This window comes from Pelophylax lessonae (genome assembly GCF_965119305.1).
Source record: "Pelophylax lessonae genome assembly, chromosome: 3".
In the NCBI taxonomy this organism is placed as follows: Eukaryota; Metazoa; Chordata; class Amphibia; order Anura; family Ranidae; genus Pelophylax; species Pelophylax lessonae.
The window spans coordinates 437060638-437182340 of NC_138770.1; the positions used below are offsets into that span (position 1 = coordinate 437060638).

The following is a 121703-nucleotide window of genomic DNA, read 5'->3' on the forward strand; positions in this document are numbered from 1 at the left end:
ATATCAGTAACCTCCACTGTAAAACCATTCCTGTTTTGGAGGTGGTTTCATTGTTGCCCATCTAGTGCACCTGTTAATCAGTTTGAGCTGCGTTGGTGTTATTGAAATTAACAACCCTCTCTGCTATTTAACTGACCAGATCAATATCCCAGGAGTTATAATGACTTGATGCTATACTCTGATTAAAAAGTGTTCCTGTAATTTTTCAGAGCAGTGCATTTAGTCCTTAGGAAAGTTAGAGAGTCCACAAACTTTGATGTGTAAATATATATTATTTCTGTTACATCCTCTGACAGACGCAGCCACTTCATAGTTTCCTCACAAAATGGGTAATGCGCCCTCTACAGGAGTAAGACTAGGCAGTGACATTATTATTAGAAAAACTTTTCACTAAACACACCCTTAGGGGCTGTCCCCTCAGACATTACCCCAGACACATCGTGCTTACTAATCAGTTTCTTGCTGCCTAGTGTTAGGAGTAGGACCTAGGTTTCCCTGCTGGGACTTCGGTCTCAGTTTTTTGTTTTATTTGAGAAATGCTTAATTTTCTTTACTCACTATTGCTAGCTAATGTCAGAGGGATCCTCCTGGTGAACTATAAGCGACAGCCAGGCTGGGGTTTCACACTGAATAATCTAAATCTTTATGGTCTCCCAGCCTGGCCAACCAGCGTGAGCAGGTTGTGGTCCACCCAGGCCTCACCACGACGGTGCCCCAACGGATGGGGACGAGCCTGCGAAGAAACGTTGCCGCTGGGACGCATCTCCCTGGAACGCCCTGAGTTGTAGCGTACTTTTCTTGGCTGGCAGCACCCCCACTCAGGGTGGGAGGTGAGCTGCCTCAGAACAGAGCCACGGTCCATGGTATGGTGAGTGCTTCTGCCCCCGTGTCCCTGGGACAGTCATCGTGGGGGAGATCTGGGCCCATTCCCGGGGATGTCAGAGCTGTGGTCTCTGTAGGATCCCCCCTGCCCTGTCAGGACACGTCCTACCCCTCCTGAGGGGGGCGCTATAATGGCATCTAACGCCTCGGGGGATGTATAGCTTCTACCTTGTCCTGGGGGGGTTCCCTGGGGTGGATTCCCGTGGTGGCCTTGTTCCCTGGGTTGCTGATCGCTGGCGCAGTGTGCAGCTGCCATTTTGGGTGTGGGCAGTCAGGCTGCATAATTGTAAAGGCAGCAGCCATTTTCTGCCTTGCTGTGTGTTGGCACCATTTTGGATGTGGGCAGGCTGCGCTGTATGGGCACCGACCATTTTCCCTGTGCTTTTCCTATTCTTTCCTACGGCACCATGTTATTGTGGCTCAGGGGGGTTTCGGCTTCTAGTGCTATTTGGTCACTTCTTCCCAGGAGTTTTTCACTTGCTGCAGACCGTGTGGAGAGCGGTTGCTGATCCAGTTCTGGCACAGTAAGGGGGTCTTTAGTCCTGTTGGGCATTCTTCAGCCATGTAGTTCTTATCAGTTTTTATACTAGCTAAAGGGCGACTCCTGCGGTAGTGCAGTTTAGCGGTGCGGATCGCTATCGCGGATTTAAAGGGCCAGTGTACCTTTTTCTTCGTATATTTGCCAACATGGAGTCCCAGAAAGATAATTTCCCCACTGATCTTCCCCCCTTCCCTGGCGTCTGTCTGCAGCCATTGAAATTCTGGCGTCCAAGGTAGATCTTGTCATGTCACAAGTTCCTTTTGAAAAATGGCCAGTGCCCTCTCAATCTTCTGATTCTGAGCCTGAAGTGGTTGCCACAGACACTGCCCTCCACGAGGGGTCCCTGTCCTCACACTTGGACAGCGAGGAGGAGGAGTCCTCAGCTGCAGCATAGGAATGCGTTTTGGTGGAAGCACTGGTTCACTCCGTCAGGGAGACTTTGCATATTGATGAGCCCACAGTCAGGAAAGCGGATTGTGTTCGGCTCCCACAAAGCTCAGAAGTTGGGTCAGGTTTTCCCTCTTACCGAGGAGTTTCACGAGACTGCGAACGAACAATGGCGGGCACAATAAGCACATGCTGGCAGTGCCTTAGCGTTTTCAGCGCCGTTACGCTTTTGCAGACTCAATTTCCAATCGCTGGACAGTTGAATAAATCCACGGTGATTCCCGTGGAGGACTCCTCGTGTTTAAGGACCCGGTGGACAGGCGCATGGAATCTTTCCCACCACCTGCACTTGGTGGCGGGCTTGCTCCTCAAGCCTGTGTTCACATCCGTGCTGGTTTCTCAAACCGTCACGGAATGAATTAAGGTGCTTAAAAGCAACCTGCTGGAGTCTGTTCCTCAGACTCTCATCAAGCTCACGGATCAAATGGCCATGGCGTATCTGTGGCGTGGCTCTGGACGAGGCTCCCCTGGTTGCAAGAGTATCTTCAGTGGGGATTGCCTTTCGCTGCATGGTATGGCTGAATAGCAGGTCGGCGGATCAAGCTTTCAAGAAGGCCATGTCTAATCTCCCCTTTTTGGGGGGGGGGAACAGCTTTTTAGTGACTCCTTGGATGAGCTTATCAAGGGTCTCGGGGGGGGGGGGGGGAGTACTCTTCTGCCCCAGTTTGCGAAGGGTAAGGCACCCCGCATTAAGCTGGGTCCCTCCAAGGCTCATAGGGGGCTTTTTCATGCCTCAGGGGCACAGGAAAAGGGTAAACCATTCAAAGCCTCCGGCGGCACTGAGGCTTGGTCAGGTAAGCCCAAGGCCGGTCAGTCTGGTGCTGCGGCCAAGTCTTTCTCCGCATAAAGGGACGCCCTCATCTGACTCAGGGGGGGACGTCTTTGTTGTTACTTTCAGGAACCCTGGACGTCTCCGATTCAAGCCAAGTGGGTTCACACACTGATTCATACAGGGTACAAGATCGAATTTTGATCTCGTCCAGCAGACTGGTCCTTGCCATCAAATATCCATCTGTCCCCGGATCGTTTAAAGGATCTTAAGGGGGCTATGCAAGATCTTCTTGCACAGGGCGGTATTGTCCCGGTTCCTCAGCGGGACAGGTTTTGAGGCTTCTACTCCAACCTGCTCACGGTGCCCAGGAAGGAGGGCAAGGTGTGTCCAATCCTGAACCTCAAATTTCTGAACCACTTTGTACGGATGCAGAAGTTTCAGATGAAATCCATCCGGTCGGTAGTGACGTCTTTAAATCAAGAGGATTTTCTGGCCTCCATCAATTTAAAGGATGCGTACCTGCACATCCCTATCTACGAAGGTAACTAGCCCCTTTTATCCGCTTTGCGGTGGCGGGGGAGCATTTTCAATTTGTGGCATTACCCTTTTGGTCTAGATTTAGCTCCCAGGGTCTTCATCACGGTTTTGGCTCCTGTGCTGGCTCCGCAAGAGGATTGCGATCCTCGGTTATCTGGACAATCTCCTGTTACGGGAGAGTTTGTATGCCACTCTGTCGGACGATCTGACGGGCACGGTTCAGACGCTCAGGAAGGTCGGGTGGACAATCAACGTCCAAAAGTCGGCACTGACCCCGTTAGTGCATCTGAATTATCTGGGCATGGTCTTGGACTCCGCTCACGCAAAGGTTTTTCTTCTAGAGGAAAAATGACAGATCTTGGAGGGTTAGATCAGGGCCCTCAGGGACAGCGATTGCTCCTCCCTGGGAACCTGCATGAGGTTCCTGGGGCTGATGGTGTCGGCCTTCGAGGCGATTCAGTTTGCCCAGTTTCATACGAGGACTCTGCAAGCAAAGATTCTTGCCAAATGGAACAAGAACCCTCAGTCCTTGGACAGAATGGTTGGTTTGAGCCGTCTCAAGAGGTCGGAGCTTTTTCGCGGTGGCTTTTGTCGCCTTCTCTGAGCCGGGGCAAGTCTTTTCTGTCGCTGTTGTAAACGGTGATCACGGCAGATGCCAGCCTGACGGGCTGGGGTGGAGTCCTGTGCACTGTTTGTGCCCAAGGGACGTGATTAAGGGAGGAATCTTCCTTGCCGATAAATGTCCTGGAGCTAAGGGCGATCAAACTTTGCCTGCTCCATTGGGCGTCGCGGTTGCCACGACAATGCCACGGCTGTGGCTTACATCAAACACCAAGGGGGCACCAGAAGTGCCCCAAGGGGCCGAGATTCTGACTTGGGCGAGGCGTACGTTCCAGCTCTCCTTGCTGTTCACATTCCTGAAGTGGGGAACTGGCAGGTGGACCGAGTTGTCAGTCCTTGGATCAGGGGGAATGGTTTCATCTCCTGTGTGCCCGGTAGGGGACACAGGATGTAGATCTGTTCGCATCTCGTCTCAACAGAGAGGTGGAAAGGTTCATGGCCAGGGCTCGAGACCCTCTGGCAGACGCGTTGGTGGTGCCTTGGCACCGGTATCGGCTGATTTATGCCTGTTCCCCGATTCAAATGCTGTCCAAGTTCCTCCACAGATTGGCGTTGGAAAAGGTGCAGGTGATTCTGGTGGCCCCAGACTGGCTTCGCCGGTCTTGGTACGCGGACCTCGTAAAGATGGTCATCTAGCCTCCCTGGCGGCTGCGTCTGAGGGAAGACCTGCTATCTCAAGGGCTGATCTTCCAACCTGCTTTATGGTCTCTGGCTTTAACCGTGTGGCTGTTGAAGGCCAGGTGTTGAGAGACTGATGCTGTGATTCCTACCTTGCTGAGGGCTCGGAAGGCTACCTCCAGGAAGATTTACCATCGTACCTGGAAGGTGCACATTGCCTGGTGTGAGTCGCAAGGGTTGCATCCTCGCTCTTTTTCGGTGGCGAGGGTCTTGGCTTTCTTGCAGAAAGGTGTGGAGCAATGTTTGGCTTTGGGCACGATTAAAGGTCAGGTGTAAGCTTTGGCCATTTACTTTCAGCATCCCTTGGCGACTAACTCCCTGATTCGCACCTTTCTTCAAAGGGTGCGTCGTCTGGCTCCACCAAGGAGATCCCCTTTGCCTCCGTGGGATCTGAATATCCTCTTGAAAATATTAGAGAAATCTCTCTGCTTTTGCTGTCCCAGAAAGTTGCCTTTCTGGTGGCTATCACCTCTGCTCACAGGGTGTCTGAGTTGGCGGCACTGTCTTGCCGTTCGCCTTATCTGATCGGTGGTGTCTGCCTTCCATCTTAATGAAGACATTATTTTGCCTTCGCTTTGTGCAAAGCCCAAGCATCCCAAGGAATTTGCCCGAACCACATCCAGCGAATGCAGAGCAATCAGGGTTTACCTGCCGGCCACGGAATCCTTTCGGACATCCGATTCCCTGTTTGTCCTTCCTGAAGGACCTCGTAAGGGTTCGGCTGCGTCCGTTGCAAACATTTCCAAATGGATCGGACAGGCGATTGTTCAGGCCTATTCACTGAAGGGTCAGGTGCCTCCTTTCCCTGTGAGGGAACAAACTACTAAAGCTCTGAGTGCCTCGTGGGCTTTTCGCCATCAGGCTTCAGTTGCTCAGGTGAGTAAAGCAGCGACCCGGTCGTCTGTGCACACTTTTACAAAATTCTACAAGACTGATTTGATGGCATCCTCGGATGCTTCCTTTAGCCGCAAGGTTTTGCATGCTGCCGTTTGCTGAAGAGCCATGGTCTTCTCTTCATTGGGTGAATTTTGGTTTTGGGGCTAGTGCCTGTTGGTTGAGCGCCTGTTGCCCACGTTTTTTTCTGGCCTTGCTAGATCATTACCGTTTTGTTGGTTGCATTCTTCCCACCCCTCATGCCTACACTGCTTTGGGACATCCCATTTGTGAGGAAACTATGAAGTGGCTGCATCTGTCAGAGGACGTAAGATAAAATAGTATATTTGTAAGAACTTACCGTAAAATTATTTTCTGAGTCTGCTGACAGACGCAGCCCCCGCCCCTCTATTTTGGGGTTGGTTGTCTTTTTCCTTCACTGCTTGCTACAAAACTGATTAGTAAGCATGATATGTCTGGTGTAATGTCTGAGGGGACAGCCTCTAAGGGTGTGTCTAGTGAAAAGTTTTTCTAATCGCTTCACTGCCTAGTCTTACTCCTGTAGAGGGCGCATTACCGATTTGTGAGGAAACTATGAAGTGGCTGTGTCTGTCAGAGGACTCTATTTGAAAAATTTATCAATCCTGATGTACTGACGACCAATCATTTGAGGCCTAAGTGCCCGTTCACATACGCGCGCCGCGACCTCGGAGCGGCCGCCACGGACTTCATAACATTGAAGTCTATGGTGGTCACCTCCTGGTCTCCCCAAAGAAGCTCCGGACCCTTTTTCTAAGTCGGAGCGACTTGTGTCGCTCCGATTAGAACGGGTCCGCAGCTTCCCTATGGGAGGCGACCTACGGCGACCTGTGAGGCGACCAGGTCGCCTCACAGGTCGCCTCAGTGTGAACCGGGACTCAAAATGCCAGGACAGTACAAAACAACCTCCCATTTTTATGGAAAGTACACTGTCCAAGGTATTTAGTAAGAGACATAGCATAGGTTTTGAAGTTGTAATAGGTCACAATTCTTTGTAAAAAAAAAAAAAGAAAAAATATAAACAATTTTATTTAATTTAGTTTTTTTCATACTGCCACCAGTGCAGTACACCGATGACCAGAGCAATACAGTGTTACCATAGTCAGGATTTTTTTATACACAATATGATTTCTTAGATCACTGAATTTTATGGTTAGAAGCAACCATCTATACTGAATGAAATTGATTCAGTGTTTACTACGGAGGTTAGCTTTGACTGGCCCTGTATATACCATGGGATCACTGTGACCAATCACAGAGATCAAGACCATTGTACACAAAGAATGGCATGAATCAAAGCCATTCATGGTGTACAATAGTCATGTGATCTGCTGTGATTGGTCACAGCAATCAGATGGTACTGGCAGCAGCTAGTACACTAATCACTCATGCGCTGTGTCTGGTGGTAACAGCAGGTGAGAGATCATGCCACAGCACAACCCATTGCAGAAGGACATAATTTGATGCCCCCCCCGGTACAATTAATGTGTTCCCCAGACGTTGTCTAAAGGCCGGGAAATGGTTAAAGCCAGATTTTTCCCTTTTCCTTATATTACATCTCTACTGGACTATTTCATTCTTGTCTTTTTTATATATCACATTTTGCGAGCTTGCTGTAATATATACTTGTACTTTTCGTGGATCAAATTTTAATTTTTTTGTTAATACTTCAATCACAATAAAAAGGGACTCAAATGAACATCCATATGTCTAGTGCATATATTTTAACAATCTTTTTTCAATTACAAACTTGGTAATTGTTTGCAAAACAAAATCTTTACTCTAAAAGAACTAAACAGAGGAGAAATAACTGCAAAATGTGCATCATAATCCATGGCAGAAACAATCAACAGACACTTAAAAGCAGATTCTTAAAAGTGGACACAGTTTAAACAATTAGACTGATCGGTTTTCTTCTGGAGCCTTGGTGTACAATTACACTACGGAAAAATTGTCTTTTTAAAATTGTGTTGATTTATCACGTGGCAACAGAATGAAAAGGTTTTTTTTTTCTGTTGATCACAGAAAACTGCAAAATAAAAACATCTTGTGTGGTACCAACTCTTTGTCCAAATACATCACTCCTGTAATGAAGAAAATAAAATATATATAAAATTTGTCAGCTTGTATCTTATAGGCTAAAATATATTACAATTCCTATTTAAAAAAGGTGTACTCATTATACATTTGTAATCCATACCCATTAAAGAGAAAGATACAAAACAAACTACACACAGCAGGGGGAGTTCACAACAGGCATCCCAGGAGTGTACATTGGTACACACTACTAGTAACTTTAAACACTTAAGCCCCAGCCCTATTTCGGACACTTTTTGTTTACAAGTTAAAACCAGTATTTTTTCCTAGAAAACTACTTAGAACCCCCAAACATTATACAGTAAAACCTTGGATTGCGAGCATAATTCGTTCCGGAACCATGCTTGTAATCCAAAGCACTCTTATATCAAAGCGAATTTCCCCATAAGAAATAATGGAAACTCAGATGATTCGTTCCACAACCATTTATTCATAAGTCCTTCACTTTATAGCCCATATAAAAAGATTATAGCATTGCCATAGGTTGCATAAAATGTTCATCCACAAATAGCCGCTTCCATAAGGGGATTAGAAGCAAAATCCAGCAGGAGCTTCAGAGTATAAAAGAGAAGAGAGGCGCCTCTAAGTGTAGCAATATGGTTCCATTTAATGAAGGTACAACATTTAGCAACTCACATGGTTGATGAATAAAACGGGCACATCTAAGTATGCAGGCATCCGGGGTAAAGCTGTCCACATAGACTATCTTCTGCACCGCCGGCTGCCAGTCTGTAATCCTGACCGGGAAGACCACCCTGCAGTAAAGCGATCTGAAAGCGAGGGGCAGCATGGAAGAGATGACGTAGATGGCGGTGAGGAGGACGGTCTATGTGGACAGCTTTACCCCGGATGCCTGCATCCTTAGATGTGCCTGTTCCAATCATCAACCATGTGAGTTGCTAAATGTTGTACCTTCATTAAATGTAACTATATTGCTACACTTAGAGGCACCTCTCTTCTCTTTTATACTTAGCTGTGACTTGAGGCTACTTGTATATCAAGACATCGCTTGTATATCAAGTCAAAATTTATTTGAAAATTTTGCTTGTCTTGCAAAGCGCTCTTAAACCAAGTTACTCTCAAACCAAGGTTTTACTGTATATATTTTTTTAGCAAAGACTCTGGAGAATAAAATATCGGTCATTGCAATATTTTTTGTCACGCGGTATTTGCGCAGCGGTCTTTAAAACGCCATTTTTTGGGGGGAAAATTTAAAAAAAAAAAAAATCACATTTCACTGCATTTAAAAAATACTAAACAGTAAAGTTAGCCCTTTTTTGTATATTGTGAAAGATTATGTCACGCCGAGTAAATAGATAAACAACATGTTACGGTTTAAAAATTTTTTTTAATTATTGCCCACGCTCTGGCGATCGTGGCGATACCTCACGTGTGGTTTGAACAGCGATTTCATTCACGGCTCGACTTTCGTATACGTTTTTTTATTTTTTTGTGCGCGAGCCAACGGTGACGGGGCGGCTAAAATTTTATTTTTTTTTAACTTTATTACAGGTTTTTTTAAAAAAAAAAATCCGATCACTTTTATTGCTGTCACAAGCAATGTAAACATCCCTTGTGACACCAATATGCAGTGACAGGTACTATTTATGGAGGGATCGAGGGTCTAAAAGACCATGTATGCATGTATCCATGTATACAAAACGCTGAAAACGGCGTTTTTGTATACAGCCGTTTTTTCAATTTGCCGCCTTTTGCAGCACAGTAACCCAGAAGTGACGTCATGGACGCCGCCTCCGTGTTACGTCATCGGAGACCCAATCGAAGCCGTTTCCGGCTTTGATCAGGACTCCATCCAGCCAGCGGACGTGCCGGCTGGGTGCTCGGGGCTCCCGTCACGGAAGGCGGCGGCGGCGGGGGGGGGGGGGGGGTTTTGGAGGGGGAACGTCCCCTCCCGCTCACCCAGGCAAAGATCGAGCAGCTCCCGAGCCGCATCGGTCGTTACCGACGGAAAGCCGACTGTTGGCTCTAAACCACGGTACCGGGATGGTGTCTCTAGCTAGAGGCATCATCCCGGTATACTACCGCAAAATCTGCCGACGTAGATCTACGTTAGTATGCGGTAAGTGGTTAAAAACCACATTCCTTTGCACTGTTTTACCTGAACTGTTCACACAAATTTAGTTTTGTGGATCTATTTGAAGAGGTTTTACTCTGATCCTTGTACAAGCTTTGGCTGTCAAATTTCTACAGTTCTAAACAGAAAATGAATGCTATACTGCCATCTTTGAACATCTAGATTAGTGTCTACCATTAAAGAATTTGATTGGTTGAGAATATACAAGCTTTGCTTTTGTGCGCCAGGCATGTTTGACAAAATCTACATTCTGCAGGTACAATACTCACATTTAAAAACTAAACTCCAGGGATGAAAAAAAAAAAAAAACTCTGCCTTTGTAATTGGGCTGCCCGCACACTGCACAAGGTTTAAATGCTTTTTTCTGCCTAGTATATTAGGAAAATACTGGAATTTTTACATACCTTTAATATCCTTATCTTGGAGTACAGGACAGAGGCTGTCAGTGACCTTCAGGCTATTGTAGACTGGCAAAGCAACTCACATTTTTCACAGTGGTTGTAAACCCTTACATATTCCCAGTGCAGTGGCTGGCCTCAGGTGATACACAGGCATGAAACAAACCCTACTACATTTAAGCTGTATCTGCAGTCTCTTCTCTATATCCGTTCAAAGTATAGAATTTATAAGGCTTGCCTGAGCGGTCAGAAAACAGCTCAGTCATGGCCTTCCCGGATGCGACTATGTACTACGCTGCCTGTCACCTCACCAGGATTGTAGACTGGCACGTTCATGGCCACCTGAAGCAGTGGATCAGGATTGAACGGAGTCTGGGGGACTCTCCTCCGGAAATCCCTCTTGTGGGGCGCTTCCGATTTACCGAAACACGTGTCTGACCACCCGACCATAGGGGCTACCCTGAAATTGGGACGTAGGATATGCGAGGAGGGCCTGATTGCCTCTCTACCTTCTCCTTTGTTCCCGGTAATTGAAAACCAGAACTTCTCCCCAGGTCTGATGGACCAGGGTTTTCGCACCCTGAAGTTAAAAGGTCTCCACCAGGCTAGACACTTTATCGTTGGTGGGAGCAATTTTTCTCTGACATTTTGTGTAATGCATTTTACTATATGGTCTTCTGTACTGCCATTGCTGGTATTGACTCTTGAGGTTTCCATTGTCTATAATTTTGTATATGGACCGGTACTGTCGCTCTTGCCTGTTTTGTATGCCTTTTCCTCTCCTAATAAAAATTTAAATTATAAAAAAAAAAAAAAAAAAGAAGAAAACAGCTTAGTGAGAAGAGCTCCCAGAGCTGATTGGAGGGATAGGGACACACGCCTCTTTAAACAGGAACAGAGCTGAGGGCGTCAGTCAGCTGGAGGTCCCTCCCAGTCACCTTTTTTCTCTTGGTGTCAGGAAACCTTGTCAGAAGCGATTCATGCAGAGGAATAAAGCAGCAGACAGAAATAAAACTTAGCGCTCTGGATTGAGACAAGTACACACTAAAGAGGAATATTCTTTGTTCATATTTTAGGTCTAAGGTTTAAAACTACTTTAAGCACTTAACCTCTGGAAGATTTACCCCCCTTCATGACCAGGCTATTTTTTGTGATACGATACTGCATTACTTTGACAATTGTGGGGTCTTGCGACACTGTACCCAAAAAAAAATGTATGCCCATTTTCCTACAAATATAGCTTTCTTTTTATAGTATTTGATCACCTCTGCAGTTTTTTTTTTTTGCGCTATAAACAAAAAAAAAAAAAAAAAAAAGAAACGGCCGACAATTTTGTACAAAAAAAAAAAAAAAAATTACCTTCTGCTATAAAAACCTATCCAATAAAAAACAAAAATCAAAAATGGCTACATCAGTTTAGGCCAATACATGTTATGCTACATATTTTTGGTAAAAAAAAATCCCAATAAGTGTATATTGGTTTGTGCAAAAGTTATAGCGCCTACATACTATGGGATATTTTTATGGAATTGTAATTTTTTTTTTTTTTACTAGTAATGGCGGAGATTAGCAACTTCTAGCGGGACTGTGATACTGCGGTAGACAAAAATAGAACACTGACACTTTTTAGGGGCCAGTGACACTAATACAGTGATCAATGCTAAAAAAAAAAAAAATGCACTGTTACTGTAGTTACCCTACTTTAAAAAGGGACACAGGATCCATGCCTTCCCTACTGACAGAACGGCGATCTGCCTTGTTTACATAGGCAGACCGCCGTTCTGGCTCTCTGCCAAATGATCAGCGGGTGCCGGAAGAGTCTGCTGTACCCACAGATAAACCTTTCCCTGGGTATAATCACAGCAGGAGCGGGTCGCCGGCAGCATGCATGTCCAATATCCGAAAGTGCAAGATCACGTACTAGTTAAGTGATCCTACGCAGCACAGCCACCTTGCCATCATAAAATGTAAGTTATACAGCCGGCAAGAAGTTAAAGTATAAACAAAGGCAAAACTTTTTTTTTTTTTAGTATTGGACAGAGTGGAGAGGGATTAGAACACCCATTTTATTGCCGTCTGTGCCTCCGTTGGTGAGATTTAACCTCTCGATTTGTGCACTTTACCAATATCATTGAAAGTAAAAATATCCATAATGGCGGTGGTCGTCTCTCAGGATTTGCATGCGGGTGCTGGGACTGATGGCGTTTACCTTTGAGGCAGTTCCATTTGCTCAGTTCCACACGAGACTTCTGCAGAGAGATTCTTGCCAAGTGGGACAAGAATCCAGTCTCTAGACAGTCTGATCCTGTTGAGCCGGGGTACAAGAGGGTCCCTAATTTGGTTGCTTTGCTCTCTGGTTCTTCGACAGGGAAGATCCTTCCTTCCTCTGTACTGGATGGTGATCAACGCCCTCTGGCCGACGCCACAGACACACTGGTGGCTCCTTGGGGCCAGTACCGTCTGATATACGCCTTTCCTCCTCTCAAACTTCTGCGAAGGATCAAGGCAGAAGGAATTCCGGTCATCCTCGTGGCCCCAGACTGGCCTCGCCGGTCTTGGTATGCAAATCTGGTACGGCTAGACAGCTTGGCAAAACCATCTCAGGGAAGACCTGTTGGCCCAATGATAACCCAAGGCCGGTCCCAAAATGGGAGAGAGAGCTCTATGACAGCAGCCGGTGAATCGCGGCCTGTGGTCCCAGAAATTTGTCCAGAGGAAGGATAACCCTTGCCAGAACTAAAAACAGACCTAAGTAAATCAATTCCCTGAACAGGGATTGGGGGGACTCTAGGTAGTTCAGACAATTCCTGAACCTTGGCAGGAATTAAGTCCGCACAAGAAGACGCAGGACCTAAAAAACCTGTAAACACAAAAAGCATATGATCCGAAGCATACACAGTGACGTGCCTCCATCCCTCTAATTGAAAAAGTAATCCTCTTCAGTGGTGGAAAGAATGAAGCACGCTACAAAAGACTTGCTTCTCATGCTAGAAGATACCTTTCTGCTCTTCCTTCCACGGTACCAAGTGAGCGTGTTTTTAGTGAAGTGGCAGCAATTTATGAAAAGAAGCCGTTTAACTGGTGAACATGCTGAAATGTTATGCTTTCTGCACTATATTGTTTTACTTAACTGGGAGTATTAAAAAGTGTAGTAGTATAGTACTACTAGTGTTTACTCCACTGTCTCCAATCCATTTCCCTGTTTAGCTTTTTTTCTAGCAGTTTTGCACTGACTGACTGCTCTGCAGTCAGTGCAAAACTGCTAGAAAAACGGTCTCTGCACTGGGACCTCCCCTGCACTATACCCACACTGCAAAAAGTAGGGCATGCACCTAGGGGTCTCCTACACTGGGACCCCTCCAGGACCCTTACAGAGTGGGGATAGTGGGGGAGACCCCAAGGGTCTCCGCTGCACCCTCTGCCCTGGGACCCCCACCAGACCCCAGCTCACTGACGGATTTAAGGATGGGAGGAGGGAACCTGTATTTAACCCTTCCATGGTGCGGGTAAAGCTTCAGATATAAACCTCACCACCGAAATAAGGGAGCGGTCGGCCAAGAACCCGCTGCGACTCAGACCCACGTCAGGTCGTATGCCACCCTGCGAGACGCTTAACTCGCGGGCCAGCCTCTGTCCTTGGGGCTATGCTGTGGCTGACCTAGTGTGTAGCTGCAGTCTGCACGAGCACGCTAGTTGGGCTGGGGGGGGGGGCGTGGGACCACTGGATCTAGATTATCCAGCCCGTCGCCCAGCCCGGCAGTTGATTGTAGATCTTCCGAGAGAAAAACAAAAAAGATGCAAGGAAGGAGAAAAAATTGCTAGGGCCAGAGATCCCAGCCGGGAGTCTAGGTCCATACTCCTGACTAGACAAATTAAAACTGAATACCTAGGGGGGGGGGGGGGGGGGTTATATACCAGCTAGAGTGTGGGGGGGGGTATATAACAGCTAAGGCCCACGGGTGTAGCCAGGTGTTTTTTGTTTTGCCTAGTCCTACTCCTGGGAGGAGGCAAAAACTCCATCTCCCCTATCCAAAGGAAGTAAAGATTTTGCCTATACTTCTACTGAATCACTTCCTCAGATATACCCTCCTACCATGTAATCCTATATATATATATATATATATATATATATATATATATATATATATATATATATATATATATATATATATATATACACACATACATACACACACACACATATATATCTATATCTATATCTATATCTATATCTATATCTATATCTATACACACACACACACACACACACACACACACACACACATATATATATATATACACACATACATACATACATACACACACACACATAAAAGCAACGCAATACCCTAAAGCAACGCAATACCCACATCAGAGAAAGGAACCTTACCAAAGGAAGAGAACCAACTGGGCAACAGGAAAACGTGCTCAACAGGAGCAACAATCCAGAAAAAACAAGTAACCTAGGGGTAAAAACACCCCAACAGCCAAGGACCCAAACAAGGGACCCTAAAGGCACTGCCGCACTAAGAACTTCACGGACAAAAGAAGCATCCGCCGATGCCTGAACATCCACCTTGTAAAATTTTGAGAAGGTGTGAACGGACGACCAAGTCGCCGCCTGGGCCACAGAAGCCCGATGATGACAGGCCCAAGACTTATTTAAAGATCTGGTAGAGTGCGCCTTCACAGGCACGGGAGGAACCTTCCCCCTCAAAGCATAGGCCTGCTCAATGGTCTGTCTGATCCATTTGGCGATGGTAGAAGCCGACGCCGCCATGCCCTTCCGAGGTCCCTCAGGAAGGACAAAGAGAATCCGACTTGCGAAAGGATTTAGTCGATGACAGGTAAACCCTGATCGCCCTAATAACATCCAAGGAATGTAAGGCCACCTCCTTCGGATGCTTAGGCTTCGCGCAAAGCGAAGGCAAGACAATGTCCTCATTGAGGTGAAATTCAGAGATGCTTTTCGGAAGAAAAGGTGGGTTAGGTCGCAAGACCACCTTATCCAAGTGAATCACTAAATACGGAGACTTGCAGGACAAGGCCGCCAGCTCCGACACCCTGCGAGCCGAAGTGATCGCCACTAAGAAGGCAACCTTCTTGGACAACAAAGACAACGAGATCTCCCTGATATTTTCAAAAGGAGCATGGTGCAACACGGACAGAACAAGGTTCAAATCCCATGGAGGCAAAGGCTTCCTCCTAGGAGGGACCAAATGTCGCACCCCTTGAACAAAGGTGCTAACCAAAGAGTTAGACGCCACAGGACGTTGAAAGAGAACGGCCAGCGCAGAAATCGGACCCTTAATCGTGGCCAACGCCAAACGCTGGTCCACGCCCATTTGAAGGAAAGCCAACACTCTCGACACAGAGTATGAGCGAGGGGAATACCCCCTGGACTCACACCAGGCAAAGTAAGCCTTCCAAGTACGGTAGTAAATGTTCCCCGAAGAGGCCTTCCTAGCCTTGATCAAAGTGGGAATGACCTCAGGGGAAAGACCCCTATCCTTCAGGACCTGGCTTTTAAAACAGCCAGGCCGTTAAAGCCAGCGACTGTAAAGCAGGATGGAATATCGGTCCTTGAGACAGGAGATCTTCTCGAAGTGGCAGACGCCACGGAGCGTCAACCGCCAGATTCACGAGGCCTGCGTACCAAGACCGGCGAGGCTAGTCCGGTGCCACCAGAATCACCGTGTTTGGTTCCGAGGCCAACCTGCGAAGGAACCTGGACAGCAGCTGAATCGGTGGAAAGGCATACATCAGGCGATACTGATGCCAGGACGTCACTAACGCGTCCGAGGCATCCGCCCGAGGATCGTGCGTCCTTGCCACGAACCTTTCCACCTTGTTGTTTAGACGAGACGCGAACAGGTCCACCTCTGGGGACACCCACTTCGCGCACAACATCTGGAAGACATCCGGGTGAAGGGACCATTCTCCCTGGTCCAGGGTCAGGCGGCTCAGATAATCCGCCTGCCAGTTCTCCACCCCCGGAATGTGAACTGCAGAGATCGCCGGGACGTATGTCTCGGCCCAAGACAGAATGTCGGCTACTTCCCAAGCCACCCGGGCACTCCTGGTGCCCCCTTGGTGGTTGATGTAGGCCACCGCCGTGGCATTGTCCGTCTGCACCCGAACTGGACAGACCTGAAGCCTGTCCGTCCAACGCAGAAGACAGATTTATCGCTCGCGATTCCAGAATGTTGATCGGAAGGGAGGATTCCTCCTCCGACCAAGTTCCCTGGGCGGACAAAACGCCCAGACCACCACCCCAGCCCGACAGGCTGGCATCCGTGGTGATCACCGTCCACGACAAAGGACGAAAGGACTTGCCCCCCCGACACCGTCGGGGACTGGAGCCACCATAAAAGACCCCTGCGGGTGAGATGGCTTAACGACAGCCGCAGATCAGAGATTGCGGACGCCCGTCCCATTTGGCCAGGACCTCCGCCTGAAGCTCCCGTGTGTGAAACTGGGCGAAGGGAATCGCCTCGAAGGCCGAAACCATCAATCCCAGACACCTCATACACGTCCGGAGGGACAAGCACTGATTGTCCCTGAGGGACCTGACTTGGCACTGAAGTGTCCGAAGCTTGTCTTCCGGCAGGAAGACATTCGCCTGAACAGAGTCCAGAATCATCCCCAGGTAGGGAAGACGAACCGACGGACACAACGTCGATTTTGGAAAATTTATCGTCCAGCCGAATTCCTGCAGAGTCTGCATCGTGATGGACAGGTCGTTCACCAGACCCTGCCTGGTCGCGGACCGAATCAGGATATCGTCCAGATACCCCAGGACAGAAATGCCCTGGGCTCTCAGTAAAGCCAGAACCGGCGCAAGCACCTTGGTGAAAACCCGCGGAGCTGAAGCGAGACCGAAGGGTAACGCCACGAATTGATAATGATCCTCCGCAATGGCAAATCGAAGGTACCTCTGGTGACCCTCGAAAATGGGGATGTGTAGGTACGCATCCTTCAAGTCGATGGAGGCCATGAATTCCCCCGGAACCAGGGCAGCCACCACCGAGCGCAGGGATTCCATGTGAAACGTGCGAACCCGCACAAAGCGGTTCAGAGCTTTTAAGTCCAGAATCGGACGTACTTTGCCCTCCTTTCTGGGCACAGTGAACAGATTGGAATAGAACCCCCGAAATCTGTCCCGATGAGGCACCGGAACCACCACTCCCTGGGCCCGCAGGTCCCGCACCGCCAGGTGCAGATCCCGCAAGCGCTCCGGAGTCAGCTGAACGTTTGAAGGGAAAAATCTGCCCGCCGGCCAAGAGAGAAACTCGATCTTGTATCCAGATCGAACGATTTCCTGAACCCACCTGTCCCGAATGCGGTCCAGCCAGGGTTGAAGAAAACCGAGCAAACGTCCCCCCACCCCAGAAACGGGTGAGGGCGCCCCTTCAGGCCGCATTGTTATGGGTAGCGGATCCGGACTGGCCGGACTTCTACTTACCCGCCCACGGCTTCTTCTGGGAGCCTTGGCCTTTGAAGGGCTTGCCCTTATAGTGCGACCGAAAGGCACGAAAGGACTCCTGAGAGGGCCTAAACGAAGCATTCTTCTTACCGCGAACAAACTTATTCTTGTGAGATTGGGGCAAGAGAGTGCTCTTACCCCCAGAAATACCCTTTATCAGAGTATCCAAAGAGTCGCCAAAAAGGCGCGATCCCGCGTAGGGCAAATTAGCCAAAGTCTTGCGGGAAGATTGGTCAACCGACCAACATTTCAGCCATATCAGGCGACGGTTCAATACCGCCACACTAGAAAGACGCGCAGCCAAAGGGACTATATCTAAGTCCGCATCACACAAATACATGACACCCTGATGAATCTGATCCACCATAGCCAAAGTTGTCGGCGGGGCAGAGTCGGCCACCAGGGTGCGCCTGAGCACCTGCGTCCAATCCGCAATAGCCTGGGCTGCCATAATGGAAGCAAAAAATAGGCTTCAGCATAGAGCCAGCAACCGTATAGGCATGACGGGCCAGAGATTCCAATCTCCTGTCCGTCGGGTCCCGGAACACCGGGGTATCCTCAGCAGGGATCGCAGTCGATTTATTCAAAATCGCCACCGCGTGATCCACCTGAGGAGGCACACACCAACGATCATCAGTAGCTGGTGTAAAGGGATAACGCAGCTTGAACCTACTTGGCACAGCAAAAGGCTTTTTTTAAATTGCGCCTTTGCTCATCAACAGCGCGCTGAAATTCCGTAGAGCAAGGAAAAACCTGCGATGTTTTGCGTTTCCTTTGCGTCCCATAAGAGGACATCAAAGCAGGAGGACATGGTTCATCCTGCAAATGCAGCGTTTGCTTGATAGAAGCAACCAACTCATCCATGAGTGCAAGCTCTTCAGACGAGCCAGGGGGAGAATTATCAACCCCTTCCACCTCAGCCTCCCCGTCAGACCCCACAAGGTCTAGGGATGAGTGAGACCCTGAGAAGGGCACTCCAGCCATAGCAGCCCCATCGCCCTCTGAATCAGAGGAAATAGACACCCTGGGCCTTTTTGTGGATCGATCAGCCACCAGCATCTGCACCTGAGCAGCTAAGTTAGCCACAATAGTGGCCAGATGAGCCCCCTCGGGGGAAGCAGCAGCCCCTTGGCCCCCCACCAGGGTGGGAGGAAACTTGCAATCCTGAGAATCCATGCCCCAGCAAAAAAATTAATAAAGGATACTGCCCCTTTAAGATCGCGGCGAGCGCTGCCCACTGCACCCACTGAACACACTGACCCCCACAGGGATAAGAAACTGGGCAAGGAATACAGGAAAAAAGGAGATATAAAACCTGGAGAGATCACACAGGCTGCTGCACCGATCGCTGTCCCAGAGGAAAAGGAAGTGATGCAAGACTGACCGCCCCCATGAAGCCTCTGCAAGGCTACACAAACATGGCCGCTGGCTGAGGACAAAACCCTGGGCTAAGAGAACATGGCGCTGACATGTGGGATCGATCGCCGCTCAAAATGCCACCCAGCAGAGCGGGAGAGCCCCCCCCCCTCACAGTCCACACACAGGCAGCAAGTGCACACAGGAGCTGACAGGGAGCACAGCAGCCACACAGACATGCAGGGTAACACAGTCCCAGACTGACACCCAAATAGACAGGTCCCCACATAGAGTTACACTTACCAGTCCGGATGGCGTGGGGAGCCTGCTCCAGCGACCAAACCGCAGTACTGAGGACAGGGAGTGTCGCAAGCATGACGCAGTGGAGTTGCGGTGCGAAACCGCAATGGCGTCCAGTGAGGTAGCCACCTCACCGATAGCATCCCTGCAGCGAACAGGGATGGGTCGTTCAATGTGCCAGGGCAAAACCTAAGCTGAACGCTCGATGGCAGGCTGGGAAGCCCCTGGCCCTGAGCCCTGGGATCCAGGATGGCCAAACTGAGACCCAGCTCCGCACGATCATCTTCATCAGAAGAACTAACTAATGCTGGAAATAAACCGCTAAGTAAAAGAAGAGAAAAAACTTCAAATAAAATCAAAAAAGAGAAAAGTGGCTGAGACTTATGCCCCATACACACGTGCAGATTATCTGCAGACTTTTGTCTGCAGACTTACCAAAACCATATAATATGAGGTCAAACCTAAACGCTTTCAATTTGTATGCAATCCGGCAGGCCCTTGCACTACATAGAAAAGGTAAGTCTGCAGACAAAAGTCTGCAGATAATCTGCACGTGTGTACGGGGCATAAGAGCCCCAGCACAGGAACAGCCTGAGTACTCCTGAGCTAGGCAAGTGAAACTGGGTTGGTATGCAGGAAGCAGGGAGGTATTGACTGAGGGGACCACCCCCTGGGGGTGGGATATGCTAAAAGCTTTGATATTAATATATTCTGTTGCCTAGCTACTCCTGCGGAGCAAAGGTCAATAACCCCATTAGTGACGAATATGAAGAGGCGGCGACTGTCGGAGGACGTAAGAGAAATATTATAATATATTATATATACACACACTGAACGAAAATTTTAAAACGCAACACTTGTTTTTGCCCCATTTTTCATGAGCTAAACTCTAAGATCCAAGACTTTTTCTATGTACACAAAAGACCTATTTCCCTCAAATATTGTTCACAAATCTGTCTAAATCTGTGTTAGTGAGCACATTCCTTTGCCGAGAGAATCCATCCACTTCACAGGTGTAGCATATCAAGATGCCGATTAGACAGCCTGATTATTGTACAGGTGTGCCTTAAGCTGGCCACAATAAAAGGCCACTCTAAAATGTGCAGTTTTATCACACAGCACAATGCCACAGATGTTGCAAGTTTTTGGGGAGCGTGCAATTGGCATGCTCACTGCAGGAATGTCCACCAGAGCTGTTGCCCATGAATTAAATGTTCATTTCTCTACCATAAGCTGTCTCTAAAGGCGTTTCAGAGCATTTGGCAGTTCATCCAACCGGCCTCACAAACGCAGACCATGTGTAACCACACCAGCCCAGGACCTCCACATCCAGCATCTTCACCTCAAAGATCACCTGAGACGAGCCACCCAGACAGCTGCTGCAACACTCTGTTTGTATACCCAAAGGATTTCTGCACAAACTGTCAGAAACCGTCTCAGGGAAGCTCATCTGCATGCTCGTCGTCCATTGGGGTCTCGACCTGACTGCAGTTCATAGTCATAACAGACTTGAGTGGGCAAATTGCTCACATTCGGCACTTTGGAGAGATGTTCTCTTCACTAAAAAATTCCTGGTTTTCTTAGATCTTTGAGTTCAGCTCACGAAAAATGGGGGCAAAAACAAGCGTTGTGCTTAAATTTTTATTATATATATATATATATATATATATATATATATATATATATATATATATATATATATATATATATATATTACAAAAAAAAAAAACGCCCAGGTTCTCTTTATTGTACTGTACACAGTGTCAATTATAACAGATGGAAAATACCAAAGCAGTAATGAGGGGGAAGACAACATAGGCAAAAAAGTTCAGCCAACAGACTCAAGAAACAAATGCCTAAAGAAGGCCATACCAAGTACCAGCCTGCAAATCTTGGTGACTTAAACTGGCATCAAACAAAGCCTTAACATCAGCTAGGTAAAGTATGGCAAAATATATGCACAGAAGACCATTTAGTGGTTCTCAGAGCTGCACAACAGAAGCCTGATGTTGAAACATCCAAAACATGCCAACATAATTAAAAGGGACGCTCCTTACACCTCAGATCAATCATGATCTGGCTAATCCACCTTGCAAATCATGGCTCGCAATACGGAAGAACTTTGGCTTGGACACAACCGAGTCAAGATTTCTGATGGCGGCTGTGGCCGCAATGTAAACCATCACAGACCACACCACATCCAGACAATGGAGGGCTGCCTCCTTCGGTCTCTTCGGAAAAGGGCAAAACAATATCCTTATTTAAGTGGACCCAGACACCTCTTTAGGTAAAAAGGAAGCATTTGGGCACAAAACCACTGTGTCCTGACAGTAATAACCACAAGAAAAGCCTTATTGTAGACAAGAGGCATAAAATAAACTTCCCAGATTGGTTCAAAGGGTGGCTTTTGGAGGACCAAGAGACTGGGCTAAAACTCTCAGATCCTTGGTCTCCCCTGTTGCAACAGCACAATGCTTGGGACAGTAGATAGTGACCATAGCTTGGTCAAATTGACCTCTCCTCTGTTTTTTAGAGTACTCCATAATTGCAGAATCCCGTATAGGATACTCCCAGCCACCAGAATTGGAGCCTTTCATCACAGCGCCCTGTCCCCTGAAGGTATAAACTGATTCAGATGGTTACCGCAAAGCTCCTGGAGCTGTAAATGCCTTGTTAGGCAGAGGAGACCCATTCAGAAGACAGACATTTGCCTTCTGTGTTTTTGGCCACAACACTTTGAAGAATTTTGCCTGCACCTGTGCGAAATGGCATCCACAGCAGTGCTGTAAGACGACAATATTGCAACAGCACCCTGAGAAGGCAGGGATACCAAGATGGCACATGTACCCTAGACCAGGCAGGAGTGGCAAAATGGCTGCCGCACATGTGTCTAAGCACATAACATGGCATTTGCGCAACGTGGCTTCAATACTTGCTTAAAGTCAGTCCTGCTGAGAGGAGCAAAGTGAGACGGTGCCCTTTTTAAAAGGTGCTTGCTTCTTTACCCGCATGATGAGAAACAATTACCCCCAGATGCACATGCCTTTTAATAGGCCAGCACCTGACTCACTGTACCCTGGCCTCAACCCCAGAAAGAGTTCCTGTTACTTCGCCCATTTCAGTCAAGCCTAACCCACCAGCTCCACTCCAGTGAGGGTGGCATTCTTCACGAACTGGGCTCCCACACAGGTAGACATCAACCTTAGACTTGCAGATGCACCTGTGGTACCCAGGCGTATGGCCTTTGTGCTGGGCCCAGTGCAGTTGCAGAATTACAGGCCAGCCCATGCCCATCCTTGTGCATGATTCAGGTTACAGTCCCCATTGCCCAATGCCGGGGGTACTGATAAAAAAAAAACCCTTTTGTTGCAGTGGTCTGGTGCAGTTTTATGTCTTATTTTTATAGGAGATTCACTGTTCCTGCGAAAAACAACCTTCTTTCCCAGAGAGCTGCTTCAATCACCTGAGGATCATATGGTGGGAGGGGTTATAAGAGGGCGTGTCAAAACTGAGTGGCTTTGCCAGTATCCAGTCATCTGAAGGTGCAGAACATATAATCCTTTCCTCATAATTGAGAGCCAGTCCTTTGTGCTGTATGATAAACACAAAGACTTAATTACCTTATACTCAGTTGCTCAGGCAATCGGCACTCACTCTCTCTGATGCTCCAGCGTGTGGTTGGGCCTTCGGCATCCTCAATTACAATAGAGGACTGTTGGTCCTGTGTTGTACATGATTATGTTGCAACCACCAGCTGGAGAGCCAAAGAGAAGATGTTTTGGAGGACCAGTCTGTAAGAGTGAAGAATTAGGCAGGAAGTTCATTTTCCTGGTACCCCAGGCAAAAATTAAAATGTAATCCTTGCAATGCAAGGGGAGCCTCACTGCACAGGTAGTTTTTTTTTTTTCAGTTCCCTGGAGTTCAGCTTTAAAGGGTTTGCAACCCCAACACTTCCCATCCTGATATGTGCCTGCTGTACCATGTGCTTGTATTAGAACGTATCCTTTCCTCGTTGTATTGCTTCCTTTATGTGAAATCCTTGGTGTTGCTGCCAGTCCCTCTGCATTCCTATTACAAACTAAGCAGGAGAGCACACTGTGGTCAGTTGTATTTTATTTTTATATCTATAGAAAAAGGTTTGCCTTTCATTTCCATTTTAAACTTAATGGGTTGTTTTACAAGGTGATCGTTTACAAGCACTTTAAGCAAGACTAATTCAGCCTTACAAGCACCTTATGTGTCTCTTGTCTCTACATCTTCTCTACTCAATCTTTATCTGTCCCTGCTTCTTCGAGCTTGTCCCACAGTACAGTAAATGTCGCCTTCAGTACTGGTCAACGTTAAAGCATACTAGTGCTTCTTTTATATTTGTTCTTTGCCGACTTGGTGGGCCCATGATTGTTTATATTTGAACATCCTAACAAGCATATTTGAACCTCAATTATAGGGTGATGCTTGTGCTGCGATTTGTACAAATTCTGTCCTGTACGTTAAAAGTGTAAAATTCCTAGCAAAAAAAAAAAAACAACTATGATAAACCTACCTTCTCCTCTTTACGCCTATCTTCCAATACTTCATCTTCATCTTCTACAAGACCATCTCCTTGGTATTTGTCATGGGTCCATTTTGGACTGCTTCCAGACTTTTTGAAGGGAAATCGTCCCCTTCCACGTTGGAAGTTGCCACGACCCCTTGCTCTTCTTGCCCAGTAATCCACTCCATCGTCTCTGTCATCATGCTAGATGAACAAGCCAAACCCAGATTATTATGCAGCCATACACATGCATCCAAACCTTATGAAGCATACAGTCATGGTCACTAAAGTATTTTCCTCTATATATTATTACACAATGGAAGCACTAATTGCTTAAGCATTTGTAGGAAAAAGAACCTTCAACTACAGGACTAAGCTATTTCGAGCCCAGCTGACATTGCATTTTATATCAGTATTAAATACCAGGAGCATCAAAACTAATGTCCAAAGTCCATCAGTTTTTTTTTTCTAGAAAGCAGCCACAGCCGAAAGGAAAAACCTGCCTGCTACCAGAATGGGGCAAAGAACAACCTATGTTTTCTGTCTGGAAGCTGTACTCTTAGACATACTGCCTGCTGAGTCAGAACAATAGCTCTGCGTTGAGACAAGGCTCATGCTCCCTGCTGACTGGAGAGCTCTTCCAAGAGGAATTCCAGACTTCTGCAGAGAGTTCAATGTTTCCACACCAACAGCAAAGGTCATTGTCTACAGCATGCTGGTAGGGGACAGGCTTTTCTACTTGGGCTGCTTTCTGAAGAAAGCAGACTTAGAACACTTTTGATGAACTTGGAATATATTCAGCGGATTTTAACTTAATTTGGGCTTTTACATTAGGAGTGTTTATTTCTTGGCTGAACGTCTTGCACCGCACACTGTGCAGCTCTGAGAACAGAATACCTACATGTTTGGTGTCAGCAATAAGAAAGCAAAACAATGCATTTTATATTACATTTTTACTACCGGTAGTAACAAATGCTAGATAAAAGGTTTCCTTTTAGACTGCTTGACATGGACACCATTTGAGACAAAAGTTTTTCACCCCAAAAACGTTAGATCAAATTCTTTCAATTATTATTAGCTTCAAGCTAGACAATCCAATACTTTCAATAAATACATATTAAAGTTACTGGCCTCTAGGTTTTAATAAAGTCTGAGCTAAGATAGCTGCTCATCCGATATTAACGCACTGCATTTTGGCTAGTCTGTTCATGCAAAGGTAAAGCCTCAAACACCCACCAGGAAGTATTTCTTGCTTTTAGGGGTATATTCTGGATCCCACTCCTCCTCTTTAGGACGCTTTTGGAAATTTGGCGTTGTATTCACAGGAGCAGAACTTGTCCCAGCAAACACCCCTCGTGCACGACCTCTGCCTCTAATTCGAAACTGCTAAACAATTGGTTTAATTGAGGGAGCGTTCAAAATGGGCATAGACAAGTTTGGTTGATTTACTCATTACAATATATCGTTTATTGACAAAAAAAATTAATAAAAAAAAAAAAATTGATGCACTATAAATTTTATATATTTAGAAATGGTATGCGTTTTTGCGCTTTGAGCACAAGGAAAAATACTTTTTGGTGCATACATTTTATTCTAATACCACAATTTCCAAATAAAAAGCCTAGAACGTTTTGTGTATAGAAAACACCATTTTTATACCGGCATACCTCTACACACTGCAATTAATGCTTCTTTTACATTCGCCTACTGTTTCTCCCTGTTAAGCTGGCCATACATGGTTAGATAATGGTTAGAAGAAAAGCGTTCAATACTCTTGATCATTCGATTTTCAAAACGTTGGTGGGCTAATTTTGATTCTCAAAATACAAATTTTTATGCCCAAAAAAAAACCAAACATGTCAGATTTTAGCAACTAAATAAACGATTTTCAAAACATTAGTAATGGAATTGATTGAAAACAATTTGAGCAAATCTACAGTGCATGCACCGGTTAAAATTTTACCCCGCCTCGTGTAATCGATTGACAAAAACAGTTTAGGTTAACATATGTCGATAATTGGGCAACATCTATTATTACAATGATGGCGTTATCCCATGTATATTCAACAGATTTTTTTTTTTTTTTTTTTTAATTCCAACCATTTTGGTCAACCGATTTTCTAACCGTGTATGGCCAGCATTAGTCTGCTTTGAAACTTCAAAAAGCACTTTGCATGGGTTGAGTCAATTGGAAGATAGCTTAACCACTAGAGTCCCAGCTGTCGTTTTAAAGCTGCACAAGAAAAATTAGATTTTTGACTTACCGTAAAATCAATTTCTCTGATGTTAATTGACAGACCGCTCCTGATTCTTCCTAACCATTGGGCTATACTGCCCCCTACAGGAGGATACTAGGCAGGAAAAAGCTTGACTAAGTCTATGGGCAGTCCCAGGGGGTATACACCCACTCAGCTACAGGCACTCCGTTTTTGATACAAGCAGTGTCAGAAGAAAGCCAACGCCACAGAGAGGTGGGTGATGTGTCCGTCAAACATCAGAGAAATGGATTTTACGGTAAATCAAAAATCCCATTTTCTCTTTAGTTAATTGAAAGACACAGCTTCTGATTCTTAACCATTGGGATGTCCCAAAGCAGTGTTAAAACATGAGGGGGTGGGAAAACAGAAAAAAAAAAATTCCCCAAGGCTAACCATAGCCAACCAGGTAACAGAGCTCAACCATAACCAACTGGAGCTCACCTGAAAAGCCAGGTCCTCAAAAAGCAGCCAGCAAAACCTTGCCGCAAAAAGAAGCACCCGCAGGTGCCAACACAACCACTTTACAAAAAACTTTGTAAAAAAAGTGTGCACCGACAACCAGGTGGCCACATTTCAGGGTGTCTGACATTTGGTGGAACCAAATGTCAGACACCCTGAAGAAAAGGTACGCACCAGGGAGTGTTTGGCCAAAGGTCGTTGGAAAAAAAAACTGCCAAAACCGGATATCTGGCCCTTGATGGTACTCAAGGCCAATTTTTGTTCAACCCCCCGTTGAAGGAAGGTTAAGATCCGATCCACCGAGAAGGAACGAGAATAGACTCCAAGAGACTCGCACCACATAATGTACTTCTAGTGCCTCCTTGGTGATTGACAGACAACGGCGGTGGCATTGCCCAAATTAATTTGTACTGGACACCCCTGAAGACAATTGTCCAATGAGCCAGACAAGGTCTGATCGCTCAGAATTCCAGTACACTAATCGGCAGTCAGAGTCCAGACCCCCGAGCCCGCCGGTGCTGAGGACGCCACTCCACCCGAATAGGCTGGTACCCATGGAGACAACCGTCCAGTACAGGAGGAGAAAGATTTTCCCTGTCCAAGTGCCAGAGAGCGAAGCCATCTCTCAAAACCGTGGATCCTTGACTCATTTCACCAGAAACACTTTAGCAGAAATCTTGTGTAAACAGAAGCTGAATTGCCTCCTGCAATGTCTGGAGTTTTTCCCGAGGAAGAAACTCTGGCTGAGGCAGTCAGACCCAGATAGGCCATTTCTTGTGGACAGACCAAAGCAGACTCCTGAATGTTCAGGCTCTCACTGAACTCCCTCAGAGTTCGCAGAGCAATCTCCAGTTGTCCATCAGAGCAGTCAGACTCTGCTCGCAGAAGATCGTCCAGAGACCCAAGTACCGCGATCCCCCGCTGACTCAAAAGAAATGCTAGCACCGGGGCCAACATTCCTGCACCTCGGGTCTTCACAGAGGTGGGACCAAAGTTCAGAGCCACAAACTGATAATGCTCCTCGTCCACGGCAAAATGGAGGAAACGCTGGGGACCAGCACATATTAGAATGTGCAGGTCGGCGTCCTTGATGTCCAAAGAAGTGAGAAATCCCTTGATGTAGGGACGCCACTACCATGTGAATGGACTCCACGTGGAACTTCTGTACTCGCACAAAGCAGCTTAGTGCCTTGAGGTCCAGAATTGGACGTACCTTGCCTTCCTTCTTGGGGATTGTAAAGAGGTTGGGGGTAAAAAAAACCCTTGAAAATGTTCAGAAGTCGGAACAATGACTCCTTGAATTAAGTTGTTCACTGCCCGAAAGAGTCCCCGTAAGTGATCTGGGGACAAGTGCAGGTTGGAAGGGAAAAAACCTTTCCGGAGGACAAGACCGAACTCTATCTCGTAGCTCGACGCCCCCCCCCCCAGATACTGGTGAGGGCGCCCCTTCATGCAGAGGCAGCCTTGTCCGCAGGTCTGGAAGAGCCCACTCGTGGCTTGCCAGACCAGGTCCTCTTGGAACCTCTGGTGGAGGCCCTGACTTTTGATCCTTAATCTTCAGATTCTGAGAGACGATGAGGCCGCTCAGGAGTGAAGGAGAATGGCCAACATCTACGACGGGGCTCCTTGCTTTTGGTAGCCTGCAGGAGAAGAGTACTCTTCCACCCCGTGAGACCCTTAATGATGTCATCCAAGGAAGCTCTAAACAGGCGACCTCCTACAAGAGGGAGATCAGATAAAGCCTTCTTAGAAGTCTAGTCCGCAGACCAGCATTTCAGCCAGACAATATGCCGGAAGACCACTGCTGATAGAAATCGCCGAGAATCAAAAGGAGCCGCATCCAAAAGAGGCATCACAGACAAACTGTAGCCCCTGGACCAACCGATCTGCCAGCTCCGCAAAGACAGGGGGAAACTATTCTCCTGCCAGGTCCCGGCGTAACAGCTTAGCCCACTCGGTCAGATTTCTCAACATCAGGGGCAATAGTAATTACCAGCCTAATTGACGAACCAGCCACAGCGCACAGATGGCAGCCCAGAGCATCAGTCCAGAGCATCAGCCCTCTTATTGGCTGGACCTGTAAAAGATCAGGGACTCCTCAACCAGGATGAAGATAACTCAATTTGACCTTGAAACTAGCGAGTCCACTACAGGTGGGACTGTTCACCTTTTATGCTGTAAACCCTCATAAGGATACGGCAAGCAAAAAACGCCTAGCAGCCACTGCGTTTTGGACAACCCTACTGTTTGTCACAATGTTAAGGTAAGCAGAAAGAGGAACACCCTCGCCGCTTTGGAGGGCCTATGGGTGCCAAAAGGAACTGGTGCCTCCGACGTGACATCAGCTGCAAACCTATTTTTAAAGTTCAACGCACTGACACAAACAGTGCATCCACTTGCACCTATTTAAGCATGGCTAGAGGACCAAAGCAATCATCCGCACTATCTGAGCATTCAGGTTGCATGGACACAGACCCAGTAGTGTTGCTATATACTGAGCTCACCCCGAAAACCTAACAATCAGGGGAGGCAACCCACTGCGATCCGGCAAAAGGGGACGCCGGCCAAGGGTCCACAAATGGACCACCTATTAGACCACGTAAAAAACAGGGGGGGGGGGGGGTTCGCGGCCTTCCGAGCCCTCCATAGAGTACATAATAGGACATAGCCCCCTTAAAAGGGGGCCACCACGACACGGAGGAAGGGAACCCTTTCTAAAACAAAGCAGGTGCCCCACACAATAATGGTGGCAAAACTATCATTAAAAATTAAAGCACCCCCACAGTGCCACCCGGTCCAAGGGAGGTGCCAAGCGGACCGCAGCCCAAATTTTTGTGGGGACCCAACCACAATTGCACGGATCCCCACCCCGGCAAATGTTTAGAGTAAGAGTGGGGGCTAAAGCTACATGCACTGGGGCCGCCCCCCAAACGGTGGCGCCCGACTTGGCCGAATGGCCTTGTAGGCCGCAGATAGCGGCCTCAATTTTTGGGAGGGCATCCAGCTGCCAGCCCCAGCAAAGCCCACCATCGGGGGCAGTGGAGGGGAAGGCGGATGCCAAAAAGGTAGGCAGTGGCTTCAGCCATCCTCACAGGGGCCGTCCTACATAGATTCCAACGAGTAGGCCGCAAAAAAAAGTTGCGGCCTAAATTTTCTGCAGGATACAGCCGCGTGAGGCGCGTACCCGCGGCTTGTAAAAACATCTGCTCCCCCAGCCCCAACAACCGCCGCAGGGAGCCCAGAGGACAGCCCTGCCCTAGTCACCAACCCCCAGGATGGCAGGAAACCCTGCTCAACCCCCCGTTGCGCACCAGGAAAACCTAGTCAGCAGAAACTTTAACCCGCCCCCCTTAAGAGCATGTGGCAACGCTAGCTCCATCACCTTACCCAGGGTGGTGTGCCGAAAGACCCACAGTGACAGAAAATTTTAGAGGGACTTGGAGGAAGGGAGGGGAAAACCCGGGGGTCCCACCATCCCAGGGAGGGGAAACCCGGGGGTCCCACCATCCCAGGGAGGGGCCCATGTCTACCCCAGAACCCTCCAGGGGTAGATGGGACACACACACAGCTACTTACCACACCAGGAACAGGGTGGGCACTGCTCTGGACAGGCCAACGCTCCGTTGTGCTGTTGGCCAAAAGGAAACGCTGCAACTCAGGCCAAAGCCAGTTCGTATGTGCCCTCGCGAGACATTTAACTAGCAGGCAAGCCCCCGTCCAGTGGGCCTGTGTCGCGGCCGACCTAGCGTGGAGCTGCAGTCTGCAGCACTTCATTGTAGTTCTCACAGGAACAAAATAAGAAAAGATATATAAAAAAAAAAAAAATCAATTTCAAATGAAAGAATTGCCAGGACCAGAGATCACAGCAAGGAACAAGGTCCTTACTCTTGACTAGGAATTTTTTGGTTGAGCCAGATAGACTTGTGTCTTTTTTCAACCTTACTATGTAGGCAGAAAAAAAAAAAAAAAAAAAAAGTGCCCATGGCTGAGAGTGCATATAACCCCTGGGACTGCCCATAGGCGTAGTCAAGCTTTTTCCTGCCTAGTGTCCTACTCCTGTAGAGGACAGTATAACCCAATGATTAAGAATCAGGAGCTGTGTTCGCCAATGAACAAAAGAAAGTGGTGTTTTGCCCCAGTGGAGTTTTAAAAAAGGTGGATAGTCTCAGTGGCTCCTGCGGCCCCTGCCTTCCTAGTGCTGGGACCTCCAGCTGTCAGGGACAGCCAAGGTCCATTGCCAAATCAAGGAGCTAGTGGACTTCTGATTCTTCATAGCCATGCGGTGTAGAAGCAAACACTTCAGTGTTAGGTTTAGAGTGTACCGAAATCCTGAGTAAAAAGTCACCTGTAGTACAAAAGCTTGGGCCCCATTCACACGGGCAGACCGATTGAGTATGTCAGTTTTTCAGATGGACCCAATTGGACCCTCCATTCTCCTTTATGGAGCGCAAGATGTAAATGGACTTGTGTCAGTTTACACCTGCTGACATCCAATCCGCTAGACAGATGGGGATCCATTCCCCATCCATCTAGCGGATCGGATGGCAGTCAGGTGTAAACAGACAAGCAATCCGTCTATATTCGACCATCCAAGAGGGGGCTGCGTCTGTTCTGCATAAGCATCCGCCTGCTCAGCTGGGATTACCAGACAGATTCCCCGCTGGGCAGGTGGAGTCCATCCCATGTGAAAGGGGCCTTACAACTCTATCCTGCTTCTCACTACAGCAGTAGATATTTTCCCAGGATGTTGGATGATCTGGCGAACATTTGCATTTACGGTGTAAGAATTAAATGCTCATGTAGAGAGAAGGCAATGTTAGGGCTCTTTCACACGAGTGATCCGATCAGATCCGCCTGTCAATTTTTTAGGCGGATCTGATCGGATCCTCCATGCAGCTCTATGAGACACCTCCGCTGACACCCGCTGCCATACGTATCCGATCTCGTCCGTGAAATCCGGACGGATGGAAACCCTATTTTTCCATCCGTCCAGGGATCGGATGAGAGCGGTCCGCTCTCATCCGATCCCCCATAGAGAGCAGCGGGAGCTGTGACACCTCCCTCTCCGCACAGCAAGCGGAGACAGAGTTGTCATCCGCCGGCTCAGCGGGGGATCGGCGGATCGATCCCTGCTGAGCAGCACGGATGCGCTTACGGAGGCGGACCGTGTGAAAGAGCCCTTACTCAAATTTTTAGCAAACAAAATTGGTGAAAAAGTTGCCGTTGTGCTATTCTGTGTCCTCATCAACAGCCTAGCACACAGGGCTGTCAAGCTTCATCGCCTACCTCCTGGCATTTTAGTGCACCCAGGAGGGACAGGTTGCAGCGAAACACTGTACTGAGTGGTACTGGCTCTTTCACACGGAGCAGAGCGCATGTGAACAAGTGTCATCCGCTCCGTATGTCCGCATATCATCCCATCTGTTTGCGGATGATATACAGACATAATGTATGTCTATGGGGCATTGCGGATGTCAGCGGATGACACCGCTGACATCCGATTTTGCATCCGTTCTGTTTTTTCCAAAAAACGGAACAGAACTGAAAGGAAGAAAATCGGATGTCAGCGGATAGTCATCCGCTGACATCCGCAATGCCATTGACATACATTATGTCCGTATATCATCCGCAAAAAAAAAAAAAAAAATAGGATGATTTACGGACATGCGCAACGCCCATGTGAAAAGGGCCCTAAGGCTCCGTTCAGCCACTTAGAAAGAAGGAAGCCCTGTTTAACCACTTGACCTCTTGGTACCTTTTCACACCTTAGGGAACAAGCAGTTTTTACATTTACACTATGGGCCTATGCTAAAAGCTGAACCATGAGAAACTAAAAAAAAAAGGCTTTCCTTGCAGGGGGGCTGCCCCCGCATTGCAAAAGTTAACTTCATGTTAAGTTTGGGTAACAAACAGTATTTTTACTTATACAAATTTTCACTCCCTCAGCAGACAACACTACCCTTCACTCCAGCATTGCACTGGCCCACTGCGTCATCACATTCAATGCAGGCTAGTGTCCCTGAATTGGTCTTGATGATGTCAAAGGACCTAGAACTGCTGGAGTACAGAGTAAAAGAGGCTAGACATAAGTTAACCCCTGCAGCGCAGAATGTTTTTTAATAGAGCTTGGCTTTAAGATATCAAATACATATTTATTTTTTCCAGGCATCTATAGAGGAAAGATGGTTATCTTTTGATTTACATATAACACTTGCAGACTATTTAGAAGGGTCATTTTACACAGAACATTTTACCAGTCTCTCCTGCAGTGTAATACATAGCAATTCTCATCTGAGGGAGAGGAGCAGGTTGTAGGAGATGTGTCCTAAAAACTGACATTTAAGACCTCTCAGATGTTTAGTGTCCTTAACTAAAAGTGGTTGTAACCCTTAAAAAAAAAAAAATGCTCCTGTTCCTTTAAAGCATGATCTTTAGCATAGTGCTTGTGCAGTGTAATTTGTCCCATTCTAGGTTTTAAAATACCTGGTTGATCCTGCCTGTTCCCGTGTCCCCCTATGCCCCTATGTGTACTGACGACGGTAATCATGGCTTCCGATTCATGATTCCGTGATCCGTTAAACCACTTCCGGACCACCCACCATTTACATAGCTACTTTGACTTTAAAAACACTGATACAGATAGCTGCCATAACCCTGGCATTTTCTTACAGTCGGAGGAGGTCCTCTTTCACATAAAAAGTGGTCCCAGCAGCAGGTTTGCTGCACGATCACTTATGGGCAGCAGGAGAGGTACCCATCCCCCCTCCCGCCGCTTTCCGGTCATTTCCCATGCTTACCGGAGTCGTCGGTAGCAGGGAAAACTACCCGATCCCCTCTGGTGCTGGGCAGGAACTTGAGTGAGGTCAAGATGGCCCTCTCGACTCTATGCCCTTGAAAGGACCGGAGCGACGACAGGCGGCGTTTCCGCCCAATGGCCTTAAAGGGCTAAATTATTTTTTTGGATGAAAAAAAAATAGATATTTTTATTGCTTTTAAGTATAGATGTGAGATCAGAGGGCTTTTTGACCCCAGATCTCACAAATAAAGAGGATGTTTACATTCCTAGTAATAGGAATAAAAGTGACTTAAACATGTTTCCTTTTTTTTGAAGGGAAAGTGCAAAAAAAACGGAATTTTTGTAAAATCTTACCTGTAAAATTCCTTTCTCTGAGTCCTCCGACAGTCGCCGCCTCTTCATATTCGTCACTAATGGGGGTTATTGACCTTTGCTCCGTAGGAGTAGCTAGGCAACAGAATATATTAATATCAAAGCTTTTAACATATCCCACCCCCAGGGGGTGGTCCCCTCAGTCAATACCTCCCTGCTTCCTGCATACCAACTCAGTTTCAGTAGAATAGCAGTAGAGTACTAAACAAACCCTAAAAGAGAGGCGGGGGCGGCGACTGTCGGAGAAAGGAATTTTACAGGTAAGATTTTACAAAAATTCCGTTTTCTCTTACGTCCTCCGACAGGACGTCGGAGGACGTCCCACAGAAGTGTGGACATGAGTGGTGGGAAAAAAAGCAGCCGCGCCTAAAGCAACGCAGTACCCACATCAGAGAAAAGGAACCTTACCAAAGAGAACCTACTGGGCAACAGGAAAAAACGTGCTCAACCGGAGCAACAACCCAGGAAAAAACAAGTAACCCAGGGGTAACACCCCCCCAACAGCCAAGGACCCAAACAAGGGACCCTAAGGCACTGCCGCACTAAGAACTTTGCGGCCAAAAGAAGCATCTGCCGATGCCTGAACATCCACCTTGTAAAATTTTGAGAAAGTGTGAACGGACGACCAAGTCGCCGCCTTACACACCTGGGCCACAGAAGCCTGATGACGATAGGCCCAAGACGTACTCCGAGACCTGGTAGAGTGCGCCTTCACAGGAAAAGGAGGAACCTTCCCCTTCAAAGCATAGGCTTGCACAATGGTCTGTCTGATCCATTTGGCGACGGTAGCAACCGACGCCGCCATGCCCCTCCGAGGTCCCTCAGGAAGGACAAAGAGAATCCGACTTGCGAAAGGATTTTGTCGATGACAGGTAAACCCTGATCGCCCTAACAACATCCAAGGAATGCAAAGCCACCTCCTTCGGATGCTTAGGCTTCGAGCAAAGCGAAGGCAGAACAATATCCTCATTGAGGTGAAATTACGAGATCCTCTTCGGAAGAAAAGACAAGTTAGGTCGCAAGACCACCTTATCCAAGTGAACCACCAAATACGGAGACTTGCAGGACAAGGCCGCCAGCTCAGACACCCTGCGAGCCGAAGTGATCACCACTAAGAAGGCAACCTTCTTGGACAAGAAGGACAACGAGATCTCCCTGATATTTTCAAAAGGAGCACGTTGCAACACGGACAGAACAAGGTTCATATCCCATGGAGGTAAAGGCTCCCTCCTAGGAGGGGCCAAATGTCGCACCCCTTGAACAAAGGTGCTAACCAAAGAGTTAGACGCCACAGGACGTTGAAAGAGAACGGCCAGCGCAGAAATCTGACCCTTAATCGTGGCCAAAGCCAAACGCTGGTCCACGCCCGTTTGAAGGAAAGCCAACACTCTCGACACCGAGTACCAGCAAGGGGAATACCCCCTGGACTCACACCAGGCAAAGTAAGCCTTCCAAGTACGGTAGTAAATCTTCCCGAAGAGGCCTTCCTAGCCTTGATCAAAGTGGGAATGACCTCGGGGGAAAGACCCCTATCCTTCAGGACCTGGCTTTCAACAGCCAGGCCGTAAAAGCCAGCGACTGTAAAGCAGGATGGAATATCGGTCCTTGAGACAGGAGATCTTCTCGAAGTGGCAGACGCCACGGAACGTCGACCGCCAGATTCAAGAGGTCTGCGTACCAAGACCGGCGAGGCCAGTCCGGTGCCACCAGAATCACCGTTTTCGGTTCCGACGCCAACCTGCGAAGAAACCTGGACAGCAGCTGAATCGGTGGAAAGGCATACATCACGCGATACTGATGCCAGGGCGTCACTAACGCGTCCGAGGCGTCTGCCCGAGGACCGCGCGTCCTTGCCACGAACCGTTCCACCTTTTGGTTTAGACGAGACGCGAACAGGTCCACATCTGGGGACCCCCACTTTGCGCACAACATCTGGAAGACATCCGGGTGAAGGGACCATTCCCCCTGGTCCAGGGTCTGGCGGCTCAGATAATCCGCCTGCCAGTTCTCCACCCCCGGAATGTGAACTGCCGTTATCGCCGGGACGTGCGTCTTGGCCCAAGACAGAATTTCGGCTACTTCCCGAGCCGCCCGGGCACTCCTGGTGCCCCCTTGGTGGTTGATGTAGGCCACCGCTGTGGCATTGTCCGTCTGTACCCGAACTGGACGGCCCTGAAGCCTGTCCGTCCAACGCAGAAGACAGATTTATGGCTCGCAATTCCAGAATGTTGATCGGAAGGGAGGATTCTTCTTCCGACCAAGTTTCCTGGGCGGACAGAATGCCCAGAACACCACCCCAGCCCGACAGGCTGGCATCCGTGGTGATCACCATCCATGACAAAGGACGAAAGGACTTGCCCCCCGACACCGCCGGGGACTGGAGCCACCATAAAAGACCCCTTCGGGTGAGGCGGCTCAACGAAATCCGCAGATCCAGAGATTGCGGACGCCCGTCCCACACTGCCAGGACCTCCGCCTGAAGCTCCCGTGCGTGAAACTGGGCGAAGGGAATCGCCTCGAAGGCCGAAACCATCAATCCCAGCCACCTCATACACGTCCGGAGGGACGAGCCCTGATTGTACCTGAGGGACCTGACTTCGCACTGAAGCGTCCGAAGCTTGTCTTCAGGCAGGAAGACCTTCGCTTGAACAGAGTCCAGGATTATCCCCAGGTAGGGAAGACGAACCGACGGACACAACGTCGATTTTGGAAAATTTATCGTCCAGCCGAATTCCTGCAGAGTCTGCATCGTGATGGACAGGTCGTTCACCAGGCCCTGACTGGTCGCGGACCGAATCAGGATATCGTCCAGATACCCAAGGACAGAAATGCCCTGGGCCCTCAGTAAGGCCAGAACCGGCGCAAGCACCTTGGTGAAAACCCACGGAGCCGAGGCGAGACCAAAGGGCAACGCCACGAATTGATAATGATCCTCCGCAATGGCAAATCGAAGGTACCTCTGGTGACCCTCGAAAATGGGAATGTGAAGGTATGCATCCTTCAAGTCGATGGAGGCCATGAATTCCCCCGGAACCAGGGCAGCCACCACCGAGCGCAGGGATTCCATGCGAAACTTGCGAACCCACACAAAGTGGTTCAGAGCTTTCAAGTCCAGAATCGGACGAACCTTGCCCTCCTTTCTGGGCACAGTGAACAGATTGGAATAGAACCCCCGAAATCTGTCCCGATGAGGCACCGGAACCACCACTCCCTGGGCCCGCAGGTCCCGCAACGCCAGGTGCAGATCCTGCAAGCGCTCCGGAGTCAGCTGAAGGTTTGAGGGGAAAAAATCTGCCCGCCGGCCGAGAAACTCGATCTTGTATCCAGATCGAACGATTTCCTGAACCCACCTGTCCCGAACGCGGTCCAGCCAGGGTTGGAGAAAACCGAGCAAACTTACCCCCACCCCAGAAAACGGGTGAGGGCGCCCCCTCAGGCCGCATGGTTATGGGCAGCGGATCCGGACTGGCCGGACTTCTGCTTACCCGCCCACGGCTTCTTCTGGGAGCCTTGGCCTTTGAAGGGCTTGCCCTTATAGTGCGACCGAAAGGCACGAAAGGACCCCTGAGAGGGCCTAAACGAAGCACTCTTCTTACCACGAACAAACTTATTCTTGTGAGATTGGGGCAAGAGAGTGCTCTTACCCCCAGAAATACCCTTTATCAGAGTATCCAAAGATTCGCCAAAAAGGCGAGATCCCGCGTAGGGCAAATTAGCCAAAGTCTTGGGAGAAGATTGGTCAACCGACCAACATTTCAGCCATATCAGGAGACGGTTCAACACCGCCACACTTGAAAGACGCGCAGCCAAAAGGGACCAAATCCAAGTCCGCATCACACAAATACATGACACCCTGATGAATCTGATCCACCATAGCCAAAGTTGTCGGCGGGGCAGAGACAGCCACCAGGGTGCGCCTGAGCACCTGCGTCCAATCCGCAATAGCCTGGGCTGCCATAATGGAAGCAAAAATCGGCTTCAGCATAGAGCCAGCAACCGTATAAGAATGACGGGCCAGAGACTCTAATCTCCTGTCCGTAGGGTCCCGTAACACCGGGGTATCCTCAGCCGGGATCGCAGTGGATTTATTTAAAATCGCCACCGCATGATCCACCTGAGGCGGCACACACCAGCGCTCATCCGTGGCGGGCGTAAATGGATAACGCAGCTTGAACCTACTCGGCACAGCAAAAGGCTTTTTTAAATTGCGCCATTGCTCATCAACCGCGCGCTGAAATTCCGCAGAGCAAGGAAAAACCTGCGATGTTTTGCGTTTCCTTTGCGTCCCCTAAGAGGACATTAAAACAGGAGGACATGGTTCATCCTGCAAATGCGTTTGCTTGATAGAAGCACCCAACTCATCCATGAGTGCAAGCTCTTCAGACGAGCCAGGGGGAGAATTATCAACCCCCTCCACCTCAGCCTCCCCCTCAGACCCCACAAGGTCTAGGGATGAGTGAGACCCTGAGAAGGGCACTCCAGCCATAGCAGCCCCATCGCCCTCTGAATCAGAGGAAATTGACACACTGGGCCATTTTGTGGATCGATCAGCCACCAGCATCCGCACCTGAGCAGCCAAATTTGCCACAATAGTAGCCAGATCAGCCCCCTCAGGGGAAGCAGCAGCCCCTTGGCCCCCCCACCAAGGCGGGAGGAAACTTGCAATCCTGAGAATCCATGCCCCAGTAGTATTAGGAAAAAAGGAGTACTGCCCCTTTAAGATCGCGGCGAGCGTAGCCCACCGCACCCACTGAATACACCGACCCCCACAGGGATAAGAAAACTAGGCAAGGAATACAGGAAAATGGAAAGGTAAAACCTGGAGAGATCACACAGGCTGCTGCACCGATCGCTGTCCCAGAGCAAAAGGAAGTGATGCAAGACTGACCGCCCCTATGAAGCCTATGCAAGGCTACACAAACATGGCCGCTCGGCTGAGGACTCCATAGGCAAATAGAAAATGGCGCCGCACATGTGGCCTGATCGATCGCCGCTAAAATGGCGGCGTTTGGCGCCAAAACGCTGCGCCTTACCACACAGGCCCGGCCACCATCATTCTGCCGCAAAAAAATGACGGATAGCCGCAGCGATCGCCGCACATGTCCAAAACCAGACCTCTTCAAGTATGCACTCAGCAGAGCAGGAGAGCCCCCCCCCCCCCCTCGCAGCCCACACACAGGCAGGAATTCCACACAGGAACTGACAGGGAGCTCAGCAGCCACACAGACATGCAGGGTCACACAGTCCCAGACTGACACCCAATAGACAGGTCCCCACATAGAGATACACTTACCAGTCCGGATGGCGTGGGGAGCCTGCTCCAGCGACCAAACCGCTGTACTGAGGACAGGGAGTGTCGCAGCCGTGACGCAATGGAACTGCGGTGCGAAACCGCAATGGCGTCCAGTGAGGTAGCCACCTCACAGATAGCATCCCTGCAGCGAACAGGGATGGGTCGTTCAATGTGCCAGGGAAACCTGTGCTGAACGCTCGATGGCAGGCTGGGAAGCCCCCGGCCCTGAGCCCTGGGATCCAGGGTGGCCAGACCGAGACCCAGCTCCGCATGATCATCTTCATCAGAAGAAGCTAACTAATGCTGAAAATAAACAGCTAAGTAAAAGAAAGAGAAAAAAACTCCAAATAAAATCAAAAAGAGAAAAGAAGCTGAGACTGAGAGCCCCAGCACAGGAACAGCCAGCCTACTCCTAAGCTAGGCATTAGAAACTGAGTTGGGAATGCAGGGAGCAGGGAGGTATTGACTGAGGGGACCACCCCCTAGGGGTGGGATATGCTAAAAGCTTTGATATTAACTATTTTGTTGCCTAGCTACTCCTACGGAACAAAGGTCAATAACCCCATTAGTGATGAATATGGAGTGGCGGCGACTGTCGGAGGACGTAAGAGAAATTATATTTTATATATATATATATATATATATATATATATATATATATATATATATATATATATATATATATATATATATATATATATATATATATATATAAATAAAATGTTTGTGGGTTCTAAGTAATTTTCTAGCAAAAAATACTAACTTGCAAACAAGTGTCAGGAATAGGCCTGGTTCTTAAGTGGGTAAACCTTCGTAATCCCGCTGTGTGATCAGCCTCTCACTCTCCCCCTCCCACCCTGTCAGCTCAGTAGTCTGTGTTGTGTGAGCTAATGTACTCCCCCCACCCCTCCTGCCGTTATTCCTCTGTGGCTGGAATGTATATAAAACCACCTGAATCCCCTCTGTTTTATAAAAATGTAAAGCACAGTATGTCAGTTTTTTTTTTTTTAATTATAATCCTAAATAACTTTCTGCACAGCGGCACTGGGCGGTTACGTGACCTCTCTGCTGGCTGGCATACGTGAGAGGGGAATCTCAGTCCCTCCCACTTCTCTCCTCACATCAGGGAAGGAGAGTGGAGGGAGGTCACATGGCCGCACAGCAGAGTTGTGCGAGAAGGTATTTAGGATTATAATTTTTTTTTTTTTAAATTACATACTGTGCTATATATCTTCCTAATACAGAGAGTATGCAAGTGATTTACATATGCGACTTGACCACCTACTTTAAAGCAGAGCTCCAGGCTCTTTCTGAAAAAATTAAGTCAGCAGCTACAAATACTGTAGCTGCTGACTTCTAATATTAGGACACTTACTTGTCCACTTATCCGGCAGGGTCTTAATTCGAGCCGATTTTTCAATCGGCTCTCGGGGTGCTGCCTCTCCTATCTCGGGTAATGGAAGCCATCTCGGGTAATAGAAACTGGCAGTGAATTGTGGTTTCACAGCCAGTCCCCTACTGTGCATGCACAAAGCACCCTGTGCTTTCTGAATGACCCGGCAGCTGGGGAAGGAGGAGGGGGCTGAACTTCCGGATGGGGTTGCTGCGTTGAAGTCAGCCAGAAGTGGAACGATACCTGTCAAAACCAGCTTGGGAATGTGTAGAAAGGATTTCTTTCTTTTTTTTTTTGTTTAGGGTCTGTACAGACCAGGTCACTGTACAAGAAACCCACGTTCCGTGTGCGCTTCCTGCACTGCATTCAAAACACACTGGGGGGGGGGGGGGGGTGTGATTTGCTACGGGTGTCAATGTTTTCTTAAAGACAACTCAAAAACGCAGATCGCAAAACACAATGTGTCTGCACGCACCAGGTGGCAAATATACCGCATTACCATGTAATCTAGATGCACAATGCTTCTGCCTGCACTAGATCGCATTGTACCACAGTACCATGCAATCTACTTGCAGTGTATTTTTTTTTTAAAAAGTAGTGCATGCACTACTTTTAATACATTTCAGTTTAATTTTAGCCAGTTCAAATTTAGAGGCTGAAAACTGTTGCAGATCTTGCATGATTTCAATGTGAAACTGCCCTCAAAGCAGACATTCTAAGGCTTCTTTCACACGGTCCGCCTCCGCAGGCGGATCCGTGTTGCTCAGCGGGGATCGATACGCGATCCCCGCTGAGCCGGGCGGATGACAGCTCCGTCTCCGCTTGCAGAGCGGAGAGGGAGGTGTCTCAGCATCCGCTGCCCTCTATGGGGGATCGGAGGAGAGCGGACCGCTTGTCCGTTCTCATCAGATCCGCTCCGCTCCGATTACTGAACGGATGGAAAAATAGGGTTTCCATCCGTCCAGATTTCAGCACAGGATCGGATGCGGATGTCAGCGGGTGTCAGCGGAGGTGACCTCCGCTGACACCCGCTGCCCCATAGAGCTGCATGGAGGATCCGATCAGATCCGCCTAAAAAACTGACAGGCAGATCTGATCGGACCGCCCGTGTGAAAGAGCCCTTAATATAAGTTCACCTAAAAACTGATCGAAGAGAAAACTAGAATTAATATTACAGTAGTTCAAACTGTGTGCATAAAATGTAACATCTTCCAACAGGCTGGCTCCAGCAAAAAGTTAAAGCAGCCACTACCTTCATGCAAACTTTAAATCACAAATTGTGAAAATGTTTATCTAGGAAGTCACACACATCTAACTCCTGTTTTAAATACCTTGCCATCTAGTTTTAAGATATGAAATGTCAGTGTAGATAGGAACAACTGCAGATTTATGGGTGTACATTTTGAGTAGTTCTGCTTTTTTAATTAAAAAAAAAAAAAGGGGGAAAAAAAATGCTGAACAAAAAGGTTAAAAGGTTTATACTGTATATGATGAACGGGGGGTGTACTAAGCAGGGGGTCAGAGGGAATGAAACTCTTGCCAGCTGGTTTAAACTGAACTCGGGTGCTGCCATACACTGGGAATACCAGAGAATCTAAATACAGAACAACTTTACAATATCTGCACCAGATGTATGAGGGCTTGTTCACATTGGCTACATGCTAAACGCTCCATTTTATAGTGTGCAAGCAGCTGTCAGGTTTTTGTTTTGCTGCATTGAACTGTGGTGAGGGTGCAGTATAAGGTGTGTTTTAGCACAGAGTTTACTTTTTTCTTTAACTTTACATAAAGTTCACAAAATGACTTCATCTGGGTCTCCACATAGCAGTCCTGTGCCTTTCTCTGTTGCTTCGGCAGAAGGCTACCTGTTGGCTGAGTTGCAATGTAAACAGGGCACATAGAAAACAATTATTTTCTATCTGGCCTGTAAGTGCTGAAAAAAACACCAGTCCCCACAGTGTGTGAAGGAGCCCTTATGCCTGACTTTTTACTGAAATCAAACATGTAGGAAATGGTCAGGTGTGTGTTTGTGCCACACGACCCTCAGACCAGCAGAGGTGGAAACCTATGAATAAAACCATAAAAAAGTTGGTTTTAAAGGATAACTAAGCCCAAAAACAAACATTGTATATATTGCAACTTATCAGACCTTAGCCATGGTGGCTGCATTGGTGTTTTTTTTTTTTTTCCAGACTAACATTTTTAACAAATTAAGAGATTTCCTATTTGTTTATTCCTATTACCACTTTGGATGGTTTATTTCCCAAGAGCGAAAAACGAAAAAAAAAAAAAAAAAACAGCTTAAATATGACAAATACTGCCAGTGTTATTTGTGACGTGAACACAGTTTATGGGTTTGTAAATAACAGGAAACAGTTTTCATCTATAACTAGAGGGTACTGCTGCAACAGAGGTTGTGTATTGGGATGCATGAACAGTCTGTCTTTCAAGCAAGGTAACCAAGGAGGGTACAGCTGCAGGGGCTCAAACACATCGGCCCCTGTTATAAGTTTTGCTTTTACAAACCTTACAGCAACAATGTCTGATAAGTAAATGATCTGCAATAATAATGCACTTAAATGCATAACCAGATTGATACATACACATACTGGTGTTCTATCCCCTCAACACAAAAAATTGATAAAAGCATGTGTGGGTAATCGTCTAAAATACCCACATCTAACTTATCGTAGCCATCTGTTAACCGCTGACTTCACAGACCACAAAATATTTATGAATTTACAATACTCTAATTTGTATAATAAGCCATTCAACCGATTTTACAGGTTCTTTGCCAACTTACAAACGTTCCTCTGGGCCTGCCGATTCCTTGAAAACCTGCATATTCTTTGGGCTCCAAGGGACCTTTGAACTCTTCATCCCTGCTTTCCTTCTTACTGTCCTTCTCATCATCTGATAGAGAAAGAGAGGGTTCATTCTCCTTTCTCTTTTTGCTGCAATAGAAAAGGAAACACATACAAAAGCAAATCTTAAAAGTGAAAGAAAAAAAAAAAAACACATAACTATAAAAGACAAAAAAAGCAGATATTTGGAAATATTATCCACTATACCATTAACTGAGCATAAATACAAGACTAAATGTACAGGTTAACAGGCTAGGGCACAGCCCAGTAATTTTTACCTCTATATTTAGGAATTGTGATTATTGATATCCTTTTAGTAACACACTTTAATATAACATTTGAATAGACTGTTTTCCAAGTGATTTACAGTAACAAGGTCTGTAAAAGTTACGTCTAAACCGCACTACACGTAAATGCAAGGCTGCAAACACAAAGCTCTGCCTCTTAGTAAGTTACAAAAGTATTATCACCATACAATACCCTCAGACTTTTGAGATGTCACATAAAAAAAGTACATTTGTTAAAACTGTCTGTTTGATACAGTATTATTAAAATTGGATTTGGCAATGTAGGATCATTATCAAGTATTGATGACCCTATGGATCTGTATATACCAGAAATGACAAAACTGCAATCAGCCTGTAAATCAGCTACACAAGACTAAAACGTTTCCCAATATTTTGTGCTTATGGGCAAATTGTAATGGATTTTCATTAAGTGCTTATGTAGTTTTAGATTTGTTAAAATTACTTTTTTAAATGAAACTAGAATAAGTACCTGAACCGGTAACTGCTTGGGAGGGGCAGCTTTATACTGGCTTTTCAAAACAGAAATACAATCATTAAGAGGACGGATTACATATTTAGTGTAGTACGGGGTTTCTCAAACAAGGGTTCCATGGAACCCTAGGGTTCCTCCAGAGGTTGCAAGGTGCTCCTTGAGCATAAGTGATACCTGCCTCTCAGGTGAGTGACCACTGATACCAATTAAATTTTAACTATTTGTAGCAGGTGAAATCCTCCAGATGACCACACAAATAAGGAATATTCTTTACACAGACCATCCCACTACTATATTTGTCAGGATGTAAATATAACAATTAGCAGGGATTCCCCAAAGACAAAAGGTTTTTCCATGGGTTCTTTAATGTTAAAAAGGTTGAGAAAAGCTGGTGTAGTAGAACATTCTTGGATAGTTCAATAGTAAATATTTTCAAGGTCTTTAGAGAAGACCAAAATGAGGGTCAACTGAGGAGGAAATCAGGACAGAGTGATTTGATTCCAAAATGGTGACAGTTCTGAGCCATGATGCAATCAGTTGCCTTTAGGGGTACACTCAATGGGACAGGAAAAGCGCAGTCTGTAGGCTTAGACAAATTCTGGAAGGCAGGTAACCTATGCCCACTTCGTAATGACCACTGGCATGAACACTAAATTTCCAATAATTTGTGGAACCCAACCTAAAATACAGTTTGACCATTAGTGTATTACTACCTAATGCAAGAAATGCTCTTCGCTCACAGCTGTGTAGTTTAAAAGTGATCCTGACAGTTATCAATTACTGAAGTTGCAAATGCAGACATGCCTTTAAAAAAGGTACAGGTTCTAGTATTAAGTTTACTACTTATTTACTATTCTGTAAAATGCATACGTATATAAATGATCCCAGCACCAATATACTCAAGCTTGTTTCAAATATGTGAGTCACCTAGTAGTTAAAAGGTAATGGATAAAAGGATGACAAGCTTGCACCTTTAAAATTAAGTCAGCTGCTATAAAAATAACTGTTCCTTTACGGTTCTTGATTTTTTGTATACACAGTACTTCCCAGCACCTATGGATCCTGAAGTTCATCATACTAACAGTGCGCAATATAAACTGAGGTTTACAGCTTAGGATGCACCATCTTTACCCCATATTTTGCATGTCATTTATAACAGCATGGTTTCCATTCAAATAGATCTTTAAATGCAAGTCAAATTAAAAAAAAAAAAAGGGGGAATACCAAAAAAATAAATATTTTAATGGTCTATAAAAGTCCCTAGTTTAAAACCCTTGTTGACCTTGGTCCAATTCGCAGAGCACTTCGTCCCATTCAAATCTATGCAGTGGTTGCTGAGCAGCCTGGTCAGAGAGCTCTAGGTTTCAGCCTGGAGTGAAACTACAGCCAACACAGACAGAAATAAAAATGTAATTTTTTATTTCAAAACCATTGCACAGATTCAAACAGGACCAAGCGCTATGTGCACTGGGTCCACCGAGAAAGTCAAGACTTTTAAATGTCTAGAGATAATTCTTTAAATAATGCACAGAATTCAAGGCACTCATCACCAACATTTCTTTCTTTGAAATATGTTGCATTTAGAAACCTCAGCAATCTGCGATTTGCACTGTGGTGTCATGAGTGGAAAAAGTGCGGAATCAAGCATAATGAACCAGAGTTCTTACACAAACGAGTTCTAGAAATGCACAGCATTGAAGTCCAACTTCCTGATGCAGCCTGGACAATAGGACACAATAATTTGTCATATTTTTTTTCAGTTAGCTTGCTATTCCAAAGTTTTTGTCCTCATCCACCATTAGTCGTGTAAAAGACAAATACAATTTTGCTGTAAAACAAACAATTGTGGTTGTTGGCATTAAAAATCTTTTAGAATAGGAAAGTAAAGCATTCACAGTTTTAGGTATGAAAGGCAGTCAACCTACCTCTCTTCCTTGAAGATCTTCGATTCTTTTAGGTCTTTCTGCGCCTTTTCTCGCTTGCGAGAATCACTTGATTCCCGGGAGCATTTTGATTCCCCTCGTTCTTTACTGTGCTCCTTCTTGCGATCACTCCTTACATCGGTTGAGTTGTCATGTCTCTTTAGCTTTTTTTCCACCTGTAAATATTGTAAGGGTTTATGTGATCTGGTACCCATCATATTCTGTACTTTTGGTTTGACCAATTAAAATAGAGAAGTGATCCAGCAAGTTACATGAAGTGTACATAGGGGAGGTGGGTAGAACTATGGCATTGCTCATTGTAACTAATTTGCCTATAAATATTGACAGATTTTTAGAATTTGTTGGTGGAAATGTTCATTTTTGCTAGTTCTTTCAGCATAATCATGGTAAGTCAGAAGAGTATTTTGCAAAAAATATATATAAATCTAGCGTAGTAAACAGGTTACTATGCACTACTCTAACATCTCTATAGTTTGTATTTCATTTTTACAGACGTTCTATACAGCGTTTGAATTTTAAACTTGATAGCAGTGATTAACTACAGAAATGCAGAACAGCAATGCTAATAGGAATAAGATGATCATGGGCATTACATACACAACTAATTGGGCCCCAGCATCTAATAGACAATGACTGGCATGTAGGTTAAAAAAAAAACATCTATTTAAATATCAACTGTCTTATTCAATTCTGAATTTTACCCATAGACACTTCATTATTTTTTTATTTTTTTTATAGGACACTTCTGGTGTACATATTATAGTAAAATAATATACAGTACTGCCAGGAACTGAACAAATATACCTTAGGCTTAAAAAAAGGTCTTTGGCTTTCCAGTAGATTGCTACCTTGGAGGTCTAAGAAGCAGCTAAGCAGTCAGTCAATCAAAGGACCTACCTGCCAAAGATCAGAACCACCAATACCTAGAAGCAACGATCTGCAGGAAAGCAAAAGAGCCTCCTGGCTACTTTATTGCTTGTTTAGCATTTGAGATGAGTGAGTCAGAGGTAAGCTATAGTCCTTGAAATAAAACAGTTGTCTGAAATGTGGTTTTATGTGGCAAATTTAAATAAACTATTATTCATGTGATTATGTGATGAGTTCTAAGCAATACACTTAAGAGAAATTAGCTTTTAGGCATCTTTCATGCAAAAAAAATTATACTATACAAAGCCATTTCTTTTTCAAATGACCAGACACAGGATTAACAAAAATGCATAAAATGTATACCTTTACATGCTCTTCCTTTACAACCAAGGTTTGTTCTTCATTCTGAACACATGTCGGTTTTCTCTGGACCATAGAAGACAAATCTATCTTCCTGTAGCAACGGAATACATTAAAAAGAAAAAAACACATTTATCCATAACATACTCCGCCGCTATCAGCCTGGCATTCAAGAGACTTTAAGTATAAATAAAGGCAAAACTTTTTTTTTTTTGGATGGAGTAAGGAGTTAGAATGCTTGCCAGTTTTTATTACTGTCTGTGCCCCTGTTAAAGAGATTCTTCCTCTACATTTATCTTGTTTGTTTACCATTATCATTGAAAGTAAAAGAAAATCACAAATTTTGGGTTGCCCCCAAAAAAGTAATAGTCTTCCAATGGGGACACTAGTATCGGTGACATGGGGTCCCCAAGGAATTCCCTTAATTTGCAGGGACCTCCTCTCACTTCCCGTTTGGCTATGGAACAGGAAGTGAAGGTAAATCTCTGCAATGGGACACAGATGGAAAAAAAAAAAAAAAAAAAAAAAAAAAAAATCAGATAGGAGGTATAACCCTCCCTTACTCTATCCAAATGAAAAAAAAAAAAAAAAGTTTTGCCTATAGTTATACATTAAGTTTTAGGCACAGTGAGGCAAGATTTGATTCACTGTCAAGTCATTACATCTGTCCATGGTCCAACCAAGGAAATCTACCATCACTCCTTCATGCACTGTAAAAACGTTTTACCAAACAGAATTAAAATGCTAAGTAAATAGAATGTCTTTAAATGGTAACATGAAAATGTTTAACTATTTTGGGGAGACTCTGAAGGTTTGAATTCTAGATTTTATCTCTAGGAGACTTCAGTGGTAACACTATTGCTCACGTTTCCAAGTCTGCACAGTTACTGGATGCATCTTTCATCTTGATACACAGAATGCACAGGTGGTGTGGAAGCTCAGCTGTAGCGGACATATCCCAGTATAACAACTATGTCAAAGATATGGGCCTCAAGAGAGATATCAGCAGATAACAGTTGACTCAGTCCACAGGATCTCAACAAAAATCACTCTTTGTGGACAGTGCTTACCAAGCATTTTTCAAAATGCAAAAAGGAGGTACCGGTATATATTTCTGAAGACATATTACAATTGTACTGCACCCCAACGTGCAAAGTTGCACACAGCATCATGGTGCTTAGTAATTGGGGCTCCTGTCTTACAGCACTGTGCGGAGTTTGGATGTTCTCCCTGCATTTGTGCAGGCTTTATACATCTGCTTTTCAGTAGGTGCCAATGGTTAACTGTGTTCAGCCTAAACCTCCCTATGAGGTGTATGACTGTGGTAGAGACACTGGATTGTAAGCTGCCTCAGTGTAAAGGCTAATGTGAATGACTCAGTGATTTGGAAGGTGTTCTAGAAAATGCAAGAACTGGAAAATTCAAACTGTAGTTTGAATAGAAATAAAAGGAAGGTTGGGACTTTATATGAGAGACATGACAAGGTTGGCAGGACAAAAAAAACAACATAATTATTGGTACATACAGAGATGTGAACATGTCATATAAAAATGTATAAACACCAAGATAAGAAAACTGGTAGATGGCCACCAATCCAGGTTCATGGAAACCAACATAGCAAAAATGGTGATCGGTAAAAGGAAGTACATGAAGTCATAACATCCGCAGACTCAACATGTTTTGTCGACTCGATTCACCACTTCGTCAGGAGTGCATATATGAAAAATGTATTGCGACTCTTGCAGCAACTGGCAATGGAGGAGGTGGAGGCATGATCCCGGGTGTCTCCCCCAGGAGCTGAGGGCGCACAAGGCAGGCGGACAAGGTGAAAAAACGCCACACACCGGGAGGAGTATGGGTTGAATTGCATAAAGTAGTGCTAGTAGCAAATTAAAGTTTCGAAGGAGTGGATCACAGACTCCAAAAACAAGTGTGCCCCGCTTTCGTCAGAGGCCGCCGGACACTGAGCCCAGCGTCGCGTCGGTGTATATGGGTGGGAACTCCGCGGCAACACTAAGCGCCATGGCACTACTTTATGCAATTCAACCCATACTCCTCCCTGTGTGTGGGGTTTTTTCACCTTGTCCGCCCTCAGCTCCTGGGGGAAGACACCCGGGATCATGCCTCCACCTCCATTGCCAGTTGCTGCAAGAGTCGCAATACATTTTTTATATATGCACTCCTGAGGAAGTGGCGAATCGAGTCCACAAAACATGTTGAGTCTGCAGATGTTAGGACTTAATTTACTTCCTTTTACCCATCACCATTTTTGCTATGTTGGTTTTCATGAACCTGGATTGGTGGCCATCTATTAGTTTTTTTATCTTGGTGTTTATACATTTTATATGACATGTTCACATCTCTGTATGTACCAATAAATATGTTATTTTTGTCCTGCCTCTCATATAAAGTCCCACCCTTACTTTATTTTTATTGAAACCGGGAATGAGATGCATGGCAAATCCCACCGTGCACCTCACTAAAGTCCGGCACCTCTTCTACAAACTGTAGTTTGGGTTCAATGAAAAAATGTTGCTGGTAAATAGAATTGCCCAACACACATAAAAAGGATGGTTATCCAAAAATACCATCATGTGCTAAACCGAATCTTTCAACAGAGTAGCTATCCTTTATCTTCTATAGCAGCTTTAGTCAGATAACCACTTTTCATATAGATTTTTCCTGGACAGTGCAAGCCCAATTGTCTACACACCTCCTGAGAGAGAGAAACACTTCCTGTCCCCAGCTGTATGCTTCTCAACCATGTGCTAGGAAGGCGATGACAAAGCAGTTGACATTTATGTACTCCTCCCATTGCTGCATTTTTTTTTTTTGAAAGCAGGTGATTCGCAAAGGAATCATGGATGTTGCACTGCGTTAAACAGCCCAAACATATTAAATGGGCGTGCGTGCAGCTTAAAAGTGGTTGCAAACTAGGGATCGACTGCTATTGGTTTTTCATTGTCGATACCGATATTTTGGCCATTGCATATCAGTATCGGCCGATATTTTGAACATTTAAAGTTTTGCAAAATAAACACAATTTGACACAAATCTGTTACTGAACATGTTAATGTTTGTTTATTAACATTTTTAACATTAAGGGCTCGTTCTTCACACCTTAACTGCATGAAAACTTTTCCACTTTAAAGAGAATAGGTACATACACACATACCTGTGTATCTCAGGACTTTTTGGACGGACCGCACACCCCTCTGTGACTGTCTGATACTCTGCAAACCTCTCATTAAGGGTCTTTCCTTCACCTTTGAAATAATGCTCTGTTGTGGAGAAGAAATACTACCTCATTAGTTACCTAACCTCAAACACAAAGCCACATTCCATACAGTGTCACTTGCGTAGATATATTGTACCTTGGTAACAAACAAAAAAAAAAAAAACCCACACACACCACGCACACAAAGGGGAAAACAATTAAATAACAAAAGTACATCCTATTCCCCTCCGTTTTAAATGTTTGTTATACCAAAATAAATAATAAATAGGGCTTACTTTATGGTTCAGATCTTACAAGCAACCATGTTTACCAAAGCAACCAGACAGTTACATGTGTAAAGGCTACATTACAGTAAACAGACCCCCCCCCCCCCCCCCCCAAAAAAAAAAAACTGATAAAACCACAAAAAAAAAAAAAAAAAAAAAAAAGATCAATTGTTAGTACAAAAATAAAATATACATAGCATTATGCTCCCGACACTTTGTCCAATTACCCATGCCCAATAATATCAATAGATTGAGCTTGACAGTTTTTGTCGTGACCAGCAAGATAGATTTTAAACAACTACGGTAGAGAGGCCTTATGTATTTTTCCTGGCTGTTATATGTATCCTTTTACATATCAATGTGTTTCTTACCTGGAACAATCATGCAGGTGAGCAAATCTTACTTAACCCAGTTGGTCAATGTACTAACATCTTAAGGTGGGGGTTGACAATGGCAGGCCGATGTGTCTCATGAAATAATAGGCTAAAACAGTAGATCTCTTTTTGAAAATGGCCAGTACCGTTATGCTTTTGTGGCTTCAAAGCTTTAATTCACTCTTTCAAAGTAAGAAATTGACTATTTAAGATAATATTCTTGATACAGATCATGGGACAGAATTTAAATATCAAAGCCAAAGCATTTAGTATTAAAGCCAGGCAACTAGCAATTTCAGCAATAGATTAGCAATCGTTTAATATATAAATTGTAAGCAGCATTTATTGTTTCTTTTACCGTCTCCTTTATTTATGAATGGTGATAGAAAACAGACAGACTGTAAATACTTAGCGTTGCGCAAAAAATTAAGAGTGAAATAACTTATGCAAACCGTCCATATGAAATGTGAAAATAAAGTCAGTGTCTGGGAAACGTCACCCATGACTAAACATGTCGAAGGTCAGAGTTTGTTCATTTGAGGTTTCTACATACAGCGCTGTTTGCTTTTAATGAATGCAAATTTTAAATGTTTTAATAAAGTGCTGAGGATTTACGCTATGTGGGCATTTGATTCTCTTTACCGGTACCTACCTGCATGCATGGATTTAGATTTGTGAGGCAATCATGCTTGCAATATCTGCAGGGGATGACTATTTTCCTGCTGAGGGAGACATTTAGAGCCTGCGATGCGGATTTGATATAAAAGCATTTTTGACTCCTATGTAAGAGTCATACGAATCTGGTAAACAGATTTATAAAATTATTTTTGGTGATGGTGAAAGGAGATGGGTGATCACAGTAAGACAACGTTTTGTTTACCTGCATTGATTTTTACGGACTTTACTTTTAAATATGGTCTATTTACATAAATTGTTTCACTCTTAAGTAGAAGTTCAGCCAAAACCTAAATTTACTCTGAGCCACATTCTTAAACTAATGTAGCCCTGCAAATCAAAAAATGCTATACTTAACCTTTCTGCAACTGCTCAATTCTGGTCCCACGCTTAGCTGTCAGCAATGGCTTCTCTGTGTTAGCGTGTGCAGGAGAGGCAGCCAACAGAAGCCCCATAGTAAGTCTGTGGGTGACATCACTTCCCAGGCATTTTACAGCCCTTGTCTGCTGTCTCCTGCACACAGCATTCGCCGCTAAAGCCGACCCAGATCGGCTTCAGAAAATGTATAGCAATTTTTGCTTTACAATGTTAGATAGATTCCTTTTAGAATGTGGCTGCAAGTAGATTTTGTGTTCATCGCTGGCTGAACTTCTACTTTAATTTTTTAGTGCAGCACTTCGTATTTACACATTGGTTGCCTTGAAAAATGTCATGGTGTGCTAGCAGCTTATTCTTATTTTTTGCCTAATGTGAATAATTTTTGTATACAACACTGGTCTACAAATTTTGGGAAATTATTGACCTCCAAGATAAAATGTGCTAATTCTTTACATATATACAAATATTTACACTTACATATTTTGATTAGATGAATTAGAAAACAGGTGATAAAGGTTCTGGTTGACTAAATTTTTCAAGATATTTCACAATAAAGATTTATACATAGGCGATTGTATTTGCCTACAAGGGAGGGAGGTGTCTGATGATGATGCCACGTAACTTCTCAAAGTACGGTAGAACAATTAAAATGGTACCACATGGAAGTGTATAAATTTATCTGCACTTTGAGACTGAAGATTATCTAACTGTAATTGTTCTTTTATTGCAAGGTACGTTTGTCTTAGTTAGATCTACGCATCATACAGTTACATCTGATGGCTTGTGTATTATTGCCTAACATTTCCAAGGAACAGTTGCAAGATATTTTCCCTCAGAAGCCCAGGTGCCTAGAAACTGTGTAAATGCAGATAACTTCTGCTACATTTGTGGGGAGGTTACAATTGCATCTCAAAGTGCAGGACGACAAGCTGTGGTAAAAAATGCATTCCACCTGCAATTTAGATGCAAAATAAGGGATCAGGACAAGAGTTGGGCCCCCTTATTGTTGCATTGCATGTGCAACTTATCTGCGGCATTGGCTAAACAAGAAGAAAAAAGTCTATGCCTTTCGCAGTCCCAAGGGTCTGAAGGGAACATGAAAAAGGTTACATGAAAACACAATAAATGAATGGAAAGTTAGGTTATTGGTATCAATATAATAAAGATGCATTTAGGATTGGTGCGGCACCATTCTTATTGCTAGATCACATTTTGCTGAAAAGGTTAGGGAGCATAATCGCACATCCCCCTCGTAATTTTGAATAATTTTGACCTGAAGCTGTATCTTGGAAACTGGAGCCAATTATTACTCAGGACTTAAATGTTCCTTTATTAGCGACCCGATTCTGGTAAAATTTAGCTACTTTCATTTTCAAGACTTTCTCCTTGTAGGCCAGTGTATTGAACAGAAGCTAACTAACGTAACCTTTTCATCGATCTAACATCCCAAATTAAGCTTTTGCCCGTAAAGAAGGGATTGAACAACTGCCTTTCCTACTACACCTACAATAGAACAGCAGTGATGTGAAAGTTCGCAGGAGGGACCGGTGAAAGCAGTCGGAGAACCAGATCAACACTCCTAGAAGTGGTATCTTCCCTTTGGACTTCAGTGGCCCATTTCTACTGACTGGAGCGATTCTCAGCCAGTGCTGAAGGGAGGCAGGAGAGTTAAGTATTAACCACTTCCTTACAAGTAACCACTTAATTTGGGATGTTAAATCTGTTACTAATGCAACTTTAATGCAAATCTGGTCATTTTAAAGTTAAAAAGGCAGAAGACAAGGAAAGCAGCCAGAAGCATCAAAATTTCTAGGGTAACTTTAAAATGAAACATGGGTAGCAAATATGGAAAGCAGACACCTAGTGGTCTCTGCATGTATGCATATATAAAATGTACAGAGGACCCCAAGAGCCCCAAATCCCAAGGCACTTTATTATACAAATCTCTGCTGGTTCCTGCAGTCAGGAGCTCTGTTTCTTCTCACCCATCAGTTAAGGAGGCCATCAATTAGAGTCAAAGTCAGGCACAGGCTGCTGTCAAAACTTGTGACCAGAGCATGGGGATGAACAACGCTGTGCATGTGTCAATGGATGCATACAGCTCAGCAGCGGCTTGCTATTGGGGCACACTCAGAAGAGGAGAAGCCTGGAGCCCCAACAGGAGACCACCTAACAGCAAGTATAACACAGGTGTTTAAAATAACAAAAACACCCAACCCCTTTACAGTTATTTTCACAACCAATTGCTCATCCCTTCTGCTGAGAGCAGAGATAAGTAACTGGTTGTAAGGAGGATGCCCGCAGCTGCCGTCTCCTAACAACCAATCCAAAAAATGAATGCAAAACACAGATTGTTCAGCGGTTTACATCCATTTAGGTCCGCTTCTGTTTTTTTAAAACGGGAAAAAAAAATAGGCTTTTAATCAGTTTAAAAAAGATGGGCCTGTACGGATGCAGATGTAAACTGATGTAAACAGATGATCAACCATTTGCCCAAAATAATGCATTGCGGTCTGCTTTTCATCCAACAGATAAGGACTGACGGAATGCCCGTGGGAAAAGGGTCTTAAAGTCTAATACCACTGACTTTAAAAAGTAAATTTGGGCCAGGTTGGCCCATACAAACTATTCCTGTTACTAACAGATGTGCCTGCTGAGTGCGCTGTATAAACTTGTATGTATCCTCAGTTACATACAGCGCTGCGTTGTGGAAAGGAAAATCGAGTCAGGCTGAGTGCTCTTATCAAAGGTGTGGGTTGTGAGGTTATCGTGACAGTGGTTTTACTACTTTGTACATGACAGACTCAGAGCAAGCATGCAGTTGTTAGTTAAGTCTAAATTTGCATCCTGCATGCTTGCGCCAGGTTAGTGACCGACTAGGTAGTATAGCAAGGATTACAGTCTCAGAACTTCTAAACTTAGAAAAAAAATTTGCAGGTTAACTTTAATGTAGAAGCTTTTTAAAAGGGAAATACGTGTGCTAACCTACATTTGTTACAACAGCCATGCAAGAAATTGTTTTTTTTTTTAAGCTACAACAACCTTACTATGGAGGATGCCACTGCTGACCTCTCCTAAAATGCCAGCTGCCTGACTATATTGCTGACTCTTTGGCTTCAATACATTTAGGTAATTGACCTGGTTAAAGTGTGCAGATTAGGAAAGTTGGAGAAAAGTCAGAGGCCCTTATTGGCATACTTGATCTGAGATTGTGACTCAAAAATAATGAAGTTAGAAGATTACTAATATCTACAGTGTTTAGCAGAAAGAACTCTTTGGCACTCTGCAGGCACCATGCAGTCTACTTTTTACAAATGAAACATAGAATGAATAATTGTGTGATTAGTTCCCCAAGTGGCCGAAATACCTCTCCATCTAAACAGTATGCCTTTCAGCTTAAGGCGGTAATAAAACCCAAAAACATAATTTATTGCAGCTTATTAAATTATTAGATGTGGTGGCTGCTTTAGTTTTCTATTTTTGGGGGGCTTTTTCCCCTCTGTTTTCACCCGGTGATCTGGCCATTAACACACCTCCTGTATTAGAGTGCCCCCATTCTGGATGAAGGTGCCCAGGGGGCACAGTAGACAAAAGCATTGTTAAATTGGGGGAGGGGGGTTTTATATTGATAGCAGATTTAGATACACTAACAAATTGAAACTGAACTCCAACTCACACTGTAGCTACACAATTAGTGAGTTTTTTTCCTTTTGGGATAAAGGTTTTATATGTATAAAAGCTGATCATTCTAAGCACCCGTCAGTGGTAAATAGTATGTCTCAACTAACTTAATGGATACATTTTGCAGGACAGCATATGCTGTTGAAAAACAAACTTACTGGCCAGAGTACCAGGTGAAAAAAAAAAAAAAATGAAATGCAGCCATCTCATCTAAAAAAAATTGGTAAGCTGCAAAATACTACAGGGTTTTCTTTTTGGTTGAATATCACTTTAATGTGCTAATGTGTTTTGTTCAGTATATAGATAACGCATACTGTCCCATTGCTATCCATACAGTAAATGTTTTTCAAGGGAAAAATAAAAAACACCAGACATTAGGTTTAGATTATGGTATACTACATTCTCCCAGCCGACAAAGATCTAATTTTTTGATTGACATTTTTTGTACATACTGTATATTGTACACCCATAATGATCACATTACTAAAAATCTAATAGTAAGAACAAATGAAAGACTTGGTTCAATGCAGAAGACACATATCATGAACTATGAAATACAAAAACGTGAAGCAAGCTTTCCTCTTTCAGATAATACAAACAGCTTTTTCCACTTACCGCCCAGCATCCAGAAAAAGTCTCAATATCAAGTAATACACCTGGAAAAAGCCACTAAAAGGCTAGGGCTTCAAGCTTAATTCCAGTATACTCAGGAAATTTTTGGAGCTAGCAATTCAGAATGTTTGGCCATTTTGCATTTTTTTGCATCAGCAACAGTATACTTTATTTGGTTATATTGTGCCATTTCAAAACATTTTCCAGGACCTAGTCACAATAAAAAAGAAATCAACACTGGGCACTTCTAGGTCATGGTCAACAAAATGGGTTATATTCACACATAAAATAACAGTGAACAACAGCTGTGACTACCCCAGATTATTTAAAGGAAAAAAAATATTTCTCTGGACCCACAGCATGAGGGGAATTTATTAAAATTCGGGTAGATGTGCATGGCAACCAATTGGCTTCTGTCTTCCATTTTCAAAATGTAAAGTGGTTGTAAACCTCAGCCATGAAATATGAACAAATCCTCCTATAGTGTGTATTTGTCCTAATTAGAAGCACTATATTTCTGTCTGCTGCGTTGGGATTCCTCTGCTATCAGCATGAATCACTTCTGACAAGTTTTCCCGTAACCAAGAGAAAAAAAAAAAAAAAAAAGGCGACAGGGGAGGGATTTCTAGCTAATTGACAGCCTCAGCTCTGTTTATGTGTGCTGTATGAAGGGGGGGGGGGGGGGGTCACTTCCCTCCCATCAGCTCTTAGCACATTGAACAGATGACTGCAGATAAAAGATACAACTTATGTAGAAGGATTTGTTTAATCTTGCTGTATGACATGAGGCCAGTCACTTCACTGGGTATTTGGAAGGGTTCACAGCCACTTTAACTGACCAAGCTGAGGATAGAAGCTGAATGGTTACTATGCATAGCTGCTTCAGTTTTGATAAATTCCCGTGTGTTTTAGTGCAGTAGTCTAAACAAGCAATCACTTTACTTCGGTCAACCCAGATTCTCACTGTTTGCTATGGGCTATGCATACATTTACAGAAAAAAAAAAACATTGAGAGTATTTTGGTGCAGAACTACATACTTTCCTACCTATAAGGCTTCATTAACATGGGCACGCACACAGTGTGTTCTGGGTCACTCACCAGCACGTCTGTTAAATTAGGATGAGCGGTTGTGTCTGTGCAGTTTCTGCATCCCTATACACCAGGGATCCTCAAACCACCAGCTGTTGCGGAACTACACATCCCATGAGGCATTGTAAAACTCTGACATTCACAGCCATAATGGGAATTGTCGTTCCTGAATAACTGGAGGGCCATAGTTTGAAGACACCTGCTATACAACTACACAGGCTGACTTCACACAGCATCTGGTGACATACCCCACGTAAACACACAGACCATTCATGGTCTACAGGCCTCAACACCCATGTCAATGAGGCCCAAAACACAAATGAGATTTCAGTTTAAATTCTAAAAACATTCTTGGCACATCAAAGCAAAATAAGGTGTTCAACATCTTATAGTTTTTCTTCGAAAAGAAGCCACAGCCTGAGAAGAAAAGCCTGCCCCTGTCAGAAGCTGCAAAAAAGGACCCTTGCTCTTTGCGTTGAAGTAGCGGCCTCTCTCAAGGTAAAAGTTCTTCAACCATCAGAAAGAAAAAGCTTTGCCCGAATGCAGAGCCTAAACCACTTCACTACCAGATCCATTTTTTTCCTTTTTTGCACACATTAAAATACACATTTTTAGATGTGATGATTAGTCGAATCCCCTAAACAGTATATAGATTTCTGAAAGCAAAGACTCGAGAATAAAATGCTATCACAATATTAGCACATGCTTATCAAATGCAAATTTGCAATAAAAAACAGAAGTACAGGTGCAAGCCAGAACTGACTCTAAAAACGGTCAACTCCATAATTTTGTGCTCAGGGAATAACTGCCACTTAAACAGTATGATGAGGCAACTAAGTCACTACTATTAAAAGGGAAACCTGCACAGACGCTGCCATAGATTCAGTACTTTCAGAGTCACTGACCAAGTATGCAGATTAGGAGCTCTGACTTTCCTGATGTAGGCTTGTTGCAGTCTAATGACAAAGTATTGAAGCCATTGGAAAAAAAATGACAACCAGGCAACTAGCATTTCTAGGTCAGGAGGGCAGCAAGAAGCTAGCTAGTCAGTAATACATTCCTTCATATCGTTACAATCAGTTTACGGCTGGATTCACACTGCCGCACAAAGCAGCTCACGGCAGGGTCTAGTGAGTCCCTGTTCAGTTTCAGGTCCGATTTCAGTCTGAATTTTAGGCTAAATTCAGACCTGAAAAACAGACCAGAAGACACACAGGAGCTGCTCCGGAGTTTTGTGAACCAGTTCCATAGAGAGCCTGTCACAATCTCCTGACATGCGAATTGGATGCAGGGGAAACCTGCCTAAAGATGCTTTAAAAAAATAAAATAATCTTTTTGCTAAAGTGAAAACAGTTTAATTCAGTTTGTGACAGAAGGCTGTGTCAGGAACACAGATATACAATTCTGAACAGTTCCAGTAACGATCTTGTGCCCTGGATGAGATTTCAAGCAGGGAGTGTCAGAAAGGTTGGGATGTTTAGTTAGCCAACCTAAAACAATCCCATGGAAACCAAAACATTTGTTATTTTTTAGGATATTTTTTTCTTGTGATTTTCCATGGTAAAGGATTACAGCAGGTAACATCTTACTATGGATCTGAATACAGATCTGATTAAAACTAAAAGCTTAAAACTACCAGTAGCACTCAGGAAACCAGCTTATCCTACATCACAAAAGCCTACATTGTTCTCTAAACCATATCCCACAAAATTTAGCATCTAACAGCAATACAGGACCTGGCATATTCTTTTACCTGATTGGAAGGAAGCATTTATTACATTTGGCTAGTTAACATACTGTTAACAACTGTAGAGTTAGAACATAAAGATAAAATAAATTTTCATACTTCTATAGGTAAAGAATAGGTAATTAGTTTTGCAGCACATACTGTACATGGCTTTGTTGATTAGTAAAACTGGAGCACATGTATGAAGCAACTTGGTCTTCCTTTTGTCAGTGGGAATGCCAATTCCTAAACATGCCACACAAGTATATAAAATGATAAACATTCTGAACTGACCAAAATAGATTAAAGGGGACAAAAGGTTTGGCAGAACAAAAACCAGGTGTTGCCACTCCGTTGAGTCCAGTGCTGGTTCTTACCGCTGCTGGTTCCCAGCGCAACCATCCTGGCTACAGGAGCCAGCTGCGACTTCCTGAGGCACACTGTAAATGGTCCTGCAGCCTCCTGGGACATTTGACATGTCCCAGGATGCTGCGGGAGGGAAGGGTGCGGGGCAAGGGGAGACATCCTTGCCTAGGTGAGGACTGCAGAAGTGGGAGCTGTCACCAATTAAAATATATATATATATATCTCCCCCAAAAAGCCTGGAGGCTGTATACTGTATACCGCGCTGTTCTGGGTTTGAGATGAGACCTTTCTGTTTCATACCCAGAACATAATAGCGTCTGAATGGCGATCAGCAATTCACAGAAAGCAATGTATACTAGCAATGAATACAAAGCATCCTCTGATTGGTTAAGTCAGAAGTTGCGACATCATCAGTTCGCCTCTGACTCAGCCACAGGAAGCTTTGTATTCATTGCTATAATAAATCGCTTTCTATGAATGGCGGAGCACCGCTCAGATAGACTACGGTGTTCCGGGTAGGATACAGGAAGGTCTCGGCTCGAACCTGCAACAGTGCGGTACGCTGTATGTAGCCTCAGCTATATAGTTTATACAGCACATCCTGCGGCCTCACGTGTTAGTGAGGGACTGGCCCAAAAATGACATGAACTTTGGGGGGGGGGGGGGCACAAGCGGTTCTTCCCTTTGTGAATTGACTTCTGCTTTAAGGGGGAGAAACTCCCACATTTTAGCATTTCTGAAATGAATGAAGTGTCATACACTACTCACCCATACATTCTACTATGTCCCCATCCCTCTGCAGGAGTCCACCCAGAGTATGCTCCAGTGTCATAGTTTACCTAGTGTACAGATACCACTGCCCTTTACTTGACAGTCCTGATAGGTTCTGGTCTGCTGCTTCTCCACTCAGGCTTGAGCTCTGTTATATTGGGGAGGCCACATGCTTCCTCACATAGAAGCTCCACTCCCTTAAAGCAAAATATACCTTGCTGCCAATGTGGGAAGGCAGCAATAAGGTGTTTTTTTGTGGGGCGGTGGCTATCCTGAGTGAGGCAAGTGTCAGTTTCTCCATCAAAGAATATTCATAACTGTACCATTAGCTGCTACCATGATCACTGAGAATATTTTCACAGACAGAGATTTATATGCTAAGCAAATTTTCTTACCTTTGACAAACTGCACTAAAGCCACAACATGGTAGATAAATGATTCAGGAGATGTTTTGCTGGAGAAGGGCACCTTCATATGGTCAAAGATGGATCTGAAATCTTTCTGTCTCTTGACTGAATGCACAAGAGTACTGGCTAGCAGGCGATCATTGGCTAGAGTTGAAGGCCTTTATTAAAAGGCAAAAACAAGAAACAATACTTAGCTTAAAGATAAAATTAAAATCAGTCCACCTATAAAAAAAAAGTCTCATTACCTGGCATCGTCAAGTGGTACAGCCATGATCTGGAGCTTGACCTCAGGGCGGTGAGATTCGGATGCTACCATCTTGAGCCTGAGTGGACTTTCCTCCCTAAATAATATATTTTCTTTCACTTCATCACTCTGCTGTAATGAAAGACTGTAACTAAATGGATCTTTTACCTTTTCAGATATGACTGGATCAGGTGACTTGGAATCTTTCTTACCCAAGGGCTTATCATCTCGATCATCATCTTTATGTCTGTCTTTAGAGGACACTTTGTGCCCCTTACTTTCCCTAATCTTTTCCCCTTCTTTAGCCAACTTTGTCTGAGTCTTAGACTTAACCTTTGGCCCTTCCTCTTCAGCAACCCAATGAGATGCAGAGGAAACACCCTTCCCTTGATCTGCCAGCACAGCCTTCCTAAACTGCCTATAATCCTCCACTTCCTCTTCATTTTCAGAAGTTGCTAGGAATTGAGATTTAACAGGTTCCTTTTCAAAGAAGTCTAAAGCATCAGAACTGCCCCAGCTTCTGGTTGTTTCTGTTTTAGACTTATCTAAAATTCTTTCCTTTTGACTGTCTCTCTCTCTAACATTTACTCGTTCAATAGGAAATAACCTTTGTTCTTCATTAGTATACCTGTAAAAAAAAAAAAAAAATACTGTTTACTGGCAACTTTATTAGACAATTAAAATAATAAAATTATACAAAAGGCCCAACTCCTGCTACGTAAAAAAAAAAAATTGACATACTTGCATTCAACCCCCCACTCCCTTTCTCCATGAAGATGCCACAGCTGATTTTTGCAAGGGCATAAACTAATACACAGTAACTCACCTTAATGCACAGTCACACAATCCTACTCCCCATTATTCTTACTGATCTCTAATTGTTATTTCTGCTGGCCCTCTAGTCAACAGCATCATGTCTGCACAGAAGGTAGCTGGCTACTGGTAGGCATGCCTGCCCACATTCCAACACTGCAGAGCAAAGGATCATAGCATCGTTCGGCTTACACAGGACAGTGGAGTATGGGCTGAGTATTGACGGGTGTTGGCTGCTTTTCTTGCAAGAGCGAGCTATGTGTAGTTGGTGCTATTGTGGCAAGAGATCCACTTTGGAGAACATACATTTAAAAATATGCAAGCAGATCCTAAAACACCATATAAAGCCCAATTCCGAAAAAAAAAAAAAAAAAAAAAACAACATATAAAATACATAGTTCAGATGAGCATTTCTAATTTTTACATGACACTATCACAGATATAAGAATATTTGATAGCCGTCGCCTGCACAGTAGCACTCAAGTGAGACCAGTAGAGCCAACATTAAGATGATCAGGCTCTGCTGCATGCACATATACAAACAGCTGGTTGCATGCAGGCAAGGAGAGGGCACCAATGAATTTAACCAGATGCCGACTGCCCGCCGCATATATACTGCGGCAGGCTGGCTCAGCTGCGCAAATCGCCGTACCTTTATGGGGGGGGGGGGGGGGGGGCGCGTGTACATGACGCTGGCCGTCGCATTTTAACCCTTTGATTGCCAGTGACACACGCTAAACATATCCATTATTAGTATAGTGTCTGAACGGATCAATCATTTTGATCTGATCAGAACTATACTAGCAGCCCCAATAGTTTAGTGTTCCCAAAACGCAGCGTTAGCCCAATCACCTGCCAGCACCTGCGTTTAGCCCCCCCAAGAAGTGCAGAATCAGCAGATCACCATCACTTTCAATACACAGCACACTAAACCGCAGTGTTAGAGTCAGGCCTGATCTCTGCTAGCAGTTACATTTTTTGGTAGCGGTTCAAACAGTCGTTGACAACCAGGTTCTTTTTTACCTGTAGCGGTTCAAACAGTCCCTGAAAACCAGGTTTTTTTACCTGTGAGTCACACTAGGTACCTATAAATGTATTGGCCAAAATGTCCAAACAGAGGTACACTAGTGAAGAGGCCTACAAGATACTGAGCATGACAGATGAGAGCAATGGGGAATGGTCAGAATCAGGCTCAGTATTTGAACCTGTAGAAAGCATCAGGACCATGACAGATAGCTCCATGACAGATAGCTCCGACGATGAAGTAGTGGTCCCTGCTAAGGTCAGGCATACCCAACTCCGTTCTTCTGTTGCTGAGGTGCAACAAACGCAGGGTACACGTATGCAGCAGAGTGTCGGTACTAGTGCCACTCAACTTTCTGGTGAACTGGCAAGCACCAGCGGCCTAGTACATCTTGGTCGTAGACAAACCAGCACTGCAGTAACACTTGGTGATGTGGCAAGTCCCATTAGTGCAGTTCAAGCTGGGGGTGGTAGCTAGCACAAGTAGTGTCCCACAGACACCAAGAATTCAAAGACAGGCCCTTAGAGCCCATAGTGTCCTTTCTGATGCGCTTGTAAATCCTAATTGGGAGTTCACCGCTTCTGCAGCAACACTTATTTTGGCAGAGATTTCTACATCCACGTCGATCAATGCGAATGGAGGAATCTGCTATGTTCTTTTTTTTTTTCCTTCGGCTCATGGGCTGAATGAAAAGAAAAAAAAAAAAAACATTGCATGTATGTATGCCCATCATTAGAAGTGGATGGATGCTGGGAGGTCTAATGGTGGGCATACCACACTTTCTTGTTTCGTTTTTTACAGCCAGCTTTAATGTAAAAGCAATCCTAGCAAATAATTAGATGCTAGACTCCCGCTGTCTTCCACGGTTTTCTCAAGCTCTCCTGTCCCACCGGGTAACCCGAGACAGCAGCCGGTGGTTCTGTCAGCTGACCATAGAGCTGAACGGAGACCAGACAGGCTCCAATCATCTCTTTGGCCTAAGATAACGGAAGCTATAAGCATTTCATGACTTCGGTTTCACCAGATATAAACAGCACCATTGGGAAATTGGGAAAGCATCTTATCACACCAATCTTGGTGTGGTCCGATTCTTTAAGGGCAGAGGGGAGACCTAGAGATCTATTTAAATTCCTTATGATAAAAAAAAATAAAAAAATATGAAAAGGGAAGGGGAAGGTGTCAAAATGAAAAGGCAAAATAAAAAACAAAATCAAAATTCCAGCACCCCTGTTCCCCTGTGTTCGCGCGCAAAGCTGAATGCAAGAATCGGTCTGGTGTCATATGTAAACAGCAATTGCACACTGCATGTGAGGTATCGCAGCACACGCCAGATCGAGGGCAGTAATTATTGCAGTAGACCTTCTCTAAATCTAAAGTGGTAACCTGTAAAGGCTTTTAAAACTGTACGTAGTTTGTTGCCGCTGCACGGGCGTGCACAGTTTTAAAGCATGCCATGTTTGGTATCTGTGTACTCGGCATAAGATCATCTTTTATATTTTACCAAACAATTGGGCAATATATAGCGTATTTGTGCATGAAGATTAAAAAAGGGTTTGCTTTTCGCAAAAAATTGCGTTTGGAAAATCTCTGCGCAAATGCCGTAACAAAAAAAAAAAAAAAAACCTGGAACACCCACTATTTTGTTCTGTAGGTCCTCCGATTTAAATATATATGTTTGGGGGTTCAAAGTAATTTTCTAGTAAAAAAAAAAATTTATATATATCATTTTTTATCTAAAAGTGTCAGTAGACACCCCAAGCTATTTGCTGAGAGGCATGTTGAGTCCATGGAATATTTTATATGTTGCCACAAGTATCGAGAAAATTACCGTACTTTTTTTTTTTTTTTACACACAAATTTGTCACTAAATGATATATTGCTCACACATGCCATGGGTATATGTGGAATGACACCCGAAAATACATTCTTCTGCTTCTTCTTAGTATGGGGATATCATGTGTGAGACTTTTTGGCAATCTGGTACAGGACCCCGAAAACCAAGGCATTTGCTAAGAGGTATGGCGAGTATTATGCAGCTCTCATTTGTTTTGGAAAAAAAAGAAAAAAGGAAAAAAAGTATTTTTTTTTTTTTTTAAATTATCAAAACTTTGTGACAAAAAGCGATATCTGCAAACACTCAAAATGCCTCTCAGCAAATAGCTTAGGGTGTCTACTTTCCAAAAAAGGGTCATTTGGGGGGTTGTGTTGTCTTGGCATTTCATAGCCTCCAAAACGGATAGGCAGTGAGGAGTGAGATCAACAATTCCCACCCTTAGAAAGCCTGAAGGCGTTGATTGGTTTTAGGGCTACAGTACGGGGCTAGACTTCAAAAAAGTCTCACACATGTGGTATCCCCATACTCGGAAGAATCCGCTGAGTGTATTTTGGGATGTCATTTCATATACCGTATAGTAATGGCATGTTTGAGCAATATATCATTTCAATGACAACTTTGTGTAAAAATTTTTTCATTTTGCAAACACCTGTGACAAAAAAAAAAATTAAATATTCAATGGGCTCAATATGCCTGTTAGAAAATTCCTTAGGGTGTCTACTTTCCAAAAAGGGGTAATTGGGGGGAGGGGGGTTGTACTGCCTTACCATTTTAGCACTGAGATAGGCAGTCAGAAAGTATAAGCTGCATAAATTCCAGTATTTACACCATAGTTTGTAGACGCTATAAAAAAACGTATGCGCAAATCAATAAATATATGCTTGAGATTTTTTTTTTTTTTTTTTTTTATTGGACATGTAGCTAAATATTTTGGCCTAAATTTTCGCCAAAAGTTTAGTTTATTGGAAACTTTATAAGAAAAAAAGTAGAAAATGTCTTTTTTTTTTTTTTTTTCCACAAAATTTTCGTTTACATATCGCAAACAAAAACAAAACCCGCAGAGGCGATCAAATACCACCAAAAGAAAGCTCTATTTGTGGGGAAGAAAAAGGACGTATATTTCTTTTGGGTACAGCATTGCATGACGTGCAATGCGCAATCGTCAGTTAAAGTCACGCAGTGCCAAATTGCAAAAAATGGCCTGGTCATTAAGGAGGATAATCCTTCCGATCCAGAAGTGGTTAACTAACAGAGAAAGTGGGGTCACTCTCCAAGCTCTGCTGTCTGGCAGAAATAAAAAACAGAAGCCGCTAGGACAGAAATCTTTTGATGGCATAAGATTAAACAGGCACTTCAACTGTCAGGAGGCGATTACCTGGAGTTCACCTTAGATTCCCGCATTACAATCATTACAAAATATTCAGTGAGGGATTATACCTGGCAGACAATTTATCCTCACCTTTTAGGTATCTTTGTGCTTTTAGAAGTCTCTTGTTCTCCTTCATCAGTATACACTGAGTAGTGGGAGTGCCCCTCATCATGTAAAGGCTGCTGTGGTAGCGCAGTCTTTGCTGGACTCTTTTCAGAAGGCATGTCAAGTGGGCTGTTCTGGGAAGGGCTGTAGCGTGTTGAACTATTGCCAGCAGATCCCGATACTGATCTTTCAGGGCTGTGGGCAATGGAATGTGAATTCTGAGACAAGGTATCCTTACCCGAGTGGACCACACTTAAGATTGGACAGTCAGACTGGGAAGAGCTCTGACTGGGTGGGGAGGCAACCTGGGATGGACTGCTAGGAGACCTTGGACTATTGTCATATGCAGACAGGCCTGCCCAGCTCTCACCATGCAAATCAAGTTTACCAAGTTCATCTATTGGTTCGGAGGGGTCAAATGCATCTTTATGCTCATCACCAGATTTGTCATTTGTGGGACTGTCTGATTTTTCAGCTCCTGCACTTTTGTGTCTTGTTTTCTCTTGAGAAGTACGAGATTTTGTCACTGGCGACTTGCTATAACGGGAAGAAGAACGGGAAGTGGATGACCTTGGTGACGGCGAGGACTTGTAAGATTTCTGAGATCGGCTTCTCGATCTTTGAGATGATGCAGATCTCCTCTTTGGACTTCTGGAGCGAGACCGACCACGCCGAGGACTCCGAGAATACCTACGGTTCCATGATGGCCTGTAACCACCACGATGATATCTACCACCACCTCCCTGGTAATAACCTCTTGCCCTTCCCCTGAAGCCATAAGGCCGTCTCATTCCTCTATTATTTCTGTAATCTCTACGGAAATCTCTGTTGTAATCTCTGTTGTAAACCCTTTCTCTGCTCCGTGATCGGGAGTATGTTCTTGACCGAGATCTGGAACTTAAAAATTAGATATAAGTTTATTTCACAGTTTAAAATGTAACAAAGCTTAATGACAAGTATATTTAGTCAAACTTCTATAACTGAAGTGATGTGGTGAAAGGAAGCAAATAACTGTAGATAACAGGTGCCAGAATTCATACATCTTTAGTTTGTAGTGCCCCAGAACCTTAAACAACCCATTAAAGCTTTACTTTGCAAGCACTGAAGGTTGCGCTAAAGCCCACCATTCCTGCTCCCCTCATCTCCCTATAGTCCATGAAGTGAGAATAAAAGGAATCGGTTGGAACAATTAATGCATTGGCTGCTGTTTGCAAAAGAGCTCTTCTGGGTCCTCTGTATACTAAACAGGCCTGTATGCATACATCTGGAAATAAAAGATACAGAGTTTATACAGATTTGACTATCCTGGTGTGTTTTTTGGGGGTATTTTTGTTCATAAGTTTAGTTGGTGTGGCAGTTAGTGCCAGTTTTTTTTATTTTGGGTTGCTTAGTATCTGACAGACTCACCCGGGACTGAGGCTTTTGGATAGGACTGCAGGCTAGCCTCTTGCCTAATGACTATGGGCCCTGACTTAAGGGAGTACTACTCTTTGGTGTGTGCCCATATTTCTCCAACGGTCCGTCCTGCTGATAAGGTTGTCTAAGTGCCAGGATACTGATTGAATTTTTTGTTAAAAAGTTTGAATGTACTTGTGTCTCATTATTACTGGATGTACAGACTACCCTGCCCTGTGTAGTTATGCAAAGAAGGGGGGAATTGTTCTAGAGCAGGGATCCTCAAACTACGGCCTTCCAGCTGTTGCAGAACTACACATCCCATGAGGCATTGTAAAACTCTGACATTCACAGCCATTACTAGGCATGATTGGAATTGTAGTTCCTGAACAACTGGAGGGCCATAGTTTAAAGACCCCTGTATTAGAGTTTCTCTTTGTGCCTGTTTTTCAATAACAGTTTAATGTTTTTCACCACCCTACACTGTGTCCCGACTAGTGACTATGTGAGCTGCAGGATTTTGCATAGTTCTGTTCCTGGGCAAGGGAGGGTTATACAATGGACATACTCCTCTTGAGTACCAGGGTCCATCACACAGTATATTTCTGTATACCGGAGACTACCCCACTATTTTATGCTACAGAAAAAGTTACATAAACAAAAAGGCATTTGAGGATTCTATCCACTAGTTTGAGGTTATACTTACCTGCTCTGAGCCTCGCTGTAGGCATCTACAGCACCAGAATGCCACGCCCTCGCTCTGCTCACAGGAGTTTGACAGCAGCAGCAGCCTATGGCTCCCGTTGCCCTCGGTATCTCCTGTGAGACCACAAAGTGAGGGGAGCAGTGCTGCAGCCAGGACAGCACTAGAGCAGTGAGGAGGTCAGGTAAGTGTTTAGGAAAGAGGGAATAGGGAAGATAGTGTTTTTCTTTTTTCCTTTTAACACCATAAAAAAAAGATTTTAGAATCCCTTTAATATCATGCAGATAAGCCACTTCAAATATGTGCTCTAGAAATATTGTTAGAATGTGAGTAAAGCCCAGATTTACCTGTATCTTTTCTTCCTGGAATGCGACCTTGATCGAGAAGATGATGGTGATCGCGATTTTGATCTTGAAGAGCGGGACCCTGAATTTGATCTCCCCATTTTTTCTTTTTTAAATATTGACACAGCCTTACCCTACAAAAAATAGAGATTAGGAGTTCACAAGTTTGTATCATTATAATGGTGGATGAAACTAAACCTTACACATTGCTTTGCAAATATAATGTGACAGACACAACTATAACTGGTTTGGGGACCTGTACCGAGGGTGTGTGTGTAGGCAATCGGGTGGAAGCACAGCTGCCTGAATGAAACAAAAAAATGAAAGTAGGCGCTTACACAATATTGGTAATCATCAGTGATCCTCAGTATTGAGCATGTTAAATATTAAATTGAAATCCTACTCCACACAATCATACAATGTGCTAAAAATAAATTGCCCACTTAACAATAAATGTTTTCTTATAAAACACATGTGCCAGTGGTTTGTGTACCAAAATATCTCAATTATGTATATATGTTAATACTAAACATATAAAATTATATTATAAACACAAATATTTATATCAGTAAAACCAATTAAATTAGTGAGTAATAGTCCAGTATATAGAGTGACAGTCCAAAAAAGAAAACAAAAAAAATAGTGATGGTATCTAGATCCATATCTGTGCAAAATATGTGCTTCTTCCAAATAAGTGCTCCACCACGTGCAGAAAATATAATGCACAGCCGCCTGAATGCATCCATCAGACAGACAGGAGTCTGCCTGTCAGTTTTACACACAATATAGGTGGCTGCAGTCACCAGAGTGAGGGTGTGACCACCCATTGTCAGAAGTGTGAGCTAGAAAAATAAGCATACATACTTGCCTACCTGCTGTCCCCCGCCAGCTCTAAGCCTGAGAAATGAGTGATCACCTGACTGCTGATTGATCAGTTCTTGGGTCCACAGAGCGGTGACTGTAATGCTGGGTTCACACTATTTGAGGAGTGGCTTGCAGCAGCGGGTCCAGTGCATCCCTGTTCACCATTTCAGGGGTGAATCAGGTCTCAATTCAGACCTAAAACCAAGCCAAAGACCATTCCATTCGCCTAAATGTGAACCTAGCCTTAGTCACCACTTTGTGCTATGCCCCTCCAGTGCCTACTGAAGAACTGGCCCGGAGAGGGGGGTGGAGAGGTATAATGCAGAACCGCCTGAATGCATCCATCGGACAGACAGGAGTCTGCCTGTCAGTTTTACACACAATCTAGGTGGCTGCAGCCACCAGAGTGAGTGTAAAATAAAATATGGTAAAATATATTTGTTTTAGCTTTCTTTTGTGCAAGTGTTCTCCAGTTTAAAATAGTTATGGCTGTAGACTACACTACGTCTGACCACTGTGGAGAAAATTCTCCTACAACAGTCCAACCCTATTTTCAGATTACAGTCTTTTTAATAGGAAAAAAAAAAGAAGCAATGAGCTTGGGAAATGTAAACATGTATAAAACCAAACACTAAGTGTAACAAAAGCCTAACACCAGCTCCAGATTCCATGCTAGCGAGCAGTTGCTGCATAGAAGAGAAGGGAGCACCGACAACAGTCAGGCTACGGAATCTATGGTTGATGGCACAGCGCCCAGGATTCTCAGCCATTGTCAGAGCCATGAGATCCCATGACCAGACCAGAGCAGATTAAAAATAGTTTATACAGATTAGGTGGGATAAAGAATAGTTTTTGTTTTTTCTATCACTTTAACAGTAGCACTGCAAGTGTGTTAAAAGAGAAGTATGCCCAAAGCACTTTCGGCCATACTTCTATGGTGGGGGTCACAGGAGTGCACTTACTTGTGCTCTCCAGTGTCCCAGATGAAGCCAACAGCAGGCTAAAGCCATCACAGAGGCACTCAAGACTCTGGATGGATCCCTACAATGGTGGGATCCACCCAGATGACTTTACCCACTTGCCGACGGGGCCACAGCCGAATGACAGCTACAACGTGGTCGGCTTATTCTGGGAGGGCGCACAATAAAGTCCTCCCAGAATCGCGTTTCCTGCGCACACCCTGGGGAACGCACATGGAAGTGTCCATGCTCGCCGGGTCCCGGGGTAAAGGGACAATGACAGCGGCCCTTTACCACATGATCGCTCCGTCCAATGACGGAGCAATCACTTGTCAACAAACCGGCACATGTCCGGTTAATTTCTCTCCTCGCACACTGTACACAATGACCAGTATAGCGTGCGAGGAGAGGAGAGAAACTGCAGCCATCCTCTGCCTCCTCCATATCTCCATACCTAAATTATGCACATCCGTGCCACCTCCGTGCTCACCCGTGCCACGCCAGTGCCTCACAAAATTGTAATGGGAAGTCAGGAAATGACGGTGCCCCCTGCATGTTGGGCCTCTGTATGTGGCCAGGCTGTGGAAAAGTGTCACATATGTGTTATCGCTATACTCAGGAGTAGCAGAATGTATTTTGGGGTGTCAATTTGTATGTACATGCTATTTCTTAGAAATATCTTATAAATGGATAACTTTGTGCAAAAAAAAAAAAAAAAATTGAACAGCGTTTTTTTTTCTTTCCACATTTTCCAAAAACTTGTGTAAAAAAAATGACATGTTCATAAGACGCATTATGCCTCCTAGATTATGTGTTGGGGTGTTTGCTTTAAAAAAATGGGGTCATTTTGTGGGAGTTTCCATTATCCTGGTGCTCCAGGGCCTTCAAAAGTGTGATAGGTTGTCAGGAAATGTGTAATTTTTGCTCCTAGAACACCTGGAGGTGCTACTTGAATGTTGGACCTCTGTATGTGGTCAGGCTGTGGAAAAGTCCCACACATGTGGTATTGCCATACTCAGGAGGAGGAGTAGCAGAATGTATTTGGGATGTAGTTGCAAGTATGCCAATAAAGCGTGTGAGAAATAACTTGGTAATATGACCATTTTGTGAAAAAAAAAAAAAAAAAAAATCATCTTCATTTGCAAAGAATTGTGGAAAAAAAAAAAATGACTCCCCCCCCCCCCCCCCCAAAAAAAAAAAACCATCACCATGCCTCTTACTAAATACCTTGGAATGTCTTTCCAAAAAGGGGTCACATTTGGGGTGGGGGTATTTGTACTTTACTGGCTTGTTGGGGGTCTCAAGAAATGATAGGCCATCAGTACATCAGGTGTGATCAATTTTCAACGATGAGCACCATAGCTTGTAGACTCTATAACCTTCACAAAGACCAAAAAAAGGTATACTTATTTGGGTTATTTTTACTAAAGCTATGTAGCAGTATAAATTTTGGCCAAAATGTATGAAGAAAAATGACTAAATTTGCAAAATTTTAAAACCGAAACAAGAAAAAAAGCATTTTATTTTTATTTACAAAATTTTCGGTCTTTTTTCATTTATAGTGCAAAAAATAAAAAACCCAATTATGATTACCACCAAAAGAAAGCTGTGTGAAAAAAAGGACAATTTCACATGGGTACAGTGTTGCATGACTGAGAATTATCATTCAAAATGTGAGAGCGCTGAAAGCTGAAAATTGGTCTGGTTAGGAAGGGGGTTTAAATGCCCAGTGGGTAAGTGGTTAAAGGAACCTGGCTCAGCCTCTCCATCCCACTCTCCGGGCCAGTTTTCAGTAAGCACTGGAGGGGCATAGCACAAAGTGGTGACTAAGGCTAGGTTCACACTTAGGCTAATGGAATGCGGGTTTCCCCGCATCCAATTCGCATGAGAGAGTGCGACTGGCTCTCAATGGTGCCAGTTCACACATCACGGGGGCAGCCACTGAGCGCACTGCAGAAGGGACCTCTGCGTCTTTGGCTTGGTTTTAGGTCTGAATTGAGACCTGATTCACCCCTGAAATGGTGAACAGGGATGCACTGGACCCGCTGCTGCAAGCCACTCCGCAAATAGTGTGAACCCAGCCTTACAGTTACAGCTCTGTGGACCCAAGAACTGATCAATCAGCAGTCATGTGATCACTCATTTCTCAGGCTTAGAGCTGGCGGGGGACAGCAGGTAGGCAAGTATGTATGCTTATTTTTCTAGCTCACACTTCTCAGTTAAACCCTTCACTGCCAGGTCAGTACATCATACAGGCCTGACAGTGGGTGGTCACAACCTCACTCTGGTGACAGCAGCCACCTGGATTGTGTGTAAAACTGACAGGCAGACTCCGGTTTGTCCGATGGATGCATTCAGGCGGCTGTGCATTATATTTTCTGCACGTGGTGGAGCACTCATTTGGAAAAAGCACATATTTTGCACAGATATGGATCTAGATACCATCACTATTTTTTTTCTTTTTTGGACTGTCACTCACAAATTTAATCGGTTTTACTGATATAGATATTTGTGTTATAATCTAATTTTATATGTTTAGTATTAACATATATACATAATGGAGATATTTTGGCACACAAACCACTGGCATGTGTTTATAAGAAAACATTTAAGTGGGCAATTTATGGTATTTTTAGCACATTGTATGATTGTGTGGAGTAGGATTTCAATTTATTATTTTTTAGCATGCTCAATACTGAGGATCACTAATGATTACCAGTATTGTGTAAGCGCCTACTTTTATTTTTTGTTTCATTCAGGCAGCTGTGCTGCCACCCGATTGCCTACACACACACACACACACGGTACAGTCGGCGCCCCCCCCCCCCCCACCATGTATTTCAGGCTCCACTTTCCCATCTGCGGGCCCCAAACAGACATGGCGAGTGGAGTGGAAGGGGAAGAGAGGACACGTCTACTCTCTTCCCCTTCTTGCTGTGACCCAAAAAGCGACGTGCATGTAATTCCCGGGTCAGACTCTGTGTCCCCTGCTAGCTTGGGGGGGGGGGGGGGGGAGGTAGGCCGTCTCATTAAAGAGAACCGGTCACCTGAAAATCAGACAGGGGATTTTTGGAGTTAAGCAAAAATTATTTTTTGTAGAAAGTAAAGTTACACCCAAGCACATAACCCCCCCACAAAAAAAAAAATTGAGGCCCCTCCACCACCCATATACACACGTACGAAAGTAAGTGTGTCAGGTGTGCCTAAGAGCGAAAACGTCAATTGCGACACACGTTTCATATCACCGAACACACTGGAGCAATAAATCTAGCACAAGATAGGGGGCTTTTAAAACATTGCCTATAGAAAATTATAGGGTACTGAGGTTGGTCTCCATTTCACAGGAGCAAACAAATTAGAGTTTGACATGTTTGGTATCCATTTACTTGGTGCAACTTTGTCTTATATTTTAACGAATTTGGGTAGCTTATTGCATTGGTTTTCCTTAAATTTCACTTTTTTTTTTTACTGAAATTTTGGGTTTTCTAGACCTTTGCGACAATATTATGTGACATAAAAAAGAGGGAACTACCAATATTTCATTTTCTAGGGCATGGGTGCTCAATCTGTGGCCCTCCAGCTGTTGTGGAACTACATCGCCCATCATGCCTCTGCATTTGGCAGTCAAGCAATGCCTCATGGGACTATTGGGAGGGCCACATGTTGAGCACCCATGCTCTAGTCTAGGGTATTTGCTTTCAGAAAATACATAACGTTTTGGGGTTTTATATAATCTTCAGGCCAAAAATTATTGTTGAACCGTGTGCAAAAAATGCAAAAACAGCTGTGGCTGGAAAAAAGGTTAAAAAAATGTTATATAGGGAAAATTAAAAAAAAAAAAAAACGAAGGTTTAAATACATGCTTACCTGCTCTGTGTAATCATTTTGCACAGAGCAGCCCCTCCTCTTCATCAGAATCTCCCCACAGAAAGCCTCTTTCCATGAGACCACGCATGCACGCTTCCTTCCGAGTCCTGCTGCTGCGTCCTTTGACAAAGACAGCAGAACTCGGGCCCCGCATCACATGATTTGACTGACAGCAGGGGAAGTCAGTGGCTCCTCCTGCTACCAATCTCTCCAATAAAAAAGATACAAAGGGTGGAGCTGCTGCGCTCATGCACATCGCTGGATCAGCCTCAGGTAAGAAAAAAAAAATGGATTTTTGTCTTACCGTTAAGTCCTTTTCTCTGATGTTCATTGACGGACACAGCTTCATATATTCATTTATATAAGAATAGCGCACACATGCTAAAGAAATGACTATCAAATATGGATAGTGTAGGACCCACTGATAATGGGGTACTTTGACGCAGTGGTGGGCTTGAGCACGATATGGCCATATGGTGGGACTAAATCCCCATTTTTATTTATGGATTGTTTCCATATTCGATAGTCATTTCTTTTGCATGTGTGCGCTATTCTTTTTTAATATACATGTTGCTTGGTCCATAGCTGCACCGGCTTTAGATATACATGTTCAGGGTTTGCTTCCCCAATTTTTTGCTCGTTTATTATGTATTCGGTCTGACCAGACTTCTGGGGTTGAGCATCCCATCCCCACACACACACCTGTACTCTATTGGTGTCCACTATCAAGTAGATATAGGAGGAGTCCCCTGTAGTGCATTAGCACATCTTTCCCAGCAAGGAGTGTTGTCTCCAAGGGTAAGAGAGGCTGGATTCACCCCTTTTTTATGGATAGTGTAGGACCCACTGATAATGGGGTACTTTGACGCAGTGGTGGGCTTGAGCACGATATGGCCATATGGTGGGACTAAATCCCCATTTTTATTTATGGATGGTCTCCATATTTGATAGTCATTTCTTTTGCATGTGTGCGCTATTCTTTTTTAATATACATGTTGCTTGGTCCATAGCTGCACTGGCTTTAGATATACATGTTCAGAGTTTGCGCCCCCAATTTTTTGCTTGTTTCATATATTCATTGACAGTTGGGTTATGCTGCTCTTCCTAGGAGTAGGACACTAGGTGGAAAAGAGTTAACAAGGCTCGGCAACGCCCCTAGAGTCTCAGGGGGTATACTCCCACTTCCTGCTCTAGGATCTCAGATTTGTAACAAGCAGTGTCAGAAAAATACATAACCCAACTCCACAGAGGGGTGGGAGCTGTGTCCGGCCATGATCAGAGAAAAGGATTTTACGGTGAGACAAAAATGCACTTTTCTTTTTTGTTCATTGATGGACACAGCTTCACATCTTCATTTACAGTTGGGACGTCCCAAAGCAGCCTCCTTGTGAGGGGTGGGAAACAGTAAAAAAAAAGAACCGAAATCCCAAAAGGGCTAAACCTAGCCAACCAGGTAACCAAAGAGCTCAACCAGGAACAACTGGGGATCACCTACCCAAAAAAACACCACATCCTCAGGAGGCCACAGCCTCTGACAGCTGCCTGGAAGACTTTGCGGCCAAAAGCAGCATCCGCAGATGCCAGGACATCCACCTTGTAAAACTTAGTGAATGTATGTACAGACGACCAGGTAGTCACCTTGCAAACCTGGACCACTTACACCTGATGACGGAAGGCCCAGGAGGCACTAAGCACCCTCGAAGAATGTGCCGTAACAGGGAAAGGAGGAACCTGCTTTAACGGAATAGGCCTGCACCACCATCTGCCTGACCCATCTAGAAATGTTCACAGCAGATGCCCCTTACGAGAACCATCCGCATGGACGAATAAGGAATCTAATTTGCGAATCGACTCAGTCCAGAAGAAACACTCAAGCCGAGGCTAAATCCAATGTCAGACCCAGGTACTCCAAACTTTTGGATGGGATCAGAGCCGATTTCTGAAAATTCTGCATCCAGCCTCTTATATACAAGGTTCACACAGTGATGTCCAAGTCATCCTGTAAGACGGAACGAGACACTGCTCGCAGAAGGAGATCGTCCAGGTTCTCGTCCAGGGGAGAACAAAGGGTAATGCCACAAATTGATAGTGCTCCTCGCCCACGGCGAAGAGAAGAAAGAAGAGAAGAAAACGATGATGTTCGACAAATTGGGATACGAAGGTAAAGGTCCTCGTTATCGATAGAGGATAAAAAATCCCCTTGATGAAGGGAAGCCACTACGGTGCGAATGGACTCTGAATTTCTGAACGCGCACAAAGCGGTTCAGGGCCTTGAGGTCCAAGATTGGATGGACCTTGCCCTCCTTTCTAGGAACAGTGAAAAGGTTACAGTAAAACCCCTGAAAACTTTCCAACTCTGGAACTGGTACAATGACCTCTTGTGAAAGAAAATCTTGTACCGCCCCCATAAGGTCCGACAACCAAAACAGGGAAAGGTGCAGGTTGGGAGGAAAAACCTTGCTGGAGGCAAGGACCAAAACTTGATCTTGTAACCTGACTGGATCAATTCATGAACCCATTTGTCTTGAATTAAAAAGGTCCACGGGTCCAGAAAGACATCCCCCCCCCCTCATATGGGTGAGGGCATCCCTTCAGGCAGAGGAGGACTTGTCTACGGGGCCGGCAGACCTTTGACTTACCAACCCAGGGTTCTCATGGAACCACCCAAGGCGGCACGGGAGGGTTTTGCACCCTTATTCTGTGCCCCTGCAGGATGAAAGGGCCGCTTATGGGCTGGGAAGACAGACCACGTTTGCTGCGAGGCCCTCTTCCTTTTGTGAGGGTGCGCGGGGGGGGGGGGGGGGGAGGATGTTGACCCCCAGAACCACCACAAGTATTTACAGCTCCCCACACACTCCCATTACCAGCACAGCCACCTCAGCCAGCCATGGGGAACAGTGGAAAATGGGGGGATTTAGCACAGGCGACCCTCTGAGGATGGGGTGCCAGTAGAGTCGGAAGGGCACAGGAAGGACTGACCAACCCGGGAAATGGGCCCACGTCCACCCGGAATTTCCCAGAGGGGGGGGGGACACTACTCACCAAACCTTCAGGAACCGGGCGGGCACCGCTCAAGGCAGATCACCTCCCCATCTTGGAATGGGGAGTGCTGTGGGCCAGAGGGACGATGCGACTCAGGCCTCGACCAGGTAGTGTGCGTCCTCGCGAGGGGTTTCACTCGCCGGCCAGCCCCCGTCCTGTGGGGGGAATCTTAAGGATCTAGGATAGCCAGTGCGTCACCCAGTCCGTCAGTTGATTGTAGTTCTCACAGGAACAGACTTGACGGTAAAAGAAAAAAAAAAGAAAAAAAAAAAAAAGTACACATCACAAAAAGGAAAAAAGTTCAGTTTAAAAAGGAAAAAAATGCTAGGACCAAAGATCCCAGCAAAGAGCTAGGTCCTTACTCCTGCTCAGGCAGAAAAAAACAGATCCCATAGCAGGAAGTGGGAGTATACCCCCTGGGACTCTCTAGGGGCTTAGCCGAGCTTTGTTAACTTTCCAGCCTAGTGTCCTACTCCTAGGAAGAGCAACATAGCCCAACTGTCAATGAAGATATGAAGCTGTATCCGTCAATGAACGAAAGAGAAAGAAGGTTTTTCACCTGAAAGTGGTTCTAAAGGCACAAGATTTTTTATCTTAAACAAAGTCAATTAGCCAATGAGGTGAGAGGGACACGCATAGCTGGGGCTCAGCTTGAATGCTCCAATTGTAAGCTGCTTGCTGTGGGGGCACTCGACAGGAAGGAGGGGCCAGGAGCACCAGCAAGGGACCCGAGAAAAGGAGGATCCAGGCTGCTCTGTGCAAAGCCACTGCACAGATCAGGTAAGTTTTTTTTTTTTTTTTTTTTTTAAGGAAAAAACACAACAACACGAGACATTAGTATTACTTTAACCACTTGCGGACCGCCCGCTGCTGTTCTATTGCGGCAGGCTAGCTTGGCTTCGTGAAACTACTAAGCTCTACGTCGGTCACGTGGTGCTGGGGGGGGGGGGGGGGGTCGAGTGCATGCCGCCATCGCCGCACTCCTGCCCCCACTTTGATCACCCCTAGATTAACCCCTTCCCTGCCAATGTCATTATTACAGTAATAGTGCATATTTTTAGCACTAATTACTGTAGTAATGTCACTGGTCCCCCTAGAAGTGTCAAAAATGTCAGTCGGAATGTCGCAGTCGTGCCATTTCTAGTAAAAAAATAAAAATGACAAATCTTCCTCCTAGTTTGTAGACTTGGTTTGCGCAAAAGTTATCACAACTTGCTTATTGCGATTTTTTTTTTTTACCAAAAATATGGGGCACAATACTGGCCTAAAAAGGATGAAAATTTTTGATTTTTTTTTGGGAATGTTATATATTTTTTCCCCCAGAATAGTCACTCTTTTTGTTCATAGTGCGCAAAAAAAAAAAAAAATTTGGCCAGTGATCAAATACCACCAAAAGAGCTCTGTGGGGTAAAAAAAGGAAATCAATTTTCAGTATATAGTACCGCAGTGCCGAATCGCAAAAATGGCCTGGTCATTAGGGGGGCAAATCCTTCCGGTCCAGAACTGGTTAATGCATAGAGTGCATGAAGGTGAAAAACTTTGAGGCTTTACAACCACTTTATTGTCTTCCCATGCTTATATCATTTTTGTACAAATGCACAACATAAAAAGATTACAAAAAATTAGGATATGGATTTTATTTTTACAAAAATGATAAATAGAATATTTTACATGAAAGCACACATTTCTAAACCGTCTGTTTTAACTCACCTTTTAGAGCTTGACTTCTATGTATACTTATATATTGACAATCTGTAAAAATAAATATAGTAAACATGACCAATCTCCCCAACAATAATTTTTGTTCATTTTGCATTGCAAAATGTGGCTTCTTTTGCAGTCTTCTTAACTTACCACAAAAAATAAGCTGGGAAACAAAATAAATAATGCTTTCAACTTCGGCATGCATGTTGTATAACAAGGTTCAAGGGTCACACACAAATATTCAACAAACCAACTCCAAGTAAAGAAAATCTGTTGTAAAATGAAGAATGCTTTCATAGATATGCAAGGTATTAATCTCGGTCAATAGCCATAAAAACTGACGTTTCCTTAGAGCAAGCAGGGAGAGCGAAGTGTATCAAAACATATCAATTCCTCTTCCTTGCTGGTACAGCAAGCACAATTCCAAGTTCATCTTTTTCGTAAAATACAAATGGGATTTTTTGCAATGGTTTGAGGGGAACAAAAAAAAAAAAGGAAGAATTTACATAAGATTATCCAGCTTGTGTTCTCCATCTATAAACTTAAACTATTGTATGCACAATAGCTATTACGGTGCTTCTATTAACATTTTTTCTTTGGCTGGCTAAATATGGCACATCACAAATCTTTGTGGATGTACTAACAACTAGGGAGGGAGCCTAAACAATGAATTCACTTTCTAATCAATTAGGTAGGCCTAACCATACACTTATCAATTGATTCCTCCATCCACACCAAACACTCAGCGGAATAGGACTGCCAGTTATTGTATTAAGGCAACCACAGCACCCACAACTGTCTGAATACCCAAACACTGAGGTTGATTTATTAAAAACTGGAGTGCGCAAAATCTGGAGCCGCTCTGCATAGAAACTAATCAGCTTCCAGGTTTTATTGTCATATCTTCATTTAACAAGCTAAAGTTAAAAGCTGATTGGCTATGATGCAAAGCTGCAATAGATTTTGCGCTCTTCAGTTTTAGTAAATCATCCCCAATGTCTGCATCTGATCAGATGCAGTCATCACTGTTTGGCCAAACATTTTCCAACTGGCTCAATTTCTCAATCAACTTTTGCTGAGCAAGGTGGTGCTGACAGGACCCCACACTGCTTGAATTTTGGCTGATTCAGCAGGAATCCTCTGAAGTTTGAACGGTGTATTGCTAGCTTCCGTTTTTTCATCTATACTCCGCGGGGAGGGATTTTTAAGATGGCGGAGTCGGATTGGATACCAATGCGAGGCTTGGTTGTATTTAAGACGTAGTCACGGTCACATGCCCCTGATGACGTAAGCCGGCGTGCTTACAAAACGCGTCGGGACGCTAGGACCTGTGATTACGCCAACCTCACTTCCGGCTTCTCGGTGGTACGCTTGTGGAACGTGGAAGGCGTTCGCACACCGGAGACCGCATGATGTGAATTTATGCTCTGTTTTATCTACATAATGTATGTGCATCCTTTTCTTAATAAACTTCATTGGTTTAACGTACTTCACCATCGAGCCCATTCTTGGTTTTTCCCTGGTTATACTGTTCGGAAGCCCATCTCCGGGGTTAACAGATTGGGATCTTCAGTGGTTACGGGGAAAAGGTGCCTCCTTCTGATGTCTGGTGCTTGTGATCTTATCCGCGTATTTGACCCCCTATAATAAGGGGTCCACAGCTTCTGGTAAGCGCATACACATTTGGGTGTTCTGATGGAGGTGTATAGTGCCATACAACGAGCCTATCTATTGCCTTTCAATATCCGGATCTTTGCTGCTAATTTATGGACTGATTTATGGACACTTATTTAATAGACTGTGCAATTTATTTCACCATCACTATATATCTTTTTGCACAGTATTTTGTTCATTTTTGCACTTTATTGATCAACACAGTGGTTTTGGTTTAGCGCAATCTTATATTTAGCTATAAGTATATATTTTTTGTCATTTCTCACGTTTATGTGCGGATTGCTGCTCCTAATCTGGGATCACTCCCCCACTGTTTTTTTTGGTCTTTATTTTTGCTTTGTTTCTTTGCCATTATTTTGTCACCACTTTTTTGATACTTATTTGTCCTTCACAATTTTTCATTTGCGCAGATTTAGGGTTTATCACCTTATATATTTTCTAAATATTAAAGGAGTTGTAAAGACAGAAGGAATTTTAATTTTAATGCATTCTATGCATTAGGATAAAAAAAAATACCCTGTGTGTTGCAGCCTCCTCAGCACCCCCTATAATACTTACCTGAACCCCATCTAACTCCACCGATGTCCACTCAGCAGTCTGGGACTCTCATTCCGGATTGAATGGCACCACTGCTGTGTCTCAGCCAGACACGGAGCCATGACTCGCCCCCTCTCTCATTGGCTCACTGACTGATTGCTGTCTCAGCCAATCAGGAGCGAGAGTCCCGGACAGCCGAGTCTCTCGCTCAACTTCGCTGGATCGAGATGGGCTCAAGTAAGTTTTAGGCGGGCTGCGGGGAGCTGTTGCACACAAAGTTTTTTTGTTTTTTTTTTTTAAAAAGCATAGAATTAATTAACCGGTTGCCGACCGCCGCACGACTATATACTGCGGCGGTCAGCCCCGGCCAGGCAGAGTGACGTATCGGTACGTCACTCGCCTGTCACTGACTTGCGAGCCTATCGCGGGCGGGCGCGCGCCCGCCGAGGCGCGCGCCCGCCGCGGCTCGTTCACAGACAAGTCAGTGCGTGTGACCGGCGGACTCGATGTCCGCCGGTCACACTGCGATCGCTCCTGTGAAGGGAGAAAGACAGAGCGGCTTGTGTAAACAAGCTGCCTGTCAGTTCTCCCTGTGTAAAAGTGAAGATCTGTCCGTTCTACTATGTAGAACGGTTGATCTTTGCTTTTACACCAATAGGAATGTCCCTACACAGTAGAAAGCACGCCCCTAGGACACACTTAACCCCTCCCTGTCCAATAAAGTTAACCCCTTCCCTGCCAGTGTCATTTTTGCAGTAACAGTGCATATGTATAGCACTGATTACTGCAGTAATGTCACTGGTACCCCCAAAAGTGTCAAAAATGTCAGTCAAGGGTCCGATCTGTCCGCCGCAATGTCGCAGTACCGAAAAAAAAAAAAAAAAAAACGCAGATCGCCGCCATTACGCGTTAGAAAAAAAAAACCAAAAATGACAAAAATCTTTCCCTTTGTTAGTAAACGCGATAACTTTTGCGCAAACCAATCAAAATACGCTTTTTGCGATTTTTTTTACCAAACATATGTAGCATAAAACAAATTGGCCGAAAAATGTTAAAACATTTTGATTTTACTTTTTTTTTTGGGGAATTTCATATAAAAAAATGTGAAAAATATTGTTATTTTTGCAAAATTTACGCTCTTTTTTTGTTTATAGCGCGTGATCAAAAAATCGCACAGGTGATCAAATACCACCAAAAGAAAGCTCTGTTTGTGGGAAAAAAAGGACGTCAAATTCGTTTAGGTACAGCGTCGCACGACCGCGCAATTGTCCGTTAAAGTCACGCAGTAAAAAAATCGCAAAAAAACCCCTGGTCCTTTAGCAGCCAAATCCTCCGGGGCTTAAGTGGTTAAGATAAAAAAAAAAAAAACCTGACTTCACAACCGCTTTCAGTAGGATGTGTTCCTTGTGCTACTCTGTCCTCCTTTAGGCTCCATTCACACCTAGGCAATTTGAATCGTGAGCTGAAACACGAGCGGAATCGCTGCGATTCTGCCCGCAATTCCAGATCGCAGAAAAACACGTGGTGCTGTTGGCCAAAGGAAACTCCTGCTTTTGAGCGACAAGCTTCACATAGTGATTTTGCAGCGAATGCACCACAACAATTGACCTACCATTGGGGTGCCATTAGGCAGTAATGGCATCGCAAATGTGCCCGTGTTTTGCCGCGATTCGGAATCGGGGGCAGAATCGCAGTGATTCTGCCCACAATTCAAATCGCCTAGGTGTGCATGGAGTCTTTTATGAAATCTTCCCCCTCTAATAGAGTCAAGTTTTCAGTGAGTTTCTATGCTGAGCATTCCTTGTGACCAGCAGCAGAGAACTAAAGGCTCCTCCTGCTTCTGTTTCCTTGCAGACAGGCTTGGAAAGATGTATACTGATTAGTATGCCTGCACAATTTACCAAGTAGCTGGATTTCCAGAAAAAAAAATGCAGATCACACAGAAAGCGTGGCTAATTATGAGGTAAATGCAGATATCTATCACAGAGCACTTAGTGCTAGAACTACTACCCTTCCTTCTATATACACTGCTAGCACACTAAAGCAGCACACTTAGCACACCATTAAAAGATTTCACAACCCTTATGAAAATCTCCACACGAAACAGCAATCTCTTCCACAAAAACATATTAGGCAAAAAAGGAAATCTGTACTGAAGGAAACATCAGCTTTCATTGCTAACCTAAAAAAATTCTAGTTACCTGGCTTCAATATTTAGTCACATTGAGATGATTGAAAAAATTTGCAGAAGGGTTGGTCAAAGCAAAGTAGAAACTTGTGTTACATGAAAACTTGTTATGGGTCAGTATTTTAGAAAATACTAAAGCCAATGGTCCAGCATGACAGCCAAGCAACTAGCGTTTTAAGAAGCAACGTTCAGCAATGGCAGCCTAAATATTTCCATGTACAGGTTTCGTTTAACCCTCTACCCATCATAGCACTCGTTTTTCATGGGCCATTTACAGTCACCCTTACACAAATCACAAAGGCATCAAAGGACCTGCCAACAGAATAAAATACAATTGTTAGGAGCACAGATGAAGAAACTATCTGGAAACAGTTTTTAAGGTGAAGCTTTTTTTCCTGGGGGGGGGGGTTTGACAGAATGATGATGGGGGGGGGGGTAAACCCCCTATCAGGTTGTTACTGTATTTATACTAGGGAGCTTCACTCTAATTTTCGTGGTCACCAATGTTCCCCATGAATGAAAGTGTGGGCATATCCAAAAATGTAAGGTGCCACCAGAGCAGGAATAGGAAATCTCACAATGGGGATACTTGTATCTGTGATGACTAAGTGATTTCCCTCACACTGGAAGGATAGCCTAGATAGATCGAGTCTATATGGGACAGGAATTGAAGGGAAACCTCCATAATGACAACATGCTGGCAAAAAAGAGCAGTTTTAATGTGGATTTCTAGGTTTCAATGCTCTTTAAGCACTTCCAGCCCAAGCCAATTCCGACACTTCACTCCTACATGTTAATACCATCATTTTATTTTGCTAAAAATTTACTCAAAACCCCTAAACATTACATATGTTTTGTTTTTTTAGCAGAGACACTAGGCCTAGGGAATAAAATGGCGGTAGCTGCAATTCTTTATGCCACACAGTATTTGATCTCAGCCTTTTCAGCAAAAAACACTGCATTGTTTACATCCGTCAATGTCGAAAGTGGCGTCATATCAGATCTCTGAAGGTCATAGAAATGGCCGAGGACCTTCTGGTCCTCTGTCAGCTCTATGGTAAAAGCCTGTAAAAACAATCAAGTGGCTGAACAGCCGCTATGGTTGTTTTTACTTTGCAGGCAATCGCCAGCAGAAAAGAATGATCTGAATGATGCCTGCAGCTGCAGGCATCATTCAGATATCTCCACTCAAAGTCCGGGATGTCATATGATGTCCTATGGGAGGGAAGTGGTTAAATAAGTTCTTTGGGCCAAGGTGGCCCAAACAATTCCCATTACCAAACTATGAGGCCCCAGTGTCCACTATACTAGACTGAAGTAGTATTAGCTATGCAGTAAACTGACTATCTTCTCTGCCCCTCTGAGTCAGCTGTCATTCAAGGACTCTGGGGGGATCCAGACCATATGGTCGGGATCTTTCCAGAGCCTGCGACATAAGCCGACAGTGGGCTTTAGCCTGTCATCTGAAAACAGGTCACGGGAGTGCAGCGCAAACTGCACTCCTATAACTCACAGAAAAAGGCATTGGCTATACTTCTCCTTTAACCCTCCCCTACGCTATCTATAATAAAAGAACTAAGTTCTGCCTTTAGATATTCTTTATATTTGATTTTAAGAATAACTAAGGGTTAGCACTCATGTGATAGCTTTATTGCTGTCTGTGCCCCAGCTGGGGAGATTCACCCCTTTATTTGTCCAAAAGACCACTGCCACTGAAAAGGAGAACAAATCTAGACTTTCAAGTTGTCACAGGAGAGGACAAATCTTACACTGAAGACATTTGCTTTAGTGACAAATGAGAAAAGATGTAAAGCTGAATTTCAGTTGTATTGCCTCTTTAGCTAGTTTAACTATTTCATATAGTGAAGCACTGGACACGCTGTATAAAATGATGTAGCCTCAGCTATATACAGCCTTGTGTTCTGGCTGTGAGATGAGAAAGTCTCATCTCACACTTTGAACAAAAAGGAATTGAGCCGAGTGGTGTCGAGCCATTCATAGATAGCTTTGTATTCTCTGAACGAACACAAGCGCCCTGATTGGATGAGGCGGGCAGATAACATGATCTCCAACTCAACCAATCATAGGCAGCTTTGCATTCAGAGAATACAAAGCTGCCTATAAATGGCTGAGCACTGCTCAGCCCAACTCTATTTTGTTCCAGTTGATGAGAAGTTTTTGTCTCACTGCAAGAACCCAAGGGTGACACCGCATATAGATTATACAGTGCACATAGCTGGTGTACTTGTTAGTGTAGAAAATAGTTTGTTTGGGCCAACTTGGCCCAAACTAGTTAAAAGGGTCAGCAAACCTTTTAGATTTTTAAATTTGGATACAGTAAGGGAAGGTTATAATCAAACCTGAAGTCACATGATCGTGACATAATGTGTAGGGTGTGAGCTAAGGTAGATGCGGATAGGAAGGGACCTAATAGAAAGTTCAGTATTTGGTTTCTGCATGGTTTTAACATATTTACTGTTTGACTGTAATTCTTACCATAAATTGCCTGGTTTTTCATACATACTACACAGAGCAAGACATAATGGCCGCATGAATATCTAGAAGTCTTAAAGGAACCATATCTCTAAATTCCAGAAGCTACTGGGAAGTGTACAAAGGGGGCCCCCCAGGGGACAGGAGGCTTAAGTGGTCCTAACCTAAGGAGTGGGAATTTTGTGTTGTCTGGCTAATACATGCTTATTTTTGAGTACTGGAGGTGTGAGTCCTGGGAGCCTAAGGTATAACTGAAGGAAAAACATATTTTTTTAAGTTTTGGATAGAGTGCAGAATGATTAGAACGCTTCACAGTTTTTATTGCTGTCTGGCCCCAGTTAAAGAGATTAACTCTCTCTATTTGCCCCATTCACTATTATCAACAGTAAAAGTAAAAGAAAATTCCAAATTTTGGGTTGTTCCAGAAAAGTAAGAGGGGGAAATCTTCCAATGGAAGATTGAAAGATGCACATAATTTAGCACGCGATTCACACGTTTTTTTGGTACTTATCCATACTTTTTGCTTTCAGCAGCTCAACACCATCACAGATATTATAGGTTATAATCACTGCCAGTTTTTTTTTGGTTTTTGCCCTCTGTGTCCCATTGGGGAGATTTCCTTTCACTTCCTGTCCCATAGCCAAAATAGGAAGTGAGGGGAAATCTCTGCAAATTAAGGTGATCCCTTGGGGCCTCCTATGTTACCAGAGTCCTCATTGGAAGATTTCCCCTCCATTACTTTTCTGGGGACAAACCAAAATTTGGGATTTTCCTTTAATCTCACTTTTGATGAGAATAGTTAACTGGACAAGTTTGCATCCTCCCCAGATGGCAATAAAAACCAAATAGGGGCTGTATTACCTCTCCACCTTACTGGAAACTTGAGCAAAAAAAAGAAATAAAAAAAAAGATGTTTCGCCTTAAGTAGTTATACTTTCAGCTTTAATTTACTTTCCCTTCAACTTACTGCAAAAATATTAACCCCACATTAATAATCATCTTTCTTTAGACAAAAAAGGTTTGGCTTTCTCTATACTTTTGATGCTTGACCACATATTTGCGGTGACTTGTGTTTTTTTTTTCTGCACTGGATAAAAGCATGTCACAAAGAACAATTGTTTTCTACGTGTCCTGTTTGCGCCATATTGCCGGGGGGGGGGGGGGGGATGTGCAGAAAAACACAGCATGTCTACATTGCACTAGATGGCACCGCGCTGCTGTGCATTAGCAAGAATGAAGTGACACTAAAGCTGGGTTCACATATGCAGCCGCAGTTCTAGCACGGGAGTCTGGTGCACTACTTTTCATCAGTTCAGGTGCGATTCAATGCAGATTTTCCCTGAAATTGTACCTAAACCGGACTAAAAAATGCACAGGACTCTTTAAAACCGCATCACGGCCGCATGACAAATGTGTAAACCGGCTACATTGAGAAGGCTACCGGCCTTAGATTATGGTTACTAATCAGATCGTAGTGACGCTCTGACCAAAAATACTTACTGCACATGCGCTATTTGTTCCGCAGCGCTATGCGTTCCAAACATTTCATGTTCTGACAAAAATTTTAGCAATAACGTGAGCATAAATAAAGTATATCGATATCTGTAATGCTGTTTGAATGTTGAATTTTGAAAGCATAAAGGTTTAGCGCTGAGCAGTGCGGGGTGTACCAACACGGCCTCCGCCACCTTACTAATGCTGGCATCTAGCTTCTTTGAAAATGTAACATCAAAACAGCATCACAGATGTCAATATACTAGATTTGTAATCACTCACTTTATTGCTAAAATTACTCTATATTTAAGGATGTAGCTGGGTGTAGTAAGATGTCTGCATGGGTGTTCTATCAGAATATCGCTAACCGTAAGATCCTGAAGTGTTTGGAACACATAGCACCATGGAACACATGTTGGAACACATAGTGCATGCACAGTAAGTGTTTTTTGGATGGAACGTCACTTCCGTTAGACGACCTGATGGGTAGCGGTAATCTGACAGAACACTGTTTCACATTGTATGGGAATTTAGATGCATTTCGAAACGCATCCGATTCGCATATATGTGAACGGAGCCTAAGGGGGAAATTTACTAAAACTGGTGCATATAGAATCTGGTGCAGCTGTGCATAATAACCGATCACCTTCTAGGTTTTAATTGTCAAAGCTTAAAGTAGAACTTCATGCTCTCAATCAACATTGGCTATTTGTAATCCTTATGCTGCAAGCATTAGTAAATATATAGGAAAGTATACAATTTACTTGAAGAGATGTTAAAAAAATAAAAATAAAATGCTACTTCCTGGTTTCCATGTCTAGGCAAATGATGTCATACATCCCAAGAGTCTTCAGGAGCCAAGTAGGGGTTTTCTTAGCTAAGCACACCCTCTTGCCTGCATGTCTGAACTAAGGGTAGATGGATTGCTACCCGAAACATCTGCCCTTTCTCAAGATGGCCATGGCCAGAAATGCTAGGGGCCTTAGGGGGTGTTTTTCAAAGTGATTTCCCAACAAAAAGAATAGCGATATTGATGGATGGGGGAGTTTGCTTTGAATATTACAAACTAAAGCGGAGTTCCGGCCTCAAAAACAACTTTTCACCATCCACTTGCTTTAATATAAAAATAATGTACCTGAAAAAGAATTGATTAATTTAATTTTTTTTTTTTTTTATTTACTTACCTTGTTTTTAAAGAAAATATACTTCCCTTCCTTCCTCTCGCTGCAGCCGCGGCCCGCGCCATTTCCTGCTTGCATTGACTCCTGAGGGATAAGCGTCATCGCTCGCAGGAGTCAATGCGTCTGCACCGGCCCTGCTCGTCACTTCTGGTGCAGGCGCGTCATTCCCTGATAAACAGCTTCTGGGTATGCCCAGAAACTGTGCAGGGATGACGCGCCTGCACCGGAAGTGACGAGCAAGGCCGGTGCAGACGCATTCTGGGACTCCGACGTCACAGAAGGGGGACGCTCCGGCTTCAGCTGCCCACACCTAAGATGGCAGTGCTGGACAAGACATTTTCAAGGTAAGTATTTCTTCTAAAAAGGTAAGTGAAACAGGGGACAGTTCAGAAGCTATCATTGCTTAAATGCACTAGCCCCGACTGTCCCGGGGGTATTTTTTATATAAAAAATTTTTTTTTAGGGTGGAACTCCGCTTTAAACAGGGTTCTTGGTTTGTGGATGCAATGTAGTTTGTAGTGTAGTACTGTACCCTCTTGACCTCCAGAAAATTTGGCAACCCTTCATGACAAGGCCATTTTTTGCTATATAGCACTGCGTTACTTTAAATGACAATTGCGCAGTTATGCAAGGCTGTACCCACACAAAAATGTATATCATTTTTCTCCTCACAAATAGAGCTTTCTTTTGGTGGTATTTGATCACCAATGTGTTTTTGTATTTTTTGCATTAATGCACTATATATTTTTTGCATTATATATATTAAAAAAAAAAAAAACACTATTTTTCTACTTTCCGCTATTACACATATCAAATAAAAATTTTAAACAAAAAAAAAAAAAATCACATTTCTTCATAAACTTAGGCCAATGTTTTCTGCTACAAATTTTTGTTAAAAAAAAAAAAAAAAAAACACCCAATAAGTGTATATTAATTGGTTTGCGCAAAGGTTATAGCGTCTACAAACTATGATATATATTACACATATACACACACCTGATTCTGCTTTTCCAGGTAGGGGCCAGGTGACAAATGGTTAATTTAACAAGCTGAAGTTAAAAGCAGATTGGTTACCATGCACCGCGGCACCAGATTTTGAGTGCTCTAGTTTTAGTAAATGTCCCCTAAAGCCTAGGACACACCACTATCTTTTTGTTTTTCGTTCAACTCAGCGAGTTGAAGAAAAAAGAAAAAAAAAACAATAGCTCTGGTCGGAGCTGCTGTACTAACAATCTGATGTTAGTACAGCAATCTCCCCTGCTGTTCTATTATGTCCTGACAGGGAGAACACTGTTCAGCCCTCTCCCATTGGCTGAGAGCACTGATCAGGAGGCAGTCTGTTTATTTTCCCAGAATGCTTCTGTCAGACTGGCTGCCACACACATGTCCAGAACGTTGGACGGTTTTTATTGAACAGGCCAATGTCGCCTGACATTCGGCCCCGTGTGCATTAGGCTTTAGTTGGGAGGGGAGAAAAAAAAAAACAATCAGTGTGATGCACTGAAATACACAAAGTACTGCACAAACCTGCATGGTAAAGCACCATGTTTTACCATGCAGGCTAGTGTGAACATAATCTAAAACTCGGCTGTGTTACAGATCGACAGTCACATGACACTTCCAGATGTGGGGTATACATGCTCCCTTGCCTCAGCACTGTGGTTGCTCCTGCTGATTCCTCCATTAAGATGTAGGAGCATGTATACCACACATCTGGAAGTGTCACATGACTGCAGTGACTATAGATTCGCAATACAGCCAAGTTTGACAAAAAAGCTGCTGGAAAAGAATAGCTCATCTTCATACACAGGCTGGGATTAGTGTAATTTGGCGCACTCTAACCACTTACGGACCCCCTGCCACAGTTTTACGTCACTACTTTGACATTAAATACCGGGGGTTATGCCACAACCCCGGTATTTTTTTTTTTTTTTTTACAGAGCAGGAGGTTCTCTTTCACATAAAAGTGGTCCCAGCAGTGAATTTGCTGCGGGATCACTTTTATGGGCGGTGGGAGAGGAGCCCCCCTCCCGCCGCTTCCAGGTCGTTTTTCCATCTTACCGGAGCCGTCCATAGCGGGGAAAACGATCCTCTCTCCTCCTAAGCAGGAAGTCGCGTGAAGGCAAGCTGGCCCCGACTCAACTCTATGGCCTTGGAGAACCAGGGTGACGTCATACGTCGCTTCCTCCCAAGGGCTTTAAAGGGCCCCAATTTTTTCCCATGCTTTTTAGTGTAGATGTGAGAGCTGGGGTCTTTTTTACCCCAGATCTCACATTAAAGAGGACCTGTCCTGCTTACTTCTATTATAAGGGATGTTTACATTCCTTGTAATAGAAATAAAAGTGATTAAAAAAAAAAAGTTTTAAAGGGAATGTGTAAAAATAAAAAAGAAAAAAAACAATAAAAATGTAAAGCGCCCCCATCCCTCCTAGCTCGCAGAAGCAAACGCATAAGCAAGTAACGCCCACATATTTAAATGGTGTTCAAAACGCACACGTGAGGTATCGCCACAATCGTTAAAGAGTAAGAGCAATAATTCTATCCCTAGACCTCCTCTGTCACTCTAAACTGGTAACTTGTAGACATTTTTAAAGTGTCACGTATGGAGATTTTTAAGTACCAATGTCTGTTGTCATTCCACGAACGCGCGCAATTTTGAAGCATGACATGTTGGGTATCTATTTACTCGGCATAACATTATCTTTCACGCTACAGAAAAAAATTGGGCTAACTTTACTGTTTTCTTATTTTTTATTCAAAAAGAGTATTCCTTCAAAAAAAATTGCGTTTGCAAGACCGCTGCGTAAATACGGTGTGACAAATTATTGCAATGCTCTCCATTTTATTCTCGAAGCTAAAGAAAGAAAAAAAATGAATTTTTTTTTTATATATATATATATATATATATATATATATATATATACACACACATACACAATGTTTAGGGGTTCTAAGTAATTGTCTAGCAAAAAATGCTGATTTTCCTTTGTAAAACAACATGTCAGAAATAGACCTGGTCCCTAAGTGGTTAAGGAACATCTAAAAGCACCACTTGAAGGGACAAGGGCCGTCTGTAGGAAGCATTACCCCTGGATGGGAATGACAGGCAAGCTGTGAGAGAAAGCCAGCACTGTTTATCACCACTTGAGCTGCATGGGAGAGTGAGGGGAGAGTGTGGGCTCAGATAACAAACCATGTACGCTGCTCATGAGGTGGAGGCCTATCTACTAAAAGATGGCTGCAGAGTAATGCACACAAAACCCCATGCACAGCGCTTGTCCTAACCAGAAGACAGGCTACACACCTGACAGACGTGCGCACTTCACACCCGTTCCCGCAGCCAATACACCGCCATTCCTCTTCTAAGCTCAAGCCAGATGGGAGGCGAATGTGAGAGGAAGTCAGAGAACCGGAAGTAGAACGGGCGAGTGGGGGAGGGCATAACTTGAACTGGAAGTACTGCCTTCTATTCCATCGCAAGAGGCGCACAGCGTGCTGTCATGTGATCTGCTGGCAATCTCTGATTGGCTTCTGTTTATTCTAGACGTTTGAGGATTCTTCTACCTGTTAGAGCTTTCTGTTCACTGGCCAATAGTGGCACAGGGTGTACAGGTGGAACGTTCCACGCTGCTGCAGCAACTTGAAATATGTTGTTAGAAATTTAACATGTTGAAGAGGAAGTAAACTTCCCTCTATAACTTTTACCTATAGGTAAGCCTATGATAAGGCTTACCTATAGGTACTGTAAATATCTCCTAAACTTGTACCGTTAGGACAGGGGTATTGAATTAAAATTTAAAGCGGAGTTCCACCGTTAAAAGTCACTTTGCCCCATCTGCTTGCTGAGTGTCACCTGAAAAATAAATGGCTAATCACGATTTTTTTTTTTTCTTACCTTGTGTTAGAAGAAAATATACTCACCTTACTTCCTCCCTCTGCGGCTGCGGCACACGCCGTCTCTTCCTGCTTACATTGATTCCTGGGAGCTGAACGTCATCGCTCCCAGGAATCAATGCGCCTGCACCAGCCCCGCTCATCATGTCCGGTGCAGGCGCATCATTCCCTGCTAAACAGCTTCTGGGCATGCCCACACCTGAGATGGCAGCGCTGGACAAGACAATTTCAAGGTAAGTATTTCTTCTAAAAGGTAAGGGCGACCTGGGACAGTTCAGAGGCTATCCATTGTGGAATGTACTAGCCCTGACTGTCCCGGGGGTATTTTTAGTGAAAAATTATTTCCGAGGGTGGAACTCTGCTTTAAGGAGATGCAGTCACTAAAATTTTCTTTGGGCCGAGGTCCGAATCTCAAGTCTGTGCTATGAAAGTTTGTAGAGTGCCCCTTAACATTAAATGTGCCCATTAGAGTGCCCCTAAACATAAAATGTGCCCATCAGTGTGTCCCTTAACATAAAATATGTGGCATGCTGATGGGCACATTTTATGTTAAGGGCCACTCTAATGGGCACATTTTATGTTAAGGGGCATTCTGATGGGCACCAAAAATGTGCCCATCACAGTGCTTCTTTACATCAGGTGTGCTCATCACAGTGCCACCTTACATCAGGCATTCCTGCCAGAGTGCCCCCTTACATCAGGTGTCCCCATCACAGTGCCAGCTTACATTAGGCATTCCAGTCAGACTGTCCCCTTACATCAGGTGCCCCCATCACAGTACTTCTTTACATCAGGTGTCTCCATCACAGTGCCACCTTATGTCAGGCATTCCCATCAGAGTGCCCCCTTACATCAGTTGTCCCCATCAGTGTGCCCCCTTAACATAAATTGTGCCCATCAGAGTGCCCCTTAACATATAATATGCCCATTAGTGTGAACCACAGCATAAATATGCCCATCAGCGTGCCCCTTAACATAAAATGTGCCCATCAGTGTGCCCCTTAGCATAAAATTTGCCTATCAGCGTGACCCTTAACATAAAATATGGGGCACATTTTATTTTATGGGGCACTCTAATGGGCATAACAAAATGTGCCCATCAGTGTGCCCCTTAACAAAATATGCCCATCAGTTTGCACTTTATAAAATATTCTAATCAGCAATCCCCTTTAACATGTGTCCCACATACCTTTGGGGCAGGAGTCAGCAATCTGCAGGGGTGGAAAATGCGACATATACCTTGCAAGGTGTAAGAGCCTGGAGCCACGAGCAGCAGGGGGGCGGGGCGCGCACGTGACGTCACGCCTCAACGTGCAGCCCAGCTGGAAGTGAGAGACGCAGTCAGAAGCAGGGGGGCGGGGCGCACACACGGGAAGTCACTGGTTGCTGGGACACCCGCAGTCCCAGCAAACAAATGACTGCTCAAAGGTAGCGGCCTGACGGTCCAGGCGGAAGCATCGTGTGATCCGTTCTTGGACGGCGAGCTGCCATTTAATGATAGAAATGTATAAATAAGACCAGCGCAGATGAAATGCAGCTGCTTGCAATCAAAAAGGTATAACACACTCTTCAATAAATATATAAATACAAAATTGCAGCGCTCATGAAAAGAATCATGAATAGTAAAACACAGGATATGTAGTCCATGGATAATAATGTCCTTTGTGATAAGGTATTATATCACCAATCAAAGTGGACACTAGAGGCCCCTTGATGAGGAGCATTGGCTGGAAACGCGGTGGGCGAAGCCTTTCACGTGACGTCACACTGCCGCGATTGTGAGTTGCGGCGGCGTTCTACATGTGAGGGGCTGTCTTGTAACTTTATAATGTTTTACCGTGGATACTACCAATAAACAAAATCTTATGACACATCATCTGTTTTGCTGTGACTATCATACGGAGAGAATGGAGTGTGTTTTTCGTTGCTTCTCAGACCTGTGTGACCGGATGTCTCGAGCTTTTGGTCCTGTTATTAAGCGATATATTACCTTCCTTTTGATGAGTTTGCATTGCATGTGGGCTGACAGGAGTTGAACACGTGCGTTTGTCGTTTGCCTTCTCCATCTCGGGGGTTTATCTCCCCTTTGCTCTGAACAAGAATTTTATCGTTTGAAATACTACACCATGAAGGTTTTATTGTTTTTGCTTATTTCCTCATATCCATGAGAGAGACTGACTGCAATATGGATACGGTGATCTCCTTACCAGGTTTATATATGTTTTATTAGGACTTTGGACTGCTGTGGTGAGTGATATAATATTTTATCACAAAGGACATTGTTACCCATGGACTACAATTCCTGAGTTTTACTATTCATGATTCTTTTTATGGGCGCCATTTAATCATGACTGGTTTAGGAGATATTTACTGTACATGCAGATAGTGACATCACTGGCGCATGCGCTCTGAAGGAACGGCCGCCCCTGCTGTTCCTTCAGAGCCCTGTGCCGTGAACGCCGGCTCCCGTGTGCATTTGCTCTGGCAAATCAGACGAAGCCGGAAGGAAGACGGGTGACTATGTTGGCCATCTTAGCGGTGAGCAGGTGCCACTGGAAGGGCTTTGTTCTAAGGTAAGTATTTCATAATAAGCTAGTATGCGATGCATACTAGCTCATTATGCCTTTTTCTTACAGGTTTTTAATTTTTTTTTTTTTTTTTTTAGGAGGTTTACAGCTTCTTTAAAGAGGAGTTCCAGTCTCCTGTGGAAAAAAAATAAAAAGTCAGCAGCTACAAAAACTGTACCTGCTGATTTAGCCACTCGCCTGTCCAATAATCCAGCGGTGTGCCAACCTCAGTCGGTCTCACCAGCTACCTTCTTTACTTCGCACCGGCATCTTAACAATGTGCACCTGGCTGTGACAGCTTGCGGCTTCACAGGCAGGCACGTATGCGCTAGCAGCGCATCGTGTATGATCAAGCAGTCTTCTGGGACCTGTCGTGTCCCAGAAGACTGCTGGCAGGGAGAGAGGCAAACTTCCGCTTCAGTTCACATAGGTGGTCAGGGCGGAAGTGGGAGCGGTTACCTGTCAAAATCAGGTACCTGCTCCCCCCCTGCTCCTCAAAATTGCCAATACTTCAAGAGGAGCAGGGGTCAATTCCCTAAAGCGGAACTTCCCCTTTTGGGTTGGGATCTGCATTAATACTGGCCTGAGAGGCCATGGACCAAAAAACTGCAGTCTGTGCTAGCATACTCATTAAAAGTGGAACTATAGGCACAGCATATTTTTCCATTTTATATAGAGCAAGTGAAGGTTATACCCCCTGTCAGGTTTTTTTTTTCCCTGCCATCTGTGTCCCATTGCGGAGATTTCCCTTCACTTCCTGTCCCATAGCCTAACAGGAAGTGAGGGGAAATCCCTGCAAATTAAGGGAATTCCTTCTGGACCCCAAGGTCACCTGAACTAGTGTTCCCATTGGAAGATTTCTTTTAATTTTGTGGGGACAAACCAAACTTTGGGATTTTCTTTTACATTCGATGATGATATTGTAAAACAGGACAAATAGAGATTGTGAAATTTCTTAATGGGGAGCAGACTGCAATAAAAACTATCAGGGCTTCTAATCCCTCTCCACTTTATTCAAAACTAAAAAAAAAAGTTTTGCCTTCAGTTATACTTTAACCACTTCAATACAGGACATTTTCACCAGATTCCTGCCCTGGCCAATTTTCAGCTTTCAGAGCCATCGCACTTTGAATGACAATTGCGTGGTCATGCAACACTGTACTCATATTATTTTTTTATCTTTTTTTCTTTGAGACAGATAGAGCTTTCTTATGGTGCTATTTAATCACCACTGGCCTTTTTTTTTTTTTTGCTAAACAAACCAAAAAAGACCGAACAACTTGGAAAAAAAAAATCTTGGTATCTGTTCAAAAAATTTGCAAAGAAGTAATTTTTCTTGTTCACTGATGTGCGCTGATGAGGCTGCACTGATGAGCACAGATCAGGCTGCACTGATGGGAAATTATGAGGCTGCACTGGTGGGCACTAATGAGGTGGCACTGATGAGCTGTACTAATGAGGAGGCACTAATGAGGCTGCACTGATAATCAGGGCATTGATGATCGGTGCCCTGAATATTAAAGTGGTTGTAAAGGTAAAGAACAATTACAGCCAGCTCCTTTGTTCTATTAATCTCACCTAGACTGTGTAAATGTTTTTTAAAAAGGATTCCTGTAAATAAATTGTGTTCAATCTTTTATGGCCGGTCACGTGACCTCTGGCCACTATATTCCTTCAATCTACGGGCTACAGCGGGAGGGGCCGTGATCCCCTCTAACGTCACCTGGGGAGGTCATGTGACTGCTGTACTGGCTGCTCAGCCCCTCCCCTATCTGACCGGCCAGAAGAGAAGATAAGGTATTTACAGGCCTTGTTTTAAAAAAGCATTTACACAGTGTAGGAGAGATTAATTGAACAGAGTAGCTGGCTGTAATTGTTCTTTACTTTTACTGCCAGCTACTAATAGCAGCAGGAGGGTGGGGCGGATAGGGGGAGAGACACACCCAGGAGCTGACAGGCAGTGGAAGAGGGAGAGGAGAGAGCAGTGGGATTAAGAAGGCAGGTAAACTGACAACGGTAATCAGGGATCAGCAGCCATGATTACCGTCATCAGCACACAGAGGGGGACACGAGAACAGGCAGGATCAACCAGGTTTTTTACAGCTTAGAAAGGGGTAGATTAGAGCGCATAAGCACTGTGCTGTTTAAGTTGCTATAAGGGAACAGAAGCGCTTTCTTTTTTTTTTTTTAGGTTACAATCACTTTAATGTAAACAATGTAATCACTGTGCCCTGTCAGCCTTGCAGGTTATTGGCTTTCCTTTCCACACACAAAGACAGCGTGTGAAAGAAATGGCAACAAACAGCAAGTCTGTTTACATGTGATCAGCTGTGATTGGACACAGCTGATCACATGGTAAAAGGCCGCTGTGATTGACTCTTTACCCCGATCTGCGATTAGCTGTGTATAAAGGACATATACACATTTTTTTTACTGATCAATATGGATGTAGTTATTATTTTTTGCAAAAGGTGCAATTAGCCTTTGTTTTGATGAACCAAAAATGAATGGTATGTGAGTGGGCTTTGCAGTATTGGGGTGCTTTTTTTTAAGGGGGAGAGCCTTGTTTCTATTCTGGATGTGTTCCATACAGATAGTCACAATGAATGGCACGGCAGTATGTCATGTGTTTTTATTGCAATGCAAAAGTGCGAATGAGCCCTTAAACAATTCTTCCCTGTAAAAGGGTTTATCGTTTGCATACAGATTAGAAATCCATCTCTCCTTATGTCTCCTAACTTCCCTCCCCTCCTGTGTTGCAGCCTTTGTAAAGCTCTTTGACATTTGATTTGCCACTTCAGGAAACATTGGATGCCTGCATCCGTCACTGCGTACTGTAGTGCCATCTCCTGACTCCTACATCATTATATAATGTGTTGAATGCTAAACAGTCTATTGAAGGCTTCATTGCTGGAACAGAGAGAAGTAGAATATATGGGACACTAGAGGGGTGAGTATTATACTATTGCTGAAACAATTAACATGGATTTTTTGTATCTCTTTTTATTATCTCTCATGCTGCCTATGTCACAGATATCTGCTCTCTGGCTGAAAAAATCCTCAGCAAATGACACTTCCAGGAGTGTCAAATGCTTTGTCTGCCTCCGAGCACTGTGGATTCTTCTGCTGGCCCCTATGTCATTACAAAACACAATAGTGACATAGAGGTCAGTGGAAGGAATGCATGGTTGCCAACAGTGCCGAATTGTCCGGGACAGTTCCGAAAATCCGACCAATGTCCCGCTTTGTGATTGTCCTGGGAAGAATCCCGAAAATTGACCTCTGTCCCAGGCCACCCTGTCATCCTTCCCCTACCTCATCCCAACCTCTAGGAAATGCTACTTGTCCAAACACAGATTGGTCAACGCTGAGAGGGGCCTGGCTAACTGAGGGTGATGAGCCACGGAGAGTGTCAGCGGCTACTGCGGGGACCCGACCAGGAGCAAGAGAAGCAAGGATGGACAATGAGAGCCCACCCAGAGGAGGAGAGGGACCCAGAGCGATTAGGAGGCCTGAGTCTTCATTAAAGCCACAATCGGGAGTGTCGTGAGGTGGAGCAGAGGACTGTGGAGGCCAGAGGAAAGCCAGCCGCCACCCATACAGAGCAAAGAGGCCAGCAGAACCAACTGACCCAGCAAGACAGAGCAGCAGCCAGCGCCATCTATCACCAAGCCAATATCAAGTAATTTAAATGCCTGCTCCAGCTGCTCTTGTGATCTGGTGAGGAGTTTTGTGGTTGGGGGGTCTATAGTCTTTTAATTTTTTTTTTTTCTGGTGGGTGGGGAAGCGGCAGTAGGTGGTATGGAAACAAATGGCTGATGGGGGTCTACCTACATGCCCTATTTAACATTACCACATTCTCCACTTTGTAAGTCATCTCAGACTTTATTTAGCCACACACCCTTTAAGCCACGCCCAATACTTAAATAATTTCAAATTACGTCCATTTTTTCACCCATGCCAGACCACACCTAAAAATAAATGCCCCACCCCTTATTAAAATAATACTCATCCTACAGCACCAGAAAATTATGGCTGGACCTGTCATAGGCACTCCTCAAGAGTACAAACTATGCCCAACCTGGTCTCTACAGTTCTTTGGAAATGTTGGTACAATAGGCATAATGACATGTAAGTTCCATATACTATCACTTACAGTTTATTACTCATTACAAAATATCTGTTGTTGCTTTCTATCTATGGAACAATTCATCATATAAATTGTTGCCCTTAGTACCAACTAAAGGCCCGTACACACGATACGAAAATTTCCTCTGACGAACGATCTGACGATTTTCGGATTGTTAGTATAGTGCTTTCGACAGCCGATTATGAATTTTCAGATGACAAAATCTGGATGTGCAGGCTATAAAATTTTTATCGTACGTCAACACAACATCCGATTTTCGTATAATTAGTACAGTTTTCGTCCGAAAGAAATCGTAAGAGCAAGACTAGGCATGCTCAGAAACAAAGAACACATACAAAACAATTCAACACATGACATCACTTCTGAAGTAGAATTCTGTCGTATGGGAATTTTCGTATGAAAGTGACCTCTTCACTTTCGACATAAAACTAGCATTCAACAAAAACGGACGAAAGATCATCCGATAATCTGATCGTGTGTACGAGGCTTAATTGTTTCCCATATTTGATTGTATAACATAAGAGTGTACTAACACCACCTAGTGGCCCTAGAACAAGAGTGCAGTCTCCATTATCCGAATACCTCTACAGTACTTACAAACATGATGATATGAAATCCTTCATTTGTAATAACCAAGGTTGCATAGCAACAGATAAAACCTCCCTACTAAGGATTAATAGTGATCTACATATATAGATAAGCCCTATAATAAACCTGAATTCATGAGCTTCAGTTTTCTTTTTTTGACAAATTACTGTATACAACTGATATGTTTTATACAATTCATTATTCATATAGCTTCCTTGTGCATTTTTTTAATGTAAACCTCTCATTATCCTCTGCAAATTAAACTGGGATCAAAAATGAAATGCAGGCTCCTAGAATTGTCTGCTCAAACCTCCAGATATCTTCTTGAGCACTCTGTCTGTCCGCTTATCACTTTAAATCCTTGTTCTGCACTAACTGCCAGGTGAAACCTTTCTGCCTCCCTTTTGTTTCCCTGGGGAATGTTTTAATCAGCAGACCATTCCTCCTTTCTCTAGTTTAGAGGCAAGGCTTTCTGTGAGCCAGAGTTTCATATGCAAAGCATGTCAGCAGAACCTCATGGGAAGGCAATTGCTATGGAGTTTTTCTAAGGTTTAAAGTTGCACCCCTTGGCAAGCGGAGCGAGGTACGCAGTAAAAGTGCACTACAGTAAACCCCCCTCCATTGCGGGGGTTACGTTCCGGACCCAGCCGCGAAAAGTGAAAATCCGCGAAATAGAAAAAACCCAATTAAAATGCATTTTAGGCATGTTTTTTTTTACTGTCACTGTATGTGTAAAAGCATTTTAAGGTCTTTAAACACACTTTTAAAACAATAGAAACTCATTTAAACACATAAAAGATACTGAGAGACATAGCAAGAGCTATGAAAAACACAAACATATTTTTAATGATTTATATAGTAAAATAACATTACAAAAAAAAAACGCAATATACCGGGACCACAAAAACTGAACCACGATGGAGCGGAGGTGTACTGTATATATAAAAATATATATGTTCTTAGGCATAAATTGTGTCCATGCTGTTAGTTAAAAATATGCTATAGCTAATCCAAATCATTGTATATGTAGTCCTGTTTCCTTAGTTGTTTAATGTAATTTAGATATGTGTGCAGACAACTGAAATCCACCTTGTAACCCCCTTTTTGGTGATCACTGTAAACAAATGTATTGTATGTCGTTTTACAGTTTTCACGGTGCTCACGGGGCTCAGTGCTCATGATGCTTATGGTTTACGGTGCTCAAGGTGTTAACCACTTAAGCCCCAGAGGATTTGGCTGCTCAAAGACCAGGGCCTATTTTGCGATTCAGAACTGCGTGACTTTAACAGACAATTGCACGGTCGTGCGACACTGTACCCAAATGAAATTGACGTCCTTTTTTTCCCACAAACAGGACTTTCTTTTGGTGGTATTTGATCACCTGTGCAATTTTTATTTTTTTGCGCTATAAACAAAAAAAAAAACGTAAATTTTGAAAAAATAACAATATTTTTCACATTTTTTATATAAATTTCCCCCCAAAAAAATGTAAAAATCTAAATTTTTTAACATTTTAGGCCAATTTGTTTTCGGCTACATATTTTCGGTAAACAAAAATCGCAATAAGCGTATTTTGATTGGTTTGCGTAAAGGTTATTGCATTTAGTAACTAAGGGAAAGATTTATGTCATTTTTATTGTTTTTTTTTAAACTAGTAATGGCGGCGATCTGCGATTTTATTTTTTTGCGGGACTGCGACATTGCGGCGGACAGATCGGACCCCTGACTAACATTTTTGACACTTTTGGGGGTACCAGTGACATTACTACAGTAATTAGTGCTATACATATGCACTGTTACTGTAAAAATGACACTGGCAGGGAAGGGGTTAACTTTATTAGTGATCAAGGGGTTAAGTGTGTCCCCAGGGGTGTGATTCTAACTGTCAAGGGGCGTGGCTTGTGATGTAACCACAGAGACATGCGATCCTACATAGCTCTCTTTCTTACAGTTTGGGATCCTACATAGCAGGATCGTATAGTCTCTGCAGTTACACCAGGGAGAATGACAGGCGGCTTTGTTTACATTAGCCGCCTGCCTTTCTCCCTCTCCAGCGGGAGATTGCGATTGGCTGGCGGACATCGGGGCCGTCGGTCACACGTGCAGTGGGAGCGGGGGCTGGAGCGCGCCTCCAGTAGCGCGCGCTCGCCCCCTACAGACTCCTGGGTGAGCGACGTAGTACTACGTCGGTTTGCCCAGGAGAGGCTGACTGCCGCAGTAAATATACTGTGGGCGGTCGACAAGTATTTAAAGAGATTAATGTTGGTGGTGTTCAACCCTCCTGCACACCTTTGATGCAAAAGAATAAAAGTACTGCACCCGTCAGAAGCTCTCCTCTCGTTATTTACTCGATGCCAAAGGGGTCGCTACACTCTGGAAACATGAAGTCCAAATTGAGATAAGGAAATGAAGACTTTGGCTGTCCCCTCCTGGTTTTTGCATCTGTCTTTTGGTTCATCAATGTGATAGGTGGCCTAATGGATCAATAGAGACGTGCAGAAGCCTGATGTGGAAATTAACATAAATGAACACCTTTTATGTGTTTTTTTAGCTCCCAGGGAGCTAGGGCAGATACAGTAGTTGTAATACAGTATAGTACTTTCTAATACCAGATTAAATTGTTAAATATTGTCAGGTTTACTTTGAAATCCTGACATTAGTCAACAGCAAAAAAGCTGCATATTGTCAGGAGCTCACAGCCTTGTGCTGTACCTAAAATGGTAGTAAACTCAGTAGTTTTATTTTTGCCTACAGGCAGGGCAGCTATCAGAAATTTTGCACAGCTGTACACCTGGGACCCCCGGGGCCTGACAAACCAACATTCCCCATGGCCCGCCCACTGGCCATCCCACCAAATATGCCCACTGGCCACCCCAGTGCTTCAGTGCACCCACTTTTATTTTAACACTCTTACAATTTAAAGTGGTTCTAAAGGCAGAAGGTTTTTTGCATAGAATGCACTAAGTTAAAATCCTTCAGTGTGCAGCTCCCCCCTCAGCCCCCCTAATACTTACCTGAGCCCCATCTCGATCCAGCGATGTTGCATGAGAGGCTTCGCTTCCCAAGGGCTGGTCTCCCTCCTCATTGGCTGAGACAGGAGCAGGGTGCCATTGACTCCCGCTGCTGTCAATCAAAGTCAGTAAGCCAATGAGTCGAGAGGGGTTGGGGCCAAATCACAGCTCCATGTCTCAATGGCCACACAGAGCAGCGGCTCGGCTCAGGTGCCCCCATAGCAAGCTGCTTGTTGTGGGGACAGGAGGGAGGGGCCAAGAGTGCCGAAGAGGTACCCGGGAAGAGGAGGATCTGGGTTGCTATGTGCATAACCACTGCACAGAGCGGGTAAGCATACCATGTTTGTTTGTTTTTAAATAAAGAAAAAAATTATTTAGTATCACTTTAATATAATAAAATGGAAAGTATATCCCAGCTCTCCACATCCCCTCGCCACAATGTAACTCTCATCCTCATCCCCACCCAGAATCATTTGTATTCCTCTCGACAATGTAACTATCATCCTCAACTGCGCCCAGATTCATCCGCATTCCTCTCTGCAATGTAACTCTCATCCGCATCCCCACCCAGAATCATCCTCATCCCTCTCCACAATTTAACTCTCATCCTCATCCCCACCCAGAATCATCCACATGTCTCTACACAATGTAACTCCATCATCCTCATCCCCACCCAGAATCATCCTCATCCCTCTCCACAATGTAACTCTCATCCTCATCCCCACCAAGAATCATCCGCATGTCTCTTCACAATGTAACTCCATCATCCTCATCCCCACCCAGAATCATCCGAATCCCTCTCCACAATGTAACTCTTATCCTCATCCCCACCCAGAATCATCCGCATGTCTCATCACAAGGTAACTCTCATCCTCATCCCACCCAGAATCATCCGCATCCCTCTCTACAATATAACTCTTATCCTCATCCCCACCCAGAATCATCTGAATCCCTCTCCACAATGTAACTCTTATCCTCATCCCCACCCAGAATCATTTGCATCCCTCTCCACAATGTAACTCTCATCCTCATCCCCACCCAGAATCATCCGCATCCCTCTCTACAATGTAACTCTTATCCTCATCCCCACCCAGAATCATTTGCATACCTCTTCACAATGTAACTCTCATCCTCATCCCCACCCAGAATCATCCGCATCCCTCTCTACAATGTATCTCTTATCCTCATCCCCACCCAGAATCATTTGTATCCCTCTTCACAATGTAGCTCTCATCCTCATCTCCGCCCTGATTAATCCTCATCCCTCTCAACAATGTAACTCTCATCCTGATCCCCACCCAGAATCATCCGCATGCCTCTTCACAATGTAACTCCATCATCCTCATCCCTGCCCAGAATCATCCTCATCCCTCTCCTGGAGAGGGATGAGGATGATTCTGGGTGAGGATGGGAATAAATTGTGAAGAAGGATGGATAATTATGGGTGGGGATGAAAGTTATATTGTGAAGAAGCTCTCTACAATGTAATTCTCATCCCAACCCAAAAACATCCTCATCCATTTTCACAAGGTATCTCCATTGTGTTAGTTTGTCAGGGTCAGGTGTATGATGAGGAGATTAAATACAGTCCACTCCACACACCAAGCTACAGCAGCATGCTGCACACACACTGACTTAGTGACTTACCCTCCATGCTGTTCTCTCAAATCTGCATGCACCACTGCCAAGGCTGGCCACACCCCCTCCCTGAGTCCCGCCCAATCCCATTACTAACCTAGCAGTAGGCTCCGCCTCAGCAGGGTGGGAAGCGGAGCGAGTGCGCGGGGGATACAAGGAGGAGGAATCAGTGTCCTGGCTTTGGTGGCTTCTGTGCAGGGCTGCAGCCTGCAGGTATTGCTTCTCTGTTGCGGGCCAGCAGCTGATTGCTAAAAGTTTAATTTCAATATGTTGCTGCTGTAGGGGGCCGGGCCCCTTGGGATGCCTGGGCTCCTTACAAGTGTATTGGCTGTACCCCCCTGATGACAGCCCTGCCTTCAGGTAAGCTGTATAATAAAGCTTACCTGTAGGTTAAATGAATATCTCCTAAAAGTGCACTGTTGAAGAGATATTCTAGGGAGCAGCAGCCGGTGAGGTCACTGACACATGTGCTCTGAAGGAACAGCATGCCTGTGCCATTCCCTCAGAGCTCTGTGCCACGGCCATGACTCATCTTGGCTCGGCAATACACAGCGCCACTGGAGGGCTTTGTTTTAATGTAAGCCTTTTATAACCAATTTCCGATCGTATAACTAAGATTTAGTGTGGTTGGGAGTCATGGCTGTGTCCCCTAGTGGTGTACTTCCGTGTGTCTCTCTCTTCCTTTGTGTTGCTTGGCAACACACAAGCCAGCCAACGTACGTGTCAATGGACTTTGGATGTGTGATGTCATGCAGCATGTGCCGTTGTTACACGACAGTGGGCAGGGCTACGCCACGTGCCAGAAGTTTGGGGGGCCTGAATAGGGCATCGATCAATGCAAACAACGTCACATACACAGGAGGTTCCTCCCCCTTATTTTCACCAGGGGGCCTATTTTGCAACTTTAGTGATTCCTGGAGTGCTCGCTATGCTGATCAACAATTAGTAATTTTAAATTTTTTTCGGGGGTCCCTTACCTTATTTTTAGGGCATTTTTGATTGTACTTCCTCCTTCTCACCGCCTGTGGCCAAGGCCACCGACATCACTTCTGCCTTTGCATTGCATCCTGGGAGCCGTTTGTCATCACTCCCAGGAGGCTGGAATCAGGAAGAACTTCCAGAACACTCCCTGGAATCAGGAAGAAGGACACAGCAGATTACACTGCGGCTTCAGATGCCCACATCCAAGATGGCCACGCTCAGACAGCTTGCACTAACGCTATATGCTAGGAAATGGAGGCACTTTTATGCCAAATTCTTTTCAATGTGGTTGTACCACATATACCTAGTTAATCATAATAGTTTACACTTTATATTTGACTCTATAGATCTACCATCAGACTGTTTGGGCATCTACACTAAACAGGAAGAGATAAACCCATATCTGTAATTTTTACCGCATACATCCCTGTGTGTTGCCTGTTTTGGATACCAACATACTGGATATGTGATTCTCAATGTAGGATTACCCATGGATCTTTAACGACGTATTGTCGTTAAATGTTGGCTCGATTCATACTCCTCCACTTTACATTTTTATTTTCACCTTTCCTCTTGTTTCTGATGCCAGGGGGTCGCAGTGCCTCCGCCCTGGTATTTTGTTTTTTTTCCACCTAATCCTTTTTTGGAAGTGGCAAGTGGTTTTGGTTATTTGTTTTTATGAGGTGACTGGTCAGCCACAATGTGGAGACACACCGTAAGTATCACCTTGAACCCGCTCTTTGCCATAGATACTGTCCTATAATATACAGTGGGTACGGAAAGTATTCAGACCCCCTTAAATTTTTCACTCTTTGTTATATTGCAGCCATTTGCTAAAATCATTTAAGTTCATTCTTCTTCCTCATGAATGTACACATAGCACCCCATACTGACAGAAAAACACAGAATTGTTGACATTGTTGCAGATTTATTAAAAAAGAAAAACTGAAATATCACATGGTCCTAAGTATTCAGACCCTTTGCTGTGACACTCATATATTTAACTCAGGTGCTTTCCATTTCTTCTGATCATCCTTGAGATGGTTCTACACCTTCATTTGAGTCCAGCTGTGTTTGATTATACTGATTGGACTTGATTAGGAAAGCCACACACCTGTCTATATAAGACCTTCCAGATCACAATGCATGTCAGAGCAAATGAGAATCATGAGGTCAAAGGAACTGCCTGAAGAGCTCAGAGACAGAATTGTGGCAAGGCACAGATCTGGCCAAGGTTACAAAAAGATTTCTGCTGCACTTAAGGTTCCTAAGAGCACAGTGGCCTCCATAATCCTCAAATGGAAGACGTTTGGGACGACCAGAACCCTTCCTAGAGCTGACCGTACGGCCAAACTGAGCTATCGGAGGAGAAGAGCCTTGGTGAGAGAGGTAAAGAAGAACCCAAAGATCACTGTGGCTGAGCTCCAGAGATGCAGTCAGGAGATGGGAGAAAGTTGTAGAAAGTCAACCATCACTGCAGCCCTCCACCAGTCGGGGCTTTATGGCAGAGTGGCCCGACGGAAGCCTCTCCTCAGTGTAAGACACATGAAAGCCCGCATGGAGTTTGCTAAAAAACACCTGAAGGACTCCAAGATGGTGAGAAATAAGATTCTCTGGTCTGATGAGACCAAAATAGAACTTTTTGGCCTTAATTCTAAGCGGTATGTGTGGAGAAAACCAGGCACTGCTCATCACCTGTCCAATACAGTCCCAACAGTGAAGCATGGTGGTGGCAGCATCATGCTGTGGGGGTGTTTTTCAGCTGCAGGGACAGGACGACTGGTTGCAATCGAGGGAAAGATGAATGCGGCCAAGTACAGGGATATCTTGGACAAAAACCTTCTCCAGAGTGCTCTGGACCTCAGACTGGGCCGAAGGTTTACCTTCCAACAAGACAATGACCCTAAGCACACAGCTAAAATAACGAAGGAGTGGCTTCACAACAACTCTGTGACTGTTCTTGAATGGCCCAGCCAGAGCCCTGACTTAAACCCAATTGAGCATCTCTGGAGAGACCTAAAAATGTCTGTCCACCAATGTTTACCATCCCACCTGACAGAACTGGAGAGGATCTGCAAGGAGGAATGGCAGAGGATCCCCAAATCCAGGTGTGAAAGACTTGTTGCATCTTTCCCAAAAAGACTCCTGGCTGTATTAGATCAAAAGGGGGCTTCTACTAAATACTGAGCAAAGGGTCTGAATACTTAGGACCATATGATATTTCAGTTTTTCTTTTTTAATAAATCTGCAACAATGTCAACAATTCTGTGTTTTTCTGTCAGTATGGGGTGCTATGTGTACATTCATGAGGAAGAAGAATGAACTTAAATGATTTTAGCAAATGGCTGCAATATAACAAAGAGTGAAAAATTTAAGGGGGTCTGAATACTTTCCGTACCCACTGTATATATATATATATATATATATATGTGTATATATATATATATATATATATATATATATATATATATATATATATATATGTGTGTGTATATATATATATATATATATATATATATATATATATATATATATATATATATATATAGATATATATATATATATGTATATATATATATATATATATATATATATATATATATATATATATATGTGTGTATATATATATATATATATATATATATATATATATATATATATATATATATGTGTGTGTGTATATATATATATATATATATATATATGTGTGTGTATATATATGTATATATATATGTATATGTGTGGTTGAAGATGAGACAAAAAAATTAATATTTACATGCAGATATTTCCCTGAAGGCGTCTCTGAAAAGTGTCAGATTTTGCTTATGCATCCTCTGCATGGTCATTGCAACAGTACCACTATGCGACTCTGCTATGAGTAGCATTGTACCATACCCCATTTTTATTTAATTATCATTTTTGATTTTTTTATACCATATAACATTATTGTTTTAACCAATAAAATATAACAATTTAACAGAATTAAATGTTCACTCTTTGTAAGAGAAGTTGAGTGGGAACCAAACCGGCATTGGTGCGCATGCGTGGGCTCATTAGCGTGTGCACAAGAAGGAATGTACATATGCGTGAATTTGCACACACTCGTGCCAAAGGGCCTTTTTAAGCTAAGCAATGACAGGAGCACATTTCTGAGTGGTCTTTCAGCTTGATCTGCTTCCTGCCTACCTGTGTTTAACCCAGCTTGACCTTGACTCTCCTCTGGATTCCCTCCTGCCTACCTGTGACCTCGGCCTGTGCTTTCACCCTGCTCTTGTACCTTGCTGCCCGACTGTGTACCGACTTGAGCTTGTATCCTGACCCTGCTCTTGTCTCACGTTCCTGTACCCGCAATGCCTGGCTGTTCACGACACCTTGGCTTGTGTTTCGGCTAGGCACCTGCCTTCTCATCCAGCTTCAGAGTTCCAGGTGCCCCTCTGGAGATCCACGGCCATCAGTTTCCTGTCAAACCTCAGCTGGTGCCACCTGCAATACCGGCCCTTGTGCAACTATGTGTTCCACACTACCTGTCATCTCTACCAGGGGTGTTGGGACAGGAGGTGCAAGAGAAGCCCCCTCTACAGCTCGATCTCCACCAGGTATGTGATACTCTTTGAGCCTTTAAAGTCCCATTTCCCAAGTCATTCTCCAGGACGGTCACATGAGAGATAGGCTCCTCCGCCTACAGGAAACACAAGTTTAAGTTTAAGTTAAGTTTTTAAAATGGCTGCCCCTCAGTTTTTCTTGTGTTTTCCTGTCCTGCTTACACAAGCATGATGAACATTCATCCCCTGTTTTGCTATTATCTTCCCTCGGCAGGTGTCTGTGGACACCTCCTCCTTCCACCTGTATCCGGTAACCGTGCCCCAGGTGCCTCTTGGGGTTGAGAGAGGAGGATTTCTTTATGGGGGCTACCTGGAACCTCGCAGGACCCCTCTTCCTGGACCTTGCTCCTAGATGCCTGCACTGTGTCGGGATCTGGAAGGTGGAGCTCTTAGGAGATGTATTCTCCCTAAAAGGTATTATCGCTTACCTCTGCCCAGGAAGGGGTTTGAGTCTGCGGAAGCCATGGTGGGTTTTTCTTTGCCAGCCGGAGGTCCATGCAGGGCTGGCCGCTGCCCCTCTTGTGATGGTTTTTTACGCGGGGCTCCGGGTGAGAATCTCAGCATGATTCATGCTAGCCGGCTGTGCCGGTGGCTAGGCGGAAGTGAAAACTATATGCCCCTCCTGTATCTTTTTTTTTTTTTTTTCACCAGCTCAAGTCCTCAGAGGTTACAGGACCAGTGGTTAAAGCTTAGAAAAAAAAAAAGGATTGCCGCACTTGCAGGGTTAAGATGCCTCCGGATTCAGACAAGTTTCTATGCCATAAATGCATCAAGAGAATTATTAGCGAAGAATTTTTAACCTCTGGCGAAATATTTTTTAGATTTAAAAAAGGAAGTTACCGCTACGCTAAAATCACTTCAGTCTTCCATCTCTGAGATTAAAAATGCAGATCAACCCTCTACTTCAATAAATACCTTGGGTGGTTCCCGAACAAAGATTACTAGACCAGCAACCATGCCTCCAGTACGTTTGGCCTCCTTAGATTCAGATTCACCGGAGGAAGAAGGGGGAGGTTCTGTTTCAGGATGGCTCCGATTCTGAGGACCCAGACAGAGCGGTGCCTCCCAAAATAACCAAACCTTTGTTTCCAGCAGAGAAAACAGAGGAACTCCTAAAGGCCATTATATCACCGAGGTCCCCAATTCAGTGCGAGACCGTTTATATAGGGGCCTACTAGAACCTTTCCGGTCCATCAATCCTTGAAGAGGATAATCGACAAAGAATGGGAGTGCCCAAAAAATAAGTGAAGGTTTTTGTTTTTTACCCCAAAGCGTTAAAAAGAAGATTCCCCTTTGAAGAGTCAGAAGCAGTGTCACCCAAATGTCCCAAAATTTACGCATCAGTGGCAAAAGTCTCTAAAAAATCGGATTTCTCTTTTGAAGACATAGGCCTGCTTAAAGACCCCATAGATAAAAAGATTGACGTGACGCTTAGCAGGATGTACAAAGCGGGGGCAGCAGCCTTCCAACCTAACATGGCTACTTGCATAGCCAGGAAGGTGGCCTTCTGGTTGGAGCAACTCAGGGGGCACATAGAAAAAGTCCCAGGTATGGATGAAGCTCAGGACTCCATACTTAATAAAAAAGGAGTAGCTTACATGGCTGCAGAGGCAGTCAGGATATCGGCCTGCACCATAGGCCTGATCAATTCGGCCAGAAGAGTCCTCTGGCTCAAGACTTGAGATGTCAACTATGCTTCAAAAAACAAGCTATGCAATATACCACCGACGGAAACCTGTTCGGCCAGGAGCTGGACAAGGTTTTAGCAAAATCGTCAGACAAGTCTAAAGGTTTCCCATCCTAAAAGGAAGGAGAAAGCAAAGATTTTTTTCGTACCCCCCCCCCCTCCCCCAAGAGGAGAGACCCAATCCAGAAGTGAGAAACCGAACCCCCAAAGGAAATGGGTCTTCAATAACAAAGGGAAGTCAAATGTTCTTCCCAACCCCGGAGGTAACGGTAGCAAACCCCCAGTGACTCCAGCTTCCCAGTGGGGGGGAAAGGGATACAAAATAATTCACGGCAAAACCTTATCACGACTTCCAGACCACATCCCTTCCAGAGTTACCCTATGCAAGGGAAGCCATGGAGATGGCAGTCGAGGGCATGGTCAAGGAAATTCATCTTTCTCACTATTTGTCAGGTTTTTACTCTTGGATCATCCTCAGCCAAAAGCCCTTGGGCAAACACTGAATAATCCTGAATCCCAAAGACCTCAACTGCTTTGTGCGGTACAGAAAATTCAAAATGGAGTCCATTTTCTCAGTGAGAATCTTGCTCCCGGAGGGGGCTTTCCTGGTAATGTTGGCCCCAAAGGATGCTTACCTACATGTCCCGATCCACCTGGACCATCAGGCATTTCTGAGATTCGTCATCCATTCAGGAAGGCAGATTCACCTGTTTTATTTCCAGGCTCTCCCCTTGTGGAATCTATTTGGCTCCCCAGATTTTTACAAAAATAGTGGCGAAGGTAATGCAGGAACTGACTGAAAGCGATTTCCTCATCTACGGTCGGACAGAGGCAGAGGTACTGGCAAATCTCCATACGACAGAGAATTTCCTCACCTCCTTGGGTTGGGAAATCAACAGTGTCAGAAATCCAACAGAACCCCATCACAGAGGGTGGTGTTTCTGGGCTGCATAATGGATACGGTAGCCTAAATGTTCTTATCGGAAGAAAAAGTGCCAAATCAGAGTTACCACAGATGCAAGTGCCTTCGGTTGGGGGGCACACATAGAGCATCAGGTGAGACAAGGTACTTGGTTCCACTCTGGGGTGGAAATTTCTTTAAATGTAAGGGAGCTGGCAGCAGTGCGTGAAGCCCTTGGTGCATTTCAGGAGGAAATGGTCGGCAGACATGTTCAAATACGCTCAGTCAACATCCCAACAGTAGCTTATATCGACCACCAAGGGGGTACATGTTCAAAACCACTTATGAGAGTTGCGCATGACATACTTTCATGGGCAGAAACCCACCTGTTCTCTCTATCTGCCATCCACATAAAAGGGACGACCAATGTTCTCACGGACTTCCTAAGTCGCAAACCGCTGGATCCAGCGGAGTGGGAACTGAAGCATCAGATTTTCAAATTGCTCACTCAGAGATGGGGCGTTCCAGACGTCGACCTCGATCTTTTTGCCACTGCAGAGCACAAGAAGGTAACAAACTTCTCCCTGCACAAGGAAAGGAATGCTTTAGGAATAGACGCCTTGTAGTATCCATGGAATTTCAACCTCGCTTACGCATTTCCCCTACCCAACTCATTCCCAGAACCATCAGGAAAATCTGGTTGGAGAGAGTAAGGGTGTTTTTTGATAGCTCCGTACTGGCCGAAGCGAGCATGGTTTACACCCTTGAAGATGGCAGGGGAGGACCCCTGGATCCCTCAATCCAGAGCGAGCTGCTAATGCAAGCCGAAGCCCAATATTTGAACATTGAATTTAGCAGCTTGCCTCCTAAACGGTCAAAAGTATATGAGGAAGGCAGTGCATGAACCACACTGGGATGCAATGGATAAAGAAGTCAGGTGAACATCCAGTATAGAAAGGGTTAACAGTTTATTGGTATTGATAACCGAAAAACAAAGTACATAAAATGCTTGGGCTGGAGTGGACAAGGGCACCTGGCAGCAAGCAACACTAGTGCGAGGAGGTCAGTCTCCCAGGACCGCTGAGCGGGTGTATGCACAAAGGCAGAAACCAGCCGGCGCGAGGATGAAAGGACTCTGCTGTAGTTCCGAAGCGGTGACATCAGCCGGACAGGCGCCACTTGTAGGGAAACACCAGGAACCAGGGTGGAACACAAGCTATATGGTTGCCATGACTACATGTTTCGCGCTATGGGCTTTATCAAGTCATGGAAAGGAATGGCAACAGGGAAATTTAAAGATGGGGGAAGGGGTGGGACTGTGATTACAAACCAGGAAAAGGCTTGGTTGCACTTTTAACCTCTCGGTGCCCTCATCTCCCTCCTTGATAACATAAAAGTTTGAAATACGCACAAATACTCTCAATTAAAAATAACAATATGACAATAATAACTGGAGAATGCAATATATAAAGATTTGAATATAAAATATAAACACAGTTAAAACATCAGAAATTAAATGGCACTAGAAATAGATGTCAGCACTATCACTTGATATTATTGTTTGTGTGTATTTGTGATACATGCACACATCCAAATGAATTAAGAAATGATGGTGCTAATCACTAATGCACCTACAGAAAAAAAAAAAAAGGCCTACAACACCTGGTATTCCCAGGTAGTCTCCCATCCAGGTACTAACCAGGCCCAACCATGCTTAGCCTCCAAGATCAGACAAGATCAGGCACATTCAGGGTGATGTGGTCGTAGGCAAAAAAAAAAAAGGGAAATAAATAAAGGTGAATACTTGTGTAAAAAAAAAAAAAAAAAAACAGGCAAATATACCACATGAATAGAATTACTTGGTATAGGATTCACACTATGTTGTGAACCTCCCAAGTCCTCATTAAGACCATTGGGTGACAAAGAGCCAAAACAAGCCAAAACAATATATCCAAAAATACCTCCCTTTTACAAAGAAGTAAAAACCGCTCATTGTCCGTCAATCTACCCTTGGGGATTGATTCTATGGCCATAACTTCTAAAACAGAGTCGTCCTTATGGTGCATGTGTAAAAAAAAAAAAAAAAAATGCTGGGGAACGCTATGTTATCACATCCTTTCTTAATAAGTCTGTGGTGTTCACCGACTCGTGTACGCATAGTGCGCCCTATGTAGAGCAGGCCACAGGGGCACCTAAGGGCATAGACCACCAACTCCGTTGAGCATGTGATAAATTGTTTGATGTTAAATCTCCCTTCATTGTCTCTAATGCCAGTCAATCCATGTGGGATGGACTGCCACGTGAGACAACCTCTTTTCTTGCATTTAAATATTCCGGCCCTATGATCAAAATATGATCTTATGTCAAGAGGCAATCTATTTTTGTTGGAATGTAATTTACTTGGAGCCAGAATGTGTTAAGTGTTCGAGCTCTCCTAAACCTCACCTGGGGAGCAGGAGGTAATTTGGGGGCTAAACGTTGATCGAGCTGGAGGATCTTGTAGTGCTTCATTATGATGCTAGATATGGCTCATATTTGTCGTTGAACACTTTAATTAATCTCATCCAGCCCAGGGGGATGTAAGCATTTTATGTACTTAGTTTATTGGTATTGCTAACCGAAAAACAGTTAACCCTTTCTATACGATGTTCACCTGACTTCTTTATTCATTGCATCCCGGTGTGGTTCATGCGCTGCCTTCCTCATATACTTTTGTCCGTACCAGCATCCTTCCTATGCTCCTTGGCTAGCAGCAGAAAACCGCTGGGGAGCCTCACAGGCTTATTTCTATCCCTCCACCCTAAAGGCACCCCAGGAGCGCCTGATTTGTGATTTATTGCTTTGACTTCTGGACTGGATTTTTTCTTATGGCTGCCCTGAGTCTGAAACTCTTTACAGAGCCATTAGTTGGCTAACAGCAGAACAACCGCTGGGAAGCCTTACAGGCTTCTATCCCTCCACCCTACAGGCACCCCAGGAGCTCCTGGTTTGTGATTATTGCTTTGGCTCCTGAATGGTGCCTGCTAACAAAGGCCTCTCTACCACAGTTACATACCTTGCTCCAAAGCAGGAAGCCAGTAACCAGAAAAACCTATAACAAGGTATGGAAAGTTATTAGTGATCGACCAATATCATTTTTTTTATTGCCGATACTGATATTTTGGCTCTTATGAATGCTGTCTTTTTAATTTGGCGCTAAGTACCCGGAAGTGATGTCATGACATCACTTCCGGGTTTTTACATGGAGACCCGATCAGAGCCGAATTCGGCTTTGGTCGGGTCTTCTCTTTGGCGGCCGTGCAAGATGGTTGCACGGGTCTCCCGGTGAGACGGGGGACGTCCCCTCCCGCTCTTTGTAATGACAGCCAAACGGCTTCTCAGCTGCATCGGTTATCATTACAAGACAGCCGACCAGCAGCTATGGAAGCCGGTATCGGGGTGATGCCTCTATGTCAGCTATTGAAGCCGGTACCGGGGTGATGCCTCTAGCTGCAGGCATCACTCCAGTACAAGCACTTTCCCAAAATATTGGTCACCTCGATCGATCTCTAGAAAGTATACAGGGCCAAAATGCAGCCCAAAGATGGGAATTTGGGAGACATTGGCACCATCTTAGACTTTTTACTGGACGGAGCAGAAGGGGGATAAGCTGTGAGTATGCTCAGGGTACAGGTGGCCACCTTGTCGGGTTTTTTTTTGTTTTTGTTTGGTATGCTGGTTGGGGACAATCCACTGGTTAAACTGTTTTCAGATCTATCAAAAAATCTCGTCCCAGTAAACATTTAGACTTTTCTCTGAGACATCTTACTCTAAAAGTAGCACACCTGGTCGCCATCACTTCAGCCAGCCGTGTGAGTGAGTTATGGGCACTTTCCATAAAAGAACCCTTTTTGACTGTCTTTCCAGATAAATTGGTGCTCAGAATAGACCCCCTTCTTTCTTCCAAAGGTGGCTTCAACTTTTCATCGCTCACAGGATGTGGTCCTTCCATCTTTTTATCAAAACCCGTCTTCCCAGGTGGAAGAACTTTTTGCCACATTGGACGTTAGAAGCTACTAAGTAGTTTAGAAAAACTTCCAACCTTTTTATACTATATGGAGGTGCTCAGAAAGGTAAAGCAGCCTCAAAGACCTCCATAGCCAGATGGATCAAGTCGGCTATTAGTATAGCCTACGTAGCTCAAGGCCAGGGCCGGACTGGGAATAAAATTCAGTCCTGGAAATAATTTCATACCAGCCCCACAGCATTTTTATACCAGCCCAAAAGCATAACGTCATTATTTTCTTTTTCATAAAAGGGAAAACTGCACATTTGAAGAGTGTATTATAAATAAGACCGATATGAAAGCATATTAGGGATATATAGTGAGAAAATTCCGGTTAAAAGTGCAGACATGGTACAGGAGATGCAGGGGCTGCGGGCATGGTGCAGGGGACATAGTACAGGAGATGCAGTGTTGCGGGCATGGTACAAGAGAATCGCCCGCAGCGCTGCATCTCCTGAGGAGTCTCACTTATCTTTTTGGTGAGGCGCCATACATTTAAAAATGGCGCTGCCCGGCGCCAACACGTCACCGCGCATGTGCCGTTTGCCCGGGAATAACCGAACGTTTATAGGCTTTCCCGAGTGTTGGCTGCGCAGTGCGAATGTTGGGCCGGCCGCGGATTTCTCTTTTTTTTTTTAATAGGTATCCGCAGCCCCAGGGCAGGGGGATTTGCCGGCCTACTGGGAAATGCTCAAGGCAAGGCCATTCCTTTGGATATTAAGGCACAGTCCACCCGGTCTGTATCTACCTTTTGGGCAGGGAAGGCTGGGGTTTCTGTCGACCAAATTTATTGTGCAGCTACCTGGTCCAGTGATTTGACTTTCGCAAAACACTATAGGGTTGATCTGGTCTCCGTCCAAGATCTATCCTTTGGACGCAAAGTTCTACAAGCTGTAGTCCTACCCTAGCTACACATCATTGGGGTCTCATGTGACTTTCCTGGAGAGTCTGAGTTTACTACCTGATGACTCCCTTTCCATGAATCCTCCAGGATGGTGGACCCCCGCCCTACTGATTGGTTTGATTATTGGTGTGTTATTTCAGGCTTAAGCCTAAGCTGTCCTGTTCATCTTTGTACAACTGAGGGGCAGCCTAGGGGTGGCCATTTTAAACTTAACTATGCTTGTGTTTCCTGTAGGAGGAGGAGCCTATCTCTCATGTGACCGTCCTGGACGATTCCTGGAATGGGATATATCCGGTAATAACTCAAACTTTTTCTCTTTATGAAGGAACCCCAACTCTTCCAAATCCATTTCGGGATGTGGCTGTATATGGCAGAATAGATCTCCCTACCTTATTTTTTTATATAACTATGATATACAGCAGCAAGGCAGGTCTCTCATGCTGGATCACGTACCTAGTACATGATCGCGCCCTGGGGCAGAGGGCACGAATGCGTGTCCGTCCCTGTGGTTCTGTGATTTTGATCCAGCACCAATCAGTCTTCAGGTCCCTGTTTAAGGTCAGGCGCACCTGATGAGTTGTGGTCATATTGGTCCACAGGCCTAATTCATTATATGCCCATGCTCTCTGCTGCCATGTCCAAGTGTAGTTAAGGGAATGTAATGTGATTTGAGCATTGAGCCCCGCGACTGCCCAGACTACATAGGGACCAGTGGCAAGATTGTTTGGGACTTGGTGTCACCCATATTTTGAAAGAGGGGAACCACTTGTATGTGGACACTTCTCTTTGGACAATTTTTTTTGAATTTGGAATGTGGCACTGTGTGACCTTATCGCCTGGGGTTCCCCCCAACGGGTTGTAAATACCTCACATAGATGTGGGGAGAGCCTGTGTGAGAACAAATTAATTGTGAAGTGGAAGGACAAAGTGGATGTTTTCGTCATGTCTTCCATTCATGCAGATATGAGAGTCCAAATTGCAATGGTGACTGGTGGTGTTGAGAAGCCCCTCTGTATCCACGACTACAACCTCCACATAGGAGGGGTGGACTTCAACGATCTGATGATGGTGCCATACTTCTTTTCCCAAAAAGCCAGACGCTGGTACAAGAGTGTCTGTATATTTATTTCAATTGGCTCTGTTCAACACTTTTTTTGTACTATACAAAGCGTCAGGAAGAAGTGGATTCTTCCTAAAATTTCAGGAAGAGAACATCACAGACCTTTTGTATGCAGAAGGTGCTGTGGCCCAAATTCCCAATTCAGATGCAAAGGGCTGGCCGCATGAGAGGCATTTTCCAGATGTCCTCCCTGGTACCCAGACCCAAAGAGCACCCCAAAAAAGATGTGCTTGTAGTAGATGGGGATTTAGACGTGACACCCATTATTTTGTCTCTCCTGTCCTGGCCAACCTGGTCTCTGCCTCAAGGACTTTTTTACATCGCTACCACACACTAGTGGTGTATTTAGTAATGGTGTATTTAGTATAGGGTACAGCATGGCACCGCCTAAGGCATACATTCACACAGGGTCTCGAAAGATGTCAGGAAACTGGTTATCACATTTTGAGTCCCTAGCCTGGAAAGTTTACAGGTGTGTTTGTGTGATATATACAATTACTGTAACAGATCCCCAATACTTGGACCAAGTATTTCTGTCTTGGGTCTCCAGAATCTCACGCGATGCAGTGGCCTGGCCCCTCAATTTCCCCCAAACATCAGCCTAAGCTCGATGAAGGGTAAAACAAAAGACACTTTATTCAACAACTCACTTCCAATATATACAGTCTCATGTGTTTGTATTATTATATGTAATTGTATACAGAATATAGTTAACATACCTTGGCCATCTGGAAAGAGACAATAGGTGAATGAGACTGCAACATTATCATAATTAACTCAACAAACAAGCCCCCCAAAACAAAGTCTAATACGTATTCCTAGAAGTGTATATACACAACCACCTCTAAACAGATGAAAGTAGAAGACGTAGGCTTGCAGACTGCCCGTATCCGTTTTCAAAATACCTTCTTATAAGTGTCAATACACATCCCAACAGTAGATAATAGCTGAGTTTGATGTCATTGGCATCTCTTTAGTCTCTCATTGTGTGGAGAAGTCCTCTGCTGTAACAGGCAGCTTTTTAGGCCTGTTACATGGATCTTAGTCTCAGAGTCTGTATCTTGGGGTGACATGGATTTGAGTCCAAAGTAACACTACTCCCATGGTCCTCCAGCATAAACCCCCACACAGAGGTGCACTCCCCTACAAGCTAGGGCCCACAGTCCGTGGGCAGGAGTCTGGCCTCCACACACCTCCAGTAGCCTGTGGTGAATGCCCCAGCAAATAGGCGTTTGTCACACATGCATGCATACATACATACAGTGCCTTGCGAGTATTCGGCCCTCTTGACTTTTTCAACCTTTTGCCACATTTCAGGCTTCAAACATAAAGATATAAAACTGTAATTTTTTGTCAAGAATCAACAACAAGTGGGACACAATTTATGAAGTGGAACGAAATGTATTGGATATTTCAAACTTTGTTAACAAATAAAAAAACTGATAAATTGGGCGTGCAAAATTATTCAGCCCCTTTACTTTCAGTGCAGCAAACTCTCTGCAGAAGTTCAGTGAGGATCTCTGAATGATCCAATGTTGACCTAAATGACTAATGATGTTAAATATCATCCACCTGTGTGTAATCAAGTCTCCATATAAATGCACCTGCACTGTGATAGTCTCAGAGGTTTGTTTAAAGCGCAGAGAGCATCATGAAGAACAAGGAACACACCAGGCAGGTCCGAGATACTGTTGTGGAGAAGTTTGGATGAACTGCAGAGATCTACAGCTGAGGTGGGAGACTCTGTCCATAGGACAACAATCAGTCGTATACTGCATAAATCTGGCCTTTATGGAAGATTGGCAAGAAGAAAGCCATTTCTTAAAGATATCCATAAAAAATGTCGTTTAAAGTTTGCCACAAGCCACCTGGGTGACACACCAAACATGTGGAAGAAGGCGCTCTGGTCAGATGAAACCAAAATCAAACTTTTTGGCAACAATGCAAAATGTTGTTATGTTTGGGGTAAAAGCAACACGGATCATCACCCTGAACACACCATCCCCACTGTCAAACATGGTGGTGGCAGCATCATGGTTTGGGCCTGCTTTTCTTCAGGAGGGACAAGGAAGATGGTTAAAATTGATGGGAAGATGGATGGAGCCAAATACAGGACCATTCTGGAAGAAAACTTGGAGTCTGCAAAAGACCTGAGACTGGGAGATTTGTCTTCCAACAAGACAATGATCCAAAACCTAAAGCAAAATCTACAATGGAATGGTTCACAAATAAACATATCCAGGTGTTAGAATGGCCAAATCAAAGTCCAGACCTGAATCCAATCGAGAATCTGTGGAAAGAACTGAAAACTGCTGTTCACAAACGCTCTCCATCCAACCTCACTGAGCTCGAGCTGTTTTGCAAGGAGGAATGGGCAAAAATTTCAGTCTCTCGATGTGTAAAACTGATAGAGACATACCCCAAGCGACTTACAGCTGTAATCGTAGCAAAAGGTGGCGCTACAAAGTATTAACTTAAGGGGGCTGAATAATTTTGCACGCACAATTTTTCCGTTTTTTATTTGTTATAAGTTTGAAATATCCAATAAATTTCGTTCCACTTCATGATTGTGTCCCACTTGTTGTTGATTCTTCACAAAAAATTACAGTTTTATATCTTTATGTTTGAAGCCTGAAATGTGGCAAAAGGTCGAAAAGTTCAAGGGGGCCGAATACTTTCGCAAGGTACTGTACATGCATACATACATTTTTTTTTTAACAGGAAAGTTACAACAAGTTTTAAAAAAGTTAAAAAAAAAAAAAAAAAAAAAGCTCTATTTGTGTGGAAAAAAAAAACACAAATTTTGTGCCAAATAGCAAAAAAATGCTCTGGTCAGGAAGGGGGTAAAACCTTCTGGAGGTCAAGTGGATAAAGTGCTAGTATGCAATGCATACTAGCACATTATGCCTTTTTAAATTACAGGGTTGTTTTTTTTTTTTTTTCTGCTTCAAACCTTGTTTGTTTTTAAGTGCAGTGAGAATAAAGGAGCAGGATAGTATTTGTGTACATGTGGTTAGCATTCTGTAAAGTCATTCTGTAAAGTCAAAATTGAATGTTAAAGCTGTACTCTAGCTTTTGTTACTTTACACTCATTTGGGCCAAGCTGAGCAGCGCTCAGCCGTTTATAGAAAGCTTTATGTATTCTAGCAGTGAATAGAAAACTTCCTCTGATTTGCTGAGTCAGAGAGGTGGGCTGGTGCTGTTACAACCTCTGACTCAGCCAATCAGAGGAAGCTTTGTATTCATTGCTAGAGCGACCCTATTTTGTTCCTGGTATGAGACAGAAAGGTCTTGGCTCAAATCCGTTACCATTATTTGTTGCTGTGGATTTTATATGTATGGTTTCCAGCCACAAGATGGCACTACAGTCCCATGTGTAGTAAGTCCATTATAACGATATTTCTGCATGACTGACAGCTCTGTGACTTAGGGCCTGATTCATAGTACGGCGAATTGGCGTTTCGGCGTGATTTTGCGAAGCGGCGATTATTTAAGTCTGAAATTGGCATTCAAAGAACGGCGGGCGGAAAATAGCGCCTAGTGTGAGATTCATTAAGATGCAATATGGTCAGAGCGCGACTTAAAACCACGCCAGCTAAAAGCTCGACTAAAGTTTAGCCAAATTTTCCCCTGTACCCCCAAAAATCCCAAATCACTGTGGAAGGTGTGGAAGTCAATTTGGAGATGACTTGCGTTTAAAAAATCTCAAAAACTGACTTAGAAAGAGAGATATCTGCGAAAGTGTGGAAAGGTTAAACAGCTCCTCCAGCCGCGAGCTGCGAACTCGCGAATGTGCGCATGCGCAACGTCAAATTGGCTCAAAAAATTTCGCCAGCGCGATTTTGGGTCAATTTTTTTTTGAATACCGCTTGCAAATCCCCTGTCTCGCCCATAGAAAATGGCAAAAACCGGCGGAATTGGAAAAACATGCACACTTCCAACAAGGGATCCTTTAGTAAACACCATCACATTCCATACACCTTTCCTGCTAACTCCGAAATCATAGCAGTCAAATCTACAGTGTTTATATAGAACCTCCACATTCTCTGAAAAAACCCACAAAATATTACATTGGGGAATTGGTCGTCAGATAGAAAAAAAATAGATGTAAAACATATTTCAAAGAAAGATTATTAGCATTTCACACATATCAAGG

The 121703-nt window shown here is 44.3% G+C and overlaps 1 protein-coding gene across 6 annotated transcripts; it reads right to left on the reverse strand.

Moving 5' to 3' along the window:
• Positions 1 to 7087: 7087 nt before the first annotated feature.
• BCLAF1 (BCL2 associated transcription factor 1) lies at positions 7088 to 91865 on the reverse strand. Of its 6 annotated transcripts, none has more exons than XM_082249714.1 (12): positions 91764 to 91865; positions 68460 to 68584; positions 66000 to 66911; positions 60871 to 61497; positions 60614 to 60783; positions 50217 to 50322; positions 47045 to 47135; positions 45797 to 45969; positions 43031 to 43181; positions 24893 to 25042; positions 23666 to 23860; positions 7088 to 7474 (listed from the first exon to the last, which is right to left on the reverse strand). In XM_082249714.1, the coding sequence occupies exons 2-12, from the start codon at positions 68555 to 68557 to the stop codon at positions 7469 to 7471; spliced, it is 2679 nt and encodes an 892-aa protein (XP_082105840.1). In that variant the 5' UTR covers positions 68558 to 68584; positions 91764 to 91865; the 3' UTR covers positions 7088 to 7468. The 6 variants fall into 6 exon arrangements, 4 of the variants coding, with proteins under 4 accessions (XP_082105840.1, XP_082105841.1, XP_082105839.1 ...); XM_082249715.1 differs by lacking the exon at positions 91764 to 91865 and adding an exon at positions 78899 to 78957 and having other exon boundaries at positions 24893 to 25039; XM_082249713.1 differs by lacking the exon at positions 91764 to 91865 and adding an exon at positions 78899 to 78957.
• Between the last annotated feature and the right edge of the window lie 29838 nt (positions 91866 to 121703).

Coding starts and splice junctions, on each gene's coding strand:
- BCLAF1 (XM_082249714.1), bottom strand. CDS start 68,557: ATGGGGAGATCAAATTCAGGGTCCCGCTCTTCAAGATCAAAATCGCGA. Junction 50,323..60,613: donor TTTAGTGCAGTTTGTCAAAG/GTAAGAAAATTT, acceptor TCTCCACAACAG/AGCATTATTTCAAAGGTGAA. Junction 25,043..43,030: donor GCAGGCCCAGAGGAACGTTT/GTAAGTTGGCAA, acceptor CCAATTGTTTAG/CAGTTTCGAATTAGAGGCAG.